General features: G+C 39.4%; 1 protein-coding gene and 1 long non-coding RNA gene across 5 annotated transcripts; one reads left to right on the top strand and one right to left on the bottom strand.

Moving 5' to 3' along the window:
- Positions 1-48,720: 48,720 nt before the first annotated feature.
- On the bottom strand, positions 48,721-65,083 carry LOC131543973 (uncharacterized). Of its 4 annotated transcripts, none has more exons than XR_009272003.1 (3): positions 64,943-65,040; positions 63,271-63,312; positions 48,721-50,008 (listed from the first exon to the last, which is right to left on the bottom strand). It is a non-coding gene; the product is annotated as an uncharacterized LOC131543973 (long non-coding RNA). The 4 variants fall into 4 exon arrangements; XR_009272001.1 differs by having other exon boundaries at positions 48,721-51,290; positions 64,943-65,030; XR_009272004.1 differs by lacking the exon at positions 63,271-63,312 and having other exon boundaries at positions 64,943-65,083.
- Positions 64,950-101,544, top strand: tshz3b (teashirt zinc finger homeobox 3b). The gene is made up of 3 exons (XM_058781818.1): positions 64,950-65,526; positions 65,896-66,257; positions 96,604-101,544. The coding sequence occupies exons 2-3, from the start codon at positions 66,218-66,220 to the stop codon at positions 100,005-100,007; spliced, it is 3,444 nt and encodes a 1,147-aa protein (XP_058637801.1). The 5' UTR covers positions 64,950-65,526; positions 65,896-66,217; the 3' UTR covers positions 100,008-101,544.
- The last annotated feature ends 26,511 nt before the right edge of the window (positions 101,545-128,055 follow it).

Consider the following 128,055-nt stretch of genomic DNA (forward strand, 5'->3'; position numbering starts at 1 on the left):
GAAGTAGTTAATTAATAATACAACCCGAATTCCGGAAAAGTTGGGACGTTTTTTTTTTTATTTGAATAAAATGAAAACTAAAAGACTTTTAAATCACATTAGCCAATATTTTATTCACAATAGAACATATGAACAATATATATAGAACAATATATAACAAATGTTTAAACAGAGAAATTTTACATTTTTATCTACTAAATGATCTCATTTCAAATTTGATGCCTGCTACAGGTCTCAAAAAAGTTGGCACGGGGGCAACAAAGGCAAGACATTTTGAAAAGATTCAGCTGGGAGAACATCTAGCAGCTAATTAAGTTAATTGACATCAGGTCTGTAACATGATTAGCTATAAAAGGGATGTCTTAGAGAGGCAGAGTCTCTCAGAAGTAAAGATGGGCAGAGGCTCTCCAATCTGTGAAAAAGATTTTGGAATACTGTGAAAAACAACGCTCCTTAACGTCAAATTGCAAAGGCTGTGCAAATCTCATCATCTACAGTGCATAACATCATCAAAAGATTCAGAGAAACTGGAGAAATCTCTGTGCGTAAGGGACAAGGCCGAAGACCTTTGTTAGATACCTGTGGTCATCGGGCCCTCAGACGACCTGCATCACTCATCGGCATGATTCTGTCATTGACATTAGTAAATGGGCCCAGGAATACTTCCAGAAACCACTGCTGGTAAACACAATCCGCCGTACCATCTGCAGATGCCAACTAAAGCTCTATCATGCAAAAAGGAAGCCATATGTGAACATGGTCCAGAAGCGCCATCATGTCCTGTGGACAAGGCTCATTTAAAATGGGCTGTTTCAAAGTGGAAAAGTGTTCTATGGTCAGACGAGTCTAAATTTGACATTCTTGTTGGAAATCACGGATGCCATGTCCTCCAGGCTAAAGAGGAGGGAGACCTTCCAGCGTGTTATCAGCGTTCAGTTCAAAAGCCAGCATCTCTGATGGTATGGGTGTGCATAAGTCACTACGAATGCTGAAAGGTATGTAAAGGTTTTAGAGCAATATATGCTCCCCTCCAGACGACGTCTATTTCAGGGAAGGCCTTGTGTATTTCAGCAGGACAATGCAAAACACATACTGCAGCTATTATAACAGCATGGCTTTGTAGTAGAAGAGTCTGGGTTCTGAATTGGCCTGCCTGCAGTCCAGATCTTTCACCTATAGCGAACATTTGGCACATCATTAAAAGAAAAACTCTTCAGCAGCTGGAAACCTATATCAGGCAAGAATGGGACAAAATTCCAACACCAAAACTCCAGAAACTCATAACATCGATGCCCAGATGTCTTCAAACTGTTTTGAAAAGAAGAGGAGATGCTACACCATGGTAAACATGCCCCTGTTCCAACTTTTTTGAGACCTGTAGCAGGCATCAAATTTGAAATTAGCTCATTTTGTGCATAAAATTTTAAAATTTCTCAGTTTAAACATTTGTTATGTTATCTATGTTCTATTGTGAATAAAATATCGGCTCATGTGATTTGTAATTCTTTTTTGGTTTTCATTTTATTCAAATTTAAAAAAACGTCCCAACATTTCTGGAATTCGGATTGTAATCATTATCCTGTATAGGTTCTATATTACAAATTAAATTCACAGTGTGTACTTCAGCTGGACAGGTTAGCTGCACTTTAGTTATCGTTACAGGTTATAGCTTTATATGTAACATTCTGTAATTCAGACTCATTGTTTTGATGGGGTAGCTTTCTATCTTTCTATGCTGCAAGTAATAGCCGTGTGTGTGTGTGTGTGTGTACATATAAGCGTGTCGGTGTGTGTAAATCTGTAATGCTGTCGATCAGATGCTGTCCTAACACTGGCTTTTTCATGTCAGCTCCCTCATTAGCACCATTAGGCTAATTACCATGGGTTATGCTCACCATGACAGCGAGCGTATGAGTGGTGTAAACACACAACATGTCGAGAGGAGCCGTGGCATTAGTCATGACAGGGCTGATTAACAGAGAGACTCGACCGAGAGAAACCTATAAAACAATTCAGACAACACATCTAACATGTGAGCCCAGAGAGCTGTGTGCCTGATAAACATTGTGTATAAACACCAAAACTTAAAACATATCAGATTTATCTCTTAAACCCCACACACTGTCCACAATTTAACTTTCCTTAATAAATGCAGCTGAGATAGCAGATTTTGGATCTCAAAACATGTTTTAGGATGAATGTTGATAAAAAGGACAAATGAAAGTATCTTGAGGATCCTAATTCGGGCTCTATCAATCCCAAAATGTTTGATTTCCTCCTCATGACTTGGAGAGCAGAAATTCTAATTTATTAAATTTCCTCTCCATTTAACGAGCCCATTTGGTGAATTTGCGTTTGATCCTCACCGGCTTGCTGAAGCGTGAAGAAGGCAGTGTGGAGATGGATCCGTCAGTGAGCGTGTCACATAAATATCTTATTAGCCAGTGATCTTATCATCATAAAGCTACCCATTTATACACTTAGGAATGTCATGTTGGTCAATTGCACAAAAACCCAGTGCGCATGCAATATTAAATGCTAAAATCTTTTGCCTGCTCCATTAGAATGGCTTCTGAAGATTCCTCTTTTTTCATTTCTTTCACCATTTTTGATGTGCATATGTCGTGAATTCTCATCTTGTGCGCTTTACTCTTTGGCAGAAGGAGGATTGAATGTCGTAATAGAGATTATCCTACTGTTTCCCATCAGCCATCATGCCAATCAGAAGCATCAGGCCTATCCGTGCCCATATTAGACAAGTGAGTTTGCATTTTTACTTTGCATTTGTGCTCAATACTTTAAGTATATCATATAAACTGCACTGTTACAGCTTAATAAGAGGGGGGAAAAAAGGTATATAAGTGAACATAAATATAAACTTTTTTTAATTAGTATCACTGCTAATCTTAGATAATGGATTGATCACTTCAGTGAGAAAATAGCAGCTTGATGTTTATTTGTACAGCTCATTTGCAGAGGTTCATGTGCCATGTGCTCCTGCTGGTCAGCGTGAGGCTCTGTGAGAGGAAGTGATGACAGGATCTCTTTAACAGTGGATGGCGAAAGCTGATGGAGAAAGTTTAATATGAACTAGGGAGATGTGATAAACAGTAAAGGAGAAAGGAGGGGTGTTCAGATGAAGAGAAGGGAATGAGAATAGAAAGAGAAAGAGGGAGGTGCAGAGGAACGAGAGTGAGAGAGAGGGATTATTATTCAGTTATCAGTGCTCTGTAGAGCAGAACTGACACGGACAGAAGCAGATTTCTTGCTTCTCACACATCCATCTGCCACCTCCCCATGCAGAAAGAGAGAAGAAGAGGAAGGGAAAGAGGGGGAAGCAGGTTGGATGGAGAGAAAGGGAAACACACACATGCTCACATGCCCAACAAATCATACAAAATTTCACTTAAATGGCACAAACGTCAACATGTTGCTCCTACTCCACCATTGGTGCAACTATAAAACCTGTAGTAATAATAATAACTGAATGAACTCAACTCAAATTAAAAATCTGTCATGATTTATTTACCTTCATGTTGTTTAAAACCTGTTTGACTGACTTTCCTCAGTGGAGCACAAAAAGAGACATTTTGAATAATATAATGTGGTCGATCTTTTCGATGCAGTTATCAATAAATTCTGTGGATAACAAGTATTCTGAAGCCATATAGTTTTTTTCCCCCTTTGCACCATTTATGATTCACTATCATAATATTACATAAAATAGCCAGAATATTCTTTAATAATTCACCTTTTGTGTGCCACAGAAGCAAGGAAGTCTTAGGTTTGTAACGACAAACCCGATGTTCATTTTCAATCTTTCTAATTACTGGCATCAAGGCCATATTTTGTCTCTTTATGTCACAAATGGTGGGATGGATCTGAAAAGCGGCGCTGACTAAATGGACCAGAGAGGACGGCAGAATCTCTGCCCTGCCTGTGTTGACACCAGCAAGAAAAGCGATCACAGCGGCTGTCAATATATATGGACATCAATTATATTTTAATTGTAGGGGAGTACGGTACACTAATTAAAACGAGTATATCTTGCCATGCCAGGGGCAAAATTAATAATTAATTTTTAAAATTAATATTCACAAGTAGCGCTGGGAATATATTAAAATGATTTTGCGGTTGCAAGGCTGATCTGGCTAGCTTGTGAGATGGTGTTTCTGCTAAATTAGGCATCTCCAGCTCTGTGGCACCTTGCGTGCCCCCTCGATCTCACCCCGTGCTCTGCTCGCGTCGGCCCAGTGGCGGTACTGAGGAGGTTCTGATAGGGCTGTTGGCCGGGGCAGCTTTGACTTGTGAACCATGAAAAGAGGAGGAAGGTGGAGGGGAGGAACTCTCCACTGATTTAAGTAATCCTGAAGAACTGAGGCATGGGGAATCTACGCTACACTGGAGCAGAGATGTTATAAGGGGAGGAGATGGTCCACTGGTACACATAAGAATGGGAGAAATTCTAAATATAGTAGTAGTAACTTAAGTCACGCTTTGCAGTTAAAGAAGGCAGTAACACTTTATTTTAAGGTGTCCACAATACAGAGTAATTACCTAATTAAGTACTTAGTAGTAGCCGTTGTACTTACATGAAACAAAATGTACTTACCATGTAACTAAGTTATGGAACAGCCTGTACTTACAGTTTGTAATTATGTACATGTAATAGGCAGCTACTGTTACACATATGTAACAGACCGAGTCTGTTACACAGCTACTTATGTAACCAAAAGATTGTTACATATGTGTTGCGAACTTAAACATTGTAATTATAAATGTAAGTACACAGACATAAGCTACTTAAAATAAAGTGTATCAAGATTGTACTTAAGTGTACTTCATGTGTATCTATACTGTACACATTATCCAGCTGCACCATAGTTTGATTTAACCCACGAGTACACAGCTAAAATACATGTAATACATTTTGAATGACATAATATTACACAAACATAAGCTACTTAAAATAAAGTGTATCAAGATTGTACTTAAGTGTACTTCATGTGTATCTATACTGTACACCTTATCCAGCTGCACCTTAGTTTGATTTAACCCACCAGTACACAGCTTAAATACGTGCAATACCTTTCTAATTACATTACATTTACAGAATATTACACAGGCATAAGCTACTTAAAATAAAGTGTATCAAGATTGTACTTAAGTGTACTTCATGTGTATCTATACTGTACACATTATCCAGCTGCACCATAGTTTGATTTAACCCACCAGTACACAGCTTAAATACGTGCAATACCTTTCTAATTACATTACATTTACAGAATATTACACAGGCATAAGCTACTTAAAATAAAGTGTATCAAGATTGTACTTAAGTGTACAAGTAGCTGTGTAACAGACTCGGCCTGTTACATATGTGTAAAAGTAGCTGCCTATTACATGTACATAATTACAAACTGTAAGTACAGGCTGTTCCATAACTTAGTTACATGGTAAGTTACAACGGATACTACTAAGTACTTAATTAGGTAATTACTCTGTATTACGACACCTTAAAATAAAGTGTTACCAAGAAGGCATTCTTGTCTTTGATAGAAGCATCGCAATGCTCAGCATGAATGAAGTCCCACTTTTCAGTTAAAGAGCCATTTGCCTGTTTGTTTACTTTAGTGTAGTCCTATTCACCACATTTAGTAGTAGTTATTTACCTGTTGGTACTCTCACCCTAATGTTCATTCATTTAAAACCCCTTTATGTAAAACCACAAAAAACCCATTGTCTTTGTGCCTGTAAAAATGTAAGTCTGATAAAGTTATTATCATTGGAAAGTTACACTACCATTGAGTTGTGTATAACAGTAAGATTTCTATTTTATTATTTGTTTAAGGAAAAAAAAAATCATACTTTTATTCAGCAACGATGCAATAAAACTTACAGTAAAGACATTTAAAATGTTACAAAAGATTTATATTTCAAATAAATGCTGTTCTTTTGAATTTTCTATTCATCAAAAAATCCTGAAAAAAAAATATCATGCTTTACACAAAAATATGAAGCAGTGCAATGTGGATGATAATAAGAAATGTTTCTTAAGCACCAAAATCAGCATATTAGAATGATTTCTGAAAGATCATGTGACACTGAAGACTGGAGGAATAGCTGTGGAAAATTCGGCCTTGCTATCACAGGAATAAATGACATTTAAATCTAAATATATTTAATATATTTAAATATATTAAAATAGAAAAATATATATATTTTAAATTGTAATAATAATTCACAATATAGCTGTTTTTAATGTATTTTAATCAAATACATGCAGCATTGGTGAGCAGAAGAGACTTCTTTCCAAAACATTTAAAAATATTACTGATCCCAAACATTTTAATAATTATGTATGTTTTGAATTAAAAATAATAATAATGTATTTCACCATTAAGTACATTTTAGTATAGTTCTAGCTACTTTTTGGTTGTCGCTAATTGCACTGGCTAATTTAACTACTTCAAATTATAACTAATTTGTAGCTTTTTTTTTAGCAATTTCCCAATACTGAATGTGCATTAGCTGGAACAGTTATATATTTTCACATGTGATATTTGAGCTAAAAAAGCAAAACATAGAAAACCATTGTTGACGGATGTTACCTCTACTCCACAGCACTGATACACTGAGTTACCTCAAAGGGACTTTGACTGAAGTCAAGTGCACACTAACATCTAACCTTTGCTCCGCTGATGAGATCATTCTTCATCCTTGATTGTTCATTTTTTTTGTCCCTTTATTGATGAAGGTATAAATCTCGAATGTCTTTAAAGAGGTTATTTAGCTAATCTGTCTGAAAGCTGTGACCTTACAGTAGTTCTGTAGTGTCATATAAATGAGCGCGGCAGAACATAAGGGAATAAGTACAGCCATAGATTAACACTGTACCAGCAGGCATCATATTTCTGTTTTAGTAACACTGGCCATTCCTCAGGAATAGATCATTCATTTTTACACACAGTGCAATTAGCGTGAGTGTAATGTTGTTATATTTTATAAATTAAAGGATTGCGAATAACACCTCAAACTCTGTGATGTGGTATCTTATCATCGCGAAACTCTAATTAAAGCAGTATATCGTCAGCTCCACGAGAGAGCAGCATCATTTTCAAAATGATATCTCGTATTCACAGGCATCATTTTTCATCATTCTGCAAAATCGCGGCTCCCTCCCCCTTGATATCAATTTCACCTCCGAATTAAAAAAAAAGCTAAACAAAAAGATAATGACTTGCGTCTTGCTATTTCAAAAGCCCCCACACACACACACACATATTCGAAGGGTGCAGAGGGTGTTTAGTATTTTTAATAAGCGTCCTCAATACTATTGAGCAGGGTCTCTTTGTTCATATGGCAAGATTAATTATACTGTCAGGCATTTTCAAGGCCTGCTTAACAAAGATTCAGTGATATAATTGGGCCGGCCTGCGCTTGACAATCACAATCAGCATTAGACAATTTCACATCCTCCCCTCCGCCGCAGCCACACACGTGCCACCTTTACATCAAAAAGAAAGTCATTTTTGCCAAACATACTCGCCGTTTACACTAACGCGCCTGTGCTCGGGGTGTTGCGGTGTCATTTGTTATGGGCCTAGAATAATGTGGCTGAGCAGAGGGGTTTCCTCTCAAGGACAGGCGAAACAAGGAAATATAATTGAGCGACGCACCGGATTTGAACTCTCGCGTCGTTGGCGGCTCTTCATCGGGGCCCGGTTCCCCACCTCTCCACCCTGCCCCTGCGCGCTCAGATTAAAGTGAGGTTAATTTTGCATTGCAGATAGAGGCAGGCGAGGAGGAAGTGAGAGATGAGTTCTATCTCTGCGTGTGTCTCAGATTGTCAGGCGATGGATTGTCTGTGTTGAGTGGAGTGTGAGTGTGTGCCGTTTGGAAATGCGTTTCTGCCGCTGCGGTGGATATGGACTGCATTAGGGCCTCTTTCTCTTGCCTGCTGCGGCCTAAAATATTCTGTGGCATGAGAGCGATTATAAAATTCATTTCTATGTCTCTTATATCAACTGCTGATGATATTAAGACTCGATTATCAAATGTTTAATTGAGTAAAGCATTGTTTTGCGGCACCAACAAAATGCATTTTCTTTGGCAGAAATGAAGAAATATGATTTGTGTGTTCATGTGTGTGTGTTTGATTATATGTGAGTGTGCACTCTCCCTCTGCAGAAATACTAAAACACTAAAAGCATATAGAGTTAAATAGCAAGGCAGGTTCATCAGTTTAACTTCTAATTGGATTATAATGAGAGAGAGAGAGAGAGAGAGAGAGAGAGAAAGAGAGAGGGATTGAATTGGACAAATAGTGTGGTTATACTGGTATGAGCATATTGAAATGGAGATTATAAAGCAAAAGATAGTTGTTGATCTTAAATGAACCAGAACTCAATGCATTTTTATTTGTATGTGAAAATCATACACTATACAAAGCTATAGCTATGGGGCATGATGGGTTTTTGACTCAAAGCTGTCACTAAACTTGATCCCTAAGGTTAAAAGGCTAAAAAGTTTGGTTACACTTTATTTTGATAGTCCACTTTAGACATTCTACTAACAGTAAGTAACTTTGCAACTACATGTCAACTAGCAGTCATTAGAGTATTAGTAGACTCACAACTAGTGGATCCACAACATACAACACCGACTATCAGAAACTTTGCAAGTATATGTCAACTTATTCTACTAACCCTAAACCTACCCTACTGAGAGTTAGTAGACATGTGGTTGCAAATTAATGAGAATTAGTTGACATGTAGTTACAAAGTTACTTATAGTTAGTAGAATGTATAAAGTGGACTATCAAAATAAAGTGTAACCAAAAGTTTATCTTTGTTCCATAATTACGCCTGAATGGTACATATTAGTACCTTAAAAGCATTTATTAGTACTTAAAATGTACATATTAGTACCTTTTTGTGACTTTTTTCCCCCCAAAAGTGTATAAGACTATATATACCACAATGTATTGTGTTCCTAACTGAAGATTTTCTGAACAAGAATTCTGTTGTTGTCTCGACAAATTAAATGGCTAAATGAGGCATTTTGCATGTATCAAAACAAAGTACAATTATTAAGACAATAGCTGAGAGAACTTAAAAATCTGAATGCATCACGTTGCCTTGGATTTTTAAGATTTCTCAATTTAACGTTTTTACAGTGTAGGTTATTTAGAGGTTTTGTTTAGAAATTATGCACATTAAGGCATGGATATAAGCTCAGGCCTGCTACACCCTTTACACACTTCATTTCACTTCTCCTCCCCCTGTGTGTGTGTGTGTGTGTATCTGTATGTGTCCACATGCATGCATATTGACATTGCCTGGTGTGCATCACTCTTATACAGACTGAGCAGCAAGAGTACCGAGTATGCTCTCAAGATTTTAAATGAGTAAACAGTACTCATTTTCTCCACATGACACAAATCTTCTGAAAAAAAGGAAGAAAAAAAAACAAAAACAAAAAAAACATTAAGTCTGTTTTCATAAACCAGAATCCAAGAGCAAGCGTTTGTGTATGTAATAACGTCAATCACTGTGTGAGTAGAGGAAGCAGGTGAAAAACGCTGGCCACACGGCTTTAGACACAAAATGAGACAGATCACCCTATAATCATGATGAATGGAAGAGGGAAGACATGTCAGCCCCTCATCCGCACTTGATGAATGGTATCATATACACTTATTTAGCCAAAGAAAGAGAATAATAGATCATTTGAAAGACTATAATTGTTCGTATAAGCACACGTGAAAATCTATATGTGATTATTTCTGTTCTTATTAATATTAGATCTTGTCTAATATAAGCAAATTGCAAATTGCAATCCTAAATAGTGCCCGGATTGGTTTTCAAATCGGTCACTGCATTAGTTGATGAATAATATTTCATTGTGAAAGTGACTTTAAGTACATGCAAAAATATCTGGATGTTCATAAAGCCTTACAGTTACAGAAACACCACACACGGACAGCTTAATTCTACATTCATCTGAGTTATTACCAGAATTCTCTGGGAAAACAAGTCAAACGGAGGAGAAAGGGGGAAAAAGCTTAATTGTGACAGACGATAGCAACGGCATACTAAGTGTGATATTTGCTTATTAGTCATTGACCCATTTCAGAAGAACATCACAAGGGTCATTAGGTGCAGTGGTGCCATAGTTTGTCATAAGCTGAAGACCAAACCTAATTTCTCTCCAATAGAGTTCAATTGTCCTTGAAACCTGGGCTGCTACTGTGACATATTCCTCCTTTGATACCAAAGATGTCTCATTATAGAGGAAAGTCAAAACAAAAAGCATCTTAAAAAGCAGACTTAAAGAGTCTGATGTGCTGTACACAAGGTCCAAAATTGACTTTGTATCTGTCAAAGTCGAGTGAATTGAGAAAATTTACAGGTCATAAATATTAATCACCGCACTGAAACACAGTTTTGCATTATTTTTTATTAAAAATATATAGTTTGTTCTTACGCCATGGGGATTATTTAACAGTTTTTTTTCCCCTTGAAAAAAAAGCTGGCACCTGTTGCAAAAATGTTGTGATTTTATGAATATTTTTTTTACATTTTGGTGGTTTAATGTGAGGAATATTCTGCATATGCATCACTACTGCATATGGAGTTAAATAAAAAGGGAAACACTGTTCATTCTTACAGTTTCACAACAGTATGCATTATATTGCAATTCCTTTTAAAGTTAATGGCCACTGGCAATAACTTGACAAAGCTCATTTATATTTTTGTATATTGAGTATTCTGTAGCTGCAACACGTTGAAAGTTAGACATTATTGTTGGTGGTGGTGGTTTTTCGCTTAAATATCAATATTGTAATCACTTTTTTTTTTTTTTTTTTTTTTACTTCTTAATTTTTTTTTTTCAATTCTTTTCCTATTTCCCAATTTTTATGTTTTTTCTTTTTTTCTTTTTCTTTTTTGATTAGTCCAGAAGATGAAATGTTTAGCTGTCCTTGACCCTCTCCTCAAGCCCATACTCAGATATAGTGTGTGCTGGAAGAATGATCAGGAAACTATGTTAATAGATCAAGTGAACAGGCGGTGGGAAACATGATGAGATGTGCAATTACCTGTATAATTCAATCAGCTCAAGATGCATAATTCTCATTTTATTGTGAAAAATATTTAAGATTCTATTGATTGAAGAAGTCACATAAAGGCATCCTCAGTGCATCCGTCACACAATTAGGTGGGTTTTATCTCTGTGCATAAAGACTTCTCTTAATAATGGGGTCAAGGTGCTCAGCTTTAACATTAGAAACATATCTGATGTGTGGGGGCTCAAATCTAAGGTGACGCCTTTTAACCGGTCATAACATACAAGCTTTTATGACCCAATAAAGGAAAAGCCACCGAGGTCCTCACAGAGCGCTTATCGGAACAATGACAAAATGAGAATGATAAAATAACGAGCAAAATTAAAGACAAAAATCCTGTGCTAGTAAATCTAGAATAACCTTCACAACCCTTTCAGTAACAATGGCTTTTTTGCCTCAAATACATGACCTGAGTATTTTCTATGGTGGTCTTTTGCCAGGAACATTTCTCGTTTTCTTTTCTTTTCCTTTCCTTTTCAGGCTGATGTAACATTGACAAATCCTTTTAATAAATGAATCATGAACTTGGCCGTGTTGTGACGATCTGCCCCGAGCATTTTTGTGAAAACTAAGTAATTTGCTCGCTAACATATGTGAGAATCAAAACGTCCATAAAAACACTCAACTAATCCATTACCCATAATACATTCATGAGTATCTTTTATATAGTCCTACTGTGCGAATAGGATATAAAGGAAGTCATATTATCATTCAGAACATATTCTCCCACACACACGCTACATATTACCACCTCATTCTTTACAAGCATAGCCACTGGCGACATTCACACCTTGCTGAGATATTTGTATCGTAAGCCATAACAGCAGTAAATTCAGATATAATGGGACTTTTATGAAATCGCTTGGATTCATAAAATCTTTGCCAAGTGAAGATGAAGCATTGCCCTCCAGCGTGTCTAAAGGCGGCTATGTAATGCATACAAGGTCTAGTAAGTTAGATATAATCAGATTGAGGTCTCTAATTGATACATGGCACACGTAACAGCGTGTTGGAAGTGGTGAGCTTGTCAGTCAGACGAATCAAAGAGAAGCTGTCTGTAACGATACTTTTAACACAACACATGATGCATGCTGATGCAGAGATGGCTCGTTTCATAACTTTGATCCGAGACGAGCATCTATCAGGAAAATTTGAAGCACGAGACGGGTGTATTGCCACCATTTGACTTTAATGAGAACTTGAGAAGCAATTTCGATGACACTCGTTCAGCACATTGTTTTGAGAAATTTGAACAAATAGAAGTTACTCTGTAACTTCCATAACTAATGTGACAAAAGTAGCTAATTATCACTTTTATCGCTAACGCTCTGCGGCGCTCTGCTCTCAAACCTATGGCCTGTTGTTTAGCCATTCTTGTGGCTTTAATTGTCTGTTCTTTATGAACTAGCTGATACAAGTTTAATTACAGTGAGACCTTAGACAACAAAAGCCTCACGGACAATTTCTACATCCTTAATGAGCATTTTGTTGTCCTTTCTCATGATACCCATGTCACATACATTTTTTTCCCTAATCATTATAAATTACATTCTGACACAAAAAGGAAAAAAGAAAGAAAAGATCTGCCATAATTTATAGCTGGAATCAAATTAATTGCTGGTGTGACAGGTGATAGGGAACCGCATTGACGATAAGGTCATTAAGTTGTGCTTATGCAGTAATGAGGCAGAAGGGAGAAAGAGAGAGGAGCGAGTGCTAGTAGAAGAGCGTTGTTTACCGAGCCATGAGGGGTTGCCTGGTGTGATGTGACCAACGCTGAACGAAAGAGAATTCTTCCTTTGGGGAAAAAATGGAGAGGAAGAAAAAGAAGAAGAAAAGAGCAAATAAAGGCTGCGCGAGAGAGAGAGAGAGAGAGAGAGAAAGAGAGAGACGGCCGAGCTTGTGCGACACAGGCGAGCTGTCTGGGCAAATGCCACTGGATGTGACACTTTTAAAAAGTCTCAACATGTAAATCAAAAGTAGTTTGGCCTTAATGGATGTGTTTTAGCAGATGTATCCAAGGCAGCCAGGTCCGACGCCACAGCAACTGCCAGCCATGTCGGCGGGGATGATGTTTACAATAATGGGGAGAGGCAGTCCAATTTCGCGAAACACGAAGGCGCAAAAGCCACCTCTCTTCCCCAGCCTGCCGCCACGTTGGAAAAGGAGATGAGGTAGAAAACAACACTAACTTCATGTACACGGCTTTTGGAAGAGGGAAGCGTCTCAAAAGCACATCAGAAACAATTTCACCTTGGCAGGGCGCTTGTCAAAATCAAGAAATATCATACGGCAGCCTCTTTCCACCCTTGTTTTGTATAACTGTATTTGTAGCCTCGGGGTGTCAGTCACATGCAGCCCCCCACACACACACACACACAAACAAATACTGGCTAACATGCAAGACCCAAATAGACTGTTCGTGTTGTGTGACAGCGCTGAGATGGAGTGAGTACACACCTACAGACAGTGAAAGACACAACAAGGACCTGAGGGAACACTTTATAGACTTGGATATATTTCCTGAATGACAGCGATTGCACCCTGGCTCTTCTTCTTCTTTTTCAATGCTACTGTTTCTTTAGATTTTTATTTCTCTGTCCTTGCGCCCACATAACGATTTAAGCGCCGGACCGCTTGATTAATGTAAGGTGACAATGACAAGACCGCTGCGACTTTTTTCCAGACGGGTCTCTTTATTAGATTATGGGTGTTCGTATAAGTGGCGCTTTTTAATTTAACCTCACCTTTTTGAAAAGCGGCGGTTTCGTCTCACGAAGCAAATGAACAAACATAATATTTTCTAATGGATAAACTGTTTAAGTTAAACGGAGCCACACTGATATGCCACCACGTGCGAAGGACTAATAGTCTTAATATGCGTTTTATTTTTACACTCCATACATTTAACACCCCAAGATGATATGTCTGTGAGCTAAATAAGTACAGAAACGATTTTCTGTGGTGTGTAATCAGTGTGCATTTGTGTAATTATGTCTTACAAGGACTAATGAGAACTTCTTTAGCTTCGCACTTTTAAAGTGAGAACGGCTATGTGCCTTTCTGTCTAATGGTGGTGAACTTTGAGGTGAGCACTTGGTTTGAGGAGGTGAGGACGTAACAATGAGCCTCTTGACCTCTTCCCGCTACAGACCGAGTGACATTGGCGTCACAAGCGTACAGGTGCAAGAGGGCCAATTTAAGCCTCGCTGCCACCTCCACCCCTCCACTCTCTTCATCTGGACTACAATCTGACCTGTACAGCCTTCCACTCATAAGCTAGTGCTAGTCTGGTGTCCTTCACTGTACTGATTACAGAAATGGTCATGAAAGAGCTGCGAGTAGGCAAAATGGAGGCCTGGAGAGCTGAAAACCTCACTGAGGGACTATAAGAGGTTGGAGGGTCGGTAAGAGACGACCGAGGGGCGGCAGGCCCTCACTGTGATCTGAATCTCACACAGTTTGCCGCCAAGAGAAGTTCATTTTGTAAAAAGCCACGGCAAATTGTGCTGACAGTGGTAGTTTGAAAAGGTTAATTGGGCCATTATCTGCCTGTAGAGTTTGAGGGATTTATGGATGGGCAGGATACATCTCTGCCTCTCACAGACCCTCGTCATCTGCATTTAGAATATTCTCTGATTAGAGAACATGTTAGGCTCTAAATACTAAAGGATGTTAAATACGTTTTCTGCTTAAATGTAAAGATTACCTTCATTATGAGCCAGCTCTTTCTTCATAACCATATAACTAAAACATTTTCATATTATTTAGCATTGCATATAAATATACTGTGAAGTTCCCTGTCTGGAATCACAGCAAAATCTGGAATTCAAAATGTAATTTAAACCTGGAATATATTAGATATGTTTGGAGCTATGTAAGGTTTAAGAATTTATATTCTTCTATATATATATATATATATATATATATATATATATATATATATATATATATATATATGCGCTTACAATGTTGTTTAGGTTTTTAATGTTTTTCAAATATTTTATGCTTACCAAGGTTTCAATTGTTTAATACAATATGCAGTATAAAACACTACGATTATAAAATACCATTACCATTTAAAATATATAATTTAATATATAAAATATACAAATGTACAAAGTTAAAAACTGCATTTATTTTTACTTCAATTAGATCAATTCAATGCATCCTTTCATTATAAACATATAAAAATCATTTAAAAATACAATAATGAATTGTATTTATATGTTTATATTAAAAATACATTTATTTATAAAAATAAATATTGTATAGAATGATACATATATACAATATTACTATTATAAATGTAAATTTCTAAAATAATACTAAAATAAGTGATAATAATTAACTTTATTATTATTAATTTAATTATTAATTTAATAATAAACATCATACATTCTTCAAATAAATACGTTTTTTGACAATTTGGACTGTGGAGTTAAATGAGTTGTTCAGCTTCTTAAAGAGGAAATGTAGCCGTGTCCTTCACCTAACCCAGTCATGTGCTGATCTTATCTGTGGTGTTAAATGGCCGTCTTATCAGTGACTTGGTGATTGTGCTCTAATCCTTAAATCATGATTGTTCTAATCTGTCGGTTGCTGTCTGCTGACCCTGGACAAATGACTGAAGAGAAGGATGAATAAATGCATCCATGAGTGAATGTGGGAGGGGAGGGAGGGGGTTAAGTTTGACCATGTCTGAGTCAAGCCCTGAGGCTTTGAGATGGATCTCTTCAGAACGGACCTCAACACTTTACCTCTTTTTTTTTTTTTTTCAGCACTAAGTGCCTGACTGAAAATCTACAAATGGACAAGCTAGCATAGCGGGCCATATTCACAAGTGAAAAATTGTTAAATATCAGTCATGGAGAACATCTCCGGGCATCAACATCCTCACTAACTCTCCTCCTCTCCCACTCTCGCTCTTGTCTCCTTTAGACACAAATGCTCTCACACACTTCCACCCCAGAGAGTAGCCTCTGATTACCAACCACTCATTTGTTATGCTCTCTGGCAAATCAGTGGCGATTCAGATGACAAATAAGAGGAAAAAAAACAGCTGCTGTCAGGGTGTGATGTGTTAATTTCTTGACAGTCTCAGCACTGAAACCAATTACTGATTTAAGGGCAGGGAGAAAGAGGCCCTCAGCAACGGCTAATTAGGCTCCTTCAAGAATAAAGGAATAAAAGAAAACAAGGGAAGCAGGCAGGTAGTAACTGGAGTTCTGGAAAGAGAGTGTTTCCGGTTGTCTTTCTCTTTCTGTCAATCTCAGTTGCTCATTTTGAAGGTGGGTTTCATGGTCTAATATGTTTAGGTAGGACTCTCTCTCTTTTCCTCTCCCAAGAGGGAATTAGTTGTATGTTAAACCCTAGGGTGAATGTTGATTTGTTTAACTCCGGCTCAGGGATCATTTCAGATACATTTATTCGCTTTAATGCATGACCCCTCTGAGTTCAGGTCCTGCAGTGGAGTAATTGGGAAGGGTTCATCGCGCCTCAGGGCCTCCGTCATCCACCTTTTCATTGTAGTCCCCAGTTTTGCAGCTTTGTGGGATCTTGCCCCCATCGTGTTTCGCCTAATCGCCTAATCATACCGTTGTCCAATGGTGTCAATGGTTATATAGCAAGAGTTGGGAATTGGTCCATTGTGGGGACATTATGTAAGCGGCGGGTCAAGTGGAGTCTGGATTGTGGATGTGTCAACCTACAGTGAGTGTATGTGTTTGAGTATTCTGGAGTGTGTTTTAATTGCAGGCCTTTGTACTTGTGTCAAGAGAATTTACTGAAACAAATACATCTGCATTTATTCCTACACAAGCACACAATTGAACCGTACTGTATGTCAAGCATCCTTTGTAGTTATATGCACATCAGACTAGCACAATATAGAGCACATATCAAAATATATGATTTAACGGACGTATCATTAGAGGAAATTATAATTGATTAATTTTCTCTGTGCCAGAAATGAGCACAAACATCAAAGACAAAAAATGAATATAACTGTGTTTATAAATATATAATTAGTTTTAATTTCTTTAGATCAAATGCAGATATAGTCTCTAGAGAGAACTATGGAAATTCAGTCTGTGCTGTTAGTTTGATTGCTTTGTCCATACTGTCTAGTATGAAAAAAAAAAAAAATCTCTGATATATTTTATATGTAAATGATTTTGTTTGAAGTCTAAGAGACATTTCCTGTTTCTTTTTCTTTCCAAAATGAGCATGAGAAATGAGTCACAAGTGTGTGATTTCAACATTTCCAAACTGAACCCTCTTTACTCCTTCTAGACCAGCAAGAGAAAGATGAATGCGTTTCATAAGCAATAGAAGATTGCTGTCGTTCACCGTTCTATAAAAATATGAAAGGTGAAAAACCTGTTGTTCTCTTGCTGTCTTGTTTTCTTACTTTGTCTCTTTCTCCTCAATTTTACATGCAGTGTTTAGTTCAAAAGGGGAAAGCGCACTTTGAGAAATGGGAATGTGCAGTTGTTACATTGAGGAGCAATTTCTGCTTGATCTGAGCCTATAAAATGTCTTTTTTTTCTACTACTCTTATAGTAAATAATATTTTTATTACCTTGAATAATATATGTTAATTTAGAATTTACCACAGGAAGCACATTTTCAAAGTTACCTGACAAAACATGTCACGTTATATTTGATTTAATAAAATCAAATAGACATTTAATAAACTGCAGTGATTACCGCTTAGGAGTTTAAAATATCTCCATCAAACAGCTCTTAACTGACAGTAAACACTATGCACAATAAAAATAATTATGCCTGCAATTTTAATTGGTACATAGGCTGCCCCAACAAAATGACAATTATCAAAAAATAGAGGATTAAGTCTCACTAGCATTTGATGTGTGAAAGTGACAGGAAAGACAACAGCCGATTTTAATGAGTATGTACGCTAATTCATAGTCATATTACCAAAACAGACATAAAATGATATATTTAGGTTAATGTTCTGATGGTGTTACACCATGTGAGTCTCTCAGATCAAACAGGAAGTGCAAGGCCTTGTGATGATTCACTGGTTCTTCTGTACAGTTGTCTAATTACACTGAATCTGCAATCTTGCACGTTTTAGTCTATATTAAACGCTATTCTCTGTGGTAAATTGTGAGAATGATTTTTCTCCGGCTGTGGTTCACTGGGTGAGAGGGTCTGCTATTGACTGCTGTCTCTCTGGAGTTCTGGGTCGCTAGATCTCTGCCATCAGTATTGGTGTCAAAGTAGCAAGAGCAAAGAGTCATTAATCCACCGGCTGGCCTGGTCATCAGGGAAACGCCAGATTCAGCTCAGTTTTAAATATACATAAAAAACAACCGCATCATTCAGTGTGTTAGCTCGCACGCTATCCAAGCATGCTGCTAATAAGCGGAGGAGCCACTTTCTTGTTCTTTCCCGGCTCTTCCCGGCTAATGCATGCGGCTGTGCGAGGAGCCGCTCTGCGTCTCAGACAGGCCGATCATCGCTTGATTTATGGCACTGACCGTTGCCTGCATCTCTCAAGCTAATGACACATACACTAAAGTCATTGATTTGTATGAATGCCCTCCGCTCTTCATCTATCACAATTTAATGTAAGGGGCTTTGCAATGCAGAGGTGGAGAGGCAGAGAGGAGCATAAAGAGGAGAGAGGGATGGGGCCACCGGTCCCCCCTCTCCCAAGTCATGAGTCATTTGATGCTACTTTAATATATAGACTCCTCCGTTTATGTAAATGGCCGTGGAAACGGACTGCTATGTTCAATAAAGCAGATAATAGCAACAACAGGGACCGCTCGGCAGAATTACCTCCACACCCACTGGTTTCAAAAGGTATCTCTGCCATACTGCAATAAATTAGTTGGCGAATCTGAATTAAATCAAACACTCAGTCTGTAACTCAAACTGTGATCTTTGCTTTCACGTTCAACAGCAATACACCCCCCTGAACCTCTTATTGTCATATGTGAAGTTTGGGGTCATTACGTGTATGTGTGTGTGTTTTTTTTTTTTTAGAAAGAAAGAAAGAAAATAATGCTTTTATTCAGCAAAGATGCATTAGAAAGTGACAGTCAAGATTGAAAATGTCACAAAACAGTTGTGTTGCAAATGTTACAAAACAATATTATGTTTCAAATTAATGTTGTTTTTGTTTTTTTAACTTTGTTCATCAAAGAAACCTGAAAAAAAATGGATAATGGTTTCCACAAAAATATTTTTTCCATAAAACAGAATTGATGTCAACATTGGCTTAATCATTTCCAATAATACGTTTTTGTTTGTTTTTGTTTTTTTTTAGCATCAAATCAGCATATTAGAACATTCTGAAGGATCACGTGACACTGAAGATTGGAGTAATGGCTGCTGAAAATTCAGCCAAGATAAAAATAAATTAAATTTTAAATGGTAATAATGTTTCATAATATTACTGTTTTTTTTAGATTTTTGACCAAAAAATAAATAAAAAATCAGACCAGGCACTGTGTGTTTCTCATTGTGTCTGTTCCTGCTTAGTTTATGTGTGAACAGTGTTGCTGGTATCATAGCAGAAGTATGACAATACATAAAATAATACAGAAATGTTTGTAAGAGTCAATATATGACTTGTCAGATACTGACTGAAGTGTGTGTGATATGAATGTGTCACTCTTTGTGGGTCTGATGGAACTATTGAAGATTTAAAAATATGTGGACAACTTTTATTTACCTTTTGAAACTAACACAATACAACAAGTGCGCACACACTTTAAATACATACAGTGGTTCCTGAAGCCCTCCTGGCTTCCTCTCAGACAGGAAGGAAGCAGTGCATTTTGACCTGCTTGGTGTTAAATCAGCCTGTGAGCAGGAAGAGGAGGGATTCATTTGGGTCTCCTGCTCCGTGGGGCAAATCTCATCACCTCACAAGATGAGTCTGCATCTTTTAAAGTATCTGGTGACTAAATGTGGCACTCTCTGAAGTTTTGAGGCTACAGGGACTACACAGAGTGTAAAACACAGAGCACCAAAATTGTATCTTTACTAAGCAAGTTTTATACACACTGTTTTCTTGAACAATAAAATAGGTGTTTTGTCTTAATGTGCACAATTCATCAGTGCATATTAGTTCAGAGTGTTTTGAAAAATGTTTTACTGGTTGGTACCACAAATCCATCTGACTTTTTCAACCACCTGTCTCAATTATGTAATGGCCATTTTTTACAATTCAGTCATTCAATGGATAAAACCAATCACTGTAGCCTGCATTCATTCATTTGTTCCTTTTTTTTCTTTTTTTAACTGAAGATTCGATTGTGGCATTTTAATTAAAAATCACAGGGTCAAAAAAAAAAAAAAAAGATTAATCATTCCCAATAAGGTATCACACTTTGGCATACACTAAAAATAAACAAGCATACACTGAGAGAAAACTTTTCCAATCTTTATTTTGTCAGTGGTATGGTCATAATATGGTTGCTAATTAACGTGGTTCCATCTTGTGCAGAGCTGAAATGTGACTCGTGTCTCTAAGGTTTCCAGGTCCACTTCACCATCAAACACCCCGCCAACTAATGATGCCAGCAAACAAGCACCATGAATCTATCCATCTCAACATTTCCCTTCCAATTTTTCTTTCAGTTTAACACAATTTGATCTATGTTCTTGCTAGATACATTAAAATCAGCAGTAATAGATACATTAAAATCAGTTTTACACCCTAACATTAGTGTTCATTTAAGGGTGCTGCTATATCTCAGTAACTCAGTAACTTTTTGGCTCATTGTCATTCACTGAGTTGTGAAAGATTGCAGCTTTTCTTTTACTTCTTTGTGTAAATGGGATCTTAAAAGATGATATTATTTTAACAGGAGTAACACTTTAACACACTGCAGCATCCAAGACATTTAATTTGTGAATAAACAGCAAAGGCATTCATCTTCTTTTATGCACGTATTGCATAAGCAAAATGCAATCTGTGAGAATATGCGAAGAAGCAACACGGTTCTGTTGCAATAGGGTGACACTTCCCTTGAAAAGTTCACAACAGGTGGTTCTTTAAAAAGTGGAATTCATCACTGCAAGACTCTTTCCAGTACACAAGCGAAAATCTGACTCTTATAATGAAGGTTTTTACTTGATTACCCTGGATCCAAACAAAGTGACAAGCTAATCAGAGGAATCTTGGATGTTATAAACAAAAACAGCCCAAAGAGAAGTCATCTGTGTTTGGAATGTCCGTGTTGAACCTGAGCATCTCAAAACAGATGTGTAACTCTAACCTGTTTTGAAGGGAGGAAAAAACTCTTCTGTCTTTGGTTAGTCCGAATGCTCTAGTTATCTCATTGCTCTGATATCCTCATCTTGTTTTAACGATTCACACAGTACATCTTGGCCAATTTACGGCGACGTGGTTTTCAAGTAATTTAACTCCAATTAATCATAAACTGACTGTTTATTTATTGTAAACCTATTCTAAACTAAGCATCTCTTCGTTTTAAATGGAGTCAGACATTCTGAAGAGAGGTGATTCCTTACTCCGTTCAGGGGAAATGGTTCGGTACTGTTAGGAGCAGCTTGATTGCCAGAGCCTTCCAAATCATCCGCAGGACCAGTAACGAGACGTCATTCTCTTAAACGGTCATCTTTCCCAGAGAGGTGGAACATTTGTCATTTACAAAAGCTTTCAGTGAAGCGTCTGTCAGCACCGGCTCCAATTATGCAGGCTGGACATCTCTAACAAGGTGCGGAGGAAAGGATTTCTGGACAAACAATGTCCGTCCATAATGAGAGACCCTCATTTAAGTGTCTTCTCGCTCTCAGGGATTGATTCCACCGCAAACTATAAGGCAAGATGTTTGCCTTCGCTCAAGAGCATCGCTTAAAGTAAAAACCGGGAATTAATAGCAACAAAAAAAGTTGTTTGCACCAGTGTTGCTTACTGTTGAGGGCCTGCACTGCAAACTTTGCTTCCTCACTCAAAACTTTTGACTGTGTGATTATAAATCATGGCAGGAACAGTGTCAATACGGAGGCAGAGGAAGGGGGAGAGACAGGGATCATGAGGAAGATGGTACAGAAAGCGTTCACTGGAGGCTCATTTCGCCCTATTCACGCGCATAGCCAAACAAGGCATGGATTGTCAATGCGGAGGGAGTCGTGATCAATGCTCCGGGGCCCGCTGGATCCACATTGATTTTTGCACTCTCAGATTTTCGAGCAGGCTCTTCATCAACACAAGCACTTTGTCCTTCCTAAATAATCGGATCGAATGGCGGGGTCCGATGTCCCAACAGACTGGCGTGTCTGTGATGTCGCTTGAGGTTGAGACCAGGCCAGGATGGAGAACACGAGGAGTCAGACACTAACTTGAATTGTTAAAGGTAAAGGCAGTTCAAATCAAATGACTGTGCACTTCAGATACTGTAACTCTGCAAGTCTATGTGTCATCAAACAAAGCCACGTCTATTTTTTTAACCTTTGTCTTCGGTTCTGGTAAAATGGCCTCCTGTGTCTTTAATTTTTGATTCGCTTTATGATAAATGTTCTGAAACATTTTACGGAGAGGCAGGTAATCCTGAAAATTGACCTTCATTTGAATTTTTCATAAAAAGAGAGGGAAAATAGGAATAAATCCATGTCTACTTTTGTTCCAAAAAACACATTAATCTGAGTGTTTCAGCCCCCCACCTCCGAGTGAGACTACGCTCTATCAAACTTCCCTTGTCGCACTCGCAGAAACCAAAATTTAATTCCTCTTCCTGAATGTGTTTCTGTCAATATAAGAGATATAAATAGCTGTGGGAGACAGTGACCATTCATAAATCTAGCTGAATATTTAAAGAGGGTCTTTGGGCAAGAGAGAGAGGGAGAGAGAGGGAAGGGTCGCTCAACTTGCTCCTCAATTTGATCAATCGTCTTAGTCTTACCTCTGCACTCGGAAAATTACAAATTGGAATCATGGAATCAGGGGCAGTTTATCATCTCATTGAAGCAGGCCCGTGAGCTCATGTTCTACAGGAGAGTGAGGTTCGAAACCGGCAATGATGTGTTTGTGCCCAATGGAACTTTACAGCAAAGTTTTAGAATCTTGAAATATTACATGTATTTGTTTGCATTGCATTTATGAAGTAGCATCTCATGTTAACTAGGGATATCACACAATGGTTACCTACATTTTAGATTTTTTTTTTTTTCTTCAGGCGAATACATAATTATACAGAAGCATAATTATACATAAAAGACATATTTCTTGATCGATTGTTTGAGCAATCAGCAGACATTTGGTCATGTCATGCAGGTGATCTGAATACATAATGCCTTGTGAAAGATGTGAAGAAATTGTATTATCAAAATGTGATGTAATGGGTGATATTCATCCATGCACAGACAGATTCTCTCTCTCTCTCTCTCTCTCTCTCTCTCAAGGGAAGAAACAGGCCAGCAAAAGAGGAGACACTGAGAGAGCGTCTGTAGCTCATTAAAGGACTATTTTAATAAGCTGACTCCAGGCTTGACAGAAATTTAGATACCAGGCCCTCCATGCTTTAATTGTTTTAATTAGTTGATGTAATTGGCCCACCTTATTGTATCACTGAAGTGATGGTAATATGTCAGTTACAGTCACAGAAATGATTCTGTCCATGTCCTCATCTCAGCGTGGATGTGCTTTGTAAATTAGATTCCTGCTTGTGGAACATGCTGTCTAGTTACTGAGCAGTTACAGATTGAAATCTGCTATTGATAGCCCTTTTTCATTGTTCTCTAGTCTTGCAGATATATCATGACTGAAAATTCGATGTGTGTGCAGGTTAGTGTCATCTAATATTATACTAAAACCAATTTCTATAAAGAGACTTGATCGAATGATGAATTACAACAGGTTTCACAATAATAACATTAATATATATACACACAAATTTATCAGAAATTAATTGAAACATATATTGACAGAGTAGATGATGTGAAGCCTGAATAATTTGAATCATTTGCCCACATATGAAAAATTCGACTTACTTATTCATTACTTGCCCTACTGAAAAACAAAGGTAAAGTCTAAAGATTGCTGCTTCAAAAAAAATAAAAAATAAAAAAGGATGCAAAAGCACCATAAGACTGGTCCATATGACTTGTGCTATTTGTCAAGTTTTCTAAAGTGTTTTTGTGAGAGAAACAGGCTGATTTTTTTTTATATTTTCAGTATTCATTTGTATTTCTCTTCATTGAGATGTTAACAGAACGTTGCATTGAACTTGAGAATCTAACCAGTTTTGCAGTTAAATTGAATCAGTTTTGCAAATGAATTATTCAGACCAGTTGTGTCAAAGCCAAGGATGTAAAGATTTTTAGTGAATAACAACAAAATTCTGGTATTAAAATATAGTCTTATGGACCACGTTTATTATACTTTTATGGAGTCTCTACATCCTTTTGGAAACCTTTGGTCATCGTTCATGGTAATTGCATGCCAAAAAGGATAAAAATCAATCCTCAGAATGTATCCTTTTATGTTCCAGGTTTGGAACGACACGAGGGTGAGTAAATGAAGACAGCATTTTCATTTTTGTGTGAAATATCCCTTATGTTAATTAAATTATCTGTTCAAAACCTATTTCTAGCATAATCATTGAGACACAAGCAACTGGTCTGCATCAGCAAAAGCTTAAAATAAACAACAAATTAACACATGACTTTTTTGTTGGCAACATTTGAATTGCAGATTTGAGTAACAGACACATCTGCAGAGAGAGGTTTACAAGATCTTCTGCACGCCTCCCCTGCTTTTATTTCAGCAATTAATACCCCACACATGAGCTTTCTGACATTTGTCTATCAACCGTACTCTGAGTCACAACCACTAATTAGTGTCAGAGAAGAGAGAGAGAGAGCAGACAGACAGCCTAGCCTTACCCTCCAGTGCTGTTTAATGATCAAACCCAGAGGGCTTGTCATGAGTGACAGGGACAGAATATGGGCAAACATCACATTAGAGGAAGTACTCACACATTAGCCCCGCAGTCTCTAATCCAATAGGAACTCAAGGCATGTGATTCTCCCACGTCAGTGCCAGAAATTCATAGACCCTCAGAGACTACGAGACCCATTTTAAAGAATACGCCATTGATTTTATTCAGTGTTATGCCTGATACTCGAAGCTCTTTGCTGATCATTTAATTATGACCCATTGTGTAACATGAAGTCACCTTGCACATGAATGTCTGCCTCGGTTTTTATATATCTTTTGGGTTCCTCCTCCTTCCCTGGGGTGAGGACAAATTGTTTTGTAGCATTCTAATCTATCTGTGACCTCCTCTTTGCTCCTCTGATGGCCTGGGTATTAGAAGATGATCGTCACTTCCCAAGTAGGCTATAGTACACAGCATGCAGTCGAGAGATAGCGAGGGATAAAATATGTATTGGTTTTTTTTTATATTGTGCTGGAAGACAAAAAAACCTGAGAGAAGAAATAGGGAAATCAACATTCTGAATCTGCTTGTTTCTCCTCGGATATCCGACTCCACCCCTAAAACCTGGCCAATGTTGTGATATTTGTGAAAAATATTTGTGAATTTTGCATAGATTCCTCCGTTATCATTTCCAGCTGCGCTGCACGTTCTACTCTCCATATAATCACCTCACCTTCTTATTTCTTTCTTCGTTTGCCTCTTTTTCTTTTCTCCTTCCTTTTTTCTCCTTCCCCACTCTTCTTCTGACAAGCCATGGGTTTTCAGCAAAGAAAGCGAGCATTAATTAAGACAGTGCCAGCTGTAATTTTCTTGGGAAGTAAATTTCTGCACAACTAAAGGTTACGGGGACCTTTTCACTGTCAGAATTTACTACAGCCTGTGAATGTTAATGCAGCTAATGAAGACATGCTCTCAGTTTCTGAACTTAAAAGTACCACTGCAGAGAGAGAGAGAAGCAGAGGGAGAGAAAGAGAGATAGATGAGAGAGCGGAATAGGAAAAGAAAAAAAGACAAAAATGAAAATCCATTTTGACGAATGCAGTCAGATCAACCATATTAATTTAATGCGACCGCTTGATTTAATTGCAACATTTGGAGGCTTTGTTTGATTCCTAAGCAGGATCAGCATTATCAGTGAACATATGTTCTGATAAACACAGAATGCAGGCTATTAGTTGGACATTGTGCAAAGTAATCACTATATATTGCTTCAGTGGAAAACTTTTCCAGCCTTTGTTTGCACTATAAGATACTCTGAATTACAAGCAGCTTATTGTTAGAACAATAAAACCACCATCACTTGGCTTGCTTGACCAAAAACAGTGCCAATGAAAAAGCGAGGCCAGAGATGACTGATAGGACGGTTGAGCAGTGTAAATAAATATCTAGCAGAGCAGTTCAAAGATGCTCGCAGACGTCCCTCTCATGGGTTTACAGCTGCGTGAGGGAAATATCTGAAGATAAACATTCTTCCACCCTTTGAGAAAATACGGGAGGCTAATAAGGAGAGGATGAGGATATAGAGAGAGTGCCATGTTGTTGGTAAAGGTGTTGGTGTGGTCTGAATAATTTAAGCATGAAAAACCTGGCACAAACTATCATTTGTTTTGGGCTGGTTACACACATATATAATAAAATAGCCTGGCCGTGCACAAACAAAACAGGCAAGTACGCTGTCCTGGTCAGGAAGATGATTTGATGTTGCAGATACAAAGTAGGTCTGTTTCAGCTCGGCCTTGAATTTTCACATGCTCAACACTCGGCCTGCAGATGGGACAAAGAGATGGTGATCAGAAAACAAACAATACCACCACCACCACCCCCCCCCCTCGCTCCCTGCAGCGGCGGAGGCTTTCACGAGATGGCTCTGAAAGCTGCAATCAATGACAAGGTCATAAAAAGCGGGACGGCACGGCAAAGAATTCCTGAAGAAAGTAATATTTAACCTGAGGCTAGAGAATAATTTGACTTTCTCTTGATCAGTTTAAAAAATCTCCTCTGTCAGTGGCGGCAGCTTTATACAAATTAATGGCCTTTAGTGAAAATCTCCCGCGCTTGGGTTATTAATTGTTAAAGTGCATACATTAAACAAAATGAGTAAAAAGTAATTTTAATAAATTATCCTCTCCCAAAACCTGCCCGGAAAGGAGCGCAGAACACAGCACGATATCTAAGCGGTGCGTGATCCTTCAAAATAATGTGGCATAAATAAGAAAGAGAAACGAATGCAGTGTCCACTAGTATCTCATTAGGCTGGAAGCCTTCAGCACAATTAGCTCAACCCCCTGTACGCACTTCCTCAAAGAGACCTCAAAGTCTTGGATTAGTCTCTCTGTTGCTTCTGAAGCCTCCTCGGGCTGCTTGGATGGCGAGCAGATGCTCCGGCCCTGTTGCGTGTTTGTCAGTGCTGAAGCAGAGGTTAACTTCAGTTCACTTGACAGGGTAAGCAGCCATTTAATTACAGGACTTTCTGGTCAACTGAACACGCTGCTGTCAAGTGGACAGGCTAATGTCTGCTTGTTTTCTTGCATCTGCTGTAACATGCAACAAACACACACACACACGCCGGTGGATGAGAAGGCATCGCCTTGTTTCTGTCTGTGTTATGAAGAAGTAGTTGGTTTGCTTAGAAACTTTGTGCCTGACTACTTGGAACTTTTTTTCATGAACATTGTTCATGGCCAGTGCATTACCAAATATAAGGGAGTGTACAATAAATGCCAAATGCAGAGAACAAATATTCAGCAGTAAAATATTTTACATAAAGAGATTCTATATTTCCAAGTGAATAAATCATTTGCATTTACATTAATTTATTTAACAGATGCTTTTTTATCCAGTGACTTACAGAAGCAATTAATCCACAATACTAGTAATGCTACATAAGTAATAGAGTGGTACAGCTAAAGCAATGTGGAATTTATCTACCGATTTATTTATTAATTTAAATAATTCGAGATGGTTGCCGGTTTTGTGTGTAGCTCAGGAAAGGCTGCTGCTTGCTGCTTTTCTAAGTAGTTGTTCCATTCACCAAGAACCACAAGTGGAGTGTTATCTTCAAGAAAGAGGGCAGCTGTCTAGCCCTTCAATGAAGTGGCCTAGCTGACCTGGTGAACATTATATAACCGCATTATAAAACAGCAAGACTGTGTGGTATTCAACTGATGTTTTATTAAAGATGTCTGATTGATTTCATATTTTCATTTATTAGCAATAACACATTCATTTTTCATGCTTATTATTTTTATTTTTAAACCCTAATTAACTCTTTGTTCTACTTTATATGTCTCTGTCCTATCGCTGAGACAGATATACCCAGAGAGAGAAGACAGAATAATATCTGCTTGAGGTGTCCAGGGAGAAGACCATGCATGATAGGTCCCAAATTTTGCCCTAGGAAAAAAGAGACAATGATATTCATTGTAATAGCAGAAAAGCAGGTAAAGTCACTGACAAAAATAATGAACAAGTGTGATTTGATGGCTTTTCTCTGTCTCTTGGCCCCATTTTCTCTTTCTGAAGATGACACTGATAATCATCAAAAATATATGTTTGTCTGAGGGCCAGATGTTTTTGATGTTCCTTGCATCTCTTACATCATGATCCCATGGAACGGGTCCATCCTTAAAAAAAATAAAAAAGCAGCACTTCAATTCTCTTTCAATTCTCTTTGTCTTTTCCATGTACATTCATGTTTCTTGGTTCATTCATTTATTCACTGATATGATTTTTTTGTTTTTTTTGTTTACAATATTATGATTTCACTGCTGCAATAATACATGTAAAACTGCTCATACCAAATTAGCTAATGCAGTCATGTTATAATAACATAGTTGTTATGTTTCCAACACAGAGATCATTTCACATTTCTACACTTAATTGTGGTAGAGATTAAAAATGCACTTGCTAAAAATGCATTGCATAATGACCTTTTACTAACTTTTTCGTTATTTTCAGTGTATGCTGTATCTTTCACTTTAAATTTTCTAAACTGATTATACAAAGAGTTGTGTTACCTGACAGTTGCTGAAAATCAGCAATGATAGTATTTTTAGACGTTCAAGAGATTATTGGCTGGTAAATTAACATCAGCCGAATACCTGACATCTACAATAAATTATATAATTTTTTTAGTTAGAATCCTTTTATAAACCTTGGCTCTAGCTGTCAATTATGGCTTTATGAATGTAAATAATAAATGTGTGAATTTCATATTTGTTCTTTCATGCCAAGTAATTTACCTAAGTAAAATTCTTGCCACGTTTATGCTAAAAATATTCTAATATGGTTATTGTTCTCATTTTGCTGTACATACGTGTAGGCGTAGCCTCATGAACTTAACTGTTAATTTCTATTGCTAACATAGACGTTTGCTAAACTGTCTGCTAAATCTATAACTGACTGCATTCAAGAGCTTGAGGGCCATTTGATGGTTCTACATGCATTTGAACCTTTTGGTAACATCAAAGCAAGCATTCAGACTGTGCAGAATAACACCTTAAATCTTTTCACGCCAGCTAACCCAAGTTATTTTTATAATTAGCATGTTTATGTATGTTAGTTTGATGTGCCCGCAGTAACACACTGGCACTGCCATCACTCCACTTAATGGGTCAGTGGGTCGTCAGAGTCCCATCATTGTCCTTGATATGAGTAAAAAAGCAAGAGGGAAAGATTCATTTGTGTGTGTTGGGAAGAATGCGTTTGGTGCGTCCTGCTTTAGTAATGAAAATCGCAGGGGCGTGAAACACTAATGAAATGTGTGTGTTCACGTGAGTTGTAATGGCAGAGGGAGTAGTTCACTGCACACAACAGTGGGCAATAGCAGGGAATAGATGTAACCACATTAGCTAAAAGAATTACTTCATATTACAATAATGTGACATAGAGCTTGTGCTAACCATTCCGTATTTAACACCACTGCCAGATCCTTGCAGACCAATATGAACTATACTCCATAATGCCACGAGAACAGCTAACAAAAATTACATTTCATTAGACCGCTGCCGAAAGTGGTTCAGGCAATGGCTTACAGGAGAAATGGGGATTTGAAAAAAGGTTATAGTTCAGGCCAGTATCTGTGGTTTAATATCAAGGCGAAAGTGGGCATTTAACTTTCAAAAAGGTAAAACATTTGCCTACTCTCCAAGGCCCCCCATTAACTAGATGGGGAGAAAAAATGTGGAGGGGTTGGGGAGGGGTGAATCTCTTTAATTCTGTGGCGTTCCAGTACTCCAGGGTTAAATATCTGCCATCGTTTCCATGTATTTGCATCTGATTAGCATAGAAATGCTCATTGGGGGCTAAAGCAAAGCCATACAGACAGGGGGAGCCTGTAATTTCATTAGGTCACATATCTAAGTGTTTAACTTGGAGCCCATGATAATGTATTCATTGTTGTCGTACTGCCATGGAAATAGGCCAGCGAGATAACCAGAATCTATTTGCTCACACCGGAAAACCGTCTATTTGAGATAGAATAGCATTGGGTTCACCCCAAAGATGTTAACCTTTAACCCTATACACTTCAGAGGTAACCTCCTCTGTAAAGTGAACAGAGTTACATGCCTTTCAGCTGTAGGGCTGATCCATTTTTGGATATTAGTTAGTGGCACTGTTGTGCTAGCTTCCCGGGTCTAGATCGCTGTCTAGCATAGCATTCAAGAACGTAGCATGTAATGGTGTTAGCGGAGACAGTTGGACGCCCCTGCAATGTGTTAGAGCAGATATTAAACCGCTGTGAGCTAGTACCCACTTGAATGCCCTTGAAAAAAAGCCAACCATCAGGGCACGTGCTCTTGGGAGATCACGGTATATTACCGTGAGGAAAAATAGTGGGGGGAAAAAAAACAACAGCAATAAAATGAAGGCAATAGGTGGCTCTTAGAACCACAAGTCTGATCTGTTTCATAAATCATTCTAATGCAGGACTAAAAAGGGTGCATATTTTAATGAGGGAGAGGGAGATGGCAAATCTGTCACGCATACGGGTGGTTGTACCTAAAAAAAAAAATTGCTAGTAAATTTTTACAAATAATTACAGAGCAATGGCAATTGGCACATTGAATTATACATGAAATTTTGATGTAGAAAAACGGTATTTTCTTGTAAAATGTACTCACCCAGACAATTTTTACACATATTTTAAGGGTGTATTTTCAAATATCTAGAGTTGATTTACAACAGAAACTGTTCTAATTGACATAAGTCTGCAAATATATGTATCACCATGTTAGTCTCTAGCCAACCGCAAAGAACAATTCTTCAGTCAAACAATTAAGTGAATACTTAACAGACAATAAAATTGTCCTTTTCTTATTAATCTGGCATTCTCATAAAAAATGTTTGTCAGCCGTCAGTAATGTTGTAACTGGCATGTTTGAAGCACAAACAAACAGGCGTGAATCTGGTGTGCTTGCATGCAATTTTCTGGGACAGAGTGTGTGGAGTCAGGGAAATTTGTCACTGATATACATGCTGTGCCCTTAAGAAAATGACGGCGCTGTCAGCAGGCAGAGGGGGCCTGCGACACTTTGGACATAAATCCACTGAGGAGATAAAGAAAGTACATGATAAATTAAGCGGCGCGTATAAATTCTTAAGAGTCTCCATTTTAATGCCGGTCATTATTCAACAAATTTTTCTAAGAAATGCCACATAGGCAGGAACAAGTAATTAGGGGGAGAAAAGTGAAACTGTCACCCTTAATGGTTTACTCCAGCGCCTCACCTTCTCCTACAGAGAGCTGAACAGGGCCAAAAAGGGGGTGGGGGTAGAGGAGAATCGTCGAAGGGCAACAAATGGCCATTACAGCACCGCCAAAGCATTTGCTAAAGAAGGGGAAGCGTTCGATCCGAGGGGATCTTTAAACGCCTTCAATTGGTCCAGAGAGGAGATGTTTTGGTCCGTTCCGTCAGGAACACGGTATCTGCGCCGTTCCCTTACCGTGTCACCCTCTCATCCTCTCTGTGATAGCCACAACCCTCAATAAATCTGAAGTCACAAGGGATATTGTTAGTGTTGGGCAAAGTACTATTAAAATGAAAGGGAAATTTATGGATGACACTTTGTTACAATTAATCTGGATCTTGATTAATAAAGTTGGTTGGATATTCTCTTGAAACCAGGGAGGGTATGAGCATTGTCAGACGGATCATTTTATTCATTATTTTTGATTAATGCGCCTGGATACTGTGAATATAAGAGCAGAAAAAACTTATCTTCTATGCAAAATCATAAATAGTGAATGAGCATGTGTACAGTTAACCTTGGCCATGGCAAAGAGATCTCAGGAAAGAAAAAAAAAAGTGCATATTCAGCAAATAAACGACTACAGGGATTAAAAAAAAAAAAATTGGGGAGTTTGATGAACATCACCTCTCTAGACCTGTCCGTCTTCCACCAATGCCAGTGATTAATTAGTTTGTTTAGACACTCAATTAGCCCAGCCAAGCAGAGAGAGAGAGAGAGAGAGGGGGGAGACAGCATGAGAGAGGGTGAGCGAGCAGACTGATAAGGACAAAGGTGGAAAATAAATGTGGGACTGATTTAAAAAAAATGATAGAAACATAGCAGAGGTTGTATATACTTTACATATCCTATACACACATAGGTACTATACCCTGCATCAATCCCTCTGGTATTTCATGGGATAACCACCCCTAAAGAAAAAAAAATCTGGCTGCTCTTTGCCATTCCATTACCATGAATGTGGCTTTCAAGCCTCAAAAAAGCGTCTAAGTATAATACAGATAGCATGCATTATATTCTAATTTATCTCAAGTGATACATACTGTAGCTTTGGGTGATTGCAGGTTTGAAACTAATAAGGTAGAGAAAGTAATGCCAGAATTAGATTTTTAGAAGTCTAAATGCTAGTGTACTTCAAAATGTTGACACAATTCACTTTTAGCATTTATATACAGTTTTTTCTTCCTTAACCTAAAATATGAATGACTTAAGAGCTACACAGGTTTTTTTTTTTTGGTTTTTTTTTCCAAATAAATAATAAACAAAACCAAACCAAACCAAATCAAATCAAATCAAATCAAATCAAATCAAATCAAATAATTACCGGTAGGTTCTTTTTTAAGGAACAAGCTCAATATGTCCCACTCATCTCCCTGTTTAGGAAATACATCAACACACAAACGCACACATACACAAACTGTAGATGCCATTCAATTTCTGATTTATTTTTTAAAGAAAACAAAATAACTTAAAATAACTTTACACCTATTCCTTTATTATTACTGTATTGTTAGGGGCAGGACAAATACAGATATCTTGCCCGTTTTGGCTGAAATTATGATTCTCTTAAAATATAAAACATAAAAAGTGAAAGCATGCGAGCCGTAACATTTAATACATCTGCCATAGCCCCACTGCTGGAACATGCTGTATGGTGGCATGTGATTACCTTAAACAAGAGAACATGAAATCAGATTAGCATGGTGAGCGTAATGAAAATGGTACGACATTTTCCGTCAACATCCGCCGTTCTTTATTAAGACAAGATGCTTGGCCACGTCATGCAGAAATAGCCAACACCAGACATGGCCTTTTCCATGAGGGGCCGGACCTCAGGAGAGACAGCTGTGTCCAGTAACATCCTCATACTGAACATTTCATGACAAAGATGAAGGGTCGTACCATGTCCTGCCATGTACTTTAGCTTATGTTTGTCTGTTTATCACTCTTTACTGTATGCATAGTGAAAGCAACCAGAAATAACAAGAAAAAAAGAACTGTCATGTATAACAGTACATCCCATGACGGACAGCCGGAACATACATCCAAATTGTATGGCAAGGCCATCTTCATCTCTTTGCTGCATGAAGCTGAGTTCAGATTTGACTCAGTTTAGGAAACTACATCCTTTTTAGTAAAAAAAAAAAAAAGTGCAATTTTGGTCACTTTATTTTAAGGTCCAATTCTTGCTATTAACAAACCATTAACTATGACTTTTGCCTCATTAAATTCCTATTTTTATTAATAGTTAGATCACACCAAACACGTTTTTTAGGTCTGAAAACGCGAGGCGCACCGCACTGCTTTTTTTTTTGGTGACTTTTAAATACAGTAAAATTACAGTTTTTAATTTTAAATTGTACATGGTGTTTGGTAAATATGTCTGTACTTTTACTGTATTTTTACAGAAGTATTCTGGCACGCACAAGCTGTATGCTGTATTTTGTTGTGTGAGACATGTGAATTTTACATCACAATCACATCAGTGTTCCTTGTGTTTAATGCTGACTGTGTGTTTTATGGCCATGTGTCATTTTGATTGACAGCTAGAGCCAGCTTTCCTGGGTGCCTTGAGAGAAGTGCATCTAGTCACTGGACATTAATTATGGACGTATGCCTGTTTATCTGATGACACCAAAGCTGATCGGTGCATCCTGTCTTCATCAGACATGCATGCGTACACGTAAACACACATGCACTTCCACGCACCCTTTTTCAATTTGTCACATTACATTTGTTTAAACGACGGTGAAAACATGGCAGCTTCTCTCTCTGTGTCCCTATTTCTTTGTGTCCTTACTTTCCCTTCCAGTCTCACATGATAGAAATGAAAGGCAAGTTCTGCAAGGTTTTGACTCACTGGTCCAATATCTCACCAATGAGACTCAAAAGAGGTTGTTAATGGACTACAGCCCCCAAATTCTTGTCACACAAACATTTCTGCTGTCATAGCACTTTATCAGATAGAAAAAGAGAGAGTTATGTGTAAATAGATCACTGGTGCTCTTTCTTTGTGCTTGTGTCCTAGCAACGCGTCTTAGTATATCTTGGCCTTTTCTGCACAAGTATGAATTGAGGATTAATGGTATTTACACCATTCATTTTCATATATTACTCTCCAATGCAACTTGCCTCAGAGTGTAATAGAATTTCTTAATAGTTCAGCTTTGACTTTCAGTTTAAACACAAGCCAGTCGTGTCTGTGCCACATCACTGATTCATGTTGTGCTGAATTATGTCAAATTACTAGACAAGAAATTCTGTGGAGGATACCATTAACCTTTGATTTTTTTTTACATTTAGGTGAACTAAACATATGTCATGTTCATTTACTTGACTAAAATTAATGATTTTTTTTTTTTAAATCAGATATTCAAAAATGTTATTTATTAATTTAAACATATCGACGTTTAACAAAAACAACATAAGAATCTTATCTTTGTAATCTAACTTTATATCAAGTACACTTGTAATACAGTGTTATGCTTTAGTTATTTATTGTCCATGTTTTAGTGCATGATCCCAATGAATCTTACAAATTGACTATGTCAACTTTACCATATCGAGTTCACTTTACGCCATATTGTGCGGCATTTTTTCAAATGTAAGTTGTATTTATATATATATATATATATATATATGTCTCATATAGCTTGTTTCAGTGAGTTCTGTTTGTCAGTTTTCATTCGCTGTTCAGATTTAAAAATTGAAATTAGTTTATGCAAATCATGCTGGTCAGTGTGTGACATTATTGGCTATGACGACTGGATTATTTGAAATGTGTATTTATTCTACATTTGTTGTTTTTAAAGAAGAACATTGTTAATGCATTGTTAATGTTGTACAATGTTTTCATGATTATTATCATAACGCATATTTTATCTCATTTTTGTTACTGTAGAAAAAAATATAATAATTAATAAACATGTTTGTCTGTAATTATGTAGACAAAATGAACACTAAAAATATGTCTGCAAATGCAAAAGATGGATTCGGCTTAAACGCCCCCCGGGGTAGACGGGTCTGTGGCATGAGAAGAGGAAAGAAGTAAACTTGTAGAGATTGCTTTGCTGTGGGATCAGATGTATCAGTGTCCCCAAAGGTCCAGATATTTGCAGCATGGCATAATTCCAAACAAATCGCTCCAGACTGGTAATGGAGATGCTCCCAATTCCCCTTGGACCTCCAGCACTTGTAACGCTGGTGCTACGCACTTTGGGCCGTCCTTCAAAAAAGCCTAACCAGGAGGGACTTGTTTGCTGTCTTGCTCTCCAGCCCCCAGCCCCCACTCACATGCTTACATGCTCACCCGCTTCAGCCCGAGTGGACTGAATTATTCATGCTGATCTTCAAATGTGTTCATCATGTTTCACAAGTCAAATGGGGAGTTTTGTGAGAGAGGCAGAGAGAGAGCGAGGGATGTATGTTTATGGAAATGTAAAGAGACTAAACAGATTTTTTTTTTCTTTTTTTTTTTTTTTTCTTTTTCGGGCAAGTACTTATTTGACTGAGTGTTATCACAGGAAGTGATGTCGATGATGAGCTACAGAAGCCTCACAATATACTAGATCACAATATCTGTGCTAAAAGTACACCTCTAACCTGATAAGATCTTAATATTGTAGCGTGATCATAAATAAGCCTCGGACAGCGATAGTGATTTAGATTGAACCAAAGGCCTTTAAAACAAAAAAACAAAGCTTCACAAGACAACGTGCCTATGGTGCCTTTGGCTTAACTGTTAGGAGTTTTGGTAGGCCAAACTGACATGCACACAAACCATTTGTGATGTTGAACATTTCACAAGACAGGCTTTTAGGCCTGGCAGCATGACAGTTGAGGGAATAGACTGTGCAGGAATGAGGGGGGTTGAGGGGTAACCATGCAACTTTAAAGAGACAACACAATGTAAGAACAGTTTGTTTTCTGAGAGACACAGAGAAACAGACAGACAAAAGAAAAGAGAGCGAGAAAGACATTCCATTTTCTTTTCACATTTACAAGCCAAGCTATGAGGCCACTTTGACGTTCTCCATCTGCGATCTGTATCTTTCCATTACAACCTTTTGTTCATGCTCTTTACGTTTTGAGAAACTGCGGCAACATATTATGCTAATTTTAGAAGATCAATTTCAGTGGGATGAATTAAATCTGTTGTGTAGTTAAAAGTGCAATCTAATGTAAGTGAATATTAAGCATAAGCCCAGCAAACACAGAACGTTAGTGTATGGTTTTCATTCTAGGAATGTTCTTTTTAGGAGCACTTTTTTAAACCTTTACTTTTCGAGATCATTCTGGAACCCCCCCAAAACATATGTTAGGTGGGAAAGCAGCCTTTTCAATTCTCTACAAGCTCCGGATTTTCCAACTAGTGGCTGTCATAATGAAGCTGCTGTGTTTCTGTTTCATCGCCAGTAAAGGAATGCCAAAGCAAGAGCATTTTCCCAACTTCTTGAATATGGCATGTTGAATGAATAGTAACCAATGTAGGACAATTGACCACCAATACCGATAGGTTGCCCAAGGTTACAGTGTTAAACAACAATTGTTTCTGACTTTTTTTATTCTTATCTGTTTGTTCTACAGAAATAGCAGGTGTTTCCAGTGGAAATGAATGACTTCTGATGTAACATCTGCCGTAAGTGAAAAGGCAGCTTGGTAATAACTTTATAATGCTTTATCATGGGATTGTTTTCACAACAGAAATAATCACCAAATGCTACAAAGTGAGTAATGCCATTAAACTGCCAAAAGAACAGAAGCATAATAAAATGCACATCTCTGATTTGTGAACTGCGATGTGGCGGTCCTCTAACGGCAATTTGGTTAGCTGACTGTGAGAGGACCAGGCCGAGTTCTTTCCAGCTGCTCTAGCAACAACAGAAAAGGCAATAAAAAGCATTCATCAAAAAGCCTCAGTGAGTGGGGCAATTCATTCAGAGGCCAGGGAAGAGAAATATCATCAATATTTGACATTGTTTTATGGAGAAGCCACTTGATTTCATCCCATGACGCCCCGAAATGACCACGAGCAATCAATTACAGAGCTCAAAAATTGTGTGCATTTCTTATTTTGGGGGGCCGGCTGTTGTTGTCATTCTCTTCACACATATTTTAGCCAGACCCCGGCCATTTCGCTATAAACTATGTAGCTTGCGCGCCAGTCGTCGGAGCATTTTGGGAACGCTGTCGGAGCGCTCGGGCGTAAGTGCGTTGCGGTGATGTTGGCGGTAACAGCGGGTCCCCGTGAGGCTACGACGACTGTGATTTGTGGCTGTGGAAGACTAATGAAGTGGTCGGCATGCCACCCTGCTTCTTTTGCAAGATCAATTCGGTGGCGTGCGGCAGCAGCATGTTTTATGAATGATGGAGACCTCCTCAGGCCATCCATATACCTGAGCCTCCGTGTCACTGCGGGCCCCCTCTGCACCAGGAGGCAGGGAAGTGGCCATCCTTCTTGTTTGCAACACAATACATTATTGCAAGCAGGCTGCATCAACGCTAACTGCTGAGAAAGACAGAAAATAGTTAATGACTTTGTGATCTCCTCCTGGAAGCGTTCAGAACGACCGCTCCGATGTATTCCAACACATGTCGTGACGGCAGACAGGCCTTTAAGATGATAGTCATTACCTGAGTCCGGCTAGCAGCAGGTGACTGCAGTCTCTGGGGAGCGCTAGCTTTTAACGCTAAATGAATTCAAAGAAGGATTTTTAGATATTCACTTCTCTGACCTTTGATCGCTCCGAGACGGAGATTTTATGCATGTGTTTGTGTAATGAGATAGTTTACCATATTTAATTCAACTCTGCATTCGCGAGGTAATGGCGTGTTTGTCTGGGTGATTAAGTGCTATCTCTGTTCCGGTGACACTGTTGAACTTCGCCATAAAATAGGTTGGCGGGGGAAAAAAGCAGGGAATGCAATCGGATTCGATATCGTTTTATCATCTAAAAACACCCTCATTATAATTAGCTCGTTTTCTGCGGGGGGAAATGTAAAGCAGTGTTTTAAAAGCGAGGAACGGCGCCCTTTGGCTCGCTCAGGCGGGCTACTCCAGCGAGCGTGTGTCAATAAGAAGAATCTGACGCCGGTGTTTTTGTGTTGCAAGATCACAGTGCACAGCTCATCTGAGCCATCGATGGCATTTTGAAAGGAGAACATCGTATATAAAGTTGTCATGAATGCAGCCTCCTGCGGAGAGGTTGAAAGGGAAAAGTAGAACACAATGAATACTTGCCAGAGTTTCGTGGAAGCGATGGAATTTAAAGGCCTTTCTTTATTTTCGCTCAGATTAAAATGAAAAAAAAGTGCGAGAAGGCAAAAGAGAATGAGAGTAAGAGAGACAGAGAGAGGGAGAACGATACTTGTACTTTTAATCTGAACTTTGTGATTGATTGACTGGGGCCGTCTTTAAATCAACCCTGCTCTGACAGTATAGTCTTCTTTTATTATAATCCGCGTGTCAGAAGTGCGCAGGTTATGGAGACGATGACGAGGAGAGAAGCACCTCAGCTAGCTACCAATCGAGCTGAGACATTCTGACACAGCAGCACCTGCCTCAATATGAGTTTTTTATGTGCCTTCTCATTTCACTTCAGAATGAGACGAGAAAAAAGGCTTATGAGCCGATGATTGTTTCAGATATTCAGAGAGGAAAAAGCAGACTAACTTATCAATAACTGTAATCGAATGGGATGGTGGTGTGCCAATAGCGGCTGCCTAGACATCACAGAGGTGTTTAATATTAGACTTTTTCAGGTACTCTTTTTTTTCTTCTATAGAGATAAGAGCACATCTTACACAAGTTGGGTGCAGGTGACGATGCAACAAACAGAGAATATAGAGGGGAAATGTCGGCACACTTAAAATTTTATCTTACAAACGTGACATTTCAATCGCTCAGTTTTTTGTTAGATTATTACATTTGCATTACTGCATTACATTTTAGTGCAATAATGTCAGCTACACTGGGGATAAATGTTACTGTGTTACTGTACCTGGTGTAAAAGGTCTTTTGATTTGATTTGATTTTATATATATATATATATATATATATATATATATATATATTTAAAAAATGTTTAAAAATACAACAAATACAAACACACATGGCATTTTTGTAAACATCTGTCTGAAAATTGTCCTGATCTGATATGATGCAAATTTATTTATTTATTTATTACAAAATAAATATTGATAATGTGTTTTTTTATTTTATTTTAATTGCAGATATATGTATTCCTAATTAGAATGTCTGAAATTATTACTTTTTGTTTTACTATAAATGAATGACTGACTGACTTACTGACTGACTGAATGAATGAATGAATTCATACATACTAGTGCTGTCAAAGATTAATCGCGATTAATCACATCCAAAAATAAAAGTTTTTGTTTACGTATTTTGTTTATGTATGTGTGCTGAGTATATTTATTATGTATATATAAATACACACACATGCATGCATATATTTAAAAAAAATATATATATGGTATGTTTATATATTAAATATATTTATTTATCATATAAATTATGTGAATATAAATATAGACGTAAATACATATAAATATTTTAAAAATATATGCATGCATATACATAATAAATATACACAGAACACACATACAGGTATATTATGCAAACAAAAACTTTTATTTTGGATGTGATTAATTGTTTGACAGCACTAATACATACATACACATACATACTTTCTTTTTAATATGATGTTTGTTTGTTTTTTGCATTTCTTAATTGCAAATTTATTTATTCCTAATTACAATCTCTGAAATGATTAATTTGTATTTTACTATGAATGAATGAATGAATGAATGAATGAATGAATTAATTAATTAATACATACATACATACATTCTTTTTATGGTTTGCAGTTTTGTTTGATTAAGTGAAAGCCAACTATTTGGGTAAAAAGTGATTAAATAAATAAAGAATTGATGCACCATTTGCAGTATTTACGTATATTTTACCCATATATTTATTCATTGCTATATCAAAACTATTTGCATATGTTGACAAATTTATCCCTATCATTTTAGTTTCTTTTTTACACTGTATAACTTTAGTTCCCCTGAGGGCCTTTTGCCCCAGGCTCTAGCTGCCCTCAAACAGTATGTGCACGATTTTTAATCAAAACAAACATCTTTAAACCTTTCTCCTTACACAAATTGTGTTGCTTCATCAAAGTTCAATAAAAAGAAAAACTTTTGTTGATCATTACATATTTTTGTATTTATTTTTTTTTCTTCCCCAGTTTGCACATGGTGTGTCCCCACACCAGTTCAGTCTGTCGGAATTCAGACTGAAATGCATCACACCAGTATGTCTCAGCCTAGATGTGTACATCCTTGCAGAATTTGGAGTCATGCTTGAGTTCTCTTTCCCACCTGCAGAAAGACCATCTGTTCTTCATGTAGGGTGACCTGAGTATATCAGTGCAATTGAAAGCAAAGCTTTTTGCTAAGGATACATAAATAAACTTCAATCAAACATTCATTCTCTCCCTGCGATATTGTGAACACACACACACAAGAGCCCATACCCACAAAGTAATTTACAGGAAATCGTTCAGTGCAGACATACACACACCCACAAACACACACACACGCTGGCTCGGTCGCACACATGCTCGCAGGCAGGCACGCACACAGCTGAAAGTAGTCTCAGGGTGAGATTGACCATGAGATAACTCTGCAAGAAAGAAGCCCTCTCTTGTTCCCTTGAGTGTTCTACATTTATTTTCCTTTATATATTATTCAAGTTAAAATAATTAATTCAGGATATTAAATCAAGATGTTGGAAATCAATCCAAACGCTGTCTCAGTCTGGATTTCATTACAGCGCTGTGACTGTGACTGGTTAAGCAGGGTTTTGCTTCGCAGGCACGCCGGAGCTGTTACGTGCCATCTGATTGGCTGCTCAAACAATGTTTTTATTCACCACTGTCAGAGCACTTAGATGTAATCTGATTGGCTTGCGGAAATATTTTGGCATGATGCCAATCGGATGGTCTGTCTGTCACTTATAATGAAACATATTGTTGTCATGAGCTAAAATCCTATAAGTGCTTCCCAGAGTTTTTATGTATTGTGTATAGTGGAGACTAGTTGTCCTAGTTGTCACACAGGGACATTTTCAGGTTTTAAGGAAGTCCAGTTAAGACAAATGAGTGTTTTCTCTATCAGTGGGTTTGTTGGTTTTGTCAGAAGCATATACATCACAAATTGTCTTAAATTGGGATTATTTTTCTGAATGTTATTGTCGCAGTTAAAATTCCAATACCATCATATTTTGTCATATCTGTTGAGTAAATGAGTAAACACAATAAAACCACACTGGCATTCATCCAGTCAAGAGTCAACATTACAAAGAAGGTGGATATTTATCCACAAGTTTGAACTAGGTGTTTTTTTATGAATGTCAGGCCAAGTTGTCACATTTTTCTTGCGAGTTGTTTTAATCATTATAATTTTGTTTGGCCAAAAAAAAAATGATTTGATATTTTTTGCCAGTTACATAAATGGCAGGTTCCATTGTGACAATGAAACGTTCAATAAATGGTGTGTTTTTTCATATGTGACCCTGGACCACAAAACCTGTCATAAGTAGCACAGGTATATTTGTAGCATTAGCCAACAATACATTGTATGGGTCAAAATTATCGATTTTTCCTATATGCCAAAAATCATTAGGATATTACTGTAAGATACGTTTTTGTAAATGTCTTACCGTAATCAAAACTTAATTTTTTATTAGTAATATGCATAGCTAAGTACTTCATTTGGACAACTTTAAAGTCGATTTTCTCAATATTTAGATTTTTTTTTTTTTTTTTTGCACTCTCAGTTTCCAGATTTTCAAATAGTTGTATCTCGGCCAAATATTGTCCGATCCTAACAAACCATACATCAATGGAAAAATTCAAAAATATTATTGCAAAAACTCGCTCCTCAGAAATATTCACTGCCCTGGACACAGCTGTATGAGCTATATAAAACTATATATAATTTAGCATGTGATGAAATATAAAACCAGGGTGTGTTTCCAAAAATGAAATGAAATGTTAAATTAGTATGAACAAGTTGTGTCAAGGATTTTAAATCTCAAGACCTGTATATTATATCATTTATGCTTTCTCCTTCGCTGTCTCCCCAAGAAGACACGCCGGCTACTGGCTTTATGGGAAATCCGCTCTCTATCCCGAACGTCTGCCCGAATCAATACTCTTGTGAGATGACACCACAGTGGACTTATCCTGTTTTATGTTGATGGCCAGCTAATTTTGGAATGGCGACATGTTTCTTCTCTTCCACCGACAGACATGGTATAATTTTGTGGTAAAAACGTCAATCAGGCAGCAGGATGCTTTGGGCTGAGGAGGCTGGATTCAGGGGGAATTTATTGATGGAAAATGTATCTATATACTGTTTGAGACACTCTTAACCCCAAATCTGGATGTTGGTGATAATTCCCGGTTGTTAAAGTGACAGCGCGCAGTGGCCCTCCGTGAGCCACAGAATGTACGAGGTCGGCTCTGCCTATTAGTGTGCAGTATTTCACACACAGACACACACATGGGGATGAGCTGAGTGAGACTGGGGTCAACACAAACACACACATACACAATAACTAAGAGTACACACAGAAACACACACACACACAGAAGTATAGTGTTTACCAAGAGACCTACAGGAAGAAGGTGGGTACATTACACTCAAACACACTAACAGCAACAACAAAGGCTTGCTTTCTTTTCAAAGTTATGCAGTTGCACTAAAGGTTAGCTATATCTGAGCTATCTTTGCACTGCAGAACATATCAATACTAGACTTGGCTCTGGACCCTTGTCTGGTCAATTGCCTTCATCTTGCAATGGTTTAGCCTGTTTAATTTCATAGATTTGTCCATATTCTTTAAGATAACTTTCTCAAAGCTCTTTTGAAAATGACAATCGATATCTGTCACAGATTTCAAAGTGAATAATTGCCTTAATTAATACCCATTGGCAATTTCATATTGATAGTCTGGTCTTGAGTGCCGTGAATTGTCTGGGTGGTACTTGTCTTGTGTGCTTGCAGCAAAATGTTTTAGATGCTGAAATGTGTGTGTAAATGAGATGGCTATCCAGGTCAGTGCTTGACAACACTCTGTATCTCTCGTACACTGAAAAAAACACACACACACACACATGCTGAAAGCATAAGCTGGTTTTCCGATCACGTCAGTAGTGGTAGTTAAAGGCTGTACTATGACACTGAGGGAGCTGTCAAAAGGCTCTGGACTTATTTCATGTAAGGTACCCTAGCCATTAGCTCACACTGACCTTTCCTGCAATTTCCTTCTGTCAGATTCACAACACTCTCCTGTGTAGTCCGTGTGTGTGTGTGTGTGTGTGTGAGAGAGAGAGAGAGAGCGTGCTCGTGTTTTCCGTGATTGCATGTGAGATTTTTATTTTATTTGAATTCTCCAGCCTATGAAAAAGAAAATCCTCAACCACATTAAAACACTGTGAGGGGGAAAAACACATTTGATCTGAAAAAACATGTTTGTCAACATGTTTCCCGCTCTTCCCAAACATATGTGCTTACACGACGGAATGCGCTCGCAAACCAGATGCAAACATGCACATTTGTCTATTCTTCTAATCCTTAGTAATTGGAAATTAATTCAGCGGCCATCCAGAGAAATCGATAAAGAATTAATGAAAGGAAAGAGAGAGTCATTAAAAGCAATAAAGAGGGAGGTTATGATGGCATCGGTGGCAGACAGAGAGATGGCTAATTTTTTTTTGGCTAATTTGAATAAAAATGAGAACAATTTGTAAGCTGTTCAGCCAGTGCTATATTAAAATGTGTTTTATTCATATTTGTATTTATTTTATCAGATCAAAATTTATTATTGTTTGTTAATGGTGTGTCATTAATTCAAATGATCTTTCTGATCATGTATATTTTCAACAAATATCAAAATACTAGAATAATCAGATGGCACTAACACACATTTATGATCAAAATGTATTATATTTTTATGGTTGTCATCACTTCAAATGATCTTTCTTTACATATAAATATATATACATACACATACACACACACACACACACACACACACACACACACACACACAGACAGACAGTATATACACAGTTTAGCTCTGAGTTCTTGTCATAGTTTATTACCATTTTCTAAACTAATAAACTGTGGTCCCCACAAGGGAAAATAATTATTAAAAATTGTAACAATGCAAACAGGTTTCCTGTAAGGGGTAGGTTTAGGGTTAGGGATATCAAATATTGTTTGGTCAGTATAGAAGTATATGGAAAGTCCCCACAATTCACAGAAACAAGTGTAAGTGTGTGTGTGTGTTACATTTAATCTCCTTGGAATTGTGAGGTTCTATCTGACATTTTTGTTAAAATTAAAAAGTTTTTCACATATACTTATTCTGTGACAACTAATTTACATTGTCTCTTTGTGTTTGTGTGTGTGTGTGTGTGTGTGTGTGTGTGTGTGTGTGTGTGATGTGTACATTTTCTGGCTTTTTATCTAAAAAACAAATATTTTGTCATATTTATTTAGTACAACTTGTCCAATTCAATTTATTTAATTATATTTAATTATATTTTATTATGTATATATATATATATATATATATATATATTGTAATAGATTATACATTAAGTATGAATACAAAATACGAAAAGTTTAGTTAAATACATTCATACATAAATAAACCCATTTCTTTTAAAGACATCAGTGCTTGAGGTTTCCAGGTTTAAATCAGATTTTGAATGGCAGATTTATATACATTGTAAATGAGTTGTAATGGAAATAGACCAGTATAGAGACTATGCATGTACTAAAGCCATCCACCACACAGAGAGTATCACAGCCCTGATGTTCACCTACCATTCACCCAGCCCATAAAGCTGACAGCTACTGGCGTCTGAGCTGGGATAATAGAGAACGGCCAGTAGCTGGCGGTAATATTGTTGGATAAATGATTATTGATTAGATAAAGGTTGAGATAATCATTAGCCTTTATCAGTTTCACTCAGTGTCTCTGACCTTTCTGCCTCTCTGTCTCCCTTCGTACTGGAGTTATCTGTATGACGATATGATCATCTTTGTCACACACACACACACACACGAATATGGGTTAGAGAGAATGAGGAGGAGTGAGAGAATAAGAGGGTGGGAGAGGAGGAAATGACAAGTGTTTTACTGTCTGTGGGATATGTTTGATTATTTAGATCCCCCCCCACCCCTCCCCTCTCTCTCTTCTCTCTCTTTCGCTGTTTCTTCCACTGATACTGTATGAGGTCCTATCCGTTATTTTTATTGATTTAATTATTGCAATTCTAACACAAGCATTGTTTATTTAATTACACTAGGGTCTGAATGAGAGAGAGAGAGAAAGAAGACTTGGATGCTGAAAGCACTTGACATGTACTCACCAAAGCAAACAGATCCATAATAAATCCACTGGGGACACTATAACATCTTCTTTGTATCCAGTGTTTGTGTACATTTGTGTGCGAGAAAGACACAGACAGAAGGAAAATATAGATTGTAATGGAATTCTAATTTAAATTTCAAATCCAATTTAAACCTGTACAAAAAATATAAATATATTTATTTATTTTTTATGACACATTATGACATTAAATGGCTATTTGACTGTGCTATTTCTTGGTCAAATCATGTTGGAGAACATGATTAGCAAGTTTTACACAAACTTGTTTTACACAGCTTGAGTGCTGCTGTCAGCAGAAGGAAAATTCATATTCATTTGTTAAATTCAACTTTTCATTCTAATAGTTACATTTATACGACTTGACATAAAAATGACTTTCAAATGCTGAATAAGTGCAAAACTTTGTTACATTTTACTTTATGGTGTCCTTTTTACAGTGTTGTTATACAATTAAGCATTTTCTAACATTTAGTAACAACATGCACTTACTATAGATTTAGGGTTTTGCTTAGGATTATTAAAATAAAGTGTCACCGAAAAAAAAAATGCTCTACTAGTACTGTATTTTCATGTATTTAATTTTTATTTACATTCATTGTCATTTATGTATCATATTTTGAAAACACATGAACACTAATTATGTAGATTCATAACAGAATGTAATTCAAATGACACAACTGTTTCTTTCCTCCTTTCCTAAATCTATTTTAAATGTTACACAATGTGTGTGTACTTTTATCTATTTATTTTTAAGTGTTTGTGTGAAAAAGAAGAGCATGGAAGCACTCGGACTGCATTATAACACATTAGACTATAGTTCCTATGGCGGCTTTATTTATTGAATTACTCCGAATTTCCCTCTTAATAGCCAGTTAAGCGGCAACAGACCCTGGCTAACATCTGGCTGCAATCAGCAGAGGAAATCCGCTTCTTTGCCTTTTGTTCTATTTATTCACAAACCCATGCTGGAATTGCGATGTTTATTTAAAGTAATACTGCCCGTACAACTACTGTACAGAGAGACATTTGGACGTTTTTACACAGAATTACATTTCCTAAACAATTGTCTCTGACAATGCCTGTGGTTATGCTACATTGTGGAGTTGTGGCTTTAATGTTTTGCATGAACAGAATTGTAATTGGGCTGGAGTTTCGCCGTTCTGCAGCAAGTGTATTAGAGACGGGATGCATCAGAGGCTCCCAAAGAAATGCTCTGATTCATCATTTAGCTCAGAGGATACAAGAACGTTTGTGGAGGATTGAATGACACATTTTAACCAGTACTTTAGTGTGTGACTTTCCACTGGCTTATTTGTATTTAATTTGTTGAGGGAGCGTCTCTTGTAACAGACTTCCAAATATTTGTGATAAAATATAATAGCTTCACTAACAGATATACGATCCAAAATACAGCATCCCAGTGAATAAATATTGCTTATGCAATTAGTACAAGTACCACAGTATCATGTTATGAAAAACATGAATTCATAAAACATTCAATCATTCCCAAAAAGGAAAAAAAAATACACAGCACAAAAATGCCAAATGTGGTTTAGTTTTTATTAACACTTTTAAAGTACAACAGTGACTCAGTGAAGGAAAAACATGCTGATCCAGAAACATTATGGAATAGAATTTCCCAGAGACGCAACACATATGAGTGTTTCTGACAGACAGGTCAGAGCCTTGGCCGCATGAAAACATAACCAGTTCAAACGTTTCTTCATGGTGATAAAAACCATATGGATGTCAGTTACACAGCTTAAATAAGCATTTGCACAACTCGCAGGCCAGCTCTGCACACCCGGCTGACTATGAAAATAATTAGTGCGTGAGCTGGAGCCCTTGTGGTGGCTAAGCTCACAGCTAACAACCCCCTGAAGAGCTTCTGTGCGAGCCCCCCTCAAGGTCTGTGCGTATGGAGAGTCTAGAGGGACAAACACAACTGTGGCTTTTCAACAATGCTCTTTCTCCCATTGATGCAACATTTACTTTTAGCGATAATGGAAGAAAGAGTTTTGTAAATGAGCTAAATATGTGACGACCTCATGATAATTGAGTTTTATAGCTTTGCATTTGCCTAAAGGGGAGAAATGTAAAGTGTATTTAGGATTATTGACACAGGATGTTAAATAATCAACAATAAGTAAAAAAAATAAAAAGTTTGGGGAATGGTAAGATTTTTTTTTTCCTTCAATAATGATTCAGCAAGGATGAATTAAATAAAGTGACAGTAATGGTTTTTATGTTATTACAAATATATATATATATATATATATATATATATATATATATATATTTGTAATAACACACACACATCTCATATATAAATAATGATTGCTCAAAATTCAGACAACAGTTATTTTAAATAAGTTATTTATTACTGTTTTTTACTGGTCTATGTATTTTTGATTTTAAAAATGCAGCCTAGGTGAGCGTAGGAGGCTTCTTTCAAAAAACATTGCAAAAATCTCATACCAATCCCAAACTTTTTAAAAGTATAGTTTATACTTAGCAATATGGCAAGAAATTATTACAATATATGAAACATATTGTAAGTAAATATTATTAATAATAAAATTATTAAATACTACTACCAATATATTATATTTAATATAATATTATTAAATACTAATAACAATATATAAATTAAATTAAATGATGTAAATAAAAATAAAATGTGCAATACAATTCTACTATATTTATGTAAATATGACACTATATATATATATATATAAACAGATTTGTTAACTTGAACATTTGGTGTAGAAACTATTTTCACACAGAAATTGCTAGTAAATTTCACGATCAATTAAAAGAAATGGCAAGTAACACAATGAAGTTAGTGTGGAATTTTGACGTAGAAAAACTGAAATAGAACTATCCTTGGAACATATTGCAATAATCTTTATAAAAAAAAAAAAAAAGTCTATATAAAAATAAATCTTACTTTCTATCCATTTTATTCCATCAATCGTTGCTTCTGTTTCTCATCCTGCAGCTCTGTAAGTATTTCAGCTGGTCATCTGTGTGTGTAGTGTGCGAAGTGTCATTTAGTCAGGTAGGCCGCTGTAGTAAAGTGCAGCAGGGCAGACTGTTAGAGGTGAAGAAGAGTGAGGGAGCAGATGGAAGAGCATAACTCTAATGGGATGTGAAAGGGAGAGACCGATAACTAATGTGCTTCCTGTGTTCTCTCCTCTTACTTGTCATCTCTCCCTCTTTCACTCAGAAAGAGCGTCTCTCCATTTCTGGAAATGCCTGCGTGTGCGTGTCCAGTGATGGTGATGATGAAGATGATGTGTCTACTTGTGTGTGAAAGAGTAAAAAAGAGAGTGAGAACGATGGAGATGAGAAGAAGGAAATGAGAGGTGACTGAGATGTTCACTTAGCAGACAGAATGATATTAACAACGACAGACCTTTCTATGTGTATCAGTGGCACATGCATGTGTGCAGTGCTTTCGTATGCGAGTCCGTGTTTTCATGCATATGGTGCTTCTCCTGTGTAATTTCTCATAATGTCTTTGATGAGTTTATTTGTGTAAAAGTTACTGGGTGACAGGCACAGGTGGATGAATGCATGCATGTGAACAGTATGACTGCAGACGTGATGTGATGTGATTTAGCACCGACCTGAATTCAAGACATCACATCACAGGTCTTATTCATTTCATTCCTCAGGATGCCCACTTCTCTAAGAAAAAAGAAAAGATAAGCAGAGAATAATTAAAAGCAACTCAGTTTGTGTTTTGATTCATGGTGTTGTCAAGCCAAAAATATAAAACTACAATTAAAAGGTTTAGAATAATTAAGATTTATTCATGTTTTTGAAAGACGTTTATAATGTTCATCAAGGCTGCATTTATTTGACTAAAAATACAGTGATAGCAGTAATATTATAAATTACTTATTGTTACAACTTTCTATTTATATATATTTTTAAAAATAGCTGTGATAGCTGAATAGCAGACATTACTCCAGTCTTCAGTGTCACATGATCCTTCAGAAATCCTGATTTGGAACTCAGTTATTATTAAGTATTATTGGTGCACAATTATAATTGTTGTTATTATTATCAGTATTATTGTTGTTGTTGTTGTGCCATGATTTATTCAAAATATACAGTAAATCTTTTGTAACATTATCAGTTTCTTTACTGTTACTTTTGATCAGTTTAAAGTCCTTTCTGAATAAAAGGATTATTGTTATTATTATGCCATGATTTATTTAAAATATAAATCTTTTGTAACATTATTAGTGTCTTTATTGTCACTTTTGATCAGTTTAATGTGTCCTTTCTGAATAATAATAATAATAATAATAGTTGTTGTTTATTATTATTTCAAATCTGACTTATCCGAAACTTTTGAATGGTATGTGTCAGAGATTCCACTAACCTATTAATCAGCACAACTGTTTTCAACATTGATAATAATAAGAAATATTAGTATATTAGAATGATTTCTGAAGGATCATGTGACACTGAGACTGAAATAATGGCTGCTGAAAATTTCACTAAAACAGGAATAAATTACATTTTACAATATATTCAAATAGAAAACTTATTTTAAACTGTAATTCTATTTCAAAATATTACTATTTTTACTGTAGTATAAATGCAGCCTTTGTGAGCATAACTAGCTTCTTTCAAAAACATTATTATTATTATTTTTTTTAATTTGAATTATTCCAAACTTTTGACCAGTAATATAGAATAAGGAACCAAATTAAAGAAACAAAGCAACAGAGGCAAATAAAAGTCCCTATCACAATGTGAAATGTCAAGTCACAGCAGGCTGCATACCTACTAATCATATTATAAGAAACAAAAATAATCTCTCTGTCTGTTTCCTCAGTAAAGGCATTAAGTGACCTCCCACTGCTTCTCCAAAGATGTGCGGTAGTGTAAAATTGCTCTGCTGTGTTTGAGCGGAGAGCTTTTTGAAGAAGAGTGTGGAGCTCTGTTGCCTTCTCACCTGCTTTTAAAAATAGAGACAAAGAGGTCACAAAGCTGAATTAATGATATGATTATAGTGTCCACTTAATACCGGTTACCATGGAGCCGACCGCTTGTGGATCATGATCCAAGTCTGAGCATTTGAGACTGACATTATGATGGAAGCCTTTATTTTTACTCACAGACTGAAGCATTGTAATTATGGATATGAGTATCATGAACCATTTGAGGGCTGGTTAGTTTTTGTGCCTGAATTAAAGATGTATGCGAGTATGATTGTACAGTTAGCATATGCATGTGTAAATTTATGAAAATGTAGTTTTTCAAGTTCAACACATTATTGAGTTGAATAAATACCTCAGGTTAACCCCTGAAATCACAAGCATCTAATTTATTTATTTATTTATTTTTTTTTCAGTCATGAAAAACGACCTAATCAAAATGTAAAGCGCAACTCGCTTTTACAACTAAGTGCTTTTCCCCTTTCTCTCTGAAAAGCCTGGCCTCTGCCCAAGAGAAAGCTAGACTTTTATGTCCAACATTAATTTGCTCAGATCAAACCATTTTGCAGACACTTTGCATGACATTTGGCTGGGAAACACAGCACTAAAATACAGCTGAACACAGGCCACAATGAGCCCAGGAAAACCAGCAGGCTTCATTTCATTTAGTCATTACACACGCAGTATGAGACTATTTTGTATTATTGCTATTGTATTCCTGGTTTTGAATTGTTGGAAGCGTATGTGCACACATAGAGATCATGCACCGTGTCTTGTGTGTAACGTGTAATTAATGTACTCATTTAATTAGTCACCTTCCTGTGCACACATACACACAAACCCAGACACACACCATCTCCAACAGTAGAACTGAAGAAAGTATTTCTTTGCCATATTTGCCATTCATTTATTTTTTTTTATTCAGCCCTGCTGACATTTGACCTTTGACATGTGAACTTTTGTGTGCCTTTCCTCCTGCACCAGCTACTAGCTCTTATACATACTGATCCCTGTTTGAATCTACAATGGCTACAGCAGAGTGGTCACCTATGATCAGGTGAGAGGTGCATCACTTCATGCCATAGAGAGGACAGTTTCTCCATATCCAGATCCCATTTTGAAAGGGAAAACCCCTTCAGAGAATTTACACACGTTTGCATTTTGACTCGTATCACTGTCAATACCAGCAGAAATAGCTACTGTGAATGAAATGTTTAATTTTGAGCATATTTGAGTTTAATTAAATACAAATTGCTGGAATCACATCATGCTTTTATCACATTTGCATGTTTAATCAAACTCTGTTCTGATTCATTCTGTGCCTGTGTATTTTAAACATGCCCTGGATAACTCTCAGAGGGACGTAAGGAGAATATGTGGAAGTGCTGATTTACACTGGCAGGAAACATACAGTAGCCAGCTCTCAAGTGTCACATCTTCTAGCGTCTGGGTTTAGCCACGGGAATGCTAATCATCGGGCTATAAAGGCGAGCCTCTGGGTGCACTTTGAGTCTCTCACTGTAAACCAAGTCAGTCAGGGGTCAACATGATGACATCGGATAGTGTGTGTGTGAACTGATGTGGGTTTTTGGATTTGTCCTCTGATCAGATTTATATTCAAAAGCAATGTGTCACATGGGTTCAGCTGTAATGTGTTTATTGAATACTGAGTGGAATCTTGTTCTTTTCTTATTTCTATATATATATATATTACATTTTCCACATACAGGTAGAATTATGAAAACTAGATTTAAAGCTATTACGTCAGTGTCACTTAATTCTTCAGAAATAATTCTAATATGCTGACATGGTGCTCAATTATTAATAACCGATCTTATCAATGTGAACAGGTTTTGCTGCTTGATATTTTTAAGTAACTTTTTTTTTCCAGAATTTGTTTGATGAAAAGAAAGTCAATTGAACAGCATTTATTTTATTTTACTTTTTTGTAACATTGTGTTTTGAAAACATGTTGTAATATAAATGTTTTGACCACTTTTGAATTTAATGCATCTTTGCATAATAATTTCTTTTTGAATGGTATTATATCACGCTTTCCATAAAAATATTAAGCAGCAAAAACGATTTTGAACATAAATGTTTCTTGAGCACCAATTCAGTGTATAGCTTGTTTGCAATCACGTGATTCCGATGACGCGTGAAATGCAACTGGAGGGCAGGAAGTGATTTTTCTCCATAGGAATCACTATCAGAAACTCAAAATGCATGTTTTGTATTGTTTATGGATGCTTAAATCGGTCAAACCGAGAAAACACAAGGAGCTTTTATTGTGTTCAAAAAAAAAAAAAAAAAAAGTGTTGTTCATAAGTAAGAAATTGACTGAAAAATGCAGGAAAAAGTGGCTTGTAAACCTGTGTCTGCTGTCGGGAGGAGCCGAGTCGGATAATGCTCCTGTGTGCAAATGGTTAATATGAGATATAATAATATATTAGATATTAATAAAGAAATATAAATAGGTACAGGGTGACACAGTCAGAATTCACTCAATGCTAAATGCCACACATGGACACGATGTAATGTAAATAAGACATTATACTTTCAGTTATTGATGATAATAATAATAATAATAATAATTATAAATGTTTCTTGAACAGCAAATCAGCATATTAGAATGATTTCTGAAGGACCATGTGACTGGAGTAATACAATACAATACAATTTTAAAATACATACAGAAATCAGCTATTTTAAATTTTAATAATAACAATATTACTGTTTTACTGTATTTTGGATCAAATAAATGCAGCCTCTGTGAGCATATGTTTTCCTTCAAAAACATTAAAAAAATTTAATTATTCAAAAATTTTGGCCGCCAGTGTATGTACATATTACCCTATATATGAATCCCGGAAGAATGACTCCCATTCCCTCTCACTCTCATGTTGTGTTTTTTTTTTGTACAGTAAAAATACAGTACAGATCACAGCGTGCCCATCTTAGTTGAATCAAAATCCAAAATGTAATCACAATCTTTGAGAGTAAAAAAAACATGTAAATTAAACCCTGAGGCTCGTGACGATACATTGATGTCCTAAGACATGAAACAATTGGTTTGTGCAAGCAGTATTTTTATCACGCGTCAAACTACGCCAGAGCACGTACAGACGTCACGCACCGGATGCCATGCACGCGCTCAGGGCAGTTGGACATAGTGGTGTATTAGAGGTAAAAAAATATAAAAATACTGTTCAGTTTCTCACACAAACCAATCGTTTCATGTCTTAGGACATCAATGTATCGTCATGAGCCGCAGGGTTTAATTTGGATTTGTCTGTGCATGTTTTTTTTACTCTCAAAGATTGTGTGCCCATTGACTTGCATTATAGGACTGACAGACTGCAACGGTTTGAGTTAAAAATCTTCGTTTGTGTTCTACTGAAGAAACAAAGTCACTTACATCTTGGATGCCCTGGGGGTAAGTAGATAAACATCAAATTTTAATTTTTGGGTGAACTATCCCTTTAACGTTAGCTAATTTTAGCCATAGATACCTTGCTGAAGCACAAGATAACATTAACATTCTGCTTGACCAGATGAAAATTGTAACTTAATGAGTGTATGACAACCAGAAAATTAACGTTTTTGTCTTTATTTGAATTGGGGTGAATACTTAGGGACATTTTGCTCTGTTTTGTTTGGATTCAGGAAATGTAATAAAATAAATGATATTGCCCATCCTCTCAGGATACCTGGAATCAGTGTTTCAAGTACCCCAGGCACATCGTTTTTCCATTTTTGAAGCATAAACCCCATAAAACCGATGCAAGCTTCGGATCTTCTAATGTTTCTCTATGGCGCTGAAACCTACAGATCGCTCCCTGTGCAACTAATACTCGACTGCCATTGGCTAGTCTGCGTTCAAGGGGAGGGGCTTACTGATAGGTCAGTTGGCGTTTGTTGGGTCGTGGAATGTCTGAGCAGTGTGAAATGATTTTCCAACAAACGACAACAAACTCTGATATAGTCTGATGTGGCCACAAACCGTTGCCATGGCGATGCACATATTTCACTTAAAGCAAGCTTCAACCATGGCCTCTTTCATTTTATTTGCCGTCTTTCAGGCGAAGAATGACACGCAAAGACATTAATAACAGTAAAATTTTGATTGTGGCTACAGGATCATCCTTTTCTTCCCCAGTTAGACTTATCTACACCAGACGCGAGCGGCGCGACACTACAAAATACATTGAGGTTCTATTGATTATAATCAGTGACATTGTCTACACTGGATGTTTTACTTGACTCTCTTTGACTTGAAGTTTGTTGGTGTTTGTTGGGGCAGTGTGAACATTAGTTATTTTTCATAAAATTCTAAATCCAACAGCCAACTTGAGCCAACTTGTTTGTTGGCGTTTGTCTGTGCGGTGTGAACTGGCCTTAATATTTGGTTGCCTATTGGTTGTTTCTTTCTATATCAATAACATTAGCAGTCCCTATTATATTGCAAGTATGTTTATTCTTATACCTTCACTTTCTCTCTCTCTCTCTCTGTTATTAAACTCTCCTAGAGTGTTTCGAGGTGAGGCTTCTGCTTAGGAGGGCTGAAAAATAGATGGAGCAGAGAATGTCAGCGTAAGATAAACACCAGCATAGTGAAGTGGCTCTCACACGCTTGACAAGACAGCAGAAAGAGAGCGGAAAAGAGGAAGAGAGGTTGATCTTTTAGGCCAGATGTGGCTCTGATGCGGCTGAGCTTTGATTTTTTTTTTCTTTTTTTTTGCTCTCCAGCACTTTACTAGTTTGTAAACCCTTATTATTTTGTTCCAGAACTTCTAATCTCCCCTCCTCCTTGTGTCACAGTCACCATGTCTTTTATTACAGTTTCCAGAGTCTGATTTCCAGGGTTGGGTCTTTTGACAGGTGGCTGATGGGAGTTTGTGTGCATAATGAGGAAGGAAGTCTGACAGAGAGAGGTTGTAGCAGCGTTACATCACACCTAATTAATAAAGCAGGCCTGCACAAATACCAAAAATAAAAAAATAAAAAGTGTGATTAATGGATTAATGTCATCGCTGGCACACAGCCGTAGCATTAATGACCGCATGGGGTAAACACACAAACACACTCCGAGGCGCTTTATCTCTCTACATCACTTAATGCATTCGATCCTTTATTATGAATAGAAGAAGGGAAAACAGCCACAATAAAAAAGGATGTAAGAATGTCATACACAAGGGGGAAAAACGGCCAAGCGGAATGTAAAAAGACAGCAGCTATATTTAAACAGCAGTATAATGACAGCAAGTTATAAAAAGTTATGAAAACACATTTCGGATTATCCCGCTCCAACTCAGTCACAATCAGTGACTCACCCCGATCCCTGAATCATGACACTCATTCCAATGGATATAGATTGCGCTCTCTAGTAATATCAACCTCATGGGAGCAGAATACTGGGAGGAAACCCAGTCAGGAAGCCAGAATGAGTCAAGCTCCATCTGCTCTATAAAAACACACATATGCCTTGATTGGAACGGTTGGATTTTACTAACAATATACGGTTGTATTGTATTCTGCATTTCTTTAAAGTCTCCCTGCACCCAAAACACCTTCTGTTATACCAAAACATGTGGTAAATTATATTAAAAATCAGACGTTTTTGGTCAATTAAACCTCAGCGATGCTTGAGACTCAAATAACGACGGCCTTGTTTGATGGTCAGTCCTGTTGACCTTGTAGGTCTGCATTTCAGAGTCTGCTTGCATCATTATTAGTGCCAAAACAGAGCCGGGGCTATTAGTTATTCCGTTAGGAGCTGTGAGCCGGGCCGGCCGTGTTTGTCTGGTTTTCATTGGGGTAAACATTTGTTCCAGTTGTAGATGTTGTGCGGCAGGAACATGAATCAGGGACGAGAGGCGGAAAGAGCTCTGACAGCTGCAGCTCATTACCACCACCATTACTGCTATAGGGGGCTGCTGGGGGAAATTCCTCCTTCCAGGGAAAACGTTCCTGTTTACCATACAGTGCCGTGGATCAGGTCCCGCACACAGAGATGCAAGGCAATCACATGCAGGCTTACGCACACTCACAAAATGAATGAAAATGTGCCGTTTTGCACACACACACACATACACACACGATTTCTTATGTGTGGTCACACTCAAATACGCACATGGACGCGTGTACACACAGACACACTCGCTTCCTCTCCCACACTCATAATGTACACTCTCACACACTAACAATCAGTCTTTCTTGTGAGCTGATACTAGTACCTCCACCCCAACCGCTCCGTGTCCCTCACACACACACTCACATGTTCCTTCAATCACGACTGACTCATGCCTGCTTTACGTCATTCTGTCCAATCAGACAGAGTTCCACGAGCCCATTAAACTGAAAGTTGTTTTCTTTTACTTGGTCATTCTTTCACCACTACATCAAAGTCAAACATTCAGTCATAATCAAGCTCTTCACCCACATCTGCTCGTTCATTGTATAATCACAGTCACCCATCATAGATCTTCAGCACAAACACACATCGCAAATCTTTATCTCACTCAGAAGCTTCAATCGCTGTCTGTTTCGACAATGATAATCTGCAAAAAATGCTTTCAAGATCAAAACACTGCATACGGTCAATACTGGCGCTAAGATCAAACTAGGAACTATTGAGCTAAAAAATGTCATTTGAACCGATTTGTTTGATATGTAACCTAATTGTTGTGAATTAAAAGAAGAAAGAATAGACTGTAATGGTCTACTTGTTTATCATTTTCTATTTATTTATTTGAATATTCATACAATGTGTTTAATACACCTTTGTGTTGAGCATGCTTTAATTTCAGCATTAAAATTAATTGATAATTAATTATCAATAATTATCTTAAAACATCACATAATTTGACCTGTGACTTACCAAAATTGTAATGATATTTGTAAATTAATAATTCATGATATTTTAAAATAAAATGAAAAACAATGAAAAGAAAAAATATATATAATAATAATAATAATAATAATAATATTATACACACATATATATATATATATATATATATATATATATATATATATATATATATAAACTTTCTTGGGAAAAAAGTTACTTTTACTTGATTGCACCACGTGCAATTTTTAGAATTATAAAATGTTTGTTGAAAATTGTATTACATTTTGAAAACCAAATGTAACAAACATTCTAGAATTTGACACAAGGAATAGTTAAAATCTAAAAAATAATATTTTGTCATCATTTACTCACTCTCATGTTGATTCAAACTGCATGGCTTAACACAGAAGATATTTTGAAGAAGGTTTCACTGTATAGACAACAAAGGAGATATTTCTCAAAATATCTTTTGTGTTCCACAGAAAAAAGAAAGAGATGAGGGTGAGTAAATGTTGATTTTCATTTTTAGTGAAATATAACTTTAAACTAAATTTGTTCAAATATTTATTTCCTGTATTGCAGATGCTCTTATTTGTCATTGACCCTGACATCAAACCTCTGAAGTAACACATTTCTTCCAATTGTTCCTCTTCTTCCAATCTAACCTGCACCTGATTTTACAGTTTTGGCTTTGATGACTACAACATAGGCCTAAGCCACAGCTGATAGAACTGGGTAATGTTTTAATTTTTCTGCTGCTCTCCTTGAAAGCATAAATCAAAAGAGATGAAAAAGCATCACGTGTTTTGACTGCTCCCTCCTTCTCTGACCTATGCCAATTTTTATCTCAACCTGCTTTAACTTTGTAGATCAGACTTTAATTTTGAAGCGGGTCTGTGGGACAGTGATGAATTGGATATATCAAGAAGGGCTTAAATTACCCTCTCCCTGGTGGCAGAGGATGGGAAGGTGCCGGAGAAAGAGGTATGAGTGCGGGGAGGGGGGCGCTCCATGACCTAGTAACAGGCAGAGAAAGAGGGCTGGTCAGCACTTGCCCTCTCAACCCTGCAAGCTAGCACACCCAGAGAGAGAGAAGGAGTCAGAGAGCGAGAGAGAGAGAGACAAAAGAGCAGCCCCCAACACTTAAGGTTCCTCTTCTGAGGAAGAAGGACATACCAGAGTATGAGACACACATCAGCGGTAAGAGGCAGAGGAAATATTGTGCCTCTCTGAAGAGGCCAGCAGTCCTTTTCTTCCTCTGAGAGCACTTTAACTTTCTGGGCTGAACAACAATTGTGAGCCAAACTAGATGCATGGTGAACCAGTTCTAAATGTGGCATAGTTACCATACACACACACACACACACACAAACACAGTGTGTATGATGCCAATTCTTGAAATTTAGACATACTTTTTTTATATAACCTACATTAATAATGCAAACTAATTACCGAAACACTATGCTTTTTGTTCAAAATCTAAATCTAATTCAAAATCTAAGGAGGTACGTGCTTATTTATTTATTTTTTAACTCTGGACCACAAAACCAGTCTTAAGTCGCTGGGGTATATTTGTAGCAATAGCCAAAAATACATTGTATGGGTCAAAACGATTGTTTTTACTTTTATGCTAAAAATCATTAGGACATTAAGTAAAGATCATGTTCCATGAAGATATTTTGTAAATTTCCTACTTGAAATATATCAAAACTTAATTTTTGATTAGTAATATGCATTGCTAAGAACTTCATTTGGACAAATTTAAAGGCAATTTTCTCAGTATTTAGATTTTTTAGCACCCTCAGATTTCAGATTTTCAAATAGTTGTATCTCAGCCAAATATTGTGCGATCCTAACAAACCATACATCAATGGAAATCCTATTTATTCAACTGATGTATAAATCTCAATTTTGAAAAAAAAAATTACCCTTATGACTGGTTTTGTGGCCCAGGGTCACATCATTTTATACTTTATATCTAGCTGTAGATTGCATTAGTAAAAAACAAAAAACAACAAAAAAACCCTAAACATTAAGAATCAAAGACACATCAAAACTATGTAATTTAAATAACTATGTAAGAGTGCATTTTTTTACAAAATACAATATATATATATATATATATATATATATATATATATATATATAATTTAAAGTATCTTAATCTGCACTGCATTACTTGCTACATCCCAGTTAATTTTCAATGAGTGTTGAGCAGAACATAAAGAAAGTGTAATGTAAAACCATGACAGATAAGTGATACAAAAAAAGTAATATTTTGTGTGCTTGACGTGGGATCTGCCATATCTAGAATATAGGCACTTGCTACAGAGTAAATGTTTTGCCTCTCTTGAGGAGATCTCTCTGATGCCTAGCCTCTTTACACACACTACTAGGAACAAGTGTGCCGTGAAGATGCGCGGTGCAGGAGAGCGTGAGCTCCAGAAGCGGGAAATCTCCTCTAGTTCTAATTACGACACATGCTTTTTATAGCTGGCCAGGATCTAGTCCTAGCTATTGTTTTCAGAGGGTAAGGGTGTGACGGTAAAGACACTCACCCTCTTCACACCACAAAAAAATTAGCCGGGTACCAAGCTGAGCTTGTGTTATGTGGGTCTTGCCTGATCAGACCACGGATCAGACAGACCCCGGCCTATAGCACAGCTGGGTCTCCTAGTCTCATGGGTGGTGTCACCGGATATTAACCTTTATTCATAAGATATGTTCCTTGAAACAATGAGTGCCTGCTGCTCCCCTGGGCCTAACCTGTGTATGTTGTGCTCTGATATATTATAATGGTGTATTTACTATTTTAAATTGTATCATATTGCGTTGGGTTTAATGATGAGAGTAACTCAGGTTAGAGCAGTCTTAATTCAACCTCAACTTCAACTTTAACTTCACCTCTCATCCTCTGAGTGATGACTAATGCTCTCCACTCATATATCGATCACATCCAACATCCAACTGTGCCTCTGCTCCATATAAAACTGCTTTTGTTGTTATGATAACGGTACAAATGATCAACATCAGTAACACAGAAGTAACAAGCATTACTAGGATCTTCTTCAAGGATTTATTTCTACTTAATAAATAAATAAATAATTAATTGAATTCTTTTAGCATTTTAAAACGGATTAAATTTGCACACCTGAAACACCCAAATCCTGCTATTCTACCTTAATGTGAAATGCTTCAAACATCACTTATGGGATGACTAATGTTCATTTAAATGACTAGTTAGCTAGTCAAAATAACTACAGAGGACTCCGCTTGGATTCCACATAACAAACAGAGTAAACTTAACAGTCCTTCAGTAGAGCAGGACTAAATCATGGTCCTCATATCGTTTGTCACGTTAGTTACTTGGCACTCCTCTATATGATCGTACTGAGATACTGGATGAATTGCGATCCCTCCTGTAGATCTGTGTCGTGTCCGTTTGTGTACAGAGAGAGAAATCACAAAAATGGAAAACAGGTGTTAAACTGGAGAGGGATTGTGAGGCGTCTGGAATTATGTTGAACTTTTTGTTTGCATTTTGTAGTATTCTGCAATGAGACAATCAACCTCAAAACAACCAAAGTGTTTTTTAATAATTAATTATTCTTGCAACTTTACGAAAGAGCTGAATTGATTGAAGCTGTTATACGCTGCTGACGTTTTTATTTCCTCTCGCAAAATTTTGCGTAAAAACACTGAAATGAAACATTGCGTGTAGGGCAGTGATTGCTTAGATTAAATTTAATACGTTCCTTTTTTGACACCCCTTTTTTTTCTTTCCTTCTTTTTTTCCTAACACAAGATATATGTGTAGACGAACAAGGAAAACAAAAACAACAACAACAACAGCAAAAAAACGTACAGATATTCACATGCCTGTAAAATAGGGCGCAATAAACACAGCACTTTTTCCCATGTTAACTTGCTCTTCTCTAATTTCGTGCTTGCATCGGACACTTTTGGAAACCAGACTGAAAGAAATGTTAGAGCTGAGGCTAAAATCTGGAGAAATTAAATTCAATAATCTCCCGCATTTAGACATATGTGTAATTAAAATAGGCTGGAACTTTCCAATTAAGTATTAGTTTAGACTATAAAACATATAGGATAAATCTAAGATTAAAGTCATGTTGGGGTAATGCTGCTGCAGCTTTAATGACTCGTATCCACTGGGGCTATTTCAGACTTTGCTCTCAGTTTAAAGGTAGAGACGAACTCTCAAATCTCTGCGGTTCGTGAGAGTTGCTGTAATATGCGGAGGCAAAGAAAAAATGCACATTTTAGACTTTTAATTTTTTTTTCGTACTATCACGTGGTGCTTTTTCTTTTTCTGAATTTCAAAGTTTACTGACTTTTTGGAGTATTAGACCGTATTTTCACAGCGTTTGTTCTTGCTCAGATTACACTTGCATTCATTTCTTCATTTTCGACTGGAAATTTTATGTAATGAAAAGTTCCTTCTTAAAACTGAACTAACAGCAGTTTATTAACCAGGAATGTTTAACAAAACCACCACGAGCCATGCTATTGCGGCAAATAAAACATATTAGCGTTCCTGTTGTCTTCAGCGAGATGTGGCAATTAAAATGAGCCTCCAAGTGGTACTAAATAACTCATTGTTTATGATACAAATATTCTTTCTCTCTCTTTCTCTATAAATAGTTGCAGAAATGCCTACTGTAATTATAAAACAAAATGAAACAAACATTCACAGAAATTAAGATAAGCATAATTTAATAGTGAAGGATTCATTAAAGTATAAAGTTTATCTCAAGTTTTAAGAATGATGTCTAAGTTCATTTACAGTCTTAGAAACTCTCTTCTCCTTCAACAACAATAAATCACAAGCCTGATTATCTTACGATATGGAAGGCTGTGAATTGTTAATACTAATACTAAAATTAATAATTATAATAATGTTTAAGTAAAAAAAAAAACACACTTTACGACTTTATAAGCTGTAAAGATTTGTCAGGCCTATGTTTCAAGTTAAACAGATGTCTCTAATTTTGACATTAAAAACAGTGGTAATTTGATATTTTAACAGACAAAGGATACAGACAAAACATACTATTAAACGCATGAAGGATATACACATGGAGAAAGCCACAGAAAATAAAGTGAAACAGACAATGACGTACCTTTTCTTCTCTTTGGATAACTGAGCACAGTCACGGTTAGTGCTGTAATTTTGAACAGAAATAACACTGTAAAACTTCCTAAGTCGATGTAATTTAAAATAGTACATTTTTGGGATTTTAGGATAAGCACATAAAAGGGGGCGGATACAATGAACTGCGCGCTCACGTTCATACACTCATGCAGCTGTTCTGTGTTCTACACGCGCGCACACACTCAGTAAATGACTTGTAGTTATTATTACATAGATGCAGTTTCCTCGTCTCCGTTACTTGTATTTATATATTTTTCAATTTAGATACCTGCATTTATCTACACTTATGAAAAAGTAAATATCTGAGGGAGAGTTTTACCTGTTTAATAGTCTTTGAGACTTAAACATATCCTCATTACTCCAGTTTATTACTTTGTGCTTATTTTACTTTTACAGACAATATAACTTTGGAAAAGTCAAATTAAATTCGCGGAACTTCAAGAAACTTTGATGATATAATCAAAGTAGTTTCGCTGGTAGTCACATGCTTTTACACTGAGGCAATAAGTGAAATATGGCCCTAAACCTAAACACTACAGTTCAGAATATATTTTTTTTACGCGGTAATTTATAGAAAATCGAAGGACTTCACATCAATACAAGACAAATACATTCACCTCACTCAGACTTTACAACTGCCGAAAAGACAAAAAAAAAAAAAAAAAAAATCAATTTAAATCATAAGAATAATAATAACAAAATAAAGAGCAAAACATTATTTGCATCAACTTGTTTGAGTTAAGAAAATCTTTTAGAAAATGTTTTAACTACATTTTTAAACATTTACGCGCTGCCATTACTCGTCTGCAGGTTATTATTAATAGTTGCAGCAATAATATAGGCTAACTTGTGGGTAATAAGAGAGAAATATTCGTCCACTAAAGTTTCAAAATACATCGTCACGCATATACTCGGTGCAGCTTTCCGATGCACCATTCGCCTATAGCAATTTTATAATGCATTATTTCTCCTAGGATATAACATAGGAAAGCACCCCCCACTAAACACTCTAATCTTGCTTTATCAGTCGTTTGATGAAGAAGGGAAGCTGCCCGTAGTTAAAGCGACTCCGTGCGGCGTGTGTGTGTCTGTGTGTGTGTGTGTGACACTGATGGATGCGCCAATGGTTAGACGGACAGATGCTTGGGCGGATCTAACGGCATGCACACACGAGTGAGTGAGATCGGGCAAAAACATCCTGGATCCGTGAAAGACTGCTCTTCCCTTTCAATCTGCCCATGTGAGCTCGGCGCGCGGACACTGAAGAGATTCTGGACATTGTGGTTTTATTGAACGTTACGACTCCCATTTTCCCCCTTCCGAGGGCTCGATGCGATTCCCTTTGCGGTCAGATGTGAGAGGAGACAGCACGATCGCGAGGCGAAGACGCGGACTTTAGTGGAAGAGGCAGTGTCTGACAACTCACCCTCAGCTAGTAAACAGAGAGAGGACACAGTTCCCATCTCCCCCTCTCATCCAATACGGACAACTTCGCCCTTTCTCCACTACAAAGAGTTCACACTTTACGCTTGCAAAAACGAAAAAGAAAAACCTCTCTCTTTATAACAATGTTGTTGTTGTTTTTTTTAGTAGTAGGTGCCATGATGATGGACATATCTGGAAAATGTTGATCATCTTACCGTCTTAAAAGTCCATTCTGTGAAGAAAGCGTTTGATAACGGATTTTCAAAAGTGACATTACAGGAGAGCGCGAGAGGAAGACGCGTCTGGTTCGCCCGTTGCTGTTTTTAAATACCTGCTACGAGCCCCACAAAGAAGGCTAAAAAGTGCTATTAGCGGCCAAGAAAGTGTTTGGCAATAGCTCAGTGATCCATGCTCTCGCAGCAGCAGCTGAGGCGCAGCCCGAGTCCATCCCCTCCTTCTGATGTGCGTTATTACAAGCAGGAATACCCAATCAAACACCTATCGCATCGATTCTCTCAGCGGATTCCCAACGCGCGCGGACAAAATAAGCAAACGAGGCAGCGCGCGGGCGACAAGTCCGTCCATCTCCTTCTTCAAGCTTTTTGTCTTTACCTCGGTTTGTTTATTATAAAAGAGATGGACGTTTGAAAGGCGGCGGGCACTTGGAGTCTTTGGGATTTTCACAGAAAGCTATCGGCGACAGCTACGCGATTTTTTTATTTATTTTTTGGCTTTTCAAATTGTATGCGATTACTCGGACCGGATTCCTCATGGATAACACGTTTATTCAAGCGACCGAGTAAGTAAAGCTTTGCTCTTTGCCTTCGTGAACCATTAATAAATGCGACTGCTGCCTGTCTTGCACGCGTTTTTACGCTTAAACAAAAACATTAACTCAGCCTGTCGATTTGATATACACCTATGTAAGTGTCAATCATTGCATTTCTATAGTGTTGTGTTTGTGAGCTGCTACTTTTACTATTAGAGTGCATTGGGGTTGGCTGCGGTAGGGAGAGATAGAGAGAGAGAGAGAGAGAGAGACATATGCCTACCCACATGACATGAGCTAGCTAACCCATTCGAGATGGAAGGAGTTAATATGACAGTGCTTGATGTTTGCCTCTGTTTGCCGACTTTGAGTGACGCGATCATTTCGTTTTCCTTTAAGCTTGCCTGTTGCAGCTTCCAGCGCGGAGTGAGTGAGAATCGCACTGAGGCACGAGCGGTTTTCCTCCCCACTGTAACGGCTCGACTCTCCGTCATATCCAAAAGACTCGCGGGGGGAAAGAGAAAGAGGAAAGAGGGGGAAAATCCCGCTTCGTCTTCATCCTCTTCAGATCTTGGCGTCTGATTTTTGGGTTTGAAAACTGCCGATACATGTCAGGCGTGTGAAAGCGCCCCAGGTGCCGTGTATCAGAGCAGAAGCGGAGCAGCTCTCGGGATCTCAGGGGCTCCTGAAGAAAAAAAAAAAAAAACCCTGAAAGAGAAACATGCCGCGGAGGAAACAGCAAGCGCCCCGGCGCTCGGCAGGTACGGCTCTTCTTCTTCTTCATTTGCTCTTCTTCACCTCTGTATTTTTAGTTTTTTTTTTTTTTTTGCGCTATTTTCATAGCAACGCTGAACGTGTGTGTGTGTGTGTGTGTGTGTGTGAGAGAGAGAGTGTGTGTGAAATGATCTGGAATTATCCACTGCTCCTTTACTTAGCGAAATGATGTGTAGTCTATACGAAAAAAAAGTTTTTTTTGTTTTTTTTTTTTTTGGAAAGGTTGTCTTTTTATTAAGTTTGTCATGTTAGTGTAGAAGCTCATTTGAGGCCACACTTCTTTTAAGCACAGTAGTCGACTGGCTGAATAAGAATAACAATGTTTAACTTTATTCCCGTGAATACTGACTATTTTCCTCGCGTAGTTTTCGTACTTTGGTCAGTCCTCATGCAGCTGAAGCTGAGTCGACTGTAAGTCTTTTGATTGTTCTCTCTTTTACACCGCTCTCTTTCCTCGTAGGGCGTAGATATTGACTCCATGAATTAGAGATCTATAAAGAAGCGCAGGAAAAAAGGGCTTGGGTGTCAGCTGACTGTCATGACTCTCTTTGATGCTCGCCTTCGCTGTTTTTGGGCTTTTTGTGCGAAAACATTTGATCACAAAAAGCCAACTTTATTTTCTTTTTTTATCCCTCCTCTCCGTTTCTGGGAAAGACTCAAAGATTATTTTGTAGCCGACGCACGAGGGGTCTAAGAAGAGCCTTTAATGGACAATTGCCATCTTTGATTTGACGGCTGATTGATTGCCTGTCATCCGGCTGCTCTTTGATCTATTCATTCCTGATAAACATCAATAAATCCCTCGCCATGGCAACGCACAACCCCGTGACGTCACGTCTGCTCTGACAACCACCCATTAAAACATCTTTAATTGCCGCTTTTCTACTTTTTTTTTCTTTCTTTCACATAGGCCGGGCACAAGGCCACATTTACTTCCGCTGCTCAAAGACCACTAACACGAGGAACATGAAAAACAGACCGTCTGAAGACGATAGGCGACATCTAAAACTCTTTTGCTTCATTTTTTTTAACGAACTGCCTAAAAATAACATATCATCGGATACCTTATGACATTTTGATTGTTAGTTGACAAATTCGTAACAAGGAAAAATGATGTAGTCAAAGAAACAAAAATAGAAAACTGTCTGCTTAACTGTTGCTAATGTCTTTTCAGGCCTACATGGTAGCCACTTTTTTAAGCAGTGACTGTAGTGATAAAAACTAGAATACGTACATCTTGTGATTTTTGAATCCTTGTCTAAACTTTGCTTGGAGACACAAGAAGTCTTTGTTTATTCATGGATGAATTACAGACTGTTAGTGTACGATAGACGGCTAAATATTTACCGCTTAAACATTTTCAGGTGAAGATCTTATCTAAATAAAAATAGGCAGACTATTGACAATCAGATTCAACAGTTGCATACAGTTAAGTGTTTATGCATAAGTCATATAGAACAGATCCATACTGTTTGTTCAACACCGATGCTCTTGCATGCATACGAATATCATTGGAGTGCGATACACTCATAAACGGTCCAATAGAGGGCACACCTACAGTCCTACAAAAACACACACACGCACACACATACACAAAACTAATAACCTAATCTGGAGACGGAAGAATGGTTTGCTCCATCAGTCTGACCCGTCAAAGCAACTTTGTTTCATATTTGATTTAATTGTCTCTCCTTTGACAGCCACATTCATCAATAGCTCTAATGGTCAATCAGAAGTTGGCAGAGTGAGTGCTCTCATTTTGTACCCCCTCCTCTCCTCTCCCAATACGATAGGCTTGTGCTTTACTTTATCAAAATGCTTTAGCCTAATGGACGCGCAGAGGTAGAGGGAAGGAGGGAGGAGGGGAACAAGGGTGACTGAGAGGCTTCTCATTTCAGAGGAGTGAGAGAGAGAGAAAATCAGGCATTTATGCCTTTGATGAGTGGATGAAGACAAATACAAGAGCAGGCTGTGAGGCTTTTTTTCTCTCTTTAGACGAGGCAACTTCCTGTGATTTTTTTTTTTTTTTTTCTTTAACTCCCTCTCTACTTTCTTCAAACCAATGCCCCTCCCCTCCGTCTCTCTCTCTCTTCTTCTCACTCCATCCCTCCCTCCCTCCCAGCAGCCCTCACAGCTGCAAGTTATAAGGTTGACGACTGCACTGTGGCATACAAAGAGTGATGACAAATTGATTGCGCCGTCGTGATGGAAAGAGCAAAGGAAAGATGGCAGATGATGGGCCTTGATTAGGAACTTTGGGAAATCCAGTCCCCTGCAACCTTGAGCTTTGCATGAGAAAATTTCGCCCTCCCTCACATTTTCTGTCTCTTTTTTTCTCGCTCCCTCGTTCTGTCTCTCCCTACCTCCCTCCTCCCAGCAGCCCTCACAGCTGCAAGTTATAAGGTTGACGACTGCACTGTGGCATACAAAGAGTGATGACAAATTGATTGCGCCGTCGTGATGGAAAGAGCAAAGGAAAGATGGCAGATGATGGGCCTTGATTAGGAACTTTGGGAAATCCAGTCCCCTGCAACCTTGAGCTTTGCATGAGAAAATTTCGCCCTCCCTCACATTTTCTGTCTCTTTTTTTCTCGCTCCCTCGTTCTGTCTCTCCCTACCTCCCTCCTCCCACCAACTCTGGAAGGCCCGCTCAGCCGTAGAAAAAGAAAAGTTGTTTTGCCAGCTTCATTAGTGTTCACCTAATTAGCTGTAAAGCTGATGGATTCCTGACAGGCCTAATGATTGGAGATGACAAGCTCCGCACACTGTCATCCAGCCCAATTAGGTTTGCAGCTAGTTTGATGTAATCAAGTTGATATTACACAGTCCTCCATGCCTTTAGTTGGTGCACTAACTCAATTTGCTGCTGCAGGTGACAAATGGGCCGGGGTACCTGGGTAATCATGTTGGCTGGAATAGAGCACTTTTAATGGTCAAGAGACTAAGAGCAATAATAGCGGTGAGGTGACAAAACAGAATCAAAAGGTGCAGAAAAATCATGTTGTGAAAGGAACGGGGTGGAAGTGCGTCACGGGCTCATGCGCACCTTTGTCGTGATTTTTTTTTTTTTTTTTATAGTGGGGAAAACTGCCTGCTATCCATTTGTTCAGTCTACTCTATCTATCTCTTTTTTTTTAACAGACAGACACAGCACTCTCTGTCTAGCGAGGGTGATTCACCCCCCGCCAAAAAAAAAAAAAAACCACCCATTCAAATGCAGGCAATGCAGCGTACACACCGTGTTTTTGTTCACAGGCTTCAAAGCTTTTGCCAGACCAAACATATCAATTGTTTTGGGGAGTCGAAGAGAACATCAAACTTTTTTTCCCCCCAGCCATCTCTTTGTCCGTCTCATTTTTTAATATCAAAGTTAGCTACTAAAGCACACCATTGATGGAAACTTCCACGTGCCCTCAATACCTAAACTTACAGTCTCCATGTTGACATGTCGGTCCCAGCTCTTAGTTTGGTGAAATGTAATCTCTGTACGTGCATTTGAACCAAGCGTATTTGATGTATGAAGACAGATTATGTTGATATCAGTCATTATGATAGCATTCATAGTGTGTTTAAAGTTAGTTTATCTCATCTGCGTTAGAATAAATGCTAACTCTCAGCATTGTGTTTAGAGCGGCTAAATATGATTTATAAAAATATTTGGGTTGTGACGAATGTAACGGAGGCTGCACTGAGATGGATTGCAGTTGGGGAAAGGAGCTGATTTCTGTGATTTTGTGTGTGTTTGATTGATTGCAGACAGGGAGCAATGATTAATCAAACTCAAAGCCTGTTCCGGCGAGGGTGTGGAGCGTTGGATACGTGAGATCATATGGGGAACACCGGTGGGCTCGTAAATACGGTCACATGCACATAATCATCACCCACATGTATGCTTAGATGGAACACGTAGGGTTAGTTATGATTAGTATAGACAAACTCTCTGAGAGAATATTATAATGGTTGGCGGCGTTGAAGTTTTCGAGTTTTTTTCTGTGTTTGTGAAATGTCCTTTGACTTCTTTGCAAATTAAGAGTCATCCACTTTGGTTAAAGATTTTTTTCTTCTTCCCCTGCTGCAATTTAATTACTTAAATTATAATGAAACATCATGGTGACTTGATTATGTTAATTATCCTTATTAAAACCTAGTCATGATAATCATATGCATTATTAAGAAAAAAGAAAATTATGTCATGTACACCACTGTCCAGAATTACATTTTGCTTCTCAAGCGAATGGATTTTTTTAGTTTAATATATACAATTATTTAATTCACAAAATTATTAATCAAAAGTGTGCATACTAATGCAAATCCAGACGGATAGAATTTTAATCTAAATGTTATGCATGCAATAATCGTGAGAGTAAAATCTTCAAATCTAACAGGAAATCTAATTAAATATCATCTGCAGCTCTTTTATAGGGATTTGAGTATTTCTGTGTCAGTTTTCCTTATCTGACAGCATTATGGATGTAACATTTCATTATAACTAGATGGTCATTTTAGAAGGAGAGGGAGCAGCTTTTTACTTTGCCGGCTGGATATATTGTTACACTGAAATTATAAGTTGTTGTAGTCGCAGATTTTTCCTTGCGTTTATTTACACAGTGGCTGGACAGAGGACAGCATTTGGCCCTGTGTAGGTGTCCCTTCAGCAGTGTGTGTGTGTGTGTGTGTGGATTATGGGGCCTGAGTCTTCGTCCTCCTCACATTGCTCTGGCCCAAACCCTGCGCTCCCAGGCAGCCAACTGACACTATGATTAGTTATGGCTGTCCTCCGCCTTTTTCACCGCAAGAAGTGAGCAACAATAAGAAGGGTTAAGAGCAGAAGAGGCGGGGAAAAAGCACAGGAATGAAGAGAAAGAGAGAGAAAGAATGAAGGAAAGAAGGATGGGGGTTAAGGGAAAAAGCTGAATAACCTAACAGCCAAACAGAGCGAGAGAGATAGAGCGAGAGAAGGGAGGGAGGGCAAGTTCTCCTCCCTGTGGATCCACACCAGGGTTGATGGTTGATAAACAGAATTTTTTTCCCGAATCTTCCGTCATGGCTCCCATTAGCTTGACAGCTGTCAATTAGGGCTCCCTTGGTCTCGCGGGCTGCAGTTTATTGCAGGCGGTTGATGCTGTCATTTCCCTCACAGTTTCGCCTTGAGCGTTATCAGGAGCGTTCACACAGTCAATAGCTGATGCATCAGCACTTATTTCTTAAATTGGCTCACAAGGCTGCATCCTTCCCTCATTTTCCCCCCTTTCTACCCCCATATCTCTCTTTCTCTGTTTCTTTCGCACTCTTCCTTTCTTTTCTTCCCTTCTTTTCCAGAGATTGTTTGGTGAAGATATGACGATGAATGGTGACTGCAGCAGGGTTAATGAGAGTGCAGAGCGATTCCATTGTTTGTGTGTGACTCGCTTTTTACAAACACCTCAGCTAACAACTATTTTGACAATCGATTTATCTGTTGATTGTTTTTTTTTTTTGTTTATTGTTTTTTATTCATCAGTTGATCAGATATTCTGCATCTTGGCCACTGCTCTCATCCAGCAGTTATGCTACATGCTGTGTTAAAAAATTGTTTGTAATATAAAGGTTACAATATAAAGTGATTTCAGAGTTTGAAAGCAGCAGGACAGTTGAAATAGCCAAAAATACTGATCCTCGAAAACTGTTAAAAAGGTAGAATATTTTTAGCTCTTTTTCCTGTAATTAAGTAATATGAATTATTATTCATTATTTTTTAGTAAATCAGTAAAAGTTACCATTTATGTTAAAATCCCATTAAATGCAATGTATTTAAAGATTTAAGTCCTTACTTAAATGCACTGTTTAAAAGTGAATATTGTTTTGATCAAAAGAATTTCCCTCCCTTTCTTTTTCGCTTAGTGTGATTGACCTAAATGCAGACACATTTTAAGTTTAATGCCGACAGTAATCGCTCGCCTGCTGTTAGTTCATATTGTTTTGCAAAATAGAAAATGCTTGCATTATAAGAATGTAATATAAAATATAATGTAAGTACATTGTTATACATTACATTGTATTCTTTATTTTAATTTTTTTCAAATGTGTTTTTCACTAATTTAAAGCAATTTTGTTGATGGAGGTTCTCCGTGCACAATGCGAATTCCTGTTTTTCCTAACTATTTTTTTTTTTTTTTATCGATTATGATTATTTTATTTATTAGAATTGTGCTATTTCAGCCCTATACTAAAACACAGAAATATATTTTTCTTTCTTGATGCAGTGGATTGTCATTTGCACAGTAATGTGAAGTTCTAAACACTGTTAAAATATGTGGTTTGAAATAACTTGCTGTGCGGAATTCACTGGACATTAAAAAAAATAGATTAGCATCTATCATGACTTTGTTTGTTAAATTTGACACATTGTTTAAATTTGCTCCCTGGCTTATGGCTTTATGATGCGCTGTCATTTTATTCTGCTTAAACATGAATCTATTTATCTTTTAAAGAATAAAATGAAAAAAGTGCATGATTGCAATTTTGACTAGTCTCTTTTTTTTTTTCTCACAGTTGAGAAAGTCACACAAATTGAAAATAAATTAAGCGTTGTTAGTGACATTTAAACTAAACATTTTGAGTGGCTTATCTGCCATTTACACGTCAAAAAGTACAAGAAAAATAAACATGTCTAAATGTTTTTGTTCCCCTTGGAGGTTTCTGTTGTTTTGATTTGATGAAAAGTTGAAATAGTTTTAGTTCAGATGGTTGTGCGCTGTAGTTTGTTGATGATTTCCTCTGTTGTTGAGAGAACTACATGCACCATGGTAGTTGAACATGTTTTACAAAGCAGTTCCCACGAAGAGAACGTACCGCAGCAAGTGTTGATCAGATCCTTATGCTCATCTAGCTAGACTGTTGTTTATTTTACCGATCAACAATGAACACTGAATCCTGCCGATTATGCTGTGATACCCAGAATACACCTCCCAGTCTACTTGTTGTTTCACGCTGGCGATTGGTCAAGATTCTCGGGAGTGCTGCATGATTTGCTGCTACCGTGGCCCACACCTCTTCCGGTGGGGGGGAATCTGGGAGGAGACAGGAAATGAAGAGGGTTTCTGGGATCTGTGTGTCTGGCTGTGGTAGACGGTTATTTTTACCCTGCCCGGTACTGTGAGGGATATTAGCTTAGCCTTGCACAGAGGTGGCACTGAGTATCACAGTACTAATGAATCATCCGGCCCGCGCTCTTTCCGTCTGCTCGAGTTGTCCCGCCTTCCTGCTCTGTCCCACTCCGAGCGATACTGTAGTTCTTTGTGTGTGTGTGTGTGTGTATCCGTGAGGCCGGTTCTTTCTGGCAGCTACACGCAACTGTGAGAGTTCCAGTGTAGTCCACTGAAATATGGCCGCGTGGAAGTAATCCCTGTCATGTCGAAGAGCGATGGGGACGTGCCGAGGGAGGCCGAGAAAATGACACAGAGGGAGAGTTAGTTTGGGGGCAGGGACTAGACAGTAAAGATTTTGGCAGGGGGCTGGTTGTTGGTTTGGTTCAGAGTGTCACTTGAGTCTCTGTGTGTGTGTGTGTGTGTGTGTGTGTGTGTATGATTCCTCCACAGAAATGGCAGGGGTCTTGCCCCACTCGTCTCGGCACCCTCCTCCTCTTTCATTCCGAGCCTGAAAACTGACAGCCATCAGTCTTGCGCTGCTTTTTATCACAGTGTGTGTGTGTGACATGCAGGCTGCTTTTTGATGGCGGTGCCGGTGATGAAAGGCAGAGCAGCAGAGAATGAGAGCGAGAGAGGGGCCCTAGTAATCAGGGCCAGCCTGAGCTCTGACATCCTTCTCCGGCCTGACAGGCCTCTTCCTCCTTCTCTCCTCACTACCCCGACTAGAGGAAAGAGAGAGGGGGCGGCCCTCAAACGCTCACAAACTCCTGCTCTCTCATGTCCTGATCAGTCTCAGATGCTGGGAATTATCCCTCCTCCCTCCACGTTGTGTTTTATTTAATGAGGGCAGAGGAAGACGAGGGGAACGCACCGCACAGGGGTTGGGGATGTTGTTAATTCTGCCGGAGTCCCATGTTTGTCCACGTCTGCGCGACTTTGGTGGACGTATATGAGTGTTTACGTACGGTGATGTGCATTTTCCTGTGTGCCGGCATTTCCTTCCTGTGCGTTCCTGCGTTTGAATGCATTCGTACGCATCGCCTGCTCGGGTTAGTCGCTCCGGTTCTTGGCAGAGGCAGGCAGGTGTGAGGGGCAGAGCGAGGGAGGCAGGCTGAGAGAGAGAGAGAGAGAGAGAGCGAGAGAGGAAGTCTGTTTTATTTTATACTGCGGGCCTGTTGCTAATTAATGTTTCTTGGTAGGATTCTGTCTGAGTTGAGTAATGTTTTTGATCTTTATGCCTGATAACTGCATACCTAATGAGATTTCAAAGCTTCTCGAGATGTGTGTGCGCTGCTCCCTGCAATTATTGACAGATGCCTTTTCTCCGCCATTGGGTTCGGCACCATAAATCCTCTGGCTGTAATGAGCTTGAGAAGTGCCACCCTGCCAGTGAGCTAATGAAAGAGAGAGAGAGAGAGAGAGAGAGAGGGTGGAGGGGGGATCACGCTTCCTTGACACATTTTTTTCTTTAAATGCACTCTGCAGATGTCAGGCCCCCACTGCCAGTGTGTTAAAAAAGAAAAGAGCATGAGATAGAGGAAGGAAAAAGAGAAGACGATTTTTACAGTAAAGGAGGGGTGAGTTGAAGCCTGCCTTTGAGGAGACACGAGAAGGGATGAGTAGAGAGTTTCGGTCGGTCGGTTGGCGAGCCGTTTCGGGTTTCGTTTCTGCGCCGAGGTCGTTTGTCTGCCGTATGTAGTTTTTATTTGAAATAGTAGTCGCGTTGTTGCCGAACTTGACTTTGATTGATACTCTTGCCCTCTCGCACTACTTGGAGCCAGGTTTTTTTAGGACTTGTCTGTTTCTTTCTCATACATAGTTTTTTTCCCCTTTCTTTCCTTCGTTGGCCTGTTTCCTCTTCCTTATTTCTTTCTTTTTTTTTTTTTTTTTTTAAAAAGGGCAGTATGAGAGAAAGAAAGTGAGATGGAGCAATAGACAAGAAAAAAAAAGAAAAGCTGGCCTGTTCTCTGGCTCCCACACGCACAGATACAACACTTCAGCCTTTTTGATGCCGTCCTGAACCCGGATAGTGGGACCAGAGAGAGTGAAAGAGAGCGAGAGAGAGAGGCGCTCCATGCCAAACAGTCGATTTCCCCAGCTCCTCAGCACGGTCATACATCATGGACCCACCCTTCTCTCCTGACAGAATGACATGTGTCATTTATCAAACAGGCCCTTGCCAAGGAGCCCAGTGTTAGGGGCTGTCCCCCCCTCGGAGAATTGCCACTGCCTCCACGCCACCGAGGGGTCTGCACAGCCAGGGGAGGGGACGGCGGATGAGGGGGAGACATGGCTCCAGTAGGTCCACTAACAATGCCACTCAAATCTTTCCCCAGAATTCCTCTGTTTTAATGTTTGTCCAATTTATTTTTCTTTTTATTTAATGTAGTGCGTACAGAAGTTTGCATTTATTGAGGTCACGGGATGTTGTAGGTTTTATAAGTTAGCATACATGCGTCTGACTCGCAAAGGCCGCGTCCGTGCACACGTCTGGCTGTCAGGTATCAGTCAGAACCCAAATCCGCCGTCCCCTACCCTCCCTCTTCCCTCCTCCTGTCCCTCCTTCTGTCTCTCCAGGGGCCTGCACGAGTGAATCGGAGCTCTTTCGCTTTCCCATGATTCAAAGGAGCATTACTGAAGATGGATGCTCCTTAAAAAAAGAAATTGATGATGGATACGAGGCTGGCCATGTCATTCATCATTTTGAATATTATTTAGACTGGCCGTGTAAAGCTGTAACCTGAGCAGGGCTCAGAGAGAGAGAGAGGGAACAAGAGAGAGCTCAGAGCAGGACGTGGGCTTCCTCTGATGGATGGGCCGAGCTCTTGCACTGTTCGTTACCAGATACCAGAGGAGCCGCACTCCTTTGCTCACTCATTCACCCACTCGCTACCCGTTTTTTTGCGCCTGAAAGGGCAAAAATAAAACGAGGGGTGGCGGCGCTTGAAAACAAAACTCAAAGTGTTTTTGTTTGTCATCACCGCGGCCCTGTAACCTGGGTAACCCTGACTTTTTTTCCAGTTTTTTTGTTTTCCTCCCCCCGCGCTGACACGTTTTTCATCGAGGTCGTAAAGTTTTGTTGACAGCCCCTCAGGAACGAGGTGACCATTGTCGTCATGGACGCGAAAAGAGCGGGAACAGCTGGGCTTCATTAGCAGGAAATGAAGCCGACCTTTAAAGAAAGCAGAAAAAGAAATGCATATCTGAGCGCTCGAATTGCACGTGATCCTCCCGCGTTAATGAAAACATTTCTGTCATGTTTTCCTCCGTCCCTTTTGTGACCGTAAGATGAGATCTGTCCGAATCATATTTTCACAGTATCTATAAGCATCTGATAATTCGGTTAACGGCGCGCTCTCGCTGTGTGCCTGCAGTTCACGGGCTGGTCAGATTCCTGTCGTCTCTGGCGGTGGCAGTTGAGTGCTCAACAATGCTTGATATATTTGTCCATTGTTGCGGTAGGGGACTGCGCGACCATTGACGTGAGATGCGTCCCGCTCTCGGCTGCATTGAAATGGGTTTGATGAATTATTTTGCTTTGCAGGCTCGTTGCTGGACGTGGTGGGTGTACTTGGATTCATTGTTCTTGAATTTTCCAGCACCTAGAACGTGTCCCAACTCATGACAGGCCCCACCCTATGACGAACTCCTCCAGTGTTTGGGTTTCAGCGGTCTGCATCTATAAAGCCGTATGGGCTTCATGTGCCCCTGCAAACCCCACTTTTGAGCTGCACCCTTCTGAGAGAGGTTGAAAGCTTGGGTCAAACTGTTAAGAGAGCTTCAAACCCATTCCAGCGAGAGAAAGAGAGCGCGAGCGCATGCGAAAAACATAGGGGCGTGAGGGAAAGCAAGAACAGGATGGAGAGAATAGGTTGTTTTGTTTTTGTATGCTCTATTTCTTCCCCTTCCTAGTACCCCTCTCTCCCTCCCTCGCTCTCCCTCTCTCTCTTTTTTCCAGTTTTATAGCAGGAGACATGATTTATTGTGGCCATCCATCTCTGGGTCTCATCCATCACCTCCTGGTTGCTAGGCAATCATGGCAGCAGCTGTTTGCTTTGACTCAGACAGAGGCACTGTCAATCAAGACGGGCAGGTGAAAAGCATTAGAAACACGCTATTGTCAGACGGAATAATTAATCAAAGGCAAGAAAGATAATTAAAAAGATATGACCCTTGCTAGCACTTGCTCAGGGTTGCCTGAGAAGAGAGTGAAGAGGGAAAAAACGAGGGAATGAGAGGAAGAGAGTGGAGCAGGAGGAAAGCACTGGCGTGTGGCATGTCCTCTCTCTCTCTCTCTTTAACTCAGTCTTACTCGCTCGACACAGTAAGGGAGTGGAGCAGAGGAAGATAAAGCTTACTCTCTCCGTCACTAGACCAGGTTGTAATTAATTAAAAAGAGATCGGAGGAGAAAGAGAGAGGGGAGAGAAATAATAAAAGGGCTGGCGGAGGAGATGAGAGTGAGTGAGGGGAGAGAGAGAGAGAGAGGAACCACATGAAAGGGTTGAGTACCTCGCTCTGATACGAGCAAATGCTACAAACGCGTACTTAAAAGTGTTCCTCTTCAAATCCATGTCGCTCGCTCTCCTGTGTGCCTCTGAGTGTGTGTGTGTCTGTGTGTGTGTACGTGCTGCGACTTTCCCACAAAGCCTCAGGCCTACACGGTGTGCCTTCTTTAACTCTAGCTTAAGATGTCTCTGTTGAAATGCGCATGCACACACACTTATAGTCAGCTAATGTTATTCAGATACAGCGAGAGACAGACAGCCCTGCAGTTCAGAATAATGAGTGACCGCGTGTCGGATACCTCAGGACAGCTTTATCGACACCTACGCAGGGTCAGTCACTCATATAATGCAAAAAGTTTGCGTCAATGACATGATGTTAATTTTTTTGTCCTCCCTGTTTATTGATTTAAAAAATACATGAAAATGCTATCTATCTATCTGTCTTTTTTATTATTTAAAAAAACACGCACTTTATTTTAGGGTCCAATTATCACTATTAACAAACCATTAACTATGGATTTTGCCTCAGTAAACTCCTAATTTGCTGCTTATTAACAGTTAATAAGGTAGTTGTTAATTTTAGGTATTGGGATGTAGAATATGGTCATGTAGAATATGTGCTTAATTTAAAAGTGCTAATAAACAGCCAATATGTTAACAATAGGCATGTTAATAAGGTCCCTATACTAAAGTGTTAATATTTGTATTAATGACTCTGATGTGAATGCTCACATGTAATTTAAGTGTATGTAAAATGTTATCTTTTTTTTTTTTTAAATTGGAGGTTACACCATGACTTTTTTCAATTAAACATTAAATTTAAAGTTATTTTTCTTGCTTAAAAAAAAAAAAAAGTTTTTTTCTTTCTTTATCATAAAACTTTTCGTCAAATTTTCACATCATTCATTTGTGTTTTATTACTGTCACAATATTGTGTGTAAATGTCTGTTTGTGTGGTGGAAGCTGGTATAATGTCGAGTCAATTATACAGTTTAGCTGTCATTATCCAAAAATATCTGACCACAGAATGCCTGCATTGACCGATCTGAATCAAGTATTCTGGAGAGCTGTGTAATAATTTGCACTAACATGGTGTGTGGAGTGTTTGTGCCTGTGTCTCTGTTCACTTGGTTAGACAGCAGTGTCTCCTGCACCTACATGTCTCTGAGGTAATGTGAGGTCATGTTGCCTCTAGCAGCAGCTCTCCCATGGGCCTGTCTTTTTGTCTCTGTCTGTCTCTCTCTCGCTTGCTTTCTCCATCATTTCACTCTACGTACATAGATAAGACCCAGAACAATGCGCTCACCTCCTAAACCAAAGCGTTCTCCCGAATGTTACATTCATATCAAAGTTTATTGTAGATTTCAGAATTCACACAGCAATTGTTGTGCATACCATTTCAGTGTTTTGGCTCAGAAGGGTAATAAAGGTTTTTAAAACATCAATATAACACTTTTCCCGCATGCTAGATGAAACACGAAGGAGCGTCCATGCTGTATGTTGTAAGTAGTGTTTGGTTAGTCATTATCAGATAAAAGAGTCGCTCTAATCTTCTCACAGGTGCAGACTGAAAGTCCAGTCAAAACACTGTAAAACGCACTCATAGACGTCACACTGACATGGTTTGCCCTTTGTGTAAATGGAGAAAAAATAGCTTTGCTGCGCCGGCCCGTACCACAAATATGCCTCAGATAGACACGACTACTCTCACACCTCCTCAACATACCTTTCTGATAAAATTATAGAGATGGAAATGTCAAGGCTCTTAACTCAGTGTCTGTGAGAGTGTTAGAGTTGTGTTTTTTTTTCACAGGATGGTTGCTAAAAAAGGTGTTGTTCAGGCTACATCTGATTATCGTTTGATATGTTTGACATGAAACTATTAGTCTGAAAACTAATATGATGAGCCTTGCTTTCGTTATTATGAAAATGGGTCAACTGCTAGATATTTTGTTGTATCGTTTATACTGCGGTGTTATATGTGCATCACTTTTAATAGACATTTTACATTATTTACTTGAAAGCAACACAAAAACATAATGAGAAGAAACAGAGCTGGATATGTCCCAAAAAAAATTAAATGAATAAGAATTTAAGGCATGTGACACAAAACAGGGTTTATTCGTAACGGTACAGAATTGATGACTTTTGTTTTCAACTCAAGTGATACACAATGCAGAGTTGTTGTTTTTCACTGGTGTGAGACGTATCGTTCGTTGGTTATGTTATGTTTGGATTCATCATAAAAGAGAAAATCATTTTAAGCACCTTTCAGTTATCCAAAAATAGCCATTAACGATGGCTATTAAACCATATTTTTCAACTGATTTCTTGTAAAAATAACTATATTGTGGTATATAACATTGTGATATAAAATGTTTTGATTCATAATACACCCCTACTTTTTTTTTGAACCGCAGAACTAAATTTGAATGCTAGTTTATGTTAGGGCACTTCAGAATGTTTAAAATGTTTTCCTAGCGCCCCTGCTCTGCACTCGGTACATAATCAATCGTAAGTTCAGTCACTGGCTCTCAGTAAATGTGTAGCTAAATGGCTTATCAGCGTAATCTCTCTTCGCAGTTGCACTTGTGTCAAACATGGGTTTAAGTGATTTATTGAGTCGCTGTGAGGTTATATATTGACCTGGTCCTGGGTCAGTCCCTATAGCTGCTAGTTACGCACTGAAGTCAAACATTACACTAACTCTCACGACTGATTGCCGATGCAAATTTTGTCTGCTCCAATACAGAGACCTAATTTGACAGGGGCCCGTAAATGTAAAAAAAAAAATACTTCTGAAACCAAATGGTTAAAATGGCCCCAGTGTGGTTAGCCATGTACATCTGGATTGTTAATATAATCTTTCTTCAAAAAATGGCTTCGGGGTCTGCTTTGGTTCTTTTAGTCTTATTGACTTGCATACATTTAGATATGGCCTTGAAGTCCCTTGCCATCACATCTGTGAACTACAGATGGGAAACAAAATACTTGACTAATACTAACATATAATACTACTTTTTAAATAGAAAGTAGGAAACATTTTTTTATTAGTAGCAGTAGCATTAAACTACTTATTTATCTACAGATTTTATGTAGCTATTTTGAGTTTCTAATAGAATTTATTCTTGTGTTTTAAGAAATTTTCATTCTTGCTGTTCCTTAACATATTTCTTATATTTTCATTTAAGAAAAAAATGAAGAAACTAACGAGTACAATTCACTCCTCCCCTCTCCTGCGGCTGTCTGTGGCGCTTTTTGATGACACGGTCCACATCACGTCTGCTGTGCGCTTGAGAGGATGTCCCTCTCCCGGCTGATAAGGCCCCCACTGTTTATGAATTCCTCTGGCTCGATCCAGTCACCCAACCCTGGAATTCAGTGGGGGAAAAGTTTGTGTGCCAGAGTACGTCTCTGTGCTCCCAGCTGTGCATATAAAACCACAAATGTTATGACGCTGGCGATCTTGCCCGCTTATCTTTACCGTGGTGCGTTAAGTACACATATGCATGTCTGAGCAGGAGGTATTTCACTGTGTGTGAGTGGATGCGAAACGAAGGCTTTGAATGACTCAAATTAATTTTTGGCAATGTAATTGAATTGCATACATGCTGCACATGAGTGTAGCAGTTGGGTCAGAGATCTGGACGTACAGCTGTCCCACTCCCAGCAACCATTACAAATCTCTCTTTCACCATAATAACACATACACTGCTTTATCCCTGTGTGAAAAAAGCATATATATACATTTATATTAGGCTATGTGTGCACTAATATTATTAGTATATTTTATAGAGAAAATAAAATCTTATTCAGTATTAAAGCTGCTCTCAATTTTTCACTATTCCTCCGTTAGTAGTGTTTCTATTGTAGGCTGAGGGGGGAAACAATCTGTTATACCTATGTTTTGTGTTTGTGTGTGTGTGTGTTTGGAGTGTTGGGGACTGCTGTGGCTGTGTGTTTGCTTATCTCTCCATCGTGACACAGGGAACTGCGCTACATTAATACCTGCGATAGGGACTGTCTGCCTCGCACCTCTCTACAATGCAGATAAGCTTCAGCTCTGGAGGATTATCAACAGAGCCCGCGCTCACACACACACACATACACATACACACATGCTTTATTTATTGTTTGGAGGTGCTGCAAGAAAAGAGAGAGTGTAGAAGTGGTAGTGGAAAAAAAACATGAGACTAGGGAGAAGATGGTATCAAGCAAAAATTGGCAAACTTTAGAGTTTTTTTTTTTTTTATCTTCCCTGATACACACACATACTCACACAAAGATTTGTTCAGGAAGAAGGGAGTGTTCATGCTGTCTGTCTTTGTCTCGCAGGTTTTTTATTCCACTGGAGTGAAGGGTGGTGACGTGTTTTGAAAGTTATCATGATAATGATATATTATGCGATCTTGACCACTGGGTTTATTACAGCAAAATATAAAATGAAATAAATACAATTAATCCGAACATCAAAGAATAAGCGGTTAGCACACATGTTCTGACATATCAAGCTGTGACGTTCATATACAGGCGACTCCGGTTCATATCCTGATCCTGCACTTCCTGTCTTCCCTCTGCAGTCATATACATAATAAAGCAGCTAAATTAAAATGAATAAAAATGACTAAATCTTAGGCCTTGAGCTAAGCAGTCTCAATTCTCATTGTTTTTTTGAGTAAGTTCAGCTTCCAAAGCAGGTGTTTCAAAACATCTGTGACATTTAGAGTTTCTCATTCTTTCGGTAAGCAAGGAAGGCGGTGTGTGTATCGTTTGTGCTTCATATTATTGTGGAGGCCACGACCATACATGTGCAGCATTCTCAAAATTTATGATTGTTTTTTTATAAGGCGACACTGTGGTTCTTTGTAGCGTGCAGCAGCGTCTGTGCTGCAGGTTATTGCAGGAACTGTGATTTTTGTTAGTAGCCGTGAGTTGTGTTCAGAGTGTGTGTGTGTTTGTGTGTGGTATTGATTGTATTGTGGTGTTATTGTGAGGTTCATGGCCATGGCGCTGTTCTCCGAGCTCCCCTGTGGAGTTCCATCCTGCAAACACAATGCTAGGTGGTAACTCTTCCTCATCCTTACTGCATTCACAACAGACACGCTGATTAGCTTTTGTGTGTGTGTGTGTGTGTGTGTGTGTGTGTGTGTGCGCATTTTTATCCACAGTGTGATTAATTTACAAAACATTCACATCAAGAACACACAGAGGAAAAGATGCAATATTTCACACACACATATGGAAGCAAACATTTACTCTTACACACTCACACACACACACTCACTCACTTGCACAGACTCTCACTTTAATTGGGTATGGAGAGGTTAATGATCTTCCCGAGCATAAGCCCTGAGGGTGTGTGTGTGTGTGTGTTTAAATGGCAGTTTAAAAGAGCTTGTACATCTAAACATCTAAATACAAGCCTTTAGTTCTTTGAGCTTTGACACACTTTCTCAAACGCACACACACACACAACGGTTTTAACGCTCTGAGTTTCAGGGATCATTCTTTGGCCTGTTTCATTTATGTTCGTTTGTCGTTGTGTGATAATGAGATAATTAAATGTGGCGTCCCTCTTCCTGCTATATTTCATTCCCCCCCCTTTTGGAGCCGTGGAACAGGCCAGGCCTTTGAAATGGATACTCTATCAGTTCCCAGCCCAGATCAGTGGCCCTGCGGCCCTTAGGACTCAACGGGGAGGGGAGGAGAGGGCCCTGCGGCACTCGACCAATCAGAGCGTGGCCCCCACTAAGAGGTGTTGATGGCTATGGAGCACTAGCTATCCATCATTCACTGTGATTTTAGGAATAACTTGTCTGTAATGCAATATCAAAGTAAACGAATGCCCTTTTAGAACGAATGCCATTTTAAAAGTTCTAGAGTTGCATTTTAATTTCAGTCGTGTAATAAATCATAGAAAGACAAACAGAATAATCAAAGTTTTATTCCAAATAAGAGCTCAGGTTTTGAAATATCAAATTAAGCAGAAAATATGCAGGATGCAATATGACACCGAAGGAAACAAACCTCGTTGAAGAGTTCTGAAAATTGATTGATATGCAGCACCTTGGTTTCTCGTCACTTAAATATAACCCAGAATTTGTTGCAATTTTAAACTATTTTAAGTAATAACAACAACAATTTTTATAGTTTCCTATAGTTACTATAGTAAATATAAAATACATATAAATTAATGTAACACATGATTCTCAATCAGCTAGATATTTTATGGAATATACAGTATCTATACAATATATTTTTCCCCCTCATTGATTTAAATCCAGAGAGAGGAACGCCATAATTATTTATTAATGAAAAGCAATAATCAGCTGATTTAAATGCAATCATAGTGCAGTGACTTTATTATAAGAAATTATTTTATTACCCTTTAAAAGCATGCAATGCCTTTCTGCTTTGAGGAAAAATATACATAATTATGCTTCCTCTAGAACAGGATGAGACTGATAAAACATTCTTATTTAGTTTGATGGTTTAGATATCACTATTTAAAATAACATTCTGTATTTCGTTGTGCTTGTTTATCTGTGTGTGTGTGTGTGTGTTATGCAGCAGCCTAACTGTCTGGATTGGTGGTGTCTTAATTGCACATCCTGTTTACATCCCATTGTGTTTCATTTCGGCACGTAGCACACAAGCGAGTTTCCTCCACACTGCACTTTCATCTATACGTGTATAATATAGATTTTCTGTAGATCTGTACATATATAGAAATGCCACAAATATAAGAGAGAGAAGGGCAGGAGATAAAGATAGCGAAATAATGGCTCTGTAGCATCACAGTGACCTGGCGTAGCCGGGCGACATTTTTAAACGTCTCAAAGCAAAGGTCCGCGGCAGTGCTGGGACAGCTATAACGAGAGCCGTTCTCTCGTTAACAGTGGAAGCCTGTAAAGAGAGCGAACAGGGTCCTCTGCCCTGGGCCCCAGTTTTATGAGCTGAGAGAATGTACTGCCAGAGCCGTGTCTGCTTATCTGGACAAAAAGAAGCCAGTTTCAAGCCTCGCTTTCACACACGCTGAGGAAAATGTGCTATTTACAACTTTATAAGTTGTCCATTCAGTGACTCTTTACCTTTCGGTATCTTATCTTTGTGTTTCTGTTGTTGTTCTCTAGCTATTCCCTGAGATTTCGGAGAATTTTGTGAAAAAAAGTAAATACTTCTCTGGTGGACCACCAACATATTTCCCCACCCTTATTAAGTATGTGATATTAAGATCTTAAATCTGTTGTCAGCTACAGCGGGTGTGTATATGTGTGCGTCTCTCTGCGGAGGGGCTGTGATGGCTTGTTTTCTTATTGCATCATTAGTTGAGGGGGTTGTGTGTTTACCAGGGCAGGCTGAACATTGTGGACATTAATGTGTCCTCCTGTGGTTTATGAGCCATTCAGAACACGTGCACCCACACACACACACACACATGTGCAATCGACAGCTCACGTGACTATATACTGTACAGTCAAAAGAATCTGCACATGAACTATCCCGTACCCTAAAGCCACATATTTTATTTTCGGTAAAAAAGTGGTGGGTTCTTCGCTCTACTTCCACACACAGCTGCGTGAACGTGCCCTCATAGCTACAGGCCTAAAATGAACACAAGACATAGGGTTAAAGGCTCATTAGGTGGCTGGGCCTGTTGTTGGCACAGTTTTAATATTATTTACGAGGCTCCCGAAGAAAAGCATCATTCCTGTCCTCACCTTTTCATTAATAATCACAAATAATATCCAGAGCAGAACATTAGCCCATAGCAGCTGCGACAAGATGACACATGCATACTCAAAATGAACGAATCCAAGAAATAATGTAATTTTTCTCTGCCAAAACCCAGAGAGCATCTTTCTCTCCCTCTGAATATGCATTTCTGTAATTTTCTGGTCAACGGGGATAAACAAATAGTGTGTTAACTTCACAAGAATCAGGCTACTGCTAATTTCCTGTCATGTCTCGGTAGTTGGAGAGCGGTACTACACTAGCGTATTTCTTTGCATAGAGATAAAATGAAGTCATTCAGAAAATGATATTCTGTCTTGGCACTTCTGATCTCAGATCTGTTTTCTAACTACATCTCCCGAACGATAAACCTGACCCCAGCCCTGCGGCCAAGGGCGGCACGGCAGTGAGGGGCTACACGGCTGTAAGCAGAGTGTCTTTCTCACTGGCTATTTTCACTGGGGGGTGGGGGGTGTCGAGGGGGGAAGGAGGGGGGCCTGGGTGCACATCACTTTTTATTAGCTTAATAAATCACCTTTGTTGTCAATCAAGGCACAGAGAATAATTGGATATGGTTGAAGCCTTGCGTGATGGATTATAAATCATTCCAGATTAAATTAAAAGATAATGCACAAACTTAATGGTTTGTGTTTTGCAGTCTAAATTGCCTCGGAGCAGTGTTGTTTTCTCGCTTTATTGTGCGCCGTTTTTCTCGCCTCTAAAACCCTGCACATTTGCCTGCCTTTTGCCGTCCTGCCTCCACCGAGGCTAAGCATGTGTGTGTGTGTGTGTGTGTGTCTCTCATCGTGCGGCGTTGTGTGTAATTTTCTTCATCTTCGATGATGTGTCTGTGCACCGGCGTGTTGTTTCTACGTCTGGTTTTGTTTATATTATGTGTCTGTTTTCACGTCTGCCCCGCAGCCCGACGGCGGACTCTCGAACAATATCATAGCCAATCAGTCCCCTCCCAGCTCATCTACACCCTCTGCCCTGTCTGCCTCCAAATCAGAATAAGGCAAATCTCTTTCTGTTTGCCTCCGCGGCCCGGCTCGATGCTAACAGATTAACCCTGACATCCTCAACAAGCGGGGCTTGCTTCTCAGGTGCCATCCAATGAGAGAGAGAGGGAAAAGTCGACCCAATAAAGAGCCGAGCAGGAACTAAGGCGGCGGAGGCAGAGAGGCTATATCCTGCGCATTAGCGCCACGGCTGCCCTGTCCGTTTACGTGCTGACAGATCCACTATTATCATAATCGGCCCAAGAACATGACGGGACGCTGAAGCGATGATGTCGTTTTATTTACGGGCGAGGCAGCCCCCCTCTCCGCCCCATGCTCGTGGACCACGTACCCCGGCAGGCCGGCACGAGCGGGCGAGTAGGTCAAATGACATCTTTTGATCAGAGCTGTCCAAAGAGATCAGAGGAGAGTGGCAGGTAATGGATACCCAGTGACACGCTGAATGGAGAGAGCCAGCGACTAGATGACTGCATGTCTCCCATTAGGAGCATCTCGCTCTCTCTATCTGGCTCGTCTTTGCTTAGCAGGCCCACTCTCTCTGTGTATCTACACCCCCCCCTCCTTCTCCCTCTCTCTCTTCCAAGGCCTTCAGATTGACGTCTCGACGTAGTACCTAAATCAGTGGACTGCCACCGGCTAACACTCTGCATTATGGGTTGGAAAATGCCTATTATTTTGCTGCCTAACGTATCTGCCAAGTTCAGGGCTTGTGTACGTGGGAGAGACACAGCCACTTTTTTCGTTTCAAATCAGAGATCTTGTCTATTTTCTGTCTTTGTGCGTTTGCGGGAGGGATGGGTCATGATTGTCGCTTGTTGGATGACTTGTCCGTGGTTGAGATTTAAAAAAAAAATAAAAATGTTGATGTTTTAAGTGTGGTGCTTTAATTAGCGTGCTAGGAGCATGTTTTAGCGGACACATTAAAGCAGCACCGCTGCAGTTACACATTCAGATGGAATGGTCTTTGGCCGTTGCGTCATGTCTTGCGCTGAGCATCCCGTCATGGCATGTCAAATTAAAAGTAGTCAAACTATTAAAAATGTAAGAACATGTATTATGCAAACGCCCTCTAAAAACATGTTCCTTAAAGGGATAGTTCAACCAAAAATGAAAATTATTTCATCAGTTACGCGCCCTCATGTTGTTCAAAGCCTGTGAGACTTTCTTTCTTCTGTTGAACATTAAGACTCTAGTAAAAATGTAATATTTTAAGTATATTTTAAATCTATTAACATGCTATTATTAATGTAATTATTAACATAATTAAATTTAATTTGGAGTATCACTTGTGCACAATGCACATTTCTTAATAGTAAGCTTAAAATGTGTTTTAATGTCACTGTTGATGAGGATTGTATGATCTTTGAGTAATATCGGTATTTAAATGCAAGATATTTAAAGTGTACCTGAAATATACATGCAATAGCTACACTTTAACACAATCAAATATACTTCAGTCTATCTTTAGTTGGACTTCAGAACTACCTCTGCCCAATTAAAGTGCATTACGTACAAAATTAGTTGTTGCAATTTAGCACAATTTAAGTATACCAGTTCAGTATACCAAAAGTACAATTGCTGGGATTTTTTTTTTATAAATGTAAATGTATTTGTAGTATACTTTTTAGTATACTTATTTTTAACTAGGGGACATTTAGAAGAATTTTGGAAACCAAACCATTTCAGTTACTGTTGACTTCCATTGTTTAGACAAAAAAGTAAAGACTTCCACAGAAGAAAGAAAGTACATTATGACAGAATTTTCATTTTTGGCTGAACTATCCTTTTCAGACTGATTAGCCAACTAGTCATTCAGGGAATGCATTGGTATTTTTATTTTATTTTTTCCATATTCATCATCTTTCTATATATATATTTTTCTTCTTTGTGCACAGACATAAGCATGTTTATATTGTGGTGTTAATATGTGTTTTGTGTGTGTGTGTGGTAGCCGAGCCGAGTGAGGCCCTGGGGATCACAGCAAGGCAGATCTGTTCTCTCCCATTACCCAGCAACCCTCTCTAATGGGAGACTGACACACTCCTGTGATTCTGAGTGGGACAGAGGGAAGAGAGAGAGGGAGGGAAAGACACGTTATGGGAGGGATTACTAAAAGAGGAAGAGGAGCAGCATAAGTCAGTGAGCAAAACCGAGAGATTCTCAGTAAGACACACATGTAAACTCATTTAAAGACAATCGCCCCTCCCTCTCTCCCGCTCTCTTTTGGCCTCTTGGGAGTTCCCAGTATTTGTGTAGATGTGTCTGACCTCTGGTTGCCCCGTGCTTTAGGAATGTGACTTCTCCAAGTGGAGCGCATCTGAATAACAAAGGCAGGCGGGTGGATCATTTGCTGGAGATCGTCTTCCTCCTGCTATATAATTGTTTGTGGTGTCTGTTTGAGAGCTGCTTCAGACAACAGAGCCACATTCACACACACACACTAGACGGATTATTAACTAACTAGAGTTCATATCTGGGCCAATTTTTAGAATATATTTGACTATTCAAACATAAAAAGTGAAAAAATAAATAAATAAATAAATTAAAAATCAGTAAAGAGTATTTGTATTTATACACATATGCCAGGATATGTACAAAAATAGAAATTTTTCCTCATTGCTGTCTGATTATATCTGCACAGGTGAGCTGTAAGTTCATTCAGCGTCTGTTTGGTACAGGAAACACCTGCTGCAGTCACAGATTTCTGTCTGTCCTCGAGAACATTCGCTCATCGTTCAGACAACAGCCTCAGTCACTGCTGATTTCCAGTGTGACATCCTGAAATATAGATCATAGAAGTGATGGAGTCAACTTTAGTTACACAAGCTTGGCTTGGTTATATTATTTGGTTTTGCTTTTGTAATGGCTGCTTAAAAGTAATCTTTGCTAACAGGAATAAATAACACTTTAAAATATATTAATGAAATATATAATATATAAATAAAATGACTTATTTTAAATTGTAAAAATATTTCAAAATATGATTGTTTTTATTGGGTTTTTGGATATTTAATTTTAAGTGTCGGTGAGTGTTGGAGACTTCTTTCAAAAATATTTAAAAAAATTGAAAAAAAAAAAAAAAATGATCCCAAACTTTTGAATGGTAGTGTATTCCATTTCCTTTGCTTCCTTTATTAAATATTTTAAAGATTTTGTTTATTCTTTCAGCTACCGATTCAATTGTAGTACACAGTATAACATGTTTTGTAACCTAAAAATGTCCTTCATGCATTAACATATTTTATAAATAAAAAATTTTATTTAATATGACTCAATGAAAATTACTACCTTATATCAACGAAAGAATTGAAGGATTAAATAAGATATTTTTTATTGTTATATTTTTTTACTGTGCACTCTCAGCTCAGATTAATTAAATGAATTTTACAAAATTTCATCAATTTTGCCCCAAAATCAACTGGTATTTTTTAACAATGTAGAAATAAAGTGTCAGAACAGAAAGTGATGCTTTGATGCACTAAACATAATAAGATTTAGGACCTAAAAATATCACTAAATACACTGTAAAAAAAGTAGGAATGATGGTGCTTTCAATCCACACACTTTTAGCTCTACAGATAGTCAATATATGGAATAGCTGCCTGAGGTATTAAAATATTAGTATTAAAATCTTATCTAAGTATTACTTTCATAAAGAGACTGTCCGTTTTTTAATAATGCATGGTACTCACTGCAATTTGTTGCAGCAAACTGTACTGGCCACTGATATGAGTATTTAATGATTGGTGCCAATATCTAAAATGAAGGGTGGCTGATGAATTTTTATTTTATTTATTCATTTTAATTAAAAAAAAAACTCTTACTTGCAGAATATTATTTGTCTCTTGGCTATTTAAGTAGAGTATGTGGAAGTGCTCATCTGATAGGACAGATGGCCTGGTGATGTGATCTTTCTTAGGAGCAACTGTGGGGCAGACCTTCGGAGGAAGTGTTGGCCAGAATCATTGGGGACATTCAGGGCAGACGCTGGTGTTCATTAGTGACTAATAGCATTTTGGAAGAGGTGGAGCGTGTTTTTACTCCTGAGAAAGTCCACGCTGTGCTGATTTAACCTCTCAGTTCAAACATCTGAAGGAGTAGATCCAAAAAGCACATGTAAGGTTTTTATTGGAGGCGTCTCGTGAGGATGCGGCTCCAGAACGATTTTGTCAACAGAACTGTATTTGGTCATTGAGCAATACATCATTGAAGTCGATGAATAAACGCTATTTCAGTTGAGCAGTTACTGAAATAATCGGTGCTAAAACGCTCTCATCGGAGGTTAAAGACCCCCTCTACGTTTCCTTAGCGAGGGCTTTCTAAATGCCTGCATCAGCACCGAGCCTGCTTTTGAATATAAATCAACTTTTTGTTTGTACGTTATTGTGTTGCACACAGGATCATTTGTATGACTGAGCACTCACGTGTGTGTTCGAGGCTGTCGAATCTTGATGCCGTGTAGGAGTGTTAACTCCAGTGGAGGTGCTATGGCAGCAGGGGGAAGTTCTGTTCTCCAGCGTGGTTACCGGTTGCTGTGCACATGCAGGGGGGGAGAGCGGGGGTGTGTAAACATACACACACATACACACACTGTCAGGGGCTCTCCCGCTGAGTGGCATGAGCGGGCGATTAGCCGTGCTAGCGTCTGTGTTTACCAGCTCTCTCTCTCAGTTCTGCCAGCGCCGATGCACCTCCAGCCCCGTTTCTTTTCTTTAATCCACACCAGCTTGCTCTTTCTCTCTCTCTCTCTCTCTCTCTCACACTCTTCCACCAGCTCTCATTTTCACATTATTATAACAAAAGATGAGAGCATTTTTAAAGATTTTAAATACCTGTGATTCTTTTTAACAGTTTTTTTTTTCCTCAGGGTTTTTTATTGCACAATAGGTGTGATTTCTTTCTTAAAGTGAACCTGAAATAATTAAAATTGACCAGAATTTCATTTCTTAATGTCCCTGGTTTTATTGGGAATGATTCATAGTACATGTTAAAAAAAAAAATAGTCTTGGTAATTTTTAATATCTTAGCTCTCTTTTTGGAAACAACATCTCTTTTCGCTGATATCATTTATATTTATCAAACTCTCATTCAGTCTGGCTACATTAAAATATGTAACACTTTTCACAATCCAATCAGTTACTGATAGATAAAATAGAGTCACAACTTTTTTTTTTTTCTTTTTCTTTTTTTCCCCAGGAAATATGAATGTAAAAGTGGTTGCAAATGGCAATTCACATTCAATTAATATTTTAGGAGTTTAGGAATATTTTAAGAATGTTATTTATAATTTAAATTAAATCTGTGGCATGCTGTAACAATAATTTCGATGAACACAACATGTTATGGTAATGCAGCGGCAGTATAAGCCTAGCAGGCAAGTGTGCAGCATCACAAATAAATGCTTAAAATATGCAGCTATCAACTTTGCTATTAAAGTCACAGATGCCACAGATGCTGTCTATAAACATTTAAATTGTAAATAATCCAGAATATTCCTTTAATGCTTTCATAAATGAAAATACCTCTGGTCTTCATCTGGTTGCAGAGACAATGCAGGGAAACAAAACTTGTTACAGTTATAGCCATGGTAACCATCACTTGGTAACAAGCACGCATTCTGTAAACAAAACACAAATGATTCCATAGGTAGAGGCCTCTTATCTGCGTCGGTCATTTTCTTTCTTGTTTTCTCTCTGTGTTACGCTCCTCTGTCCATCCAATCCATCTCAATGTGCCGTCTGTAGGCAGGGCAGGCCAGGCTGGCGAAAGTGGTCTCAGTGAGCTCTCTCTTTCTCTCCAGCTAGCCTTGGAGCAGGGCCTCCATCAGTCAGTAGGCCTGGTCGATGGGGCGTCTCTCTGGAATCGATGGCACGCCTGTCTGCTTCGTCCATCCTTCTCTCTCTGCCTCTGCTGTCCAGCCATGCCCTCTCGCCCACCCCGGTGCTGGAAACACACACGCGGACACATCTAACATACACATCCGTACATACACGTCTGGCCTCCCCACCAATTTGTCTGTGCATGTCAAATTGCAATAATTAAGCATTATTGATCTCAAATTCAATTAACTTCATTAACACGGGTCATGATAGCCGAGGAGAGATGGAGGGGAGGTGAGGAAAGTAGTGAGGGCATAGGACGAGAGGAAAGAGGAGAAGAGAAGTGGATTGGTGCTATCTCATATTCTCCAGCCGCACACAGACAGCCTGTCTGCTTAAGGCTACAAACCATTTTCCTCCTAATGATATCACATTGCAGATAGTGGCATATTAGAGAGAGATACCTCCCATTATAAATGTGGGCTTTAGGGGCTATATATAGCAGCTTTAATTACCAACTACTTACTCTTTCGCTCTCTTCAGCTCATCTGCACACCCAGAAGTATTGGACCGGGCTGCCGACTTCAACGGCTGTCTGTATAAGTGAGGCCGATTGCAAACAAGAACAAATGGCAGCAGCTTGGGGGGGTGTTAACTTGGTTCACACGTACTGTATAGAGTTCTACATTGTCCATGTATAGGAAGAAACACACAGAAACACACATTCTGTTCTTATATATTTTTTAATTCTAAATCCTTAAAAGTGTCACAATATCTACACATATTAAGCAACACAATTGTTTTTAACATTGATAATAATAAGAAAATTTTATAAAAAAATATATTTAGTTCATATATTTATATATACCATATCATTTCAAAATGTTTTGTACATTTAATTTGTTATCACTTTTAAATGTATTATGTAAATATTCAATAAATTTGACTTGTGGTTAAAGTAGCTGCTTTATTTGAATTAAAAAGTGGTCTTAGTTCTTGCAATCATTCAAACAATATAATCACAAATGGTTGAGTCATATTTGCATAACTTATTTAACATTCATTGTGTTCCCTTGATGAAAGGGCTTGAGTATTAGATTTATCGCTGTGATATGTATTAAGGTTTTTACTTACTCTGATTTTTTGAAGACAGTATGTGCTCTAATAGTCAAGACCCAGACGGCCCTCTAAGTTTGCAAGGTTACGCTCTCCACTGCCTTAGAAAACAGCATTCTCTGCTGGTCGTCTCCCTGGATGTCCGAGTGTAAATTAGATCAAGCGCTTCTTCCAATCTGATGCCAAATCATTGGGAGGTCATTCTCATTTTGCCCCCACCCTACCACTCTTGGATCCAAGCATCCTGTTTTCTAATTAAAACAGCACCTGTGTGGTGTGGGTAGGCTTGGACTGCAGCACTGGCTTCAGAAGGTCCAGGGATGAAATCTCAATATTGTTCCCAGCCAGAACACACAGACTCTAGGTACACTGGGGGCTTGGGAACCTGGAATACAGCCAGGACATGCATGCACCAACACTCAGTGCGTGTAAGTGTGTGTGTGTGTGTGGCAGATTGTTGGGTCTTTCTTTCGTTAGCCCCTGCCTCTGCTTTCTTCTTGTCTTTCTCCACCCCTCTCAGGTTACCTTGGGGCTTATGACCAATTGTTGTGTTGTCAAGCAGTGCTAATTCTGTGTTTGGTGTTGGAAAATGAATTTTGAATAAAACTCACACATACACAGAAACATGTACACACATCTCCCTCAGATTTGCTGTAGGGCGTACGCCTACTCACTGGCAATACTTACTCTGTGCTCTACATACAGTGAAGTTCAGGTCAAGGTTACAGTGAGACAGGTTTGCTTGTACTTGAAGTGATGAGCAAATGTGCTCTCTCTCTCTCTCTCTCTCTCTCTCTCGCTCTTTTGTTTTTTTGCCCATTGGCACCCTCACCCTCCTTTTTAACTTTAATTACCAGCTAATCATTTTGTGTAATTATGTTCAAGGTTGACCTTACATTTTACATGTAGTGGTTTAGCGGCAGCTAAAAATTTCATGCTAAACCTCCACCTTTTTGTGTGTGTGTGTGTGTGTTGTAATCATTGTGAATAGGTTTAAAGTGTATGAATTTGAAGGAACTAGGTTTTTACATTGCTATTTGGCCTTGATGTAAAGCTCGGCTTCTCCTGCTTCCTGAACGAAGGCATTGTTCTCTTAAACAGCTGTCGTTTTGGCTGATTCAGAACAGATGGCTGTGTGTGAGTGTGTGCATGTGAGTTTGTGTGTGCTGCACGATCACAGTTGGTTGTGATTTGTGTAGGGGGCGATTCGATTTCACAGACTGGCTGTGATGTGTGTGAGAAGATGGATCCTAATAATAATGCTGTAAAAAATCACTATTGAATGGTCTTTTTTTTTTTTTCTTTGTTCTGAGACTTCAGTAGTTGCTTAATTGTGTCCCCTTAATTTCAGTTTGAAACAAACATTCACACACACATACACAATTCAGAAAATTAAATAGCTGACTAATAGATATTTACAGTTTAAACAGGAAGGATATAACTTCTATCACACTGTTGTTGTTTTTTGTTTTTTTTAAAATCAATGTATATGCATTATGTTAATAAATGATAATAATACAAACAAAACTGATAAACATTTAGTAAATTAATTATTGGCCTAAGTACTAATTTGACTACATTACAAAAAACAATGGAATTCTATGGAGTTTAATGAAACGGCACAGAATGCCTGAAGTCATGTGGTATGCACATTACAACTGCAAACTAAAAAGGGGTCTGTGCCTTTGCCAGTCCTTTGGCATCATTCTGCCAAGGGCTACAAAATGACTTTCCTCATGTTGATGGCATTCTTTTTACTTTTTGGTTGTTGTTGTTGTTTCACAGCCATCATATCTGCATCACACTAGTGTTGTTTTGTTAAACTTAAATTAAATATTTTCCCTCCAAAAATTGTTTTTGAGGGGCTTATGTAAATTCCGAAAATTCAAATTCTGTAGTCTTTGTTAAGGAAATCCTGGAATGTTCCTTGTATACAAATTGACATATTCTATTTAGAATTAAATGTATATGCCGTGTGTTGAAGTTGCAGCATGAGTAGTTTGACATTTGTGGTATTTAGACGTGATAGAATATGTTCACAGAAAACCAGCGTGTCCAATGGAGTGTCCTCTCCCTCCATTGTTTACATACCTGGTCAAAAGCGTGATTAACTGACACAGTCAGGAATGCACGGAATTATTTCAGTGCATTACATTTCTCTCTGTGTCTCTTTCTCGCTTTCTCTTTTTGCATGACTTCCACTGGAAGTTAAACAGAATATATTTTGGTTGCTTATTTCTTCAGGCTTGCACAAACATGACCATGTTTTTTCATGAGCGTTTGCGTTCTCCAGGCTAAACTGTAAATAATAACTTTCAACTTTCTAATCTTTCGTAATTGACACAAATGTGTTTGGTGCAGGAATTTTTATGTCGGAAATGTACATACAATCATTTTTATTTACAAGCAGGAAAGCCTTTGCTGGGTAATGAGTGAGAATGCTTTCTTAATTTAAATGGCGAGTGTGTCTGTTTGGGAATGCATTAGGGGCTGCTGAAGAAGCGTAAGACATATTAATTGACAGACAGGAACTGCTGTCTCTGAGGTTGATACAAGTAATTTATTACTTCAGAAACGAATGCCACCTCCAGAATGTGCTTCATTAATTTCAAATTTAGTTTTAATTTCAAGCTGTTGCCCCTTGAGAAGAATAAGGTGGCAACTTCGGTTTGAAGAGTCATTTTTTTCCGTTCTTTTACCCCCCCCCCACCCCCTGCCGCACTCTCTTTTCAGAACAAAGGAGGAGAGAAACATAACTTCATTCCATGTGGCAATGTAATGCAATTGGAAAGCAGAGAAGGAATTACTGCAACACTTTATAATATAAAAAAGTCTGACTGATTGTTTTGTTTTTCACTGCTGGAGAAAACACACTGATGCCTGACATTTCTATCAGCTGTCTATCCACCATACAAGGCATTGTAGGAATGTAATGTGTCAAATCTTCATCATTGGACAATGTGATAACATGTTTTTTTCTTTCTGTTTCTTTTATCTCTTTTCTACCTGCAGCATATGTGCCAGAGGAGCTAAAGGAGGCTGCCTTACTAGATGAGGATGTTGAAGGAGAGGATTCAGCTGTGGAGGAGGAACCTGCCATGAAGTATGTGTGCCAGGACAAGGACTTACTCCTTAAAGACAGGCAAGGCTTCCATGACTCTCCACCGGCGGATTTCTCCAGCCATGAGATGGACAGCGAGTCACACCTGAGCGAGTCCAGTGACCGCATGTCAGACTTTGAGAGTGCCTCAGTGAAGAACGAAGAAGATAGTTCAGCCAAGGAGGCCCTCACATCTCTTTCTTCAACTTCATCTGTGATGATGACGACAACAGCCACGCCAAGCAGTGAGGAAGTGACACAATTAGGCCCAGACAGCCTGGAGCAGATGAAAGCTATCTACACTAGCTTCCTCACCAACTCCTACTGGTCATCGCTGAACTTGAATATGTCTCAGCAAACAGCAGAAAAGCCCCCACGTAGTCACAGTAGTAGCAGCAGCAGTAGTAGCAGCAGCAGTAGCTGTGGTAGTGGCGGTTACGACTGGCACCAGACAGCAGTGGCTAAAACCTTGCAGAATGTTTCACAGAACCAGAGTAGACTGCTGCACCCAGCATCTGAGCCAAACCTCTTCAGTACTGTGCAGCTTTATCGGCAGAGCACCAAACTCTATGGTTCCATCTTCACTGGTGCAAGCAAGTTCCGCTGCAAAGACTGCAGTGCTGCCTATGACACTCTGGTTGAGCTCACTGTGCACATGAATGAGACGGGCCACTACCGAGATGATAACCATGAGACAGACAGTGAAGGTGCCAAGCGCTGGTCAAAGCCTCGCAAGCGTTCTCTGCTGGAGATGGAAGGAAAAGAAGATGCCCAGAAAGTTCTTAAGTGCATGTACTGTGGCCATTCCTTTGAGTCACTGCAGGACCTTAGTGTTCACATGATCAAGACGAAACACTACCAGAAAGTGCCTCTTAAGGAACCAGTAACTCCTGTGGCAGCCAAGATTATCTCCTCAGCTCGTAAAAGAGCCCCCATTGAGCTAGAACTCCCCAGCTCACCAGATTCCAATGGTGGCACCCCCAAGCCTTCTTTGTCTGACCCCAACGACCTTCTTCAAAAGACCCCCAATCCCTACATCACACCCAACAATCGGTATGGACACCAGAATGGTGCTAGTTATGCATGGCAGTTTGAGTCACGGAAATCCCAGATCCTGAAGTGCATGGAGTGTGGAAGCTCGCATGACACACTGCAGGAGCTGACGGCCCATATGATGGTCACAGGACACTTCATCAAGGTCACTAACTCTGCCATCAAGAAAGGCAAACCTATCATGGAGTCAATGTCCACAACGGTTCCTAACACCATACCAACTAATGAAGACAAGGTACAGTCAGTGCCACTGGCTGCCACCGCATTTTCCCCACCACCACCTGCTCCTCCTCCCCCTAGTATCTCCCCTGCCATCACACCCATGGAGATTAAAAAGGAGGAGAAGGAAGTGGAGTGTACCAAGGAGACAAATAATATCAAAGACAAGAAGGCAACAGACAGTGAGACCGACGAGAAGTTTGAAGTCTCATCCAAATATCCATATTTGACAGAGGAAGATCTTGAAGAAAGCCCTAAGGGAGGGTTTGACATTTTGAAGTCTCTCGAGAATACAGTAACATCTGCCATCAACAAAGCACAGAATGGCACACCCAGCTGGGGAGGCTACCCCAGTATTCACGCTGCCTACCAGCTTCCAAACATTATGAAACTGTCCCTGCGCAACTCAGGGAAAAGTTCTCCTCTGAAGTATATGTTTTCTGGAGAAGAGATCCTGTCTCCAACCAAAAGCCAACCTCTAATTTCTCCACCTAGTTGCCAAACATCCCCTTTGCCCAAAAACAACTTCCATGCCATGGAGGAGCTGGTCAAAAAAGTCACAGAAAAAGTGGCCAAAGTAGAGGAGAAGATGAGGGATCCCGGAGCTAGATCTTCCCCACTTAGACGGACCACACCCTCCCCTTGCAGTAGTGATGCAGGGGAATCTGCCAGAGGGGAGTCCCCCAAGGAAAGGAGAGGAGCCAAAACCCCTGAGACTAATGGGGGCGGAAACACTCACAAAGACTCAAACGGTGATGCTCTTACAAAAGAGTCTCTGGAGAATGGTACTGACCATGTTGTCAAAGCCCCTGTGTCTACCTTATGCAGCAGCACTGCTATTATAACCGACCATCCTCCAGAGCAGCCATTTGTCAACCCTTTAAGTGCGCTTCAGTCTGTCATGAATGTTCACCTAGGAAAAGCTGCCAAACCTGCCCTGCCATCCCTTGACCCCATGAGCATGCTCTTTAAGATGAGCAACAGCCTGGCAGAGAAGGCAGCTGTAGCTGCCTCCACTCCATCCCAGACCAAAAAAACCAACGAGCATCTAGACCGCTACTTCTACCACATCAACAATGACCAGCCTATTGATCTGACCAAAGGCAAGGGCGATAAGAGCAACTCCCTGGGATCTGCTGCCTTGTCCTCCTCCACCTCCACTCCCACCTCAATTTCACCATCATCGACCATCACCATGGCAAAAGCCTCATCTGCTGTGGCTTCCTTCATGTCCAACTCACCTCTGCGTGAAAATGCCCTGTCCGACATCTCCGATATGCTACGCAACCTCACAGAGAGCCATGTATCAAAGTCCTCCACACCAACAAGTCTTTCAGAGCGCTCAGATATAGATGGATCGACGCCGGAGGAAGCAGAGGAGATCTCTCCCGCTCAGAAACGAAAGGGCCGGCAGTCCAACTGGAATCCTCAGCATCTACTTATCTTGCAGGCACAGTTTGCCTCCAGTTTGCGGCAAACGGGTGACGGCAAGTACATTATGTCGGACCTCAGTCCACAGGAGCGCATGCATATTTCCCGCTTCACTGGCCTCTCAATGACCACCATCAGCCACTGGCTGGCCAACGTCAAATACCAGCTGAGGCGGACAGGTGGCACAAAGTTCTTGAAAAATCTAGACTCTGGCCACCCCGTCTTCTTCTGCAGTGACTGTGCATCACAGATCCGTTCCCCCTCTACCTATGTCAGCCATCTTGAGTCACATCTGGGCTTCCGGCTCAGGGACCTGGCCAAGTTGTCTGGAGAGCATCTCGTTAGCCAGATCTCACGCCATAGCAAGGGGTTTTCTGAGAAACTGCTTTCAACGCAAGCGCATTCTTTGGCCCATTCAATCCCCAACCCCAGTCCTCACTCACTTTCCCCCTCCCCTTCCCCAGATGAGGAGGCAAATGGCACCTCATATCAGTGTAAACTGTGTAACCGGACTTTTGCCAGCAAGCACGCTGTCAAGCTCCATCTGAGTAAGACCCATGGTAAATCCCCTGAGGACCATCTTATGTATGTTTGTGAACTTGAGAAACCTTAGCGATGGTCAAGGACAAAAACTGTCTCTCATCTCTTTATTTCCTGTCCTTTTTTCAAGCCTTCTGACTAACATTTCTTAAGGAAAAAAAAAAAATATTGAAAGAACTGAAAGTAATTAACGAAGAACTAACTGTACATAGATGCCAGAAAACTACTGTTTAGTTTTGGCACATCATTTGGAGTTTTCCTCTGGGGAACACTCATTTGGCCCTAGAGACATTAATTTTCTGCATTTTTATTTCACAATGGAAAACAGAGAAAATTATGACATGATTTTCTAACTGTGCGGTGCTGAGTGAAGAGGTCACTGGTAAAATATGAAGGTAAATAAAAAAGACTTAAAATGAAGTTGTATGTATTTGAAAGTTGTGTAAATTGAATTTTTTTGTTGGCATCCTTGAGATGCAGTAAGCTGCATGCATTAATGAAATGGTTTAGTTCAATATTTGATAACTAAATCTGGGCTTTTCTTTATCTCTCGCTTTACTTCTCTCTTATTTTTATTTTTTATTTTTTTCCTCTTTCTTTTTTTTTTTTTTTTAATTTTTTTTAATGTGACCTAAGTATGCTGGTGTCAGCAGAAAAATTTAACCCTCTGAGTACGCCAAAATACTTCTATATTTACAACCCCCCTCCCCCTCCCCTCAAAAGTAAACAAAAATATATGTATAAAAAAAAAGAGATAAATTAAGAGATTGGAAATCACCGAGTTTATATGTATTTGAGTGGGTAAATTCAAGGGTATCCACTAAAAATCACCTTGTCTGATAGATCACCTCTTACACAGCTTGCAGTCCAGAAATATATGTGAATCCAAAATAGCAGTTTTTTAGTTTGCTCAAATCAGGGGCCTTTATGAATTCAGGTCAGTGTAAAAATGTGTACATAAAAACATAAACTAATTTCTGTCTAAATTATGCATCATTTTATATTTTTTAATTTAAGATGAGTATGACTATCTACTGGTGCACAATATATGAAGACATTAATGAAATTGTTTTGCACAATAGTTTTATAAATATGTTATTTAATCAGAAGATATGAAAATGAGAAGAAAAAAAATCACCCTAAAGTTTTATTTCCACCTCGTGCTCAAAGGGTTAAACTTCTTGTACAAGACAGTACTTGTTCCATCATTTCACTTAAATGGTTGTATAAAAAGATGCTACTTTATAATGTAAGGAGGAATTCCACAATGTAACCTTTTATTTATAAACACTCTTGGTTGTTGTTTCATATTGTAGAATGCCTTTTTGATTGGTATCTTTTATTTTGTTGTTCTGTCTAATTATTCCTCCATAAAACCACACTGCAGCTTCATCATTTTGGGGGATATGAAAGGTAACCATGGTTACCTTACCTCCAATTGACAGTTCTGCTACGTTTTGGCAGTTAATTTACTGAAGTAACTGACAGCTGCCAGTGAATGGAAATCTTATGTGTAAAATATTGGCATGTTAACAGCACAGGCACTGTTATGCATTCTGTGCCGTGTTTCTTTTTTTGTTGTTGTTGACAATGAAGCACTCATTATATGACTTCATATAACCTTTTTTCTACTGCAGCATTAAATTGAAATCGTTTTGGTTTTTTGCAATAACTTGATGTGTCGTGGCTCACAATTCTGTCGGGCGCCGGGGGATAAGAAATGAGCAGATTAAAGAGAACTGCTGTCAGTTAAATAGCAGTCGACAAGTGTGTGAAAAGACGTTTATGTGGCAGTAGGGGTAGACCACCGGACCTCTGACAGGTATGAGCATATTAAAATCCACCAGGTGGCTTGTGTGAGTGTGTGTGCACAAGCATAGACCTCTGCTACTGGTCTCACAAATATTAAGTGTTTATCTCTTATGCGGCAGACTTTAGTGGTGTCATATATTTTTGGCAGATCTATCCCATCACTCCTCTCATCTAATTCCCTGCCTGGTGACACATCGACTCACAACGTCTCCTAATATGGTTTAACTAGGGAAGCATCAGGCGGCGTGAAGAGCGATGCGCCTTTCCCTCTCTACAAAGGAATGTAGCAGATAATTGCTCTGGCATTAACTGTCTCTTTTTCACCATTTTCACTGTTGTAATTAGCTCAGGTTCCCATTTTGCAGGGACAAATTTGTTTGGGCCTCATCCAGGATGACAACAGAATCGCATTTAGAGTATGACTACAAAATTCTCAAAGAAAATGTAAATGACATACTGTATATGCTGATTCCCAGCTTGGTGTTTGTGTATGTGAGCGAGAAGAGAGAGAGAGAGAAGCTTTGTGAACAGATCAGTGGAAGTAGGGGCACGTATAAGATATATCTCATAATGGTGGGACACTTTCTCAAAAATGGTTTACTGTGTTTAGTTACCGAATATGTTCGTCGTCAGATCTGTCAGAGAGCATTCAGCATGCGCACACACACACACACACACACACACACTCAAAGACGTCAGGAGCCAGGTAGAGGGGACATCATGTGTGGTGACAAGGTGCTGCTGTGTGTGAAAATGTCAGCCTTCACAGGCTTCCCTGAAGTCTGGCGCCATATTTAAGGTGCTCATTAGTCGCAAAGAAAATGTGCGTGAAATTGAAGTGTAAGAAAGCCATTTTCTCTCCTCTCTCCCAGCCTGGTAAGCCACAAAACTAGGGGTTATTAAGGTTGAAAACAACTATACATGGAGACATTTAACTATCAAGAAATGCCTACACACTCCCACACATGCAAATAAACAATACCCCACTCCTCCCTGATACTAATGGCATCTTTTTAAAGCTACTCGAGTTGCGTACAGGACACCGTATCGGTGTTGCGTCTGAATTTGACCCACTTCACGATGGGGAGTAAACAAATTGTAAACAGGCACACACATGCACAGCCAAAGGTATGTTTGTGTAGAAAAGGCCTACATAATTGCTTTGTGTCTAAATACCCCAACAATGAGTATATTTCCCAGGATGTGAGGAGCGTAATTGGTCTGTACACATAATCTGCTCAGAATGAGAGGTTTACGTGTGCGGGAGCGAACCGCACATTGGAGGCTTTATCTCCGTTGCGCTGTTACAAAAGACCAGAGTGTCTAAAGCTCAGTGAAACTCTCGAAGCAGCCCTCTCCAACACAAATGAATGCTGTGTTGTAATGCTATTGAGCTACTGAGGGACTTTATGTATTGCTGGACTTTTCAGATAAACGAAATTGCGGATTACGCACGCTGGCAAAGGAAATGTATCTGTGTTTGCGCTATCACAAACAAACACACGCAGAGCGTTTTCAGTAGGCCTTTACAATAAGCGGGCACCGGCACGTCCCGCCATAGCAAATTACAATGATGCAGGCGACGCGCATCCGCTCCTCAACAATCGGGCCTGATTGATTCACTGCTGCACTGACCCAAGGCTTCACTTTGTCTGCGGACGCCTTTGAGGCGAGCTGTCTCTCTTAACCTGTGTAATTTACATGCACTGTAATTCACTCACCATCTGCAGTCTCACCTTGGAAGCACTCCCATTACAAATGCTAATTTAGAGCACCTTATAAATTCTCTCAATCACACGCTCATGCGTGGACAATCTACACACACATGGATGAGAAAAAAGTGGATATTAGCAAAAAAAAAAAAAAACTCCTTTAAATCATGGGCATGTTCCAATGACCCCAACATTACCCCAAGGAGGAATGGAGAGATAGAACGGGAGGCGTCGTAGCGTTTTGTAATGCACCGCCATAGATCTTCAAGCTGTCACGTTCCCAAAGTATCTTAAAATAATGCGTGTGATGAATGTGCGATTTCCCTAATTTACGGGGCCTTGGTGTGCTCCCGGCTACGTGCAGGATAGAAATCTTAAATGGGGCTTGAACGGTTCTTTGCACAACAAGAAATCAATACGCCACACATCTTAGGGAACTAGGAGTTAGAGAGAGTTTAATGCTCACTTAAAAGCTCTAAACGCACACCTGTAGTCTCAGAATCATCACACATACATGGTCGTGTGTGTGTGTTTGTCATTTATACCTCTTGTCTCCGAGAGCCGGTTGGCTGTCAGTGGCTCAGTAAGATGACAAAGGGCATAATGGCGTTGTGCAGCAGTGTGCCATTACAAATGTGATCACCAATCACTCGAGACACAACACACTCCACGCAGGAAGAGGTAATAAGGTCTCAGTGAGCGCGCACTCGCTCCCTCCCAACCCGCTCACATTCCCACGTGGGCCTGCGTGTCTATGAGACAAACATACCGGGGGGAAGAATTATCTACAGTGCAAAAGCAGTTAGTTGCTACAATACAGATGCACACATACGCCTCAGTATTCATCACAAACGGCAGACGTTAAAGCCCACCAACACAGATGAATGAAAAAAGCCACTATAAAATGCATATAAAAGACACTGAGGGTGAATCTTTTAGTGCTTGTAACACAATAAAATCTGTCTGAGATGGTTGGGAGTTGCTGATGCCTGCACCATGACTTCATTTATATACTAATTCATTTTAATTTGCCTTCAAAACAGCATCACTTCTGTTTGCACTGCACCTATGCCCTAGAGACAAACTAAAATTATGCATGTTAAATGTTGCCATGCTCAGTACAGTGTGTTCATGGTTTTAGATGCCACATAGCTGTTAGTTGGAATCAGAATGTGGGAATCAGAAAGTGTCACATATTTTACAATAATACATATGAAATTATACACTTAAGAGAATTAGAATGAAATGAAATTAGTTTAGTTCAGGCAAACTATCTATCTATCTATCTATCTATCTATCTATCTATCTATCTATCTATCTATCTATCTATCTATCTATCTATCTATCTATCTATCTATCTATCTATCTATCTATCTATCTATCTATCTATCCTTTATTCAAATGGCCAATTTGCATCTGTATGTGTGTCATTGTCATTAATGTGTTAGTTTTTTTTACACTTTCATTGGCTGAAGAGTTAAATAAACATGACCCTGACATGGCCCTCTTGTCCTGTCACTCACCTCTGACCTTTGACCTGAGCGTGGGGGTAAATGGTAGGCTACAGAAGCTGAATTTATGCACAAACTCTGCCGCTCAGCTTTTTCCCAGTAAACCAGAGCAGAAAATAGTTCACTAAAATAAAGAATTGATATAGAAAAAGTTGGTAACAAAGACCAAGTGAATTTTTTTATTTTTATTTTTTTCTGTATTTGCCTCCCTAGTATTGTCTTGTGTTGTGGATGATTGGCATTTAATTACATAATTTAATTACTAAATTAACAATTTAAAATTTTATTTTGGTTAATATATCTAGCTGAACAAAAAGTAAGATAACCAAACTAGGATACAAAGTATTACAATTGTGCTAACCAATCTTCTTGCCTACACTGCATTCACCATGCAGTTTCCATTTGTGCCACATAATTGTTGGATGATGGCCACTATACTGTATGTGTGCAGAAGCATTAGTTTCCTCTTAGCCTGTCAACACCAGTGCATGGCTTTCATCTTTCATTTTTTTCTTTTTCACACTGTAACAGTTATTTGACATCTGACATTTTATATCATTTGTTAATTTATTCATTTATCTTCAAATTTTCCTCCGTTACCTTCATCTTTAAATAGATGAATCCAGTTTGGTTAGTTGCCGTTCTGAAAAGAAAGGCTACAGATGTTGACTTCATGCACAACCTCTGCTCAGCTTTTTATAGCAAAATGTAACACAAATTTTGGTTTGGTTTGGAAAGGAAAGGAAAGGAAAAAGGAAAAAGGAAAGGAACCCTCTGTGAGTGTCGCCCGAGGGCAGTCAGAGAAGTGATGTGTGCTGATTGTCTCTGTTTGGCTTGCTGATGTCGAAGGGTTTGTTGCCCAAGGGCTCAGACTGAAGAAGACCTCTCACAAAGGTCAGAGGTGAATCTTCTAAAACGGGGTGATAGGGGAAAGTGCTTAGCACCATTTAACCTGAACACCCCTCACACTGCTCCATAAACGCACACAAATTCAATTTTACCCCCATCTCTAATAGAATAACAGAATTAAGAGGTCAGCATGACCAAACTATAGCGAGTGTCTTATTTTGTGAAATGGCAGGGGCGGTGATCAGCCCGGGGCTGTTTTTTCCTCTCATCATTATCTTCTGGCCAGTAGCTTGAGCAAAACACAATGCATGAATATACATGAATACCTTGAGTTGTATATTATTTTATATGTATGCTTAATGAAATCATACATATGTAATTATATAATCGTAATAGCAATAGCATAATATAGTGAACTGTATTAAAATTTTGTATGAAAGTATTTCATTTTATATATTTATTTATTAAACATTTTAATTAAATTATTAATGAATAATCTCTATATTTTACTCTGAAACCTATGGGGACTATAAATGTGAAACGTGCACCGTCCAGGTGTTAATTTTAACAAAGGATGACATTTTCTAACAAGTGCACACCTAAATCCCCACACAAAAGCTGAGAACAAGTTAACATGAATCTCGTTCGTGATTGGTTGATTGCTACCTGTCTGTCAGCGTGGGCTGACAATTGCAGGCGGGGTTTGTTAGACAGCGCCACATGTCAGTGGCTGGACTCCAAAGACAGTTATCTTGTTCGAGTCCCCTCTCAAAACTCATTATCACACTCAAATTATTTCCACCCACAAGCTGCTTAATTAACACGCATGTCCAGACTCACGTCAGCTCACATATATTGATTACAACATCAGGCTCTCGTGTCTGCCAAAGCTTTGAGTCAGACAAAGAGAGAGGATAGGAAAGGAGGCCAGGAGCAAGTAAGAGAAATGTATGTAATGCGCACGCTACGTTATCGACTCCATTTTGTTCCTTTCCGTCCTAATGAATTATGGGTAAGCGAGCTAATGAATGGCAGCCCTGTGAACAATGGCCGTGTGGTAATCTCCCTTCTCGCTCACAGCAGTCGGGTAATTCTGGGTAATTTCAGGCTTGGCCTCAATCAGTGGCATTAGCCATCATCTCAGTCCTGAAGGGGTTAATTAGGGGCCGAGAGAAAAGCCCAAATTAATTGGCTCTCGTCCGGATGAAGGGTAAAATAAAAAAAGAGAGAGAGAAAGAGCTGGGATTTTTAATACATTAAGAGCAGCTGACAGCACTTAATTGCCATGGACATAAATAGAGTAATGACAGAAAAAAAGAGACACAAAAATAGGCAGGAAGTAACATCAAACAGACCTTTTCCAGTGTGTTGTGGCGAAAAAAAATGAGTGAAGTTTAATCTGTCAGCGGAAAGGTCAGATGTTTGGACAGGGCACAAAAGGCAAACAGCCAGACAGACACCCAGAAAGGGGTCTAGGGAAGTGTATTTGTGCTTGTGTTCAGGAGAAGGGATGGGATGGAGGAGTGAGCCGCTTCGAGACAAGCCTTCGTGTTGTGGGATATGTGTTTTCTTTCGTTTCTCTCTTTCTCTTCTCTCTGTATTTTAAGTGATGGTATGGCGACGGGCATCACGCATCGGTGAGCATGAAACGGAGTCGGCGAAAGCGCTGAAGGAGTGCTCTCCTCCTGGAAGCCTCATCAGGACTTGTCATCGCTCTAATGAATATCATTTAAATTGCTTTGTATATGAGAGTGAGTTTGGATGTCGATTTAATTTGCGCATGTGTTTGAGTTCTTCTGCTTGGCTAGGCGAATAGAGACAGATAGAGAACGGGAGGGAGGCTAAGAGAGAGAGTGAGGGAGGCAGACTAATGAAAAGCGAGCTGGGGTGACAGCGTGATGAGACTCGACCCGATCAGACGAGTTTGAAAGGAAATTCTGACAGGGCAGGAGAATAAAAAATGCGCACTCATGTGCACATACACACTCAGGCGCTCGGAGACGCCAACTACACACATGCTGCATCTCAGGAAGTGGCTGCAAAGTGGTTTACGTTATCAAGTCTACTGTTGAATGGTGGTTCGTGAGGGGGAGGGGCACACCTGTTCTCATTTGCCGATATCCCCTGTCGTAGAGGGATCGCTAATGACGGCTGAGGAAGCGTCCGCAGGCTTTGTGTATATGTAAAATAAATAAACCCGCTCGCCCTCCGTGCGCATGGGAGCCTCCTCGGCTTTTAAGCGTGGCCTTATCAAAATAAAATTACAATATATGCTGATACTGTATTTCAACCCTCCCCCTCGTCCCCCTCCAGCACTCATTCTGAACGCCCGCACAGTACTGAGTCGCACTCTGTGCCGTGCGCCGTGAAATATTACAACCTTTCCTGAAGCAAAAGATATAAATCCGCATTGAGGAATTGCAAAAACAGCACAAAGCATTCCCGGCCCGGCGCTATCTAGTGAGGCGCTGATGATTTAGCATTGCAGGTGCATCAGGACCCCAAGCTCTGCAGACAAAGCCCAACCCTGCAAGCTTTTCGCTTTCTCTCTCTCTCTCCCTCTCTCGAGCCTGCTTGCTTTTTTTTATTCCGATGGTAATAAATGCGTCATTTGTAATTCATTTCAATTACTCAGGCTTTTTAATTGAGTCGGATCCAATTATGCCCTGGCAATTAGTATAATCAATTACGCTTTGATTACGCAGGTTTTCATGCTTGTCACTGCAGGATTCGGCACAGATGGGGGAAGTGCGGTGTGATTTCAGCCCATCGTCGCCGCTATCTCCGTCCCGGTGGAGGAGACGGGCCAGGTAGATCTCGGTATGTTTTTCAACTGCGCCTCTGATGCGGGATCCGGGGAGACGTGCTGATATGCTTGTCAAAGTCAGCATTCTGACTGCCACAATTCATCTGAAAGTTCCACGCACCTCACTTTAAGCAGCACCTTTCTGCCATTCTTGGGATTTATTGTGAGCGATAAAATTTGAGCTGTGAGAAGATGGGTTTCAGCATCGTTACAGAGAGCACTTTTAAAGGAAAGTGCGTCAAATACCTTACACAGAGCCGTGAGGCCTTTAAAAACCTCATATAGCGTCTGGAGGGTGGGCATATTTCAGCCATTATCATGTTATTCCAGCAATACCAACAAAGCATGCTGGGCATTTATATCCTTGATCTCATGAAGGTGGTGAACGCACATTCAAAATAGTGAGCTCATTGTGGTGTGAGATAGTTTGCGTACTTGATTCGACATCTGCAATCTCTTTGCTTTGATATTTTCCTAATGGTGTGGTGTTGTCTACCATTCTATGAATGAAGTTCAGGGCCGTTAAACACTCATGATATCACTAGGGTGACCATGCATCCTCTTTTTCCCAGATACGTACTGGGAATAAATCCAGGTTTTGGCTTTGTTTTCTTGTTTTTACTTGTTGAAGGTAATGACTGAAATGTAGTTTGACCAATATCATGCAGGCATTGTACATAATCGACCAATCATGGTGCGTGAGAAGGTAGGATCTACAGAGAATGGTCAAAGCTCTCGTAGTACTTTGATGTCCTACACTGATCCATCTGCACAGTCCAACACACCTAATATGTATGTGTATTTGCATCCCCATGCATGTTATTGGTCAAACTACTACTTTCAGATCATTATCTTCAGCAAGAATGAAAACAAAGCCAAAACCTGGATATTTTAGGCCATGTAGAAATCTTGGTTAGGACATGTCTGGGAAAAAGAGGACGTATGGTCACTCTAGGTATCACTAGTCTATATTGTTTCACTGTTCCAGTAGCTCAACATCGGTTTGATTCCCAGGGAACAGACATACTGAAAAAAACGAAATTATCTTATCAGTTTGGATAAATGCATCTGCCAAAAGCATACATGTAAATGTAAATGTTGTGTTCCTATATCAAGCGCATCAATATACTATAATGCAAGGTCAACTGGCTGCTTAAGACTGGAAAAAAAGAAATAAAATTTGTTACTTGGCAACAACTTTAATCATAAAGAATAAAATGTAAGAAATATCAGCAATTTAAGGTAATCCATCTGTATGTAAGAGAGCAAGAAGATTAGACACTATTTGGACTCTTTCTAGTTGTCCATGAGTAATGTTATAAACTGTGTGAAGATGAACATCATAATAATAATGATTTCTTACATTTATATAGCGCTTTTCTGGGCACTCAAAGCGCTTTATATAGAAGGGGGGAATCTCCTCAACCACCACCAGTGTGCAGCATCCACCTGTATGATGCGACGGCAGCCATATTGCGCCAGAACGCCCACCACACACCAGCTTACTGGTGGAGAGGAGACAAAGTTATGAAGCCAATCAGAATATGGGGATGATTAGGAGGCCATGATAATTGACAGAGTCCAATTGGTGAATTTGGCCAGGATGCCGGGGTTACACCCGGGATTTTTAGTGACCACAGAGAGTCAGGACCTCGGTTTAACGTCTCATCCGAAAGACTGTGCTTTCTGACAGTATTGTGTCCCCATCTCTATACTGGGGCGTTAGGACCCACATAGACCACAGGGTGTGCACCCCCTGCTGGTCTCACTAACACCTCTTCCAGCAGCACCTGGTTTTCCCCAGAGGTCTCCCATCCAGGTACTGACCAGGCTCAACCAGTCTTGGGCTGCAGGGTGATATGGCCATAATTTCATACATCCACTTGTGTGTGAGATGCGGGGGGGATGGACCATACATTTACATGAAAACAAGCTATTTACTGTTGTATTTATTCATTTATTAGACACTTTTATCCAAAGTTATTTACAACTGAGAATCACACAAACATAAGGATTCAACCCAAGCTCTAAATGTCCCTCTATGCTATTTAATTAATAATGCTGAGTGAAAAGTTCATCGAAGTAAAGGTGGATTTGCAGTAGTGGAGAGATGCCAGAAGAGTTGTCACAGGAGTGAGGTAAGTGATCAGTTATATTCGTTCCCTTTGTGTTGTGACTGACTGGGATTGGATTGTTAGACTGTTTGTGCACCTCCTGAGAATTCCACCGTGAAGCATATATTACATGGAAAATTGCTTTAATACACAGATCCGCAGATGTTTCACTTAAAATATATTTAAATTAATTTAAATATGTAAACAGGAATTGTGAAAGAGTTCATGAGAAGATTTTTGTCCCCAATTGCTAGTCGGCATCTATAAGACCCGATACTCGGCTAGAAGTAACCTTTCTGATGGACAGTGAGAGTAAAACAGACACATAATAGGATATTAAACTTTAACTACCCCGTATTCATTCCAGTCATCTGGGAAAGAAATGGCCAAAATTTCATGCTCATAATTTCATTTGTATCACATCAGAAAGGTGGAATTTATTAGTCTTTTTGTTTAAAAAGGTATCTACGGCACACACTGAAAAGTTTTCCCTCTCTCACTTCGGCTTTTCTCCATCTCTCGATCTTTAGCTCTCTCTCTCTCTCATTCTGACTCCATGACATACGTCTTCATTTGAAAGGCTTCAGTTCATGCCAGGCTGGAACTTTTATAGGTTGGGCTCTGTTTCCCCTAGAGGGCTGTAAACTGTTGCACAGAAATAAAAAAAAAGAAATGCCAAGATCCCTCTTAATACTGAGAGTGATTTTATTACATGAGTGTTGAACACAATTGGAGTTGTGGAATTGCACGACTTGCCAGCCAAAAATGGCACAGTTAGAAAAGAGTCTGTCAGAAGCGTAAGTGTCTCTTGACTTTCATGACTTCACAGTGCCATTTTTCTGCATTTAGTGCATAATACATTGTTATTTTCAGTTTATTTCAGCACGAAAGTATAAACATTCATTATACACACGCTACGATATGCTATACAAAACAAAAGAAAACAAAAAAAAAATTACAACTAGAATGTTAAATAAGTATTATGAATGAATCATTCTTAGAATCTTTTAGTTCACAGACATTCTAAATGATTCATCCACAAATTGAACTGACAGTTCTGAACTGACTCAATGATTCAAATGGGCAAGTTCATCAGAGAATAATAACTTTTGGTTTGTTCATCACATAAAGCTCTCATACGGCTTCCAAACACTTTAAATATAGTGCATGTGAGTTGTCCTTTTTAAATATTTATTTGAATTTATTTGTATTCCACAAAATAAATAAAGATTTGGAACAACACAAGGGTGAGTAAATGATTGAGGAAAATCAATGTTCATTTTTGGATGAACTACTTCTTTCATCTCACCAAGATCCAAAAAAGATTCACAGTTCTCTCTCCCCTGTTTATTCTGCTAACCGTGTAGCAATCAAATGTTCTCCCACTTGTGGATCTCCCCACTTCATGACTCCGACCCTGAGAAAAAAAAAACTGTCGGCATCAGTGCAGATGAAATTGAATCTCATTTTCGAGGATCTCCCGGGCAGCTGATGTTTTGATGAGACGAGCAGTTGTCGCGGCAAGGGCCGGGGCCCGGGCAGCGAGAAGAGATCTCTTCTCTTAACTAACCTGCATCTTGACAAGGCAATCAAGAGGCACGGGAGAGTAATTAAATGATAAGTTCATATTTGAGGGACAATCGAGTGGCGCAGGCTCTCTTGTCATGGCTCCTGGCCGTCGTGATGAATACCCTTATTAGCAGCCGCGCTGCTCCCTGTCACAGGGGCCAGGCCTGACAGCAGGGCCTGTGACAGAGCCCCTCGGCACCCCTGCTGAGATGGCTGCAGATAGCCCTCTGTAAGGACACCTGGAGGTACATAATGTAGGACAGTGACGCACGCAAAGGGCTAAAATGTGGACGTGAAAGTCAACAAGGGGGATGGAGATAAGTCATGAGCGGGAAGTGCCAGGTTGAGCATGTTAACGACTGGAGTCTGAGCAGGTATCAAGAGGAAATGGGTAAAAAGAGACTGCACGACTGCCTGTTTTGATGCTCCGTAATTGAAGGTGGCAACCACTTCACTGCTGACTATGAGATATGGTGTTTGTTTGGATGTGTCTCACTGATCTCCAGTGCACACTTTGGTTCAATCACGAGGTGGGAGGAAAGAACAAGTACCATGTACGGTATTTATACAACACGGCACACTTCCCTCAAAGCTTTATTCAGCTTAAACATTTGGGTCACCACTAGGAGCGAAGCAAGCATCTCTTGAGCTCGGCTTGTGATGCATCTGATTGCAGTGGATCCCCCCGCCCCATCTGCAGTGCTTTAAGTCCCACTTGCTGTAATCCCACGTTGTGTGCCACTGGCTCGGCAGGATGCCATTGTGATCCTCTCCCCATTGTGTCGGCGGCATAAAGCATCCTCTGTTGTCTCGCCAACTTCCTCCCTCAAACACAGCTTGTGTTTTCAATGCTTACATCCCCCGTGCAAAGGAAAATAAACCTGGGCCCTTTGACTAGATCTATAACGGTGTTGTGTGAATACAAAGGGTGGGGTGTGTGTGAGAGAGAAAGTGGGAGGGTGTGAGAGGCTGAGGTGAGTGAGCATTTGTAAGCGATACCCTCAGCCAAAGAAAACCTATGGGTGAGAACCTGAAGATATGAGTCATTGCGATGATTGCATTTCAATATATATCGCGAGTACTTTTCCCTTTTAAACTGACGTCGTCGGCACTTATGACCGCGTTTGAGTTTAGGGATCGGTATAAAGAAATAATGAAATAATAATATGGTAATATTGAGAGCTTGAAATGGCAAAGGCCCCCGTAAGTCCTGCGGCAGAGCATGGGGCAATAAAGTATGCTCCACTTCAGATTTCATGTTAATAAATCTGAACTCCAGAGAGTCTGCTTAAATTGCACCTTTATATAACTTCTAAGTAAAGGTCACTCTTCTTTTTTAAGGGAATTTAAAGATCAAAATGGCTTCTGTCAGTGTTTCCATATTATACACCTCCATCTTGCTCGCACCCTTAAGCAGCATGAGGTGATATTTTTTAATCATTTGTGCACTACGTGAATATGTCCAACTGAATAATTGTTCTCCAGACTGGGCTGAATCCAGATCTTCATAAAAACGAATGTCATATTTTCCATCTCACCCTTTGTTCTTTTTAGTTTAACAGCAGGACTCAGAGATCAGCTAATCATTGTATGGTTGCTGTATTAAGCACATGGAAATGGAAATTGTGCAAATACATAAAAATTGTGGATCTCCAGGAAATTAGAGCAAAGGCCTGATGTATGCAAAAGCTTTAAGAAGGGAGCGAGATGCTTGCAGGGTTACACTGTTGAGTCAATCTAGTGAATGAAAACAACAACAACAACAACAACAGGAAAACTGCAGTTTTATTGCAATATCAATAACATAATCAATAAAATCAATACCTAATCAACAGAAATTACCTCTCAAAGAGAGGACAGTGACGAATAATGAATGTCATTAAAAGATAAATTCACTTAAAAAATGAAAAGTAATTGGTCATATAAATAAATAGTCCCGCCCCCAAACACATGCCATTGACCAATGTTTTGATAGTCAGTGTTGCCAGTTTTCATACATATCATAAAATATTATCATAAAGTGTTGCCATAGGGTAATTTTCAAAAAAAAAAAAAAAAAAGTAATTTTTGCTTAGTATTGTTGAATTGGATCATCAAAGGTCAGTAGTAGAGGCATTGGTTAATAAAATGGGATTAAATGCATAAATGATATTTGTCTTATTTAACATATGCAATTATTGCAGGTTTGTATAATATTCTGAGTTTGCATTTGACTGTTTTTATTCATTTTGAGGAATACTGAATCTGTTTTTGTGCAGGTGGGATGAGTAAATACATGTTCATATTTAGTCTAGAACTACAGTAAGCATCATGTTCATACAGCGCACACAACGCCTCTGCACACCTCTGATTTCTCTCAACATGGCAACACGAGAGCTGTCAGTCAAGACAAGGAAAACAAAGTAACTGGCGTTACTTATTTGAAAAAGTAACTCAGATATTTCCTTCTAAATTAAAAAGTAATGCGTTACTATACTCGTTACTTTAAAAAAGTAAACTGATTACGCAACTCATGTTACTTGTAATGCGTTACCCCCAACACTTCAAATAAGAACAAAGTACCTTGAAGCTGCATGCGATGATCGTCTGGATGAACGATTAAGGGGTCAACCTTGAAAGACTTTTTTCAAATAAAAACCTTCTCACACAATCTCACATCCTCATCAGCAAGAGCAATACTATAAAAAGGCCTGCTGCTGAAATCCTTCCTTCCTGCTCCTCTCTCTCCCTCCCTGTCTCGCTGCTCTTAGCCCCACGGAGAGAGCCGTCAGATGTAGTTTGTCCTGACGGCTGATGGATCGTCCAAAGACACTCGTCTCTGGGCACTTCTCTATATATCGTTAATTTAATGCATGATGACGTGGCCAATTACAGGGCGGCTGCACGCTCAAATAGCATGTCAAAACCTGTGTATCAATCTATTAGATCCTGTCTCTTCGTGGCATGAGTAGGCACCTTAAAGCAGTGGTGAGACGCTGGGGGAAGAGAGAAAGTGCTGACCTCATGGGGATCCGGCCTCTGATCTCACACGGAATAAAAAACAGCCTTAACAAGATATGCTAGCAGGTGAGCTTGCACCTTCCATCTGAATGGAGCTCTCATGTTAATGTGCGTGTGATATCTAAGAATAATGAACTAAAATTCAAGTAGTGTCTAATATAGCCAAATACACACTGTTCAAAAGTTTGGAATCAATAAGATTCTTATTTATTTATTTTTTTTTTTTGGAAAGAAAAACTTTTACTCAGCAAGGATGCATTAAATATATCAAAAGTGGCAGTAAATATATTTTTATGTTACAAAAAGAAGTTACAAAAAATCTTTTACAAATAAATGCTGTTCTTAAAACTTTCTGTTCACACTTCATTAAGCAGCACCCATTTTTGACACTGAAAACTGGAGTAATGGCTGCTGAAAATTCAGCTTTGCCAACACAATAATAAATTACATTTTAAAATATATAAAAATAGAAAACCGTTATTTTAAATTGCAATAATATTTCAAAAAATTGCTGTTTTTTAATGCATTTTTGCATAGTGAACGTAAGACTCTTTTCAAAATCAAAACTCAAGGAATTTTTGAACGTAACTATATGATTGTTATGTTTGTTTAGAATGAAAATTCATGCTCTTTGGTTAGTTTAATGTGTATATTTGATCATATATTTATAAATACATAAAAATATATAATGCATTTAATACATACTTTTATAAATATTACTCTAAAAGCATTTTTACCTTGGTGTTTATTCATTATGTCACTATTAAAATTAAGACATTTCTGAAAAGATAATGCAACTGGTTGCACAAAAGAAAATAAATGTATAAATTAGATCAAATTTGTCTGAATCAAGTGTTCCACCACACCTGTCCTTGGCATAAGGGCACAGGCTCCAGGGCTCTGGCACAGTCATGCCCCCTAAGAAGACTGGCATCTCGCCCCGCTGTCATTCCACACGGACGCTCACACACCCTATCTGGGAGCGATGCCCCTCTGTCACACTGATGAAAGTTTTTAATAAGTCCAGCTTGGGCTGATGAGATGCTGTTGATTGAGGTTGATCCCACTGGCACATCTTAAGATGGAAACTTCCTAGTGTATGTATTTAGTTTTATATGATTTTAGACATTACTGTCTCACGGGATGAGCGAGAGACACAGAAGATAAGATCAGCACTGAGCTTTTTTTGCCTCAAACGTCAGAGGCAAGAACAGGGATGTAAACAAGGGAGTAAAGTAAGATCTTCTAACTGCAGGGCAACAGTCTGAGGAAGCTCAAGGAGAAGTATAGCAGGTGAGTCCTTTAGTCACTGGATACAGACAAGACCAGACAACGAAGTAGTGTTTAAATACAGTCCATTATATACACATACACAATACTGTATGCCAATTCACAGTGTTCATAAACCTGTCGCTTTTGTTAAATATATCATGTGTCTGTGGGCCTATCTGCATGTGCAAATTAGGTAGTCTATCCCACAATAACCCTCAAGCTCTTTTCTTGCTCGCTCTCTCTCTCTTTAGTCTTCCTTTCTATCCTCTCTCTTGGGATTTCATATCTGATGGAGAGGCTGTAAAGTTTGTCTGCTTTAGCTCACTCTTTGATGCTGTCACATTTGATCGGCTCAGAAAGTTCTGGCCCATCCGCTGCTTGCAAATTAGAAACCCTTGTACATGGAGTAACAATTGTGCAGCCGACAGCATCTTGTTTCATACCCACCACAAAGCAGCAGTAATACCTTGGTTTCCCAAACTACATCCAGGTCCCAGTTTGTTGTGACACTCACCTAAACTGGAATTGACCAAGAAAAGGAATTGAACAAGGTGATAAAGAAAAGTAATTGCAAAGATGACAAAATTTTGGTGTTCCATCAAGGCTTCTTGACTAGCTTATCCAGCAGCACTTACTGCATTGATATTCATGTTGGTCTAAGCAGGGTTGTGACCAATTCAGAATTGAATTAAGAATGCATTTTAATTTCCAGCTAAATTTGAATTTAGGTAGCAAACATGATGTAGAACTGCCCTTCAAATTTAAATATAAGGAAGTAAAATTAAAATGAATTCAATTTCATGTAACTGAAAATTTGTCTAGACAATCTTTGAATGTTGGCTTGACAGCCTTCCAAAAACCATACAAATAAAAATGCTTGTTTGAAGGTCATAAATTCTTCCAGTCATTCCTCTGATGCGTCCAGTTCGGTTCAGTTTCCAACGCATGAACTGAAAAATAACTGATTCTTCAATTGTGAATTGAATACAGGCCTGGTTATAAGCTTGTCTAGACATTCAAGATATATATTCCCCATGCTAGTTGTTGGAAAACGTGCTACATATGTGAAAAATGTATGAATGTTGAGAAATTATGCATAACTGGCAGTCTACTCCACACTAAGATAGCTGAAGGTCTTGTTCTAAATATGTGACATTTGAAAAAAAAAAAAAAATCACACGATTGCAGAGCATGAAGCGCAAATTGCAGCCAAGATCCATGAAACCTTCAAGTCTTCCTAAGCTTCCACTCGTTTTCCATCCACAACGAGACTTCTGTCTTTTTCTCCAGTCCCAGAAGCCTGTTTGCATACAGTGCTTGTAGCAGTGGCTCTTTTCCTCAATCTTGTCGCATTAGCATATGCTCGTGACAGCTCTGGACGCCAGTGGGTGGATCTCTGCACCTCTCGTGTGAGGTAGAGGGTATCGCTCGTGTCGCACCGTGTCTCTTATGTAAACCGTAGGCTTTAGATGGAGCTCGGCTGACGAAGTGACGTGGCCCTCGCCGTCTTCCAGCGAGGGAGTGGACCCGACAGGCCCTGATCGCCCGAATGACAGAACTAATCTCCAGACCCGGTGCCGTGCTCCGAACTGCGCTCTGATCAGCTCCCATTAGAACTAAACACTTTGAATGATTTGGAATGAAATCAAAATCAATTTGCGCAGCCCTCTATTCCCAGCCGTCCCCCTGGGCAACGGGCCTTGTCACATCCTGTCGTGCCGAAATTGACGTTTTGACACACGCATGCAGGGGAAAAAAGCATGAGAGTAAGCGAGTGGGGGGTAGACGAATGAGTGAAGATGAGAAAAGGCAAAGCCCGATGAAGACGAGGCGCTAGTAGTTTAGGAGTACTCCAACGTGTCACTGCCGAGGAAGGACAATCATGAGCTGTCAGTCAACTCATTTGCAGGACTGGAAGCCTTTAGCTTGGCGGAGAGTTTCTCTGACTCGTGGGGTTTGCGTCCATGCTCTTGTCCGACCCGTGCTTTAGCTCTGTAGGCTGAGATTGACAGAGTGATAGGAGACAGGTAACCATATGGACAGGTCTGTGATGCCAGGTTTGAATGATGGGATTTGTCACAAGGTTGGACATGGTGAAATGTGATTGGCAGGCCTGCTTTTGCCTGGGAACACAACTTTTTTTTTTCCTTCCCCCTGCCTGTGACATTGTACATCTGCCAGAGACATGCACGTCTAGGCAACAAGATGGGGAAGAGAGACAGAACGAGAGATTCGTTGTGTGTCTCTCTGCGTATCTGCATGAGATGTGCGCCCGTGTTTGTATACGCTCACGTTGGAGCGTATATTTGCGAGCACGTGCGTGTGTACATCGAATCAGGTCACCGTGAGGTGAGTGCCCTTATCAGGCACGCACAGAAGATGTCGTCCATTTGCAATGACACGGGCTGCGATATCAGGGCTCAGCTTGCAGGGGAGATGTACTGTTTGTCGTTTTGACAGTTTTGGGTGGGCTCAGTGCATTTCACAGCGCACACAGTGTGAACTTTGCTGAAGAACCGTCAGTCTCTCGCTGTCTTGTGGGGATTTCAATCTTAAACAAAACAGGGAGAGTGTAAAAGAGTGTGGATATCACACACAGGATCCTTTAATCAGTCGTAGTACTGCATCACTGCAAAAAGCAGATGTAGTGTTTTTTTTGTTTTTTTCTCCTGTATTGGGGATGTTATTACTACAGAAATGTTCAAAATAACTTCATAGATTGTAGGGAAATTAATTGAAGCCGACACCCACGGGCAGACGTGCGGTTAGCTGCCACCTCCGTTGTTTTGCTAGAACACGAACATACGGATAATAACAATGATGTTGTTTACTTACCCGTGCGCTTGGGTTGAAAATAAGTAGAGTGTCTTGGAACCACCTTGGTGTAATGAAATTATTTTTGGTTGACTTTACTTAATGATATAATTAGTCTGTGTTGTAATGATAATTAATTACTCCATAATTAAAGGTCCATCAATGGACATTAATTTAAAGTGTTGGCTAATTAATCTTTTCTTTGACGATTGCACCTGGATATGTGCTTTGCCTTAAGCAGATGTGCAGCTCGTGGCCAGCCAGAGCAGAAACATCTGGAGCCACTTCACATGTGATATGATGCTTCCACTGTGGTCAGTAGCCAAGTGTGTACACGACACTCTCGCTAAACGAGCGAATCGGAAACGTCAGTTCATTGTATACTCTCTGACATTGAGAGCTAAGCTGGCTGGTTTGGGGGTCCACATGTCACTTTTGACCCTGTGGAGACACAAGGCCTTCACTGCGATTAGTCACGGACGCACGCTTGACTTTAACATACACTGAGAGGCGGAAATATTGCTGTGCCTGATCAAAGTTGTCGGATATTGTGGAACATCTTCAGCAATTGCACAGCAGCCAAGAGGAACACGGAGTTTACAATTAGATGAAAGGTTCAGATGCTAATGTCATCCACTGGTCAGAAGGTCATTTTTATATATATATATATATATGTAGAAAAACAGGAAATAACCTTACAAGCCTATATTTAAGCACAGTATGCACACTACACAGCTATTCCAGTTTAAATACATATAAAACCGTACACTGGTGTCAGAAAATCACTATGCACAAAGAGTTCAAATGAAGTACAGTCGTAGCAGTGTTGCTGACATACATTGCATGCAGGAAAGCCTAAAAAACATGTAAATACATCTCATCTTTGCATGCAGTGTAACACATCGTAAAAGATAATGATGTAGGGAGAAAAAACATAATCTGCGATGTGTCCCTCGAGATGAAATGAGATGAAATCAGTCACTTTTTCTTTGCTAATGTTTACACGTTTCAGCTACAATGGGCAGGTGATTAGACAGGATGGGGGACAGTGGCAGCGGAGACCTCTCTCTCTCGCTCTCATTACTAATGACGAGTCACATGTGTGCAGCTCTCCAGCTTTGACAGACACAGTGTCAATCATCACCACGGAAACAGACCCCATGATGTCACCCAGCTGGCCCCGCTCGACAGCTGATGGGCATCAGAGACAGAGCTGATTCCTTTCCTGCGCTCTGATTGGCTGGATTATTCTGCTGCAGTGCTAATGACTATGGTGCAAAATGGCTGTAATCTCATTATGGCAAAAAAACACAGGATTTATTCCTCTCACATGTACATGCTCCGATATGGTTTTTCAGTTCTGATATGGTTATTTATTTCATGATTTTTAATGCAATTTCATTCCAAGCCTTTTTCCTCAGTTGTATTATTCTTTATGTTATGTATTTGCTAAAGATGTCTTTCTTGTTCTCTTTTCTCCCTCAAATTTCAATCTTGTGAGTAAACCTACAGAAAGACATCTACACCGAAAACACAAAGGCACACACAATCCTACACAAACGTAATTCTTAGAGTATAAACAATTCAGCTGACAAGTGCTGCTGAATGTCAGGAGGCTGTAGTCAAGCAGAGAGGAGGAGGAGAGGGGTGAAGGGTGTACAATAGACTGCACACTCCCATGGGTGTAATCTTGCTTTGTTTACGCTACCAGAGTGTTATTTTAGCTGTCTGTTTGGGCCACAGCATGAGTGACGTGGATACGGATACACTGTCTGAGAGAGGGTTGGCTGCACAACTTGACTGTCTGTGTTAATGAATGAACACGGATTTAACATTTTACACACAAAAAGACAATATTATCTGTTTATGTTATCATGCAACATGGTCATATACATGATCATTATACTATGAAAGTAAAGCTCTTACCCTTACAAAAATAGAACGGTGGTACAGTGGTATTTATACATAAATTGTACTGTAGCATACTGTATTACACAAACACCTGCTTGCATTGTTGCACAGGCTTTACAGTTTCAGTCCCATCTTAATGTAAACATGCACATCCTCTCATTTTGTTGATTTGACCATTGTTCAAGACCATACAGTATGCCCTTCTAAAATGTATATACAAAGTGTGCTTTGATGTAACATGCCGGATTGTATAAAATGCACAGGTTTGTCGGGTTGCACAATGCAAACACCAAATTGCAGGTCTCTGCTTGCGATAGCATCTGTGTAAGCTGTGTGAGCTGAAAGCAGGGATTTGTATATAGCCACTCTCGCTCCTGGGTGGGAACCTGGACTAATAGAATATATTAGAAGATTATATTTAACAAAGTGTCCATCTCAAATAAGGTCCATTTTTCATGTGACAGCCATTCCAGGGAGGCCCAGAGAGGAAGAGAGGGAGGAAAAGATGGCTGTCTAAAAAAGCTGGTTTGAGATTGGCTTGGTATCCATTAAAGTGTGGAGCATGGTGCATATTTTCATTATTCACACAAAGGTACGTGTCAGCTAATCACGGCGAAATCGCAAGCGTTTAAAAAGCCAACAGACAGACTCCATCCATTACGTCAATTATGAATTAGCACCTCTCCGCCATCTCACTGCACGGAAATGTCTAGTGCTGTCTTAATTAGCCAAACACAGGGCATCAATTCCTCCCAGCCAATGCTGTCTCCTCCTGCGCGCACACACGCTCACGTACGCACACTGAGCCGAGATTTGAAATGGCGCATGGGGACATTTAATGAGACAAGCGCTCGTGTTTGTCATGCTTTGACGATACATTACTGATCTGATATCCTTGCCGGTTTCAAGTGTAAAATACATCAGCTGTACTTGTCCTGAGCCAGATTTCAGAGGAAAACTTAACAGCCAGACACAATATATCACATTAATGCACACACCTGCTGCAATCACATCCTTCATACCTGTAATAAATTACAAAAAAAAAAAGAAAAGAAAAAAAGAGAGACCGTCTCACAGTATACCTCACAATGATGAATCAAGTATAAAGTCAACAAACAGAACGGGTTCTCTCCGTTGTCCAGCTTCAACCGTGTCACTGTCTCTTTAAAGTAGCCCCTCCCTGTCCCTCCCGCTGCCACGGCTACAGCCAACGAGCATTGTGAAGTGTGACATGATCATGCTCACTTTCCGTAGTTAAGCCCTCGCCGGGGGTCGGCCTCTCCAGCTGCTCAATGAGTCATTTGATTGTCATCCACCTAGTGCACTCACAGAGAGAGGAGAGAAAGAGAGGCAGACAGCGACCGAAGGGAGGGGAGGGAAGAAGAGAGAGGGAGATATGGAGGGAGGGACACATTGGAGGCAATGGGAGAGAATGAGAGGAAAGGAGGGGAGTGAGAGAGAGAGGAAGAAAGACAGAAGTCAGTTTGAGAGAGGGAGAAAGAAACGGAGCCCGGAGCGTCGTCTGCCGAGGATGACAAGCAGTCACAGAGTCTAAACCCCCGCGCAGAAATAAGTGAGTTAGAACAGGGCTTCTGGCTCTGTAATAAACCGTTTAATGGACAGACAGCCTCTCCTTTCCTTCCTCAGGGTAACACTAAATCCCTCTTTATTGTAGTTTGCACAGATGTTAGTGAGTTATCCATTTCTCTAATCACACTGGATGCTGGCACATCCATCTCGAGGTGAAAAATAACCCTTCGCCTTTTCTCCCACAAACATCCCGCAATTCCTCTCTCTTGCTCCGTTTCTCTCCCCCTTTAATGTCGGCAGTGAGTCATATAAGGGTCAGTTGCACCAATACAAATAGAATTCAAACAATATTGTGTCCCATTTCGAGGCTTCATGCGATTAGGAACAGCCTGCGGTCAGGTTTGTTTTATAGGTTATGGTGCCGTTTCAGGGGTGCGGCATCTGGACATGATATTGCCGAGCGCCTCGTCATAAAGACAGACATTGTCCCGAGGCCTTCGTCGCAATAACGTGATTCGCCACCATAGAGCAGAGACAACAATGTCAGATTGTTTTTGAACTGCACAATTTCATAACGGCCTCACAGTCTCAGCCAACAGCGGCAAACGCAATTAAGTCATTGATAAACAACAAAGTGTGCTGGAAAAGTAAGTTTGGATTACAGGAGTCTATGTGAAGATAAAGCGATAAGCAAGGGCATATTCGATTTCACCTGATGCAATCGCGTTTATTAAAAATCAATGCAGCAAGGAAAGGACAGTCATATCTTTAACAGAAAATATTTGGAGCGTTTTCCGTGTCTTAATGCGCTCTTCGGCTAATCTGACCTCTCGACAGCTGTTTTTATGTGTTAATTTGGTCGTTTTAGGTGATTTCAACCAACACAATATCAACCCTTCATCAGACCGTTGTGAGAGACGGACTGTCTCTGACGCCGACCCTGTGAGATATTAAAAAAGAAGGAAAGAAAGAAAGAAAGAAGGCAGTGAGGGAAAAAAAGAAAGAAGCGAGACCGATTCGGCATTCAGCGAAACGCAGACGGGTTAAATCTGGAAGCGTGACAAAAATGTGTCCAGCCTAATGATGTCAACTAGTGTTCTCTCTGCAGAATGTGCCTTCCTGCTTTCTCGCTCCTTCTCATTCTCCTAACTGCTGAGAAAAGCAAAGTTCTGACACAAACACACTGTCATGTAAACACATCCACTCTCCTTCTTCCACCTATTACTGTAATCTCACTATCAAACACAGACATGAAAATAAACCGCTTTTCCGAGAGTGTGTCGAACGAATCGAGCCACACCGACATGTTGTGTCTTTAGGCTCTAACTAGGTGCAGAGGACTGTAAGTTCTGGAGAGGAACGTGAGGGAAAGGTCACATGGAGTTCAGAGCGAGTGGATGAGTGATGGCCGTGGAGTGAGGGGCTCTGTTGCCGGGTCTTGTACTTTTCTGTGCTGGCTGATGGGCCTCACAGCAGTAGCCTGAGTCTTGATGGATTGGCAGGCAGTGAAAGGAAATGTTGCCCCCTCTTTTTTTAACACAAACACACACACACACACTCTCCACCATCCCATCATTTCCCCTCCCACCGCTTGAGTGAGAGATTTACCCTCATCTTCGTCTCCCTCCTCCCACCTCCAGCTGCCCCTGGGCTGCTCGGGAGACTCGGGGAATGAGGGGTAAAGGGTTTAAGGGGCCGGACATCTCATGACCAGGTCAGCGGAGGAGCGCCGGCCCCCAAAGGCAGCCTGACTGGCTGGGGCTGAGCTTGAGCTTGTTGTACCTGGCTGGACACAAAAGGACCTGGAGCAGCAGGGGTGGGCTACTAAAATAAACATCAAAGGAGTGGAGGGGATGCGTAGCGGACCCTTTTGTTGCCTGGAAATGGAGGGCTCCCCTGGGGGGTGTCGGCGCTAAATGAGATGGTCTGTCTCGGGCGCGCTTCCTGGTGAAATATTTTTGATAAATAAATCACAGGACCCTCGACGCGTTAACCGCTTAGCGACCAACAGGCCACGAGATAATCGGAGCGACTTTTTTAAACCCCCTTCTCCATCCCTCTTCTTCTGCCACTGGAAGCCAGCGTGTCATTTGAATAACGGCTTGCGGTGTCTGCTTTCTTTAGAAAGCATCATACACATTCGGATTGTGTTCCACCTATTGTTTGTCGAGCTCGCTCCCCTGAAAATAACAAATCCATTCTGATGTGTGTCTCTGCCGTGTCAAAACAGAGCCCTGATAATGACATGAACCTAAACCTCTGGAGGTGTCTCTAGGGCTCCGGTGCTCTTCCAGCTATTAGGATTTGTTTGCTTGTTTGTTTTCTGTGTGTAGGGTCCCCATGGATGTGTCTAATTGCTCGACGTGATTGTGTAATATATTCACAGTCAAGGAGAATAGACGGGGTATAATGTGTGCGTGTGTGTCTCGAGTTCCTCTGTGAGCACTGGTATAAGTGTGTCTCATTTGTACCTTGTGTTCTAATAAATGTTAAGCTGTCAAATAATGTGTCGTGCCACACGACGCACCGTGGACCTTGTGCAAAAGAAGTGACGCTCTACAAACCCTCTGCAACAATAAGACAAAGCCACTCAACGAGATTTGTGTACTACCGAATGACTGTTTCCACATATGTCGAGTGGGAGGTTGTGTTTGTGTGCTTGCATCTGCATGTGTGCACTGCACCGATTAAAACTGCTTTGCTAGCAAACGATCGTAAGCGTGAGATTGTGTGTGCGCGTCTGCGTACGTGTGTGTGCACTCAAGCGGTTGAGATGGTGGCGGTGAAGGGAGGGCTTCTGGGGAAGAGATGATTATGCCCATCTGTGGTGGATGCCAGGTGTGTACTCCCCACCCCCACCTCTTCCCTTCCCGTTCCTCCCCTCCATCCCGGTGACGCTCCACTCCACTCATCACCCTCCATCAGCGTGCTCCAGCTGCCAGCCACCATGCTAACTAGTACCAAGGGGCGCTAGCATGCCTTCACAGATCGCACTTACTGCTGAAACCGGAGCAACTCTGCAGTCTATAAAAGCGCAACTGGATGAGACGCTGTCCAACAGGGCCTGACACCTGCTGCGGTCATGGACTTCCTCTTGGCACGGCTGCCCTGTGAAAACTCATAAAAATGAGCCCGGGACTCTAGTTCACTGATATTGACCACCGCATCAGATTTTGTTGCTGTCGATTGCTTGTTGCTTTCTGGTCAATTTAGATTCTCCTCACCTCCAGAAACTGCAGCTTGTGTTTGGTCACAAGGGTGATTTCTGTGATCATTCCACCGGCGTGCATGTGAGAGCCGCTTGATTTGCGGCAGCACCCTGTTTCTGTGAGGCTGTCACCCACATAGACACACTCACGTTTACACCACGGGGCCACCCCACACAGAGAGGACGCGCCTCGTAAAACACCCCGCGACGGGCTAGATTGATCCCCTGGTGAAAACGGGCAATATTCCTACTGCATCGATATCAATAAAGCGTCTCAGGCTGGAGGCTGTGCAGGCCTCCTTTTTGTTTCCCTTCTGTGGTGGGTAGAGGGAGGAAAAAATCCATAGACAATTGATGGTGTCTGGAAGAAAGGCTCTATTGGAGTATATCAAATCAGGGTATCGAAGAGAGGAAAGTTTGCCCTGTAAATTAGACTGTTTGCTCCGAGTTCAGTGATAAAGAGAATGGAATAGGAATGTCCTTCTTTGCCTATGCCAAATGGTGAATGGTGTGCATCCGTACCCTTCCGTCAGGCATGGAATGTTAATATATGGAGCACCATAGGGATTTGCTCAAGTATCATTGAACATTTATAGTTGATTGACATTAAAAGGACAGTTTTGACATTAAAGAATGAAAATTCTGTCTTTGTTTACTTACCCTAATGTCATTCCGAACCTGTATGATTTTCTTTCTTCTGTGCAACATAAAATGAGATAGCTTGTGGATTTTTTTTCAAAATATTTTCTTGTGTTCTACGGAATAAGTAAAGTCATAGAGGTTTGAAACAACATGAGGGTGAGTAAATGTGTGAACTATTTCTTTAAGAGCGTTTACATGCACAGTTACAATCAAGCTGCAGTTGGTTTTTGAATGATACATGACACAATGTGTAATTGAATATTTAAAGGATTAAATACATGTCATGTGTCACCTGTCTTTTAGAGCAAGTGCACAGCAACTGTAGTCTGATTAATGTGTCTGCATGTTGGACGAAGCTGAGATACAATCATATTATATATTGTAGTAAGTGTACGTTACTCAATTTTATTCAGACTACATAACATTTAAAAATGAATTATTGCTTTAGTCAGGCTGAAATCTAACTTTTAAAGTGCATGTAAAAGCATATACTGATTGTTGACCATTGATGCTCTTTTTGTGAGCAAACCTATTTCTGTTATCTCTCCTTTTCTGTTTGCTGGGTTAGTGGTGTGGAGGGATGGTGCCCTTCACAGAATGCTTTGTAGATGAAATCAGGCCAATCAGTAGCATAATGAGAGGTGTAATATGTCCCCTGAGAAAGAAGGAAGGGGAATGGGGGTTTATCATATTGCCAGAGCCTCTATAATTTCGATTAGACTCTATAATCTCTCCATAGATACTCACATACACTCACACAGAGTGTCATACCCAACAAATATCTTCTAATTTTCATACACTTTTACCTTTCTGCATTATTCCACATTTCTTTGCCTTTTCAATCCGTGTTGTTCCTGTTCTGCTATCAGAAGTGCATACTGTATAACCAGACAATCCTCATGATAATTATTCAATAGCAGTGAAAACACAGTCTAATTGTAGTCTAGTCCTAATTACACATGGCTTTGTTTTCTAGGAATGCATTTCAAAGGCACATCAAACACTTTGAGTTGGGTGAAAAGCAATATAGCTGGGAACAAATGCAGACCTACTTTAGACCAAGTAAATAAATTCATTATTGGTGTATGATAACAAGAAATGGAAAAAATAGAACCAGAAAAAAAGCAGACAGTTATATGTATGTGAGTCATGCTTATTATCTCTTATCTTGCATGTATTAGCATATGCTTGAGATTTTTTTTTTTATACTTGAGTCCAACCAGCTTGCAAGAAATCCCTCATTGACAAGAATAAGAACTCAATATCAGCAGAATTAAAAGTTTCCAGCTTTAATATGGAAATGATGCATTTGAGTCCAATAAAGCAAACCCCTGGATTAATACACACGCAGTGATGCGCTATTCTTGACAC

The sequence above is a fragment of the Onychostoma macrolepis genome, chromosome 07 (assembly GCF_012432095.1).
Source record: "Onychostoma macrolepis isolate SWU-2019 chromosome 07, ASM1243209v1, whole genome shotgun sequence".
NCBI classification, from domain to species: Eukaryota; Metazoa; Chordata; class Actinopteri; order Cypriniformes; family Cyprinidae; genus Onychostoma; species Onychostoma macrolepis.

What these genes read in the sequence shown, in the direction of transcription:
- tshz3b (XM_058781818.1), top strand. Translation starts at nt 66,218, where the DNA reads ATGCCGCGGAGGAAACAGCAAGCGCCCCGGCGCTCGGCAG. An exon ending in AGCGCCCCGGCGCTCGGCAG is followed by an intron (nt 66,258 to 96,603) that starts GTACGGCTCTTC and finishes TTCTACCTGCAG; the next exon opens with CATATGTGCCAGAGGAGCTA.